The sequence below is a fragment of the Cavia porcellus genome, unplaced genomic scaffold, assembly GCF_034190915.1.
Source record: "Cavia porcellus strain 051 isolate PalLab524CR breed Dunkin Hartley unplaced genomic scaffold, mCavPor4.1 scaffold_13, whole genome shotgun sequence".
Classification (NCBI taxonomy): Eukaryota; Metazoa; Chordata; class Mammalia; order Rodentia; family Caviidae; genus Cavia; species Cavia porcellus.
The window spans coordinates 48,176,810-48,320,988 of record NW_026947496.1 but is presented as its reverse complement, the minus strand read 5'-3'; the positions used below and the strand labels follow the sequence as shown (position 1 = coordinate 48,320,988).

Genomic DNA, 144,179 nt, shown 5'->3' with positions numbered 1-144,179 from the left:
GTAACTGCTGTGTCATTAATTATGACCTCAGAGGATTTTGAGCCTCTACCAGCCAGTGTCATGTGACAGTAGCTCCTTTGATGGGGTAATAGTTAATACCATGGCCAGCATCAGTCCCTGTGGTGTCACTTAAGCCAGTACATGGTGGCCTGCAGCTCAAATGGTTAGTTCTCTTCTAGCTCCCTTGGGCTGGGCCTCCTCATCCCACTGAGCCTTCTATAACAGCCATGTAGTCAGGGACCTTCAGTTTTGTGGGGCCCATAGCATCCCTTCTGTTTGTACCTTACTAGGCAGGAGCAGTTCCAGAGCATTCTGACCTAAGCCTTAGACATGGTCAGGATTTAGGCAGGACAGTTTTCCTAGGGAGCTCCAGAAACCCCTGTGGCTGACTAGGAAACCCCAATACAGTTTGGGTAGCAGTCAGAGGATGGTAGTAGAAATGACCTAGGATGGCTCATCATAAAGTCAAGACTGCCCTGGATTCTACAGTGGTCCATGCCCCTGAGAAAAGTGGATCAGCCAAGTCATTTTCAGGCTATCCTCATGACTGAAGAGAGTTGGAAGGGTATACATAGGGTGACCATCAGGATCCCTGGGTTCCCGTGTTAGTGCTGCTTCTGACATGTAGGACTGTCTGAGGCCAGATAGCTCAGCAGTAGGAACACAGAGTGCCTATTCTGAATCTCATCTGGCCTCTAATTTTTTTTACCAGTACACAGGCAAAATAATTGTAGCCTTCTGTAGCCTTCCTTCCCTCCTCTGAAAAACTGGGGTGATGATAATGTGCTCTCTATCAATGCAGAAAATTAAGTGGAGTTATGGGCCAAGATTAGCAGGCATCATGTGCCACCAATCCACCATTGTCCCTACACTGGTGGTCTCTTGTTTTCCAGATATGGCTGAGGGGGCCACAGATTAACTCCTATGATGCAATCAGAAGCTCAAAAGAAGTCTCGAGAGCATAAAAAACACAACGTGAAGTCACAGGAGAAATTTGCCAAGAATTTTCCATACAGGTACAAGATGTACAGAGCCCTAAAGTGAAGCCCCACTTCCCCTACTCATCTCAAAATCCCCAGAACAGAGAATGAGAAGATGGAGTTAAAAGCAATCACTTATCCATGAGGAGTCTCATGGGAAACCTTATGATGTGTTGACAGTTGGGGATCTACCTTCTTTGTCCATTGCCCCCTCATAGTCTAAAATGAAGGATCTCTGAATAGATGCCCAAGAGCCATGTAGATTAGTATTTATGAAGCACTCATTACAATGCTTGGCAAACAGAAAGCTCTAGGTGACAGCTCCTTTAGGTGGTGACAGTTGAAGGTCACCTCAACACTCAGTTGCCTGTTGTAGGTTCTCTTGGTTGACAGAGCCCAAGACTGAGTCCCTACAACCCTGGAAAGTGAAGAACAAATCACTCAAGGATCAGCTACCCCTTCAGAAGAAGTTAGTACCAACAAGGTCCATTCCAATCCCAGGGTAAGTTCTTTCACTGGGCAGCCCTTATGATCACAGACACACAAACACATGCATCCATGATATCCCACATACAGGGGTTCATACATGAAGAAACTAAAATCCTAGCAAAGATCTTCCCAAAGAAAATAGACGCACAGATGCATATGTCCTCTCCTACACAGACATTGAAAACAATAGAGATTCTAGCACCAGTTGATAGAGGGCATTTTGCACACTCCAGCCCTGTTCTAATGCCTTGTCCTGTCCCTCCAACTCAACTCTGGGCACTACAGAGCGGGGCCCTCCGGGCAAATGATAGCATCTGCTCCACTTGGCCATTGTCTAGCCCCTGTGTATTAGCTCTGACTACAGGAAGCCTCACTAGGATAAAAATGTAGGGTCAAGTCATCAAGATGCACACCTGCTCCCCTGAATAAATACCTAGAGAAATAATACGCACACACAGGCAAACACAGAGAAACACAGACCCACACCCACGAGCAGCCCTGGTTTGAGCCCTCAGGCCTCACTTTTCCTCCTTTATTTGACTATAAGAGCATTAGATCTCCAGGCTTCAGTTCTAATTCTCTGAAGCAAACTGGCAGAAGTTGAGCTGCTGAGGCTCTGGGGTCAGAGAGTTCAGAGGTCCCTTCTGTGGGGGTATAATCCAGCCATGTGAGACCTGAGGAAGGGAGGCAATGCACAGGCTGACCTCACAGACACAGAGCCACACCTGGACAAGCCGGGATGAGGGACATGGCCAAGATTCCTAGCTCCAGTGTAAGGATGCTGTGGAATCTGATCCTGGACAAGGAAGTCAGGGTGTGGGGAGTGTCTTTCAAGAGGACAACCCCAGGGCAGAGAGCCAAATGAAGCAGATGGCAAGTGTGTCGGGGAGCACAGGAGATTAGTCAAAGAGAAATAGCTAGGGAAGGGGCAGCACCCAGGGCCTACCTACTGTAGAGAGCTGGTACTTCTCTAAAGCTGGAGTGGGGGGTTCAGACACAGACATTAGAGAAGGTCTGGGGCTATTTGTCCTCTTCTAGATAGCAACAGATTAGCAGAGTGAAAGTGGGAGAGAGACCTCCATGCTGTCCTTTGGCTCTGAACTTCTGGCAGTGCCTCCTGCTAGGCACCAATCCTACAAGCCAACCTCTCAGGGCCCAGAGCAAGTAGAAACAAGTAACAAGTGGAAGGAGTGAAAGGAAGAATCAGGGTCCTTGAGGAGCAGATGCTCAGAATAGAGGAATTGCATGTGCAAATACACTGATGATAAAGTCCTACATAAGGAATTTGAAGGGCTAAGAGGTAGGCAGGTGGTGGGTCACCCAGGGTGCTAACTACCAGAATTTATCTGTTTTTAACTGATACAAATGACCTATAATGAGGTCTGTGTAGGCACTAGTAAGGGCAGAGAAGATGGTCTCAGGTGGGGAGGAAAGATGGAGTGTTCGGTGGGAAGCTGGGTGAGGAAGATGGCGAGAGGCAGTCCTTGATGAGAAGCATGACTTAGAGAATGCTTACCCAACCATGAAGCCCTCAAGTAGATGGGGGAAGACTTGAGACCAAGTCCCTAATCCTGTGCCAGGGAGGGGCACAGGGAGAAAGCATTAGAAACCTACAAGGTTCCACCCTGGATGTTGATGGCTGGAGGACCAGTGTGGAAAGGTGAACCATGTTCCTTGGGCTTCCTGGGATGCCACTGGGCTTCAGAGTTTTTCTGTGGTAGAGACTGAGATAAGTCTGGCTGTGAGAGGATGTGGTACCCTGCTACCTATGGCATTGTACTCCTTCTCGGGACTATCTGGCTGCAGCCAGCATGGCTCCTGAGAGTCAAGTGTGGCTCCATGTGGCTTCTCTAGGCTCGGGACTCCAGATTTTACATCACCAACCTGCTCCCACCTACCACCCTTGCTGCCCACAAGATGCAACCCTTGGGAATTGAAGTTACTAAGCCACCGCTTCCCCAGACAATTTGCCCGTGAACCATTCCTCCCCACACTGATGTTGACCACTTCTAGACCAATGAGGTAAGGGGGCTATCTAGAGCCCTGTCCTGGAACCTCACTCTGTGTGGCCTCTGTGACTCATCTTCTCAGCATGCTCTTGGCAGTGGCTACAATGACTTAGTGAAGGGAACAGTCATTGTGACCATGGAAAAACAGAAGCTCGCCATCTCCCCAGAAAACACACCATACTAATAAACTTTGCACTTTCAAATCACATTTTCCCTTGGACTGGTTACTTTACCTCTGTGAGCCTCTATTTTTTTAATTTGTAAAATAAGTGTAATAAGTTTAATCTTACAGAATTGATGTGAGGATTTAAAAAGTGACTATCACTTCTAGGGTTTATCCAAACACTCACACATGTAAGTCTAGTTATTCTTGCAACATGAAATAGAAGACTGAAAACCACCGAAATACTTACTAATAAGAAACTGTTTATACATATATACCTGAAACACTAGGATAGTCATTCAAATAAAGGAATAATTCTTTACATATGGATCTGGAATGATCTACAAGGTATATGAAGATATTTTTTAACCCAACAGAAGTATCTTACAAGCTACCACTTGTGTATATTAAAACTGTGTGTGTGTGCGTGTGTGTGTGTGTGTGTGTGTGTGTGTGTGTACATGCGCATGTATTCTGATGTGTAATCACTATCCTTTGGGGAGAAGTGGAGAACATGGGGACAGGATGTGGAGAGAGGCATACTTTTTTCTAGTTTTCATATGTGAATTTAATACCATATTGTTCCTGAATTACAAATTAATGATAACAGTTTATAATACAAAATATATAGCCTGTGACAAATTAGGGATGGACATGATTCCTGTGGAGTGAATAACAGCAGCACTATGTCTCACGATGTTTGCTGAAGATTTAAAGGATCCCTCCCCTTTGCTCTATAATACAAAGATCCAGAAAGTCATGTTGCAGTCCTTGGGAGGGTAAATAAAATTGGGGTGGGGGCACTACTTGTAGCTTTCTTCCTGAAGAAAGTACATATGGACTCTAGTTATTCAGGTGAGCCAGTGACCCTTAAGAAGGCCCTTGAAATTTGAGGGCTGAAATGGTGGGGGGAGAGTCCCAACCCAATTTGCAGAAGGAAGACTGGAGTAAGTTCTATTGTAATACCTGGGGAAAAGACACAGAGGACTGCTGCTGTGTGCCACAGCTTCCAGAATTCTCCACCGTAGGCGGGAAACAAGTCAGAGGAACCAGAAAGGGCCACTCAGGTGGTACAGCTCAGTTTCCAGCAGAAGCCCTCAAACCTACAGAAACAGAGAACATCAGAGTACCCTCAGGTACTCTTTGGGCTGGAACCAGAATAATCTTCATTTTGATTACATATTGCCTTGAGAAGATTTTCTTCAGAATGTGGGGCAAAACTGGTTTGCAGTCAAGGTCCACACCAGTTACCCAAATCCAGAGTCAGCCATAAAAATGTGCATGGTCTTTAGGTTAATAATTCTTCTCCCAGGTATTTATTCTTCTTCCAGGTATTTATTTTAAAGGAAAATGAAGTGAAAAAATACTTACTGATCCCTGACTTCTGCTGAAATAATACCCTTAAAGAAAAAACAAACCCTTGAGGAGTGAGTCATCCATTACAAAATGCCACACAGAGAAGTGGGAAACAATCTAAAGGTTTGACAACAGATGATGGTTTAGCAATATTCTCTATGCAAAATTATTCCATAAACATTGAAAATGATCACATGGTATTCCAGACAGCAACATGGGCATGTTTGATTAGCCTCTTAGGTGATGCCATCTGGATCTTCATTTGTGAAGATCCAGTGAAACATGCATGAGCACATAGAAATGAAGAGGCACATTAGCATGTTAGGGTGGTGTGGGTCACTCAGCTTCCATCACACTTGGGGGAGGCATGTTCCCTGGTGGCCCTAACTCCCTGCATGCCTGGCTTCCCGGTGCTCAGGCTCAGAGGCCTGGTGGTCAGCAGCAGCCCTCAGAGGTTGGCACGTGCTTGAGACTGTCAGGGTACCCTTCCTAGAACTGGAATGTCAAGGAATGTGGATTAGGGGTAGGAGTAGTGTTCCCAGCCTCCCTTGCAGATGGGCATGGCAGTAAGGTTAGGTTCTGGCCAATGAGGTTGGACTGGAAATGGGAAGTACAATCATTTATATTGATTCTCTTAATATTCTGCGGCCTGAGAAGTGAATGGCTCCCTATTATAGGCCAATGAAAGTATTTAGAAGCAACAAAAGAGAAGGAGCCTGTGGAACCATGGAGGAACTTTTCCACCAGTCCTCCTTGCCCTGGCTTTGTCTTCACTCTGAGCAGTTGCTAAGCCCCTACCCTCATCAGTCAGCTGTTATTTGCAAACTAAATAACGCATAAAATAGTGCCTTAACAAGGCACGAAGGAGCCACTTTAGGCAACTTTTAAACCTTGAAAATAAATGTCCCAGGAAGCTGCATGCCTGACAAAGCCATAAAACAGAACTGGAAACAAAAAACAAAAAATCATCTTACACTAAAGTTGGGGTGAGGGGGGACACATTTTCCTGACAGTGAAAACAGGAAGAGCACCAGAACACTTAAAAGTATCTTAAGCAACTTTTTGTAACCCAGTCTCTGAACACCACCCATCGATAATCAGGAAGTTCATCTTTTAGAGAAGAGTGGAAAGTTCATCCTGTAGAGCTTCAAGAAGTCGCGCTGATAGAAGGCGCTGAGTTCCTGTAACCACAAGCGAGAACTTGGCTTGCCCTCCAAGTCCATGCTGAGGCAGCTTCCCCGGCCTACAACGTCATAGAGAAAGCTTCACAAATGGCAGAGCACATGCTCGCGCTTCCCGGACTCATTGAAAGGCTCATTGAGGGCTCCTCGCGCGAAGTCCATGGATTCAGCAGGTAACCCAGGAATTCTGCAAAGCATAAGTCTTTGCTATGTGCCAGGGTGTCAGGGTGTACACCAGAGCACAGGCGCCGCACTTGTGCATGCCATAGCGCGGCTGGGAGGCCTCCTGAATTTTTTGCTGTAGGCAGATGCTAGGCGCTCCAAAGGCTGAGGTACAAACAGGAAGGCCACGGGTGAGTGCGGACTCTGCAGGAGACAGGGCTTCTCTCAGAGCTGCTTGTCTAGCGCATAGCTGGTCACAGTGGGGAGCTCTCCAGCTCTGTTGCTGTGCTGAGGTGACTCACCCAGGGACTGTCAGGAATTGGGCAGAGCACCTGAATTTGAACCCAGAGCTGCCACCAGCCACCATGGTTTAGGCCCAAGGCCCTGTCCTGTACTTGAATTTGGAAAAGATGGAATCTAAGCTTGCAGAGGCAGGGCAAAGGATATGAATAATTAGGTGTCCTACATCCATCACAGGGCACCAAAGAAATACAAAAATAAATTGTGACAGTGTCTGAATAAGCCCAGATAGAGTATGACAACAGTGTGCCTAGCATAACTACTGGCACAACTTGTACACAGTTTACTAAAAGTAGGACACTATGTAAGAACAGTAATTCTGCTTAATTCCTTTGTTCCCAAATAGGCAGAATCAATATGACCACACTTCCAAAACTGCAATCTCAATAAATTATCAATAGAATTTTTATCACACAACTAGAGAAAACAATTGTAAAATTCATTCAGAATGAAAAGGGATCTGCCATAGCAAAAGCAATACAAGGCAACAAAAGTGAGAAAGGGGGCATCACAATCACAGATTTCAAGTTATGCTACAAAACCTTAACAATATAAACAACAGCATGGGCAAGTTGGCACAATGCACAGGCCACTGGGGGGAGGTCCAAACCTCAGCCTTTTCCTGTGAGTCAGTGCCATTCACAGAGTATAGGGGAGGAGAGCAAGAAACCAAGGCCTCCCCATGAGTTGGCACCACTCATGGGATGACAGGAGGAGATCCAGACACCAGCCCTTTCTGGCACACAGGCTGGGAGACAAAAGGAGCCAAAGTCCTCCCCCAAACCTGCTATAAGTGACCAGCTGATCCAGAGAAACAGGCTATGATGATAGCTTTTGAGGTAAAATACAACTTAATGCTTGTAGTGTTTAGTGTTTCACTGACTTTGCAGTTTTAAAGCTGGTAGTCTGATCATCCATTCAGAGGAAAACTGATAGAATTTTTGGTGCGGCTAAAAAGATAAATAATAAAAGTGATAAATGAAATAAAAGTGGCCTTTATTTTAAGAACACAGAGAGAGAACCCCCGACCACTGAAGTCTGCCTTTTCTCTCTGCCAGGCACGTGGGCATACATACAGCTTAGGTTTGGGGTGGTGCCTAAGGGACATTATTGATGCACAAGTAGCCCATTGGAATTCATTTCACCCCACAGGTAAATTGCCCAGGGGCGGGAAGGTGACTCAAGATTGAGCCCTTTGGTTCCACCTCCCAGCCTCCTACTGCTACAGTGTCCCATTTAGGGCAAAATCCTTTCAAAACAATATGCAGTGTAGCATCTATGAGGGATCTCCTTCTGCCAATGATAGCATTGTTAATTCCCTATTATCTTGTTCTGAAGTCCTCTATCATTTTCATTGTTTTGTTTGGCTGGGTTTTATTCAGTTTTGTCTTGTTTGATTTTGTTATGTCCAATAGCATGGGCACCTATTTCAAAGATAACAAGATATATTATGGCAGCCACTTTGGGTATACATTATCTTATTTGAGGTCCTTTATAGTGTTCATTGTTTTGTTTTTATTGGTCTGAAGTTATGGGCAGCTATTTAGAGGATAGCAGGAGGCATTGTGGTGACCATTGTTGACTTCCTATTGTCTTGCTTTGAAATCTTGTATTGCTTATATTGTTTTGTTTTGATTGGCTTTAGTCTGTTTTATTTTGTTTGATTTTATTCTCTTTAAATTAAAATTACAAAAAAAGACAGCATGAAATTAGAAAAATAGAAAATATTTGTGGATTAGTAGAACAGTAAAGATGATGTAGAAACAATTCTAGCAAACTTTAGCTATCTTATCTTTGAAAAAAGGGAAAAGATAGCTTCTTGAACAAATGGTGCTGGGAAAACTGGCTTTCCACATGCAGAAGAATGAACCTGGACACACATCTCTCACCATGGACTAAGTTAAAATTGAAATGAGACTTCCGGGAGAACATGGTGGATAGATAACAGCAGCTATGGAGGCTCTCTAAGATAGCTAGCTTAGATTCCAGGAATGGTGCCGTGTGAGGAGTCCTAAGCAGTGGGAGATGTACTCTGCCAACCCAGGAACAAACTAAGCTGAGAGAAACCAACTGGAAATGCAATCCCAGTGCTATAACTAGAACAGCTAAAGCCTCGGTGCCAAAGCTGGAATCCATACCTCTGGAAACCGTGGCTGGAATTTTCTGTGGATGCTGCTGCATCTGAATTGGCACAGCAGGGATACAAATGCAAAAGCTCTGAGAGCAGGACTTGGCAAACCAAATTGAGAGCAGAGCTGGCAGGGAGCTCTGCATTGACCTGTGGTGAGTGAGAGAAACGGGGATCCATCCAGAGAATAGAAGGTTCCAAGTGAGGACATTCTGGGACCAGGCAGAATAGCTGGAACAGGACACTGCAGTCACTTTAGTCACATATTCCCATCTCAAGCGGGATTGTTGGGGAGGGCTTGACCTGGGTGATGCTGTGGATGAAGACCCAGTAGGCTAGCACAAACCAGGTCCCTGCACCTGGGAGAGCACCCTAATGCAGTGAAGCCTTCAACAGGTTGACTGACTTGGAGGGGCAGGCCCGGCATAGGCTGCCCAGGTCTGTGTCTCCCTAGTACACTGCAGTGGGCGGGAACATCTAGCCAGCATGATTCAAACAAACTATAACTGACAAAGAAAGAAACAGAACCTCCTATATATGCTTGTATGGAAGGAACAAAAAGTATGGGAAGAGGGAGCAACAAGAAAGGGTCCTCAGTCCCCAATCCTGAGAACATTGATCCAGGAAAAGTAAATGCAAAGGAGAATGAGGACAGAAAACATGTAATATCAGGAATGGCACCAATAGACATAAAGTGATATCTCCGGGACCTCATAGACGAGTTCAAAAGTGAAGTATTTAACCAAGTAAAGCAAATGCTAAGCACCTCCTAAGAAAAAACAGATGGTGGAATGGAAGAACAGAAAAAAAGGGAAGAATTGTTTGATGGAGAAAATAGAGAAAAACATAGAATACATGAAGCAGGTTCAAAGAGATTACCAGGAAACTAAAAACTCTATTGAAAGCAGGCATAACAGCTTGAAAGAAACTAAAGATAGATTATCTGAACTGCAGGACAAATCTGTAATGTGGGAGCGTGAAAGGAAAAACTTCTTAAAAATAACAAAGAAACAAGCAGTAACAATACAAAGGCTAGAAGATGATAAGAGGATCTATAACTTAAGAATTAAGAATGTAAAGGAAGAAGCAGGGATACAAACAAATGAACTGCAAAGGCTATTCACAGAAATAATAAAGGAGAACTTCCCTAATATGGGAAAAGGTAAAGATACTCAGATCTATAGGCATACAGGACCCCAGCCACCTACAACCCAAGCAGAACTACACCCAGACATATAATAATCAAAATTCCAGAAATCCAATATAAGAACAGAATATTAAAAGCTGTCAGAGACAAGAAACAGATCACTTACAAAGGAACATCCATCAGAATTACAACAGATTTCTCGGCACAAACCATCAAATCACAAAGAGCATGGGGGCAAGCTTTGAAAGACAATAACCTCTGGCTAAGATTGATATATCCTGCACAACTGTCCCTAGAAGTTAATGGAGAAACAAGGTGCTTCCAGGATAAAGAGGATCTAGGGAAATTGGCAACCACCAATTCAACTCTACAGAGAATACTGCAGGATATTCTAAAAGAGAAAAACACCAAGATTCCAGAAACAGTGGCAAAGAGGCCACAATGAATGGAGCAGAAAGCAAAATGAAAAAGACAAACTGACAACTAATGACAGAAAAAGAGCTCAATAGAAATGAGGCAGAGAAGGTTGGTTGGTATGAACAGCTATTTTGGAGAAAAGACATCATAATAGCTAGTGCTGATTTAATATCATCTTGTATTAAAGTCTCATCAAGCTTTTGTTCTTCTGTCTCCATTGGTCTTAACATGTTGTATCTTATTGGATTTTATTATATGTGATAATATAAACAAAAACTTTTATAGACAAGGAGATTACACAGACACCAATGTTCATTTTCTGTTAATTGCCTTTAACCTGTAATACTGTCATTCTCTTGAATGGTTTTACATTGTCTTGATATATTTGATGCTACAGTATACGAAATTATATTCAAAGATTTCAAGGAAAGAGACACTATCGTAACTACTTTTATGTTGGGATATCTTGTGGTAAAACACTATTTTGCTCAAATGGCTATGTTGTGACCTGTGCTGTTTTGTTGTTATATCCTCTTTTATCTCAATCTCCTTTTTTATTATTTATTTTTTATATTTATCTTTTTTTTTCTTTTTATTGGTACCGGGGATCGAACTCACGACCACATGCTTGCAAGGCAGGTGCTTATGCCGCTGAGCTAAATCCCCAGCCCCTATTTTTATCTTTTTAATTAAGGGAAAAATAAATTTTAAAATAGCAGGATATATTATAGTAACCCACTTTGATTTCCTATTATCTTGATTTGAAACCCTGTATTGCTCTCACCATCTTGTTTCAACTGATTTTACTCTATTCTGTTTTGCTTGATAGTACCAAATTTGAGAGTACAGGCAGCAACTGTGAAGGCAATAAAATTCACTATGATGTCCATTCTGGTTTGACTATTATCTTCTTTTGAAGATAAGGTCAATAAGGTCTCCAATGTTTTGGTTTTATTGGTTTTGTTCTTTACTGTTTTGTTCTATTTTATTATAACTGATGATATAGGCAATTCTTTTTAAGATAGCAAGAGGCATTATGGTAACCATTGTTGATTACCTTGTATTCTGTTTTTACATTATGTACTATGTCCACCCTTTTGATTTGACTGACTCTGTTTTGTTATGTCACTTTAGGTTTTATTCTCTTCAAATAAAATTAATAAGAACTGTGGGAGTAATAAAACCCAAAATGTGTAATTGTCATTGTAAAAAAGAGAGGAAAAGAAAGTCCTCTAAAGGATATAACTGCATGTATGTTTAAGTGTGTAAGACAGATAACCATATTACTAAGTTTTTGTTGGATCATTGAATAGAACTGTGCAGTCTCACTGTTTGAATGTCCACTTTATATGCTTTAATTTTGCAATGATCAACTATTTCTAAGATGACAGTATGTAATCTATTAACTAGTGATTTCCTACTGTTTATTTTTTTGAAATTCTGTATAACTTGTACCCTTTTCTGTTTTTTTTTCTTTTTCTCCTTAAATAAAATTTTTTTAAAAATCGAAATCGAATGGATCAATGGTCTAAATATTAAAACAGAAACAATGTGCAACAATTAAAACAGAACAATGTGAGACAGGAGAACTGCCATGAATTGGAGGCCATTCTGGGCTACAAATTGAGTTCAAAGTCAGCCTGAATTGATTAGCAAGACCCTGTCTCAAAAAAAAAGTATCTTGTTACAAAGTCACATTAAAATATCTTGCATTGTTTTTTCTTTTCTTTCTCACACCCCAAGAACGGTGTCAACAGGATGAGGGCTTATAGCAATCCTGGCACATCACGTAACTGATCAGCTAACAGATCAGTGCAGAATTGGTGGTGTAGCTCAGATGATGCAGAATTAGAGGGGAACTATGTGGCAACTTCCTGAGCTTGAACACCTGAAAAGGGGGTACTAAACAATCCTTTTTGGGGTCAGTGGGCCTGGCCCTCAGTGAGTCTGGATGGACACACATATGACCAGAGAAAGGAAGGAAGGCAGAATAAGACAGAAATGTTGAGCTTATAGGTAGGTACGGGGGCTAGGGGGAAGCAGGAAGGTACATGTGGCCTGAGATCAGTAAAAACACAACGTAGCCTCTGGAAACACAGGCTGCACAAGGAGCTGCAGTATGGTCTCTGCACAGTGGGCTAGGAAGGGTATGGTGAGGAGCCAGTCACTCAGGGACTTTCAGACTTGATTTTCTGTTGAGCAAGTGATGAGCCAATTTAGACAGAAGCACTTGGCCAAGGCTTCACATTCTTTCCTGCATGGTTTCTGGAATCCCCTGACCTCCTTGAGGTGTCAGATAGTGGGGCAAGATTATCTTTCCTTGTGAGGGTGGACACAGAATCTGCAAGTTATGGGCATGAAGGAGACCAGGCATTCCACACTTTGCAGGACAGCACCTGTTTCTACTGGCCTGATGGGAGATTGAACTAGATATTTTTTTGTACCAGGAACTGAACTCAGGGTCTCATGCTTGCCAGACAGGCACTATGCCACTGAGCTATCTGCCCGGTCCTGAGCTGGCTCATTTTAAGAACTGAATTCCCACTCCCAACTCTAAGTAGAAAATGCTCTGGGATGGTGTTATGGTTGATACATTGTTTCAACTTGAGAAATATAGAAGCTTAACTAAGTAATTCATTAGCTCTACATCCTGGGCAGTAGAAGACTAGCCATGATTCCTAGGATGTTGTTCATGTGTCAATTTGAGAAGATCAGAAGTATAATTAAGTGATTCCAGTGATCCTCCAGCAGGAAGCCAGGATCCTTACTTTGTAAACATCCTCAGTTTGTGCAAGAGGAAGGCATGGAGACAGTCTGAGTGCTACACTCACCCAAGGGGTCTAGACTGCTTACAATATAAGAAAGGAAAGAGAGGATTGCTCTTCCCCTCTTGTTGCTCTTGTTGCTTTTGCTGTCTGTTTCCTTGAACTGTTGCCCTTGAGCCATGCCACCCTGCTGTGAGACAGCCTGATTATGAACTGAAACCTGCACAAATTGTGAGATAAAGAAACCTTTCGTTCCTTAATTTTGAGTACTGGGTAGTAAGTATTTTGTCCCAGCAATGGGAGAAAAATAACCAACACAGATGGTTGAGTTGTTAATTTGATTGGTTTGGGAGCCACCCAGGGGATTAGTAAGCAATAATTCTGAGTTGGGGTCTGTATCTTGCTCTTTACCTCTTCCTCTATGATACTGGTCTGCTCTGGTTTCTGGCTGCCAAGAAGTAAGCTTTGCTCTGACAAGTCCTTCCACCGTGATATTTCTGCCTTGGGGCTGGCTGACCATAGACTGAATTCTCTGAAACCATGAGCCAAACTAAACTTCTCTAAATTGTGAGTTTTAGATTTTATATCCCAGATAAGGGAAAGAAAGGTGACTGATGCATCTGTTCATTTTACAGTGTTGTGGGATATTCAAATTCACACCATTCTTGGGGTGTGAGAAAGAAAAAACAATGCAAGATATTTTAATGTGATTTTGTAACAAGATACTTTCTTTTTGAGACAGGGTCTTGCTAATCAATTCAGGCTGACTTTGAACTCAATTTGTAGCCCAGAATGGCCCCATAGCTTCCTTCCTCAGAGGCCCTGCTTTTCCATTCTGAGGCCTAGAAAGCACACCACCTCCAGCCCTGTTTCCTTCTGGAAGACAGGAAGCATAACCACTGGAGTGGGGACACAGGCACCATAGTATACATATGCCACAGATCATTGACAGGAAAACCTAGTCATGGACTGGTCCATTTTAAATTATGCTGCGTACAAGAAAAATTCCAAACACTGGGAAGACTTATATTTCATGGGCTGTAAAACTTCATTCAGTTTTTTCATTTGCTTTTTGAGGAACAGTTTCAATGAAATTGTCTCCTTATAACCACAGCCTGACATGTGGCATCCCTGATCTGGAAACACCTCCCCATTTCCCACCTTCTCAGACACCCAGCCTCCAACCAGCCTGCCAGGTGAAGGCAAGTAAGGGCAAACACTGGCTAGGACAGAGGCTCCAGCTGCACATTCTCCCCTCAAACCAAATGCTATCAGAGAGGACATCTCATGCTCTGCAGGGAGAGACCTAACTATAGGAAGAGGATGACTCCCATGATGCACCATGATGATCATGTGGGGGGGGGGCACATATGGGCCTGTTCTCCCTGGAAGGCTCTCCAGTCACCCTGCCTGCCTGCTTGGGGATCAGCCTCCCAAGAGTCCCATGGGGTGGGTCCACAGGTGGGTCAGGCCGTGGGATGGGCTTGAGATGAGGATGTCTCCCTCCCATTGTCTTGCCCTGCCATTCCTTTAGCCTGGTTCTCATGTGGTTCTTCAGCTGCCAGTGTGACAGTAGTCCAAGGCAGGCCATGCTGTAATGTTGTAGGCTGCACTTGTTTGGGCTATGGTGGGGATGATACCTGAGGCCTCAACAAGCAGCTCTAAGCACTGACCTGCTCCACCTACCCTAGTCCTTGTGAACTGTTTAAGACATGGTCTTGCTGTGACTCAGGTAGGCTGGAATGGGTTTTTATCCTACCTTATCTCCTTAAGCGCACATGTGGGACATGTTTTGTTGCTGAGGCCTAGTTCTCTGGCACTTGGTGACTTGCTTTTGGTTGTCTGCCCTCCTCCTTGATCCCCTTGAGACTACATGTGTGTCCCTGTTGTGACCCCTGAGATGTCACCTGCCTAGGATCAGGTCAGTGGTTTTTTCCTCAGTTCATTCAGAAATCCCAAATAGGCCAGGGGTTTCTCTGTGCATGTTCGAAAGCACAGCCTAGTGGGCACTACCCACAAGGGTAGTGGCCCTTGTTCCCACTGAGAACGATCACCTACTTGTAGCCCAAGGGAAGCGTCAAGTCCATCACAAGTGGAGACTTCTCCACAGCAGACATCTGTTGCCCCCCATTGTGTCCAGGGTGCCAGCTGCCTTTGGTCCCTTTTGTGACTGTGTGGCCTCTATTCTTTTTTCTTTTTGTAATAGGGACGGAACTTATAACCTCAAGTTTGCTAGGCAGGAGCTTATGCTGCTGAGCTAAATCCCTGGCCAAGGCTTCTGTTCTTGGCACATCTTAGGGAACACACCCAGTCAGCCTGCCCTCCTTCAAGTAGATATCATGAGTGGGCCTAAAGGAGGTCAGTCAAGGAAGCTTTATTAGAACTCAAGGGATAGCATGAATAAAGGGTAAGAGTTTGCCCACTGACCCACAAATAAAGCTGTCCCTCAGACAAAGTACTTATATCTAGAACATATAAGTAATTGAAAAAATCATGTCCCCTAAATTCAAACACCCAATAAACAAATGGACATCTGAGATGAATAAGCATTTCTTAAATGAAGCATACAAATAGCAAATAAATATATGAAAAATTCTCAATATCATTGGTCACTCAAGAGATGCCAATTAAAACAACACTGAGATTCCATCTCAGAAATAATGTCTATCACCAAGTAATCAACTAATAATAAATGCTGAGAAGGTTGTCAGGAAAAAGGAACCCTTCTCCACTGTTGGTGGGAGTGTCAACTGGTGCAAACTGTTGTAACGTGGGCCCCGGTATAAAGTCCACGGAAACAAGAGTCCAAAACTTAAGTGGCAAAGGCTTTAATTGAGCCAGTCCTGGCGGCACAGTCTCTCCTGGATCAACCCAAAGACTGCGCGCCCAAGACTGGAAAGGGTTTTTTAAAGTAAGGGAAAGTGGGGAGGAAACCTGTAAGGCCATTAAACCTGTTGACCCGCATCTGGAAACTGTATTGCTGTCCACTTAGCTCTGACAGTCCCGGGAGTTCCTGTTGTTGCTCAAATTACTCCCATCCTGCAGACTGACATTATCTCAGAGTGGCACGTCTGCAGCAATATTTGGAGAAGAAAGTGGAGAGTTAATTATCCCAGGACAGCTTGTCTTCGCCAGTGAGTGCGAAGGGGTCACGAGTTATGAGATGCTGGAACTTAAGTTTTACAAAGATCTGATATCTAACCCATTGATACATACAGAACAAAAGGAAAGCACCGATCGGGGTTTGGGCCATAGCGTTACCCGGTAATTTCTCTTAAGCTAAGCAGTTCCTAAAATTGGGGCCGGCTCATCTTATGACAGATCATCACCAGGTCGGGGAGAGGTCACCAGAAACCCAAATTCTTTATGGCCCAGATAGGTGGGTGGGGGGAGGCAATAAGGCGCGCTACAGAACAGGAAAACGGCGAGTATCTATCTTGTGGGAAGAGTAACTAAGGTTAGGTAAAAAGGTTAAACTCATGGGCAAATCTCCCTGCATATAAACACGCTACTTCAAACAATGTGTAAATTAGTGGGCCTTCTTGTCTTCTTTAGTTCTTTAGCGAAGAATAGAGGCGCCTAACCGTGATTAACAGCCCTTGTTAGCTTGTTTTAGCACCACTCTTCTTGTTTGTAGAGGGCCGCTCCGTGATTAACATCTCAATTAAGTGAAGAATTGCCTATAATAATAAAAAACCAGTATAATAAATAATAAAAAACTGGTATAATAAAATTGAACAAACGAGTACAGAATAAAATCAAAACATTAGAGACATTAAAGGACTTGAAAAGAAGATAATAATCAAACCAGAATGGACATCATAGTGAATCTTATTGCCTTCAAAGTAGTTGTATATAGCCTCAAACTTGATACTATCAAACAAAACAGAATAGAGTAAAATCAGTCAAAACAAGATGGTGAAAGCAATACAGGGTGTCAAATCAAGTTAATAAGAAATCAAAAAAGCTACTAAAATATATCTTTCTATTTTTTAATTTTTCCCTTAATTGAAAAAATAATTTAAAAAATAAATTTTTAAAAAATGAAGATTGAAATAAAAGAGGACATAACTACATAACAACTCAAGTCACAGCAGAACAATTTAAGCAACATAGTGTTCCACCACAAGATAACCCAACATAATAGCAGTTACCATAGTGTCTCTTTCTTTGAAATATTTGAGTATAATTTCATATACTATAGCATCAAACATCGAGACAGTGTGAAACCATTCAAGAGAATAAAAGTATTACAGGATATTTAGAACCAACTAACAGAAACTGCTAACTAACTGCTGTCTGAACAGCAGTTTCTATATTATCTTCTTAAGTAAGAAATTTTTGTTTATACTATCAAATATAATAAAATCCAATAAGATACACATGATAAAACCAATGGAGATAGAAGAACAAAAGCTTGATGGGACTTCAAAACAAGATGATATTAAATTAGCATTAGCTATTATGATGTCCTTTTTTCTTCAAAATAGCTGTTCATACCATCGCAGACAATAAAATCAAGCAAGCCACAATAAAACCAATCCAATTAATGAGTAAAAACATTGTAAGGCTTCAAAGCCATATAATGGGGAATCATGATTACCACATACTTTTATGTATTCATATCCTTTTTTACACTAAGGAAACGGTATTCATACATGTGACTTTTGATTTATTTCACTTATGAGTATGGTCTCAAGCTGCACCCATTTATTTATAAATATCTCAATGTGATCCTTCTTTATAGCTGAATAGTACGCCATTGTATAAAAATACCACAACTTGTTTATCCATTCCTCAGCTGATGGACACTTAGGTTATTTCCAAGATATGGCTATTACAAATTATGCTGCTATAAACATGGGTGCACATATATCACTGTGGTATGATGCTTTCAGTTTTTCTGGGAATATGCCTAGAAATGGAATAGCTGGAACAAATGGGACTTCCAATCCCAGCTTTGTGAGAAATCTCCAGACTGACCTCCACAATGGCTGCACCAGTCTACACTCCAACAGTGCAGGAGATTTCCTTTTTACCCAAAGCCTCTCCAGCATTTATTGTTGGGAGTTTTCTTAATGCTGGCCATTCTTTCTGGAGTGAGATGGAATGTCAGTGTTGTTTTAATTTGCATTTCTCTAATGAGTAATGATGATGAATATTTTTTCATGTATGTATTTGCCATTTGTATTTCTTCACCTGAGAATTGTGTATTCATTTCACATGCCATTTTTGGATTGGATCTTTGAATTTTGGGGGTCTGATTTTTTAAATTCTTTATATGTTTTAGACAGAAGTCCTTTTTCTGAGGGACAATTCACTAAGATTTTTTCCAAGTTTGTAGATTTCCTTTTCATTATGCTGGAGATTTCTTTTCACATGCAGAAACTTTTTAATAAGAGGTGATCTCAGTTATTGATTCTGTGAAGTATTTCCCATGCAATTTGATTCCTGTTCAGAAATTCTCCACCTACTTATATGTCTTGAAGGTTTTCACTCAATTTGTCCTCCAATAGATTTTGTGTTTGTTTTAATATTCAGATCTTTGATCCATTTAGATTTTATTTTAATATATGGTGATAGGCATGGGTCTAGTTTTAGTTTTCGGCATATAGAGAGCCAGTTTTTCCAGCACCATTTATTAAAGAGACTGTCTTTCTTCCAATGAACCTGTTTGGCCCCTTTATCAAAAATAAAGTGGTTGAGTGTGTTTGTAGTTGTGGTTGTATCTTCTATTCTATTCCATTGATCTTCGACTCTGTTTTGATTCCAGTACCATGTTGATTTTACTATGGTTGCTTTGTAGTATAACTTCAAGTCAGGGATTGTGATGCCTCCTGCCTTGTCTTTGCTGCTTAGAACTGTCCTTGCTATTTTAGGTCTCTTCTTGCGCTACATGAATTTTAGGAGTGATTACTCTAGGTCTATGGGGTATGTTGATGGTGTTTTTATTGGGATTGCACTGAAACTGTATAACAGTTTTGGGAGAATAGCCATTTCCACAATATTTATTCTTCCTATCCATGAGCATGGGATGTCTTTCCATTTTATGAGATCATCTTCAATTTCTTTTTTCCGTGTATTATAATTTTCCCTGTATAGGTCTTTCAATTCTTTCATGAGAGTAATTATAAATATTTCATTTTTTTGGTTGCTAGTGTGAATGGTGTGGCTTCTCTTATTTCTCTGTCAGTGATTTTGTTGTTAGTGTATAAGAATGCTATTGATTTTTGAGTATTGATTTTGTATCCAGCTACATTATTGAATTTATTATATCTAAATGTCTTTCAGTGGAGTCTTTTGGGGGTTTTCTATGTATAGTATCATGTCATCTGCAAATAATGATAATTTAACTTCTTCTTTTCCTATCTTTACCCTCTTTTATTTCTCTCTCTTGTCTAATTTCTCTGGCTAGTATTTCCAGTAGTATATTAAATAGAAGTGATGATAAGGGATGTCCTTGTCATCCTTGTTTTAAGGTACAGGCCTTCAATTTTTGACCATTTAGTATGATCCTGGCTGTTTGTTTGTCATAGATGGCCTTTATTATATTAAGGCAAAGACCATCTATTCCAATTTTCTGTAAGGTTCTTCTCATAAATGAATGCTGGACCTTATCAAAAGATTTTTCTGCAGCTATAGAGATACTCATGTGATTCTTACTTTTGGCCTTATTTATATGGTGGATTCCATTTATTGATTTACATATGTTGAACCACCCCTGCATGCCTGGGATGAATCTCACTTGGTCATGGTGTATAATCTTCTTGATAATTAGCTGCGTCATATTTGCCAATATTTTATTGAGGATTTTTGCATCTGTGTTCATTAGGGAGACTGGTCTGTAGTTCTCTTTTTAAGTTGGGTCTTTCTCAGGTTTTGGTACTAGAGTAATACTTGCTTCCAGCAATGACTTAGGAAGGATTGCTTCCCTTCCAATTTCATTGAAGAGTTTGAGGAGTGTCCTCGTTAAGTCTTCTTTGTACTTCTTGTAGAATTCTGCAATGAATCCATCTGGGCCTGGGCTCTTCTTTGTAGGTAAGGACTTAATTACATTTTCAATTTCATTATTAGAAATTGGGTTATTCAGCAGTTTTACATCTTCTTGATCCAGCTTTGGTACTTCATATGTTTCTAGGAACCTGTCTATTTCTTCTGTATTTTCAAACCTATGAGAGTAAAGGTTTTTGAAATAGGTGTTGATGATCTTCTGTATTTCTACATAGCCTGTAGTGATTTCACCGTTTTCGTTCCTTATTGAATGAATGAGCTTTTTCTTCCCTTTTTAAAATAAGGTTGGCTAGGGGCTTTTCAATTTTATTTATTCTTTCAAAGAACCAACTCTTTGATTCGTTGATTCTTTGGATTGTTTTCTTAGTCTCTATTGCATTGATTTCTTCTCTGATTTTTACAATTTCCTCCCTTCTTTTGGCTTTGGGCTTGACTTGCTCTTCTTTTTCTAGATGTTTGAGGTGTAACATCAGGTTACTTATTTGTATTTGTTCTGTTTTCCTGATGTGAGAACTCAGTGCAATAAATTTTCCTCTGAGGACTGCTTTCATTGCATCCCACAGATTCCAGTAATTTTTATTTGTATTTTCATTTGCTTGTAGCTATTGTTTAAGTACTTAATTTCCCCTGTGACCAATTGATTACTCAAGAGTGTGTTATTCAGTTTCCATGTGTTTGTGGGATCTTTGAAGTATCTTTTATCACTAATTTGTAATTTCATGGTGCTATGAACCAATAACATGTAAGGGATAATTTCAACTCTTTTCAATTTATCTAAATACGTTCTGTGAGCTAATATATGGTCCATTTTAGAGAATGACCAATATGCTGCTGAGAAGAATGTGTATTCTGATGTTGTTGGATGGAACACTCTGTGTATGTCTATCAAGTACATTTGTTCACAGGTGTGATTCACTTCTGTTATTTCTTTGCTGATTTTCTGTTTGGTTGATCTGTGCCTTGGTGTCAATGGTGTGTTAAGGTCTCCTTTTATAATTGTATTACTGATAATTTGGTTGTTGATTTCTGTTAATACTTGCTTTATATAACTGGGTGCTCTGGAATTGGTGCATATATATTTAAGACTGTTGTCTCTTCCTCTTGAAGTTTTCCCCTAACCAGTATGTAGTGACCTTTTTATCTCTTCTGATCATTATTGGTTTAAAGTTCACATTGTCTGCAAACAAAATAGCTACCCTTGCTCTTTTGGGGGAGTTCCTGTGGCATGAAATATTGTTTTCCATCCTTTGACTTTCAGTCTATTAGTATCCTTTTGGGTTAGATGGGTTTCTTGTAGACAGCATATCGTTGGATTTTGTTTCTTGATTCATTCTGCTAGTGTTTCTTTTAATTGGTGCATTGAGACCACTTACATTAATTGTTATATGTTGGTTTATTGTTGACATGTTATCTTGCTGCTGTTGCATCTTTATCTTTCCATTCTGTCTGCTTTCCTTAGTGGTTTTTTCCTCAATGTATCTAATCTGTCTTTCAGTATTCTCTGCAGCATTTTCTTGGTGATCATGAAATTATTCTGCTGTACTTTGTCATGGAAGTATCTTATTTCTCCATTGATTTTGAAGGACAGTTTTGCAGGGTACATCAGTCTAGGTTGGAAATCATCTTCCTTTAGGATGTGAAATATTTCACTCCATGCTCTTCTTGACTTTATTGTTTGTGCTGAGAAGTCTGCTGTAATTCTGATAGGTTTTCCTTTATGGGTGATCTGTTTTTTCTCTCTGACAGCTTTTAATATTCCATTCTAATGTTGGATTTCTGGGATGGTGATTATTGTATGTCTGAGTGTAGTTTTATTTTGGTTGTGGCTATTTGGAATTCTATATGCTTCACTGGTCCTGATATCAGTTTCCATTCTCATGTTTGGCAAATTTTCAGCTATTACTTTCTAAATATCCTCTTGACATCCTCTATGTTGTCCCCTTATTTTTCATTTATCCCTATCAATTGTATATTGTTTTTCTTTGCATCATCTTGCAGTTGTTGAATTGTTATTTCCTGATTCCTTGTTATTTTTAAAAGATCTTTCCTTTCCTGTTCACTAGCTGCAATCTTGTCTTCAAGGTCTGAAATTCTATCTTCACTTTCATTGATGCAGTTTTTACAACTTTCAATGGAACATTTGATTTCCTGTATATCTCTTTGCATCTAGTTTATGTACTGTGTTTGTTTCTTATATTGTTCAACCAGGGATTCTATCTTTTTATTTAATTCCTCCAATTTTTAAACTGTGCCTTCTTTAGATATATGCAGCATTTCTTTCATTTCTTTTATCATTTCTTCTTTTACTTGGGAGATTATTTGTAGTTTGAATTCCTTTAAAGCTTCCTGGAGTTGCTTCTTTATTTCAGTTGCCATTTTGTCAGGTATTTCGGGTGTATGGCATATATTTTCTGCTGTGTACATATCTCCTAGGGTTTCTTGGGATGGGCTGGAGGTTTGAGATTGTATTTTAGTTTTTCGTTTTGTCATTTTTCTATATTTCCATGTTTCAAGTATTATTCCAAGGCTTCCCCCAGGGTCTGTTGGAAATCCTCTTCTATGCCCTCAGCTCCTGGGATCCTGGCTGCCCATTTCCCCAGATTGAGAGATGGTCACTGGGGGTTGAGCAGAAGGGCCCAAGCCCTATGGTGCAGATTAAGTGTGGCAGGAAGCTGTGAAATTCCTTGGCTGGTGGGAGCAATGATCCCAAACTCCCTGGTTTGGGGGATTGTGCGGGGACACTCACCACAGGCCACTCAGCCTCTGGACCTTAGGGCGCCAGCAGGCCAGGGATCCCATAGTACGTCAAGCATGGTAGAGAGTGGGGCAGTTGTTGCAGGCGGGCTCAAGACCTGCTAAGCTGGTCCAGTGCAGCAGGAAGCTGCAAAGTTCCTTGGCCGGGCTCCAGGCCTCAGCAAGGATCCCAAGCTCCCTAGGTTTTAGGGGTCAGTGCGGGACACCACAGGCCACTCAGCCTCCAGAACTCTAAACTGCTGTTTTGCCTTGACTGATTTTATTTGAATTTGGTGTGCTCGATAAACTCGAGTATAAGAGTAGAGGCAACCACTCTGAAGATGACAAGATGTAATAATATACCCATTCTGATTTGATTATTAACTGCTTTTGAAGCCCTACAATGTCTCCAAAGTTGTGTTTTTATTAAAATTGCTATGTTCAGTTATTATATATCTGATGATGTGGACAACTCTATTGAAAATAACAAGAGAAAGCATAGTACATACTGTAGATCACCTAATATTGGGGTTTATATGTCTTTTTCATTTCATGTTTTTTTAATAATTTGGGTTTTTTTGTCTTGTTATGATGTTTTTCCCGATAATACAGAAAGGATAGATATACATGTAGAGATTCACACATGAGGAGAATTTCTAAACAGTTTACAGGAAAAGAGTATATAATGCACGATGTAATGAACAGATACTCTGAAGAAGAAGAAGAAGAAGAAACACTAAGATACACAGTGCTAATTCTGTAGCATTATGATCTAAAATCTATCAAAACTATTATTCACTGTTCAGAGTGACATTAGTCTAGTCTCTTATGTCCAATTTCAGCATACGTAAAGGTAAGGACAGCTGCTATGAAGAGAATGAGGGACATTATGGCAGTCACTATTGACTTTCCCAATGTTAGGTCTTGAAGATCTAAAAAGCCTTCATCATCCTGTTATGATTAGACTAGTTCTATAATGTTCAGTATGTATTCAATGTGTGTGAAGATGGGGACAACTATTTGGAAGAAAACTAGAGACAATAAGACAGACAGTGAAGATCTCCAGTGGACTTTCTTTGAAATCCGTGCTTCTTAAAATTGTTTCCTTAAGATTTGTTTTGTTCTGTTTTGTTATGTTTAATCTTACCCTCTTTAAGATATGGGCAATTCTTTTGAAGATAGCAAGAGGCATTATAGTAGCCACTGTTGATCACCTTGTATTTTGTTTTTACACCATATACTATGTCTATTCTTGCTTTAACTGACTCTATTTTGTTTTGTCACATTTGGCTTTATTCTCTTCAAACAAAGTAATAAAAACTGTAGGAGTAATAAAACCTAAAATGTGTAATTTTTATTATAGAAAAGAGAGGAAAAGAAAGTGCTCTAAGGGATATAACTGCATGTATGTTTAAGTGTGTAAGACAGATAACCATATTACTAAGTTTTTGTTGGATCATTGAACAGAACTGTTTGCAGTCTCACTGTTTGAATGTCCACTTTTGTATGCTTTAATTTTGGGATTTTTGAAATTCTGTATTACTTCTACCCTTTTCTGTTTTGCTTTTTTTTTCTCTTTAAATAAAATTCTTTAAAAAAGAGAGAGAGAGAGAAATAGGGCCAACTCGTCCAGCTCCTGCAGATAGGTAGGAAAGACATGATACTTTTGTGCAGTGGAGAACTACTCAGCTATAATGAAAGAACACTTGAGGCTTTTATAGGTAAGTTAATACAACTTAAGATCAAGCCCGGGGTAAAAATGTTCAGAACCACTTAGGTAAATATCAGGTTGCTCCCTCATCTAAAAACTAAAGGAGTTAGTGGGACCCAAAATGTACAGTGCACCCTGTGAAAGTGAAAGGAGAGGAATTGTGTAAAAAAGGCAGAGGATATTGTTAATAGTGTACCCACATTTAAAATCCACATTATTTAAAATTTAAAATCCACATTATCCTCACCATTTTGTTTACTTTGATTGTATTCTCTTCCAGTTTGTCTACTTGTATCAGATTTGGGGGCACAGGCAGCTATCCCAAATATAGCAGGATGTATTATGGTAACCATTGTTAATTTCCTATTAACTTACCCTATCTTATTATGACTGATCTTATTTGAATCTGGTTTGTTGGATTGCTGTCTTGTATTGACTGATTTTATTTGAATCTGTTATGATTCATAGTATCAAGTCTGAGAGTAGAGACCACTACTCTGAAGATGACAAGACTCATTAGGGTAGGGGCTGGGGATTTAGCTCAGCGGCATAAGCGTCTGCTTGCAAGCAGGCAGTCGTGAGTTCGATCCCTGGTACCGATAAAAAAAGGAAAAAGACAAAAAAAAAAAAAAGATTCACTAGGATACCCACTCTGGTTTGACTATTATCTGGTTTGACTATTACCTGCTTTTGAAGTCTTATAATATCTCCAATGTTTTGTTTTAATTAATATTGTTATGTACTGCTATGTCCAAATATACTATGCCTGATGATATAGACAATTCTATTGAAGATAACAAATGACATCATAGTAACCATTGTAGATCATCTTGTATTGTGGTTTTATATGACTTTTTCATTTAATGTTTTTCTAGGAATTTATTTTGTTTTGTCTTGCTTTGTTTTGTTTTTCCCTCTAATACAGAAAGGATAGATATACATGTAGAGACTCATGCATGCATAGAACTTCTAAACAATTTATGAGAACTGATTATATAATGCATGATGAAATGAACAACTACTTTGAGGAAAAAGAGACACTATGGTACTCAGTGCTGACTCCATAGTGTCATGATGTGAAATACAGTAATACTATTTTCTTTCTTCAGCATGATTTTAGTCTGTTTTGTTTTTTTAAATTTCAACATATGTGAACATATTGACAGCTATTTTGAAGAGAATGAGAGACACTATGACAGCCATTACTGAGTTCCTTTTTGTCTGGTCTTGAAGACCTAAAATGCCTTCATCATCCTGTTCAGATAAGTTTTATTCTATGTTGCTTTGTATGAATTCACTGTATGTGAAGATATGAACAACTATTTGGAAGAAAACAAGAGACAATATGATAGGTAGTGAAGATCTGCAGTTGTCTTGCTTTGAAATCTGTGTCTCTTTCATTGCTTTCTGATGTTGTTTTGTTATGTTTAATTTTTCCCTCTTTAAAATTTAAAAAAAAAACAGAAAAAGGGAGCTGTAAATCTTTTTATTTTCTCTGTTTAAAAAACAAACAAAATGAACATCAACTCTGTTATACACTAACATCTTCAAAGTACATCATTTGTACAAGAAAAAGACTAGGAACAAAAATGTGTGGACAGAGATCCAGACATGGGTGAGAGTGCCTCACATTCCTGATACTAAGGAGGGGCCACTTCATAATCATTAGCACTAAACAACGTTGTTGAGTTGAATGGTGAAGATAATTCAGTAATAAAGCAAGGCTTTTCTCATCCAGAGGCATATAGGCCAACATTACTACAATTCAACAAATAATCTCAGGTGTGATGCTCCATACACCTGGGACCTGGGTGCATCAGGGTGATCAGCAAGGATCTCAGCATACTGTGGTCTGTTAAATTTGTAGAGGAGCTGAGTACCCAGCATGACACTGAAGTATCAATTCCTGCTACAATCTTATTAACTGCATACTCATTATCCATGTTTCTGTGAGATCACTTATAATTTGCATAGTCCAGTAAAATGCAGTCCACATTCTTCTTGGCAGGAAAATAAAACAACTGTTTCTGTCTGGTAATTAGATCCCAGTCATCAACAAGCCACAGTTTTAGCTCTTCAGGAATCTTTAACTTCAACTCTGTTCATACATGTTTCTTCATTTTCAACAGTAGGATCTACCTGAGCCTCTACTTCTGAGGAGGCTGAGGTGTCTCACTGGTACTTCTACCATTTCCATGACCAGGAGTTTTTTGTTTGTTCTTTTTAGTTTTTAGGCCCACATTTTTCTGTTGCACACCAGCTGTCTTTTTTCCTGAAGCAGCCCCTCTCATCTTTCCCTCTGCATATTGCTCCTGATAGGCCTTTTGAAGTTCTCACTGTTTCTGCAAATTGGTGTCTACATACTTGACTGCTCTACTTTCTGGAACCCACTAATCCCATTTTTTTATTCCAACCACTGTAGTGTATAAAGTATTTTGTTTGTCCTTTATGGCAACCTTTATACACTTTGCTTCATAAAAAAGAGGCCTATGAAAGCACAGTACTCGTTCACCCTCCTGAAACTTGGGCTTTGAGTCCTACTTGGGCACCATTTATAAATGATTCACCATCACCCTAAGATGTGGCATTTTTATACAATAGAGCACTACTCAGTCATAAAGGATAAACTGGAGACTTTTCTAGGTAAATGGATGCAACCAAGACCATACCCTTAAGTGAAATTAATCAGACTTACATATTTAAACACCATATTGTCTACCTACTGTGAGAAACTGAAAGAGTAAGTGAGGTCTAAAATGCACAATAGATATTGTGAAAAGAAAATAAATTGTTCAAAAAGGAAAAGGAACTAGGATGGAGGAAAGGAAGAAGGGAAAAGGAAAAATAAAAGATATTTATACTATTAGTTGTTCTGAGTTCATTGAAATGAAAAGTTCATGATAATATCTTTAGGAAAAATTTTTATACCCATATCTTATCCTCTGAGTAACTATTTTAAAAATAACAAGACTCAATATATTAATATTGTTATTCTATTATTTTGTTTTTCTTTTTCCAAAAACAAAAAACAAAAAAAAGAAGACTGGCATATTAAAATAAGCACCTGCCTGCCAAGCAGGAGGTTGTGAGTTTGATTCCTGGTAGCAAAAAAAATTGATTCTGAGTCAGATGTAGGGGTGCTTGCTATATTCCCAGTACACTGGAAGGCTGAAATAGAAGGGTTACAAGTTTGAAGTCACCATGCCAAGTTTATTGACTAAGTGAGACACTCTCAAACTTTAAAAATAAAAGAACTGGGAATGCAGCTCAGCCTGAAGGTCCTAGTACGATGAAGAAGGAGGAGGAGGAAGAGGAGAAGGAGGAGAAGGAGGAGGCGGAAGAAGAAGAAGAAGAGGAGGAGGAGGATATATGTATATATATATATATATATATATATATATATATATTACTTATTTTTAGGAACCTAATGCTAGGCAATTTGAGGTTAGATTTTGGGGGGTGGCAAGACAAACTATCTCTAAATCATATACACTGAAGAAAATATTTTTTTAAAAATCCTATATTTCTTGTAATTCCAGCTAGAAACATGTATAAAAACATGGATCAAAGATGTGTGGAAGGAACATAAAGTTCAACTGGCTATAGTGACTGGTGTGGGAACACTGAACAGAGATTGTGATTTCCATATTGTAGCTCCAGAGTGCAGGAATGGCTCCATGTATTGATGGTTATTTGACCCCAAGTAGCCTACCATGAATGAAGCTATATACCTTAAGGGCAATTATCCAAAACTGTAGGAAATTTGGAATACTGGAGTTGATTGCTCCTAAAATCTGCTCATCCAAATCAGGAGAGTCTAGAGGACATGCTTGTGCCTTGATTATGACAGACTTTCTCAATGAAGAAACAACAACAAAAAAGAAAGAAAGAAAAGAAAAAAGAAAAGGAAGGAAAAGAAAAGAAGAGGAAGAAAAGAAAAGCAAATAAGGTGTCTCTGCTGTCACTGGTAGCAATGTGGGCAGAGTCCAGATCCATGTTGATTAATCCCAGAAAGACAACAGTAGCTTTACAGCAGAGTAGTGGATGATCCCAGCAAGTCTGCACCTTTATTTGCTCTGAAGATCAGGCTGGTTTCTGGCCATGAGGCTGGAACCAGATCTGTTCAGCCTGCAAGTAGTGGGTGCACCTTCTGTGGACTTGAACTGGCTGCGAGCCACTAGATGGAGCCAGCAGACATTCTCAGTTCAGAGCTGAGTTGGCTCCTCTCTAAGATGGCTCCATCAATTGCTCTTTCCTGCAGGATATTGGAACTGCACCACTCACCAACCACAGAATTCCTCAGCATCTATTGTTCTGTTCCACCTTCTTCTTTGTTGAAGTTTCTCTCTTCACTCTCCCTGTGGGCTTCAATGTCACTTGAGATCCTTCTTGTGTCCAGGGGGCACATTTCCCTCCTCTTCTTCCTCATATTGCTATATTCCAGTGTTGACATCAAATCACAGAGCAGCTCTTTCTCTGCTGTTCACCAGTCTACTATCCTCCTGAAAGTCTCTGTGACAGACATTTTCATGTAGACAGTCCCAGAACCCTAAAAAGGCTCTGTAGTATATCTTCTCTATTGAATGGAATATTTGAATACCGACATTATTGAATTCCAAGGTGACATAACAAGGTGTTGAGATTTTTAGCACCATAAACAAGGTGCATTTGCTTAATTGATAGTAATAAGAATGGCCTGATTCACAGAGATTTTGGCACTGATGTTTTATCACAGTATTTTTCAATTGTAGACGTGAAGTAGGTGAGAGCTCTAACAGCATCTTCTTTGATTTACATATTGACAAAATCTCTCATATCCAGTAAACAGAAATGAACAAAAATCTGACTTGAATCACTAAACCCTCAACAATAGTGAAGCCAGATCCCCTCCCAGCTCAGGGACCAAAATCTGATGCTGTTAGCCTCCCTGCCAGACTTTCACAAACAGACCTTCAGTCAGTCACTAGGGTAGAATACAGGGAGAAAAGAAATTAATTCATATTTTCCAGAAATGAATCAACAAGACGGTAAACGGACAATAAGTTTTGGAGACCCACAGTATTACTGTACACCAATACTCAGAGGAATAATTTAATGAGGAAAGGTGATCAGTTCTAGGTTTGTTATGGGGAATCTGACAGTATTTGAGGATATTTTTACCTTGTGGGTAATGTCTGATTTCTCTCATGAATCTTTCAAAATGCAGGGAGAATGACATGGAGAAGGATCAATCTTAACAGTTTTGCAAATTCAATCTGCATACAATTAAGGTAGCATTTGAACTGTTTTAGGAGACTGTTGCTTCAGTTTTTGAAATGTAAACTTTTGTACCCTGGGGACTCATAGCCTCTTTATTTTGAGGTTTACACCAGTTGACATTCCTGGAGCTGACTGGCACTGCCATCCCGCTGTGCTCAGATCTTTTACAGAGAGCACTATGTAAGGAAAGAAGAGACTGTCAGAATGGCCCCTTATGTATCAGTACTTCAGCTGGCCTTATTCTCATGGCTTAGAGCCAGTTGAAGAGAGAAGAAAATACTACATAACCAGCTCTGTATATATTGGTATATGAAAATAAGATTCACTTTAAGTAGTGTTGCAGCAATTGTTCTGCATTCAAGGAGAGGTGCCCAGGTAGTCTTCTACAGTGATGAGGACACTTTTTAAAAATAAAATATTTTGGGGCTGGGGATTTAGCTAGTGGCATAAGCGCCTGCCTTGCAAGCAGGCAGTCATGAGTTCGATCCCCGGTACCAATAAAAAGGAAAAAGACAAAAACAAAAAAATAAATAAATATTTTCCAGGTATGTGTTTTCATTTGTAGAGAATGAAAATACCTTGTATGGTTTACAATCTGCAAGTTAACTTCATCAAGGATTTTATTTGCTGAACAGAAGTCCTGTTACTCTCCTTGCATCTTTCAAAGTTACCTTAACAGTTTTTGTTTTGTTTTTTGGTAAAGGAGATCGAACTCATGACCTCGTGCTTGCCCAGCAGGTGCTTATGCCTCTGAACTAAATTCCTGGCCCCTCACCTTAACAGTTTCACAAATTGATACCTGAATTTTTCTCCATGCCTAGATGAAAAATTGTTTTCTTACACTTTCTTATGCAGTGTAGTTTCTTATTTTGTAATTTAATCTTTTATCTACATAGTGTGTATCTTTGAATAGTTGTGATGCAGAAATCAGGTTTACTTGGCTCATCAAATGCACAATTTACCACCATAAATGAATGACTAGCACCTCTTATTTAATCTATATTACCAGCCATATCAAATGATTTAGAGTGAAGGAGAAGTGTTTCTTGATATTTATTATAAATTTAGTGTTTCTATATGCTGTCTCATTTCATACTTAAATGACTGTGACTCTCTAATGTGTCCCAAAAAAATAGAAAGGGAAATTCTATTTTCTTTTTGAGATATGAAAAATTTAGTACTTGTCCTTTGTTTTTCAGAAAGGTTTCCAGGAGATTTCTGTCACATTTATAGTTGATTTACTGGTATTATAAATATAGGTCTATTAAGGATATAATTTTATGATATATTATATCAACAAATTTAAGTCTGTACATGATTCTCTATGTATTTTAATCATACTCTCCAATTTTATTCTTTTGTTTTTCTTTTGAGGTAGTGAAACAGAGCATCACTATGTAATTCAGATAACGTTGAATCCTTTATGTAGCCCAGGCTGATCACGTCCTGGTGGTGATCTTCCTGCTTCAGATTACTAAGGGCTGGAATTATAAGTATGTGCCTTGCACATCACTATCCAATTTTAACTGTATGTAATATTTTTCTTTATGAATAAATTGCACATTTAAAAATAATTTTGAGTTCTTATAAAGATATTCATATTAATTCTTGGAAGTATATGACTATTTCTAGGTGTTAATAAAGTCCTTCCTATATAGTAATATATGAGAAGGAAGAGTAGGCCAGGTCAGTTTGTAAAATACTATATAATGTGCTAAGTAATTCAAATTATCTGTGTAAATTTGTGTAATAACATGTGAGAATAGAAGGAGAAAAGACATCAGCACAGGAGTTGGCAGTTGTTGAGCTTTGGTAGGTAGTATGGAAAAATGCTGTTTTAAAGCTTAATCCTAAACTAATTAGTTGCTGCAAATACTGCATATAGTTTGTTTAAACATACAGTTGGAAACTAGTGTCATCAAAGGAAAAAATACACTCAGTGATGAAAACAGGCATTAATAATGTGAAGCCTATTTTAAGAAAAGAAGATGATCTTTCTCATATATTACTATATATTGCCGATTTTACCTTCAGAATCTCACCTCTTCACACCACCTCTACTACCACCACATTGTCTCCAGCAGGTTGCAATAGTTGAACAATCTTTTCTAATCTAGCATTTTTAACTTCTAAAATACCATTTAATTTACTTTCATACTATTTAACTTACTTTCTTATTCTGTGAATTGTTCATTGGTCTTTTCTCATCTAGAAAGAAAACTCTTCAGTGCCAGATATTCTTGTGTTTATTCCTGCGATATTCCCAGCACCTGGACCCAGTAACCCTGGCACATAATAAACAGTCATGCACTGCTTAGCATGGGTGACACACTCTGAGAAGGGTGTCTTTATGTGATCTGTATCATAAACAATGTGAGACTGTATCTACACAAATCATGACATCACACTGTGCAGTGCAGTCTTACACTGTCATTGTCATATATCTTTTCCACCACTGACTAAAATGTTATGGACACTCATCTCTTGTGGCCCTTGTTTCCTCACTACAGTTGTGGATCAAGGGTTGCAACAAATCTTCATGCAGTGACAGTGCACTGGAACACGTTCCCTTTTTGTCCTTAACCCATTTTAGGCACTTCAGAGTATCCCAGTTTGCACGGTTTCTTTACCTGTCCGTTCCTTTCATCTTTAAGCACAGGACTCCTAGGTCCTACTAGTATCCTTTGCTGAGGGACAGCCTCCCTACATGTTTCCTACCATATAACAATGCCCATCTTTCTGAAGAGCCAGCACTGAGGACTGACTTAGCCTCACTACCTCATTTATCTGCCTGTTTTTCAGTGTAAAGCAACCAATGTCCTTCCTCCCTTAAGAGGGATTTCTTCTTCCTCTCCTCTACAAAGCTTGTCATTTTTTTTTTCAGACAGCTCAAGCTTTTCCAATTAATGAGCAGCACTTTTGCTTTCTTTTTTTAAAAATTTTATTTAAGAGGAAAAAGAGAAAAACACAAAACAAAACAAAGCGATATAAGGGTACACGTAATACAGAACTACAAAAAAAAACATAACAGTAAGAAATCACCTGTTAATAGATTACATATTATCATCTTGGAAATAGTTGCTCAAATCACAGTATCAAAGAATACAAAGTGGACATTCAAACAGAGAGACTGCAAACAGCTGCGTTCAATGATCCAAAAACATTAATACAGTCAGCCATTTAACACCCCCAAACACACTTGCTGTTATATCCGTTAGAGCTCTTTTTTTCCCCTCTCTTTTTTACAACAAAATTTACACATTTTGGATTTTATTACTCCTTAGTTCTTATTACTTTTGGGGGGGGAGAGAATAAAGTCAAATATGGCAAAACAAAGCTGTCAGTCAAAACCAAGGATAGACATAGCACATGATGTAGAACAGAGTACAAGGTTATCAACAATGGTTATCAACGTTGTCTCTTGTTTCCTTAAAAAGAATTGTCTATCTCATTAGATATTATAAAGTTGGATAAAACAGTAGAGAACAAGACCAATAAAACTTAGGCATTGTAAACATTACAGGACTTCCAAAGGAGACAATAGTCAAACCAGAATGGGCATCTTAGTGAGTCTTATTGCCTTCAAAGTAGTTGCCTATACCCTCAAACTTGATACTATCATACAGAATGGAACAGAGTCTAATCAGTCAAAACAAGATCGTGGGAGTATTACAGGACTTCAAAACAAGTTAATAGGAAATAAAAAAGAGTTACTATCATATATCCTGCTAATTTTTTAAATTTTTCCCCTTAATTAAAACAAACATAAGAAATAACTAAATAATTTTTTTAAAGAATAAGGGAGAGATTGAGATAAAACAGGAGATAACAATATAACAATACAGGTCAAAGCATGACTGTTTCAGCAACCTAGTGCTTCACCACCAAATAACCCGACTTAATAGTAGTCACCATAGTGTCTGTCTTTTTCCTTGAAATATTTGGATAAAACTTCAAATACTATAGCTTCAAATATTTCCATATCAAGAAGCCCAGAATAAAGCCTTTCTAATTAATAAGTGAAAACTTTATAAGGCTTCAAGGCCACATAATGGGGAATCATGATTACCACATATTTTTATATATTTGAATCATTACTTACATTAGGGAAACTATTCGGTATTCACACATGCGAGATTGATTTATTTCACTTATGAGTATGGTCTCAAGCTGTGCCCATTTATTGATAAATATCTCAATGTGATCCTTCTTTTTGCTGAATAATACTCCATTGTATAGAAATACCACCACTTTTTTATCCATTCCTCAGTTGATGGACACTTGGGTTGTTTCCAAGATCTGGAGATTACAAATTGTGCTGCTATAAACATAGGTGCACATATATCACTGTGGTATGATGCTTTCAGTTCTTCTGGGAATATGCCTAGAAGTGGAATAGCTGGAATAAATGGGACTTCCAATCCCAGCTTTTTGAGAAATCTCCAGACTGACCTCCACAAAGGCTGCACCAGTCTACACTCCCACCAACAGTGTAGGAGAGTTCCTTTTTCCCCACAGCCTCTCCAGCATTTGTTGTCGGTTTTCTTGATCCTGGCCATTCTTTCAGGAGTGAGATGGTATCTCAGTGTGGTTTTAATTTGCATTTCTCTAATGACCAATGATGATGAACATTTTTTCATGTATTTATTTGCCATTTGCATTTCTTCATCTGAGAATTGCGTATTCATCTCAGATGCCCATTTTTGGATTGGATCTTTGAATTTTGGAGGTCTGAGTTTCTTTAATTCTTTATATGTTTTAGACAAGAGGCCCTTGTCTGAGAGAGAGTTCACTAAAATCTTTTCCCAGTTTGTGGGTTTTCTTTTCACTGTGCTGGAGATTTCTTTTGACATGCAGAAACTTTTTAATAAGAAGTGGTCCCAGTTATTGATTCTGGGAAGTATTTCCCGTGCGGTTTGAGTCCTGTTCATGAATTCTTTACCTACTCCTATGTCTCCAAGGTTTCTACCTAATTTGTCTTCCAATAGATTTAGTGTTTCTGTTTTAATATTCAGATCTTTGACCCATTTAGATTTTAATTTAGTACATGGTGATAGACATGGGTCTAGCTTTAGTTTTCGGCAAATGGAGAGCCAGTTTTTCCAGCACCATTTATTAAAGAGACTGTCGTTCTTCCAGTGAACCTGCTTGGCTCCTTTATCAAAGATAAGGTGGTAAAAATATGGAACACTTCATGAATTTGCGTGTCATCCTTGCGCAGGGGCCTTGCTAATCTTCTCTGTATCGTTCCAATTTTAGTATATGTGCTGCCGAAGCGAGCACAGCACTTTTGCTTTCAAAGCAGCTTCTGTGTTTTCCTCAGGAAAAAATTTGTGAAGTGTGACAGTCACTAAGCGCCAAACATCTTCAGAACAAGTCAGCAAGTGGTCATCTTATCTCACTATTTCACATATATACTTGAGTTTAATTTTATTGTTGCTGGCCAGTCACCGGGTGTTAAGACTATACCGATCCTTGATACTTCTATTTTCCGTAATCCCATCTTCTCTTGTACACATCTTCCCCTCCGTTTATATAGCTTTGTTTCCATTTTATCCTTTTTAAAATCATTTTTCCTTTTCCCTTCCTTTCTTTCCTCCTTTCTTGTTGAACAATTTCTTCCCATTTCACAATATCTATTGTATATTTTGTTCCTTATTTGCTTTTTCGTTTTTCACACCAGGGAGACAATGTGATGTTGACATACGTGAGTCTGATTTATTTCATTTAAAGAGTACGGTCTAAAGTTGTATCCATTTATCTAAAAATACCTCAAATTGATTCTTCACGACTGAGTACTACTCCATTATATACATACATATATATATTTACACACACACATCTTCTTTACCCATTTCTCAGTTGATGGGTATTTGACTTGTTTCCATGGATTTAGCTATCACTGTGGTACAATGCTTTTCATTTTTCTGAGAATATAACCAGAAGTGTAATAGCTGGGTCAAATGGGACCTCTGTTTGTTTATGGAAAAAAGTTAACTAAGTTTTATAGCAAAATAATAGGACAATAATAATAGTTAATACATTATATGTTGTTATATTTTAAGTAGTTCAGGGTAGAAGATATGGGTATAAAATTTCTCCAATTGATATTAGCCAAACCTTCCTTTTAATTGAACTAAGAGATATTAATAGTATAAGTGATTTGCATTCTTCCCTTTTTTCCTACTGTCTGTTCCCATTTCATTCATTCTAGGTGCTTTTTCATTTTAACAGTTTCTTCTCATTTCACAATATCTATTATATATTTTAGACCTCATTTACTCATCCAACTTCTCACACAAGGGAGAAAATAAGATGTTTACCCATGTAAATTTGATTTACGGCACTTATGAGTATCGTTTCAAATTGTATCCATTTACCTATAAAAGCTTCAAATGTATCCTTCTTTATGGCTGAGTAGTACTCCATTATATAAAAAGACCACATCTGCCTTTTTAAATCCATTCTTCACTTGATTGTCCTTTGGATTATTTTCAAGATTTAGCTATTATAAGTAATGTAATAAGAAAGTAAATAATAAGTAACAAGAAAGTATAAGTAAGTAATAAGAAAGTAAGTATAAGTAAGTAAAAAGAAAGTATGGGTACACATGTATCACTTGGCATGATGTTTTCAATTCTTCTGGAAGATATCCAGAAGTAGAATAGCTGAGCCAATTGAATCTCCAGTCTTGGTTTTCCGAGGACCTCCACAGTGGTTTCCACAATTTCCACAGTGGTTGTACCAATCTACGCTCCAACCGACAACAAAGAAGTGTTTCCCCACATCCCTGCCAGCACTTGTTATTGGTTGATTTCTTCATGATAGTCATTCTTTCTGGAGTGAGATGGAATCTCAGTGTTATTTTAATATTCATCTCTTAAACAATAATGTTGGATGTTTTTTCATATATTTATTTGTCATTTGTATTTCTTCATCGGACAAGTGTGTATTCATTTTAGAGGCCCATTTGTTGATTGGGTCTTTAAATGTGGGGTCTAATTTCTTTCAGTTCATTCTGTGTTCTAGACAGAAGCCCTATGTCTGAGGCACCATTAGATAAAATTTTCCCAATCTATGGATTATCTTTTCACTCTGTTGATTTTTTTGTGCTGTGAAAAAGCTTTTTAATAGGATGAGATCCTAATTGTGAATTCTTTGAAGTATTTTTGTGCAGTCTGGGTTTTTTTTTTTTTTTCACAAAATCTACTTACACCTATGTCTTCAAGAATTTTGCCTGATTTCCAGCAGATTTTGTGTTTCTGTTTTAATATTTAGACCTTTGATCCATTTTGACTTTAATTTAGTACTTATTGTTAGACAGAGGTCTACTTTTATTCTTCAGTATGTAGACAGCCAATTCTTCCAGCAGCATTAAAGAGGCTATTTTTCTTCCAGTGAGTTTTTGATCCCTTTGTCAAAGATAAGGTGGCTGAATGTGTATGGAGCTGGGTCTGCATCTTCTAATCTATTCCACTAGTCCTCAGGTCTTTTTGCCAGAAAATTTTATCACAGTAGATTTGTATTTTAATCTCGTCAGGAATTGTAATGTCCTGTCTTGCCTTTTGAGAATTGTATTTTCTATTGTATGTCTTTTATAATTTGAAATGAATTTGAGGAATATTTCATATAGTTCTGTGACGTATGCCATTGTTATTTTGCATATTTTGCACCTTCAGAAGGAGAGTCCTCCTAGATGCCACACTTTATATCATTATCCTCTGAATAGATAATCAGACCACCAACCCTGAAGGTTTGCATTAAATCTGTATAAGAATTTGGGGAATATGGCTGTTTTTATTATGTTGGTTCTTGAGGTATCTTTCCATTTTCTGATATCCTCTTTAATCTCCTTTTTCAGAGTGCTACAGTTTAAAAAATATAGATCCTGAATATCTTTTGTTTGATTGATTCCTAAATATTTCATTTTTGGAAAGCTATTGGGAAGGGTATGGAATTCCTAATTTCTCTCTTGGGGAGTTTGTTGTTTGTATTGATTTTTGAGTGTTTACTTTTCAACTATGCTACTCAAATTGGTTATTAAAGTCAGGAAAGAGAACAAGAAGTCAACAACAAACCAGTGCCAAGCATTGGCCACTGCTACTGGGGGACAGCCTTTTCCTGTGAGTCAGCACCATTCACAGACTGTGGTAGAAAAGAATAAGAAGTTAACAAGAAGCCAGTCATCTTTGCAAACTAGTGCAATGTGTTGGCTGCTGCCATTGGGGAAAACAACCAGACCCTAGCCCCTTCTGGCATGTAGGCTGAGAAACAAGAAGAGCCAACCACCTCCCACCCCCATAAGTAACTGGCTGATCTGGAAAAACACAGGCTGCAGCAATAGCTATTTAGGTGAAATGCAATTTGATGCTTGTGGTGTTTGGTGTTTCACTGACTTTGCAGGTCTAGGGTTGGTGGTCTGATCATCTATTCAGAGGATAATGATATAAAGTGTGGCATCTAGGAGGACTCTCCTTCTGAAGGTGGTGGCCACTGCTAATTCCATATTATCTTGTTTTGATGTCCTGTATCATTTTCATTGTTTTGTTGGGTTGGATTTTAATTTTGTTTGATTTTGTTATATCTGATGGCATGGGCAGCTATTTCAAAGATAGCAAGATGTACTATGGTAGCTATTTTGGATTTACTATTGTCTTAGCTTGAAGTCCTTTCTTGCATTCATTGTTTTGATTTTATTGAAAATTACTGTTTTGTTTGTCTTTCTGTTCTGTTTTATACTATGGAGTTACAGGGTAGCTATTTTGAAATCAAGAGGCATTATGGTAACCATTGTTGATTTTGTATTGATTTGAATTCCTATGTCACACTGGTTTGTTTTTGACTAGCTTTGTTCTGTTTTACTTTGGTTTTATTCTCTTTAAAATAAAATTTAAAAAAATAAAAAGTAAATTTAGAAGTCTTTTGGTGGAGTTTTTAGGGCCTTCTATGTTGAGAATCATGTCATTTGCAAATAAAAATATTTTAAGTTTTTCCTTTCCATCCTTATTCCTTTTATTTCTATTGTCTAATTACTCTGACTAGTGTTTCCAGGACTATATTGAATGATGATGGTGGACATCCTTGTCTTGTTCTTGACTTTAGTGAAAGCTTTCAGTTTTTGTCCATTTAGTATGTTGGTTTTTGGTTTGTCATAGATGACTTTTATCAGATTAAGATAAAGACCATATGTTCTGATGTCCTATAGTTTTATCATGAATCAGTTTTCGACTTTGTCAAATGCTTTTTCTGCATCTATTGAGATGATCATGTGATTTTTGTCTTTGGCTCTGTTAATGTGGTGTATTATATTTATTGATTTGCTTTTATTGAACTATCTCTGAATTCCTGGCATGAATCCCACTTGGTTATGGTGTATAATTTTCTTGATAGTTTGCTGCATTCTGTTGCATGTACCTTATTGCAGATTTTGCATTTTTATTCATTAGGGAGACTGGCCTATGGGTCTCTTTTTGGTGGTGTCTTTTTGTGATTTTGGTATCAGAGGAATACTTGCCTCCAGGAATGAGTTAGGGAGAATTGCTTCCCTTTCAGTTTCATTAGAGTTTGAGGAGTATTGGTGTTAAATCTTCTCTAAATTTCTTGTAAAATTCAGCAGTGAATCCATCAGCATCTGGGATTTTATTTGTGGCAAGTTTTTAATTATGTCAATTTCATTAATGGGTGTTAGATTATTCAGAAGTTTTGTATCTTCTTGATTAAGCTTTGCTAATTCATAAATATCTAGAAAGATTTCCATTTCTTCTATGGTTTCCATCCTATGACAGTTAAAGATTTTTAGAGTAGGTACTGATGATCTTCTGAATTTCCAGAGGATCTATTACGATTTCACCCTTTTCATTCCTCACTGCATGAATTTAAGTGGTTTTTTTTTTCCTTTTTTTGACAAGGTTGGCTAAGGGTTATCAATTTTTCTTATCCTTTCAAAGAGACAATTCTTCAATTCATTATTTCTTTGTAGTGTTTTCTTAGTCTCTATTGCATTAATTTAAGCTCTGATTTTTATAATTCAACTTGCTCTTTTTCTAGAAGCTTGAGGTGCAACATAAGGTTGTTCATTTGTGCTCAATATGCTTTCCTGATCTGAGAATTCACTGCTACAAATTTCCTTTGAAACTTGTGTCCCACGGGTTCTGGCATGTTGTGTCTGCATTTTTGCTTAATTGTAGACATGTTTAATTTATTCTTTGATTTCATCTGTGAGTTTATGTTGAGAAGTCTGATGTGATTCTGATGGACTTTCCTTTATAGGTGATTTGTTTTTTCTAATTGCTTTTACTATTTTGTCCTTATGCTGAATTTTTGGTATTACTTGGGTCATGGCTGTTTGTAGTACTATATGCTTTTTTATAATTTCATGTCAAATTATCCATGCTTGGGAAGCTTTCTACCATTATTTCTGTGAAGAGTTTTTAATGGAATTTGCCCTCCCGCCACCTTTCTCATTGACCACAATCAATCGTATGTTGCTGTTCTTTGCTTCATCTTGCAGCTGTTAGGTTGCTCCATGGTCCCTAGCCATTGTTCTGTCTTAAAAAGTCACTATTTTATCCTCATCTTCATTCAATCTGTGGCCTGTACATTCAGTGGAGGTGCTAATCTTTGGACTTCTGTTAATCTTGGATCTGTTTTATGAATTCCATTTCTTTCCAATGTTGGGCATTTGTGGTTTCCATCATTATCCTAAGTTTTTAAACAAATCTGTATACTCTAACATCTTTCATTTTGAACATCATTTCTTTCTGTAACTGACAGATTTTTTTCTAGAGCCTTTCCTACCTGTTTTTTTAAGTTTCATTTGTATCATTTCAGAAAATTCCAGTGTTTTATTTCCAATTTCCTCTATCTCACTGAGCTCCATGCTTTTCCTGGATGCACTGAGGAGTCTAGGGTTGAATTTTGTTTGCACATCTTATCATTTTCTATTTTTCTCTTTTTTTATTTTACTTTCTATGTTGATGCTTGCTGATTTCTTATGATAGATAGCTTCATCACTAGGATTGAAGAGACATCCCTAGGAAATGTCTGTTTTTCAGGGATATCCTCAAGATGTAGGTTGTCCTTTATAGCTATCCCAAAAACTTACCTTCCCAATTTGTAAAGGATGCCAAGTTACTATTTGGCTCAGCACCTAATCCTTTGGTACTAGCTTGTAGTAATGATTATGACCCCATACAATCATAGTGTTATCATACAAGGAAGAAGTAATTATAGCATGTATGACATCCTGGCTAAAGTAGTACAGTTAGCAATAACATACATGTACAACTTCACTACTAACAAACTGTGGTTACTATCCAATTGATATGTTTAACCACAGGAGCAAATTCTAAAATTATATAACAAAATCTATATATACCAGATACTTGCATAGTGATTTCTCCCTGTCGCACGGGGGGCGTATTAAGAGAGGTAGAGCACAAGATAAAGTGATTAATGAGGTCAACTATAGTAGAATCAAGGTTGGAGGTCAAAGGATGATCACCTGAGTTTTAGGAAACTAGAGGACACAGGAAAGAATGAAAGAGAAAGTGAAGGAGTATTAAAGTGGATCAGAAAGGGAAGAGACAATGTTTACTCATATGAAAATGTCATAAATTCAAGAGGTAGTTGAGGTGAAAGGATCAGCAGAACAACAAAACAAAACAAAACAAAACAAAACAAAATCAATTTAGAAAGAGAAGAGGAGACCAGAAAAAAACTAGTGGAAAACCCTGAAACAAAAATATCCACAAAATGCAAAACAAAATATGACAAAGCTCAACCAGATAGGAAAATGACAGCTAATCAGGCAAGACAAGGAAGAATAAAAGCAGTAAAATTCGTCTAGTGTTCACAGTTCTGTGGTAGTGTCCAAGACAGATCCCAGAAATGTGCTGTGTACTCCAGTCAAGTTTTCCATGGGATCTGTGATGAGTATGGAACTGATCATGGCCTCTACATGTGGGGTCTGCAGTTAGTCTTCTGTTGGTAGGGTTCTCTGAGCCCTTTGACATACAGTGGTAGACCTGCCCACTTTTATTCTGTGGGTGTGCAGAAGCTCAATTCTGATTCTGTTTATTTACCAACTGCTGGTTCCTCATTGAAGTTTCAGATTGTTCCATACTGCTGGTGTTGACTTGGCCTGTGAGCACACACACTAGGGCCTGGTCTCATTACTGATGGCTCTGTACCCCTGCCAGGGCCTTGTCTGGCCTCACTGGTGATCTGTCCACAACCAGTATGTGCACACCTGTGCCCAGGCCCAGCCTGGCCTGGTCTCCAATTCTCCCTAACATTAATCATTTTACAGTGATACATGTATACCCTTATTTATAGCAGCTATAATCTGAAAAAACCTAGAAGTCAATTCACAAATAAGTAGATTAAGGAAATAGTAAATAGTTTGGGCATGATGATGGATACTTATAACCCTCACAATCTGTGAAGCTAAGCCAGTACGATCACATATTCATGCTCAATCTAGGAAGGTAATACTTATGAGACTCAAAATAAAATTAAATAATCTGCAGGTATAGCTCAGTGCTAATTCTCTGGGTTCAGTCTCTAACACTGAAAATAAGGTGGTGTGTGTATTAAGTGGAATAGCATTTGGTCATAGAGAAGAGTAAATTGATGTCATTTGTTGACAAACTAGGTAGATCTTGAGTCCAAAATATTAAGTTAAATGAATTCAATAAGTAAATTTCAGTATCACATATTATATATGAAAAAACTGAAATATAAATCAAGTAAAACAAAGATGACAGTAGAGAAGAGAGAGGTAGACATTCTGGAGCAGGTGAAGGGTTTCAATGGAAGGGGAAGGGCTAGAATCAAGGAGGAAATATAACAAAAATAATCAACATGTACTATACATATGTACTATACATATACCAATTCCTCAAAAATGAAAGTGTTATATACTGCAGTACTCACTTTGGCAGCATATATACTTTAAAAAAGTGTTATAAATATTGTAAACATATAAATTATACATGCCAAACAAAAACTTCTCTTTTGGTAAAAGCTGCTTCCAATATACCATCCAAAGAGTACAATAAAATGATGATCAAGTATTCTTAGAGGGAAGCACTCCAGATTTTCTCATGGTATATCATTAATGTAAAGACATTTTCAAACGTGAGCAGCCTTTAAAAAAAAAAAACAGAAGTAAGCAGTAGAGAAATGGCATTGGTGTAAATTATGGTATCAACATGAACAAATGTTTTTTTGGACTCCAGAAAGTAATGTGTACATGCAAGCAGTTGGTTCAAAACCACTAAAAGCCTTGCCTAGAGAAAGTCCCTGAATGGTCATTCGTCACCAAATGTACCCATCATAGCTTCTACAGGATTCAAATCATAAAAGTATCAGGGATTTAAAAAGAAGCTTTCTGACTGTAAGAAGCATGAGAGAAACTGCGCTGACTTCTAGTCCTCTTAAAAGCATGCTAAGACAACTCCTGGAGAGAAAGGAAGCCTATGATTCTAAGCAATGTGGAAAGTTCTACACTGATTGCCCTGAAGGAACACTAAAGAGAAACCCTTTGAAAATATGTCATATGTTAGAGTCTTCAGTGCATCAAACTATATTCAAATCCTAGAAAGACATCACACTGGAGTTGATACATATGTATCTATACAATTTGGAAATGGTTTTACTTCTCACCATGATGATCAGATATATGAAAGCGTTCACACTGAAGAAAATTCCTCAGCATGCAAATACAGTGGGAAATTCTTAACTAATCACTCTTCATCTTGTAAATATGAAAGAGCAGAAATGGGGGGGGAATTATATACTTGGAAGCAATGTGGGAAAACTTTTAGCACAAAGGTAGTTATCAATATATGAAACAACTAATACTGGAGAGAAACACTACCTGTGCAAGCAACGTGGGAAAGTTTCAGTACACAATGTCATTGTAAAATACATGAAAGAATTCACACTAAAATATATGCAAGCGATGTGGGAAAGCTTTCAGCACATAAAGTAGTTGTCAAACACATGAAAGAATTCACACTGGGATGAAACCCTGTGCATGTAATCAAAGTGGGAAAGCTTTCAGCACAAAAGGATACAGGCAAAAACATAAAAATATTCACACTGGGGAGAAACTACATATGCAAGCAATGTGGAAATGCTGTCTGCAGGTCCAGCCATTGTAAAATACATGAAAGAATTTGTACCAGGGAGAAACTCTATGCCAAGCAATGTGTAAAATCTTTCAGGACACAGGGTTACTGTAAAACACATTAAAGACTTCACATGGGGGAGAAGTCTTGTGTATGTAATCAATATAGGAAAGCTTCCAACAGATACTGTGATTGTAAAAGTCATGAAAGCACTCACACTGGGGAAAAGCCCTATATATCCAAGAAATGTGGAAAAGTTTTCAGGACAAAGATTTATTGTAAAATATATGAAAGAATCCACACTGGAGAGAAACCCCATGTATGTAATCAATGTGAGAAAACTTTCAGCACAAAAAGTTATGAGCAAAAACATTTAAAAAAAAAAGAAAAAAAACCCCCTCACACTGGGGAGAAACCCTACCTATGCAAGCGAAGTAGAAAAGCCTTCAGCAGGTCCAGCCATTGTAAAATACATGAAAGAATTCAAGCCAAGGAGAAACCCTACAAATGCAAGCAATGTGAGAAAGCTTTCAGTGTACAAAGTAATTGTTAAACACTGCAATAAAATCCTACGTATCAATGTGGGAAACTTTTTTAACAGAGATATTGTCAAAAACATGAATGAATTCACATAGGTGAGAAACCCTGTGCATGCAAATTATGTGGGACAGCTTTCAGCACACAGAGTAGTTGTCAAATACATCAAAGGATTCACACTGTTGAGAAAAACTATATATAGCTAAATGACTTGGAAAAGCTTTTAACACATAGTAATTGTCAGATACATGAAAAACTACATTTGGCAGAAATTCAGTTTTTGTAAGCAATGTTAGAATGCAATTCTTGACACAGTGGAGATATCAATAACCTGAAAATAATCACACTAGGGAGAAGCAATATGGAGGAGTCTTCTGTTATTCCAGTAAGCATCACTGACATTAAAAAACTAAGACAGAAAATCACCTATGACCGTATAACATGCCTTGCACTGATATGAAGTAACTCATAATGGAGAGAAGCAGTTTTCTACAATTGATATTTTAAAAATCTTTCATTACACACAAGTATAATTACATATATGAAGAATTCATAGTCAACCAGAATCTGAATATAAATTATCAATGTGGGAAATGTTTTATTACTCTCAAGGCATTCTGCTACATGAGATAATTCACACGGGACAAGGCCATACATAAGGAATCAATGTGAAAAACATTTCAATTTTTTAATTTATTTTGAAATACTTTACAGAACTTACACTAAAGTCAACCCTATGTAGATAAGGTCAGAAAGAATTTTATGATTGCATTCATCTGAAAAAAAATACAGAAACTCTCAGTGAGAGTTAATAAAAATGCGGTCTATGAGAACTCTTCATTTTTACATGATCTTTCATGAAGCTCAACAAGCTCTTTAAGGAGAACTCACACAACAGGAGAACCCACAGCACCCATGAGAATCAACAACACACTTCTCTCCACCTTTCCTTTTTATTTGGCAGTAATCCTCAGGTGAGCCATCCACATTCAGCACAACACTAATCAGTTCAGCTGTATTACAAATTGACCACCAGTTGTCAACCTACCACAGCATGAACATACTCCTTTATCTCTCAAGTACAAGCATGAACACATCAAAAGGAAGTATGAATGACAATGCTTTTCATTTTCAACCAGAAAATCAGAAAATAAAATGTACATTTTTTACAATCGAGGTAAAAGAGATGTCATGCTTCTGGGTGTCACTAACGGGGCCAGGGGCTACAGGTTGTTTCTTCTTTAGGCACCACTTGCATGTTATCTGCCTATGGATCTTTAAGCCCCTCTACAAAGCTCCTCCTGAGGCCAAAGCTGCTCAAAGCGTTCTCCTTTTAATGCTGTTTTCTTTCACTGAATAGACTGTTTTTTCTCTATTTATTAAATTTCTCATGGAGAGCAATTCAATGTTATTAAATACTTTGGTTATATAATGATCTTTGGTTATATAATAAGCAGCCCATTTGTGTTGATTCAGAGATAGACACCTGACTCAATGCTGGAGGGCTCCACAGGAGACAGCAGTCATTGGCAAGGGTCTATTTCTTGTTCCTTTCCTAAGGTAAGTTTCAAATAACTATCAGTTTTATTCCATAATAAAAAAATCAGCTGACAGCAGATGATAAAGTCAAGTTATATTCTCAATCAAAGATATCTGTAATAGTTACGATCTGACACAAGTTACAGAAGAATATTCAAGTATCTTCTCATTCCATAGACAGTATTCTTATAGAAAGTAGTTAAGAGGAAGCCTGTGAGATGGCTCTTTCACTACCAGTAGAAAAAAGGTAGAAAGAAGAAGGTAGAATAGGCATGATCAAAATGTGGTGTCTTCTATTTGAAAATATCACATTGACACATTAATTTGTACAATCAATGTATGTTCATAATTTTAAGAATAAATAATACTACTCATAAATGAAAAATAATTTGGGAAATTACACCAAATTTATTTACATATTCACATTTTGGCTCAAGAATTTCTTAAAAGACAATCTTACAGATATACTTGTTCCTATAAGGATGGAAAATATAGATTATGGTGTCGTTGTAATGAGAAACAAATATCTAGTAAAAATGATACTTTGCTTGTTATTTTAAAATATTCCTAGATATCTATATACCACAAGGTTTTTTATTAAAACTGTAGGAGCAGCAAGTGTGACCTGTATTACTACAAGATGATATCATCTAGGTTCTACCTATAATTAACAACAAATGCTGTAAGGACCACTATTTTAAAATGGAATATAATATTTAATTTTATTGTGATTACTTTGTTGGCCTCTTTAGAAATAAAAAGTAACTAAATATTAATTCCTCTTTATAGTGAAACTATATAACTAAATATATAATAAACAATTTCATCTTTCTAGATTTGCTGAGTTGTAAATAATTGAAGCGCATTACTAAACAAATTAAAGAAATATTAACATCTAACATGCCTTGTTTTAAGGCATCATTTGGTAAGATCTGTATAGTATCCAATATCATCAGTTGTTCTGGTTTTGAATTAAGTATTTGTTTTTTACTTTTCTTAAATTCAGATAAAATACATAATTCTATTGACAAGATTTTATACTGAGCCACTTTTACAATTTTGTCATACTATTTTAATGAATTCACATATTCATAATAACAAATATTACAACAAATAAAAAGACTTCCATTGCATTATTTAGAATCACTCTTATATTTCCCCTCTCCTTATATGTTTGGAAGCTTCACTAGAAAGTCAGGCAGAATGCTATTTAATCATGTTTGTTTATACCATGTCCAGACAGATTTTAAGCACATAATTAATACTACTATGTCATTGTCACACCCTAATATTTTTAGAAGTTAATGTTTTTCACACAACTATGGTAAACTATTAATCTTAGTGTCACAACTTTCCTTTGACAGCCTTTTCCTAATGCACAGCATGGAGAACAAAACAAAACAAGCTCTTCCTGAAAAGGCCATTAGTCACTGATTCAAAAAAAGGAATGTAAATCCTGGGAAAGCAATTAGGAATGTCACTGGAAAGCCACAACACTAAGAGATGTCTGAGCATAAGTACAAAGTATCTGGTGAATAAAGAAACATTTTATGTCTAGAGCCAAAGCATGGTTACGATTTACAAGGAGTTCAGCTTCTCCAAATAAGTCAAGTTATGTTTCCCTCTAAACTTTGTAACTGAGAAATTTTAAATCAAATCTAGAATCATGAACAAAAAAATCCTTAAAAATAAAGAAGCACAGGATTAAAATTGAAACTCAAAGGAGTGGGAGAGAAGTAACAGAAGTCATAAACACTCATCATTAGAACATACACACATGGTTTAGATGGTATAATTATGTATATATTTTTACCAAAAAATCAGATAAACTGCACCAGATTTGCTTAAAGAAAGCCTAAACATTCTTCAAATTTGTTGAAAGAGATTAACTTCAAATTCAAAAACCCCAGAAGATCTTCTGTGGAATCACCTTGGCAAATTTTATATCAAATATGATCAGAACTAAGATGATAAAAATGGTAACAAAGAATACTGTAAGCAATCAGATACAGGCAATACTGATTTCTAAATGTAAGAAGATTTCACGTAAGAAATCCTGAAAGTATTTGGATATAGCAGCATGCACCTATAATCATCTCACTCTGTGAAGCTAAGGCTGGAGGATTTAAGTTTAAATTCACCCTGGGCAATTTTGTTACATATTGACAGTCTGTCTTAAAATAAAAAACAAAATCATACTAGGATATAGCTCAGTGCTTATAACCTCAGCTTAATCCCTGCTATAGTGAGAGAGAGAAGGAAGGAACAAAGGACGGAAGGCAGGAAGGCAGGAAGGAAAAAAAGAGAAAGAAAGAAAGAGAGAAAGAAAAAAAAAAGACAGACAGACAGACTGTGGATCTGAGTGCAAGATTAAGGGTGGGGGATTCAGCTCAGTGGCATAAGCTCCTGCCTGGCAAGCTCAAGGTTGTGAGTTCCATCCTGGGTATCAAAAAAAAAAAAATTCCACAATTATTAGTCACATTAAATCTCACTCTGACTGGTGATTCACATGGACATTTTGAGTCTATAGAACACAATGTCAGTTCATACACAGAGTCTATAAACCCCTGAAATGTCTAATATTGTCCTTTCCCCTACTAGTCATCCAGCTTTGGAAGTGACTGAAGGTACCTTAGAGAAGAGCGGGAGAGAGATTATCACTGTAAATCTTTGGCAGTATGGCAACATTCCTTATGAGGTCTACATGTTAGAAGGGATAAGGAACCATAATTATATGTTAGAACTACATTTTTACTCCTAAAGATATCAAGGAAGGTGTTGGCATTCCTCAGAAATTTCATCCTATAGGTAATAAAATTTACTAGTCAATGCCAAGGATTCCTGAGTCTCACAACTCAGAGTATTCCCTATTACTGTAATGATGGCCACCTGGTCTTTGGAGACTAATGCTAGCATATGGCATGTGTGATTTTACAATCAGGTGATTTCTGTTGTACTTAGGGATTTCAGCAAAATAGTAACAGTTCATGATTCACTGTTTGACTCACAGAAAAGCTCTACTAGAATTTGTACAAGACACTCAGGTACTCACATGAATTTCTTTAACACATGAAATAGAGAAAATGAATAGAAACTTACAAGACAATAAAACTGGACCCTTCTTAAATCATACAAAACACTCAGTTCAAAATGGATGAAAGATTTAAATGTAAGGCTGAAATTGTAGAACATATCAAATATAATATGGGAAACATTTCTTTACCTCAAAAGCAGAAAAACATGGAAAAAATTACCAATTGGGACAACACCAAACTAATGCACTCATAGAAAACAATCAATACAATAAAAGGCAATCCATGGAATCAGAGAAATATTTTCACACTATGTGCAACACATTTAGTATCAAAAATATAGAGAAACTTGATATCTTATGAACCCAAAGACCTGCCAAAATTCCTGGAAATACCAGTTTCCAGATAAGACATACATAGAATGAATATGCACATGAACAAAGTTCAACATAACTGATCCTAAGGGAAATGGAAACTGAAACCACGGTAAAACTTCACCTTATACTTACTAGGATGACTATAATCCAACAGACAAACAATAACAAATATTAGCAAGGGCACAGAGAAAAAAATAAATTACTTGAATAATAGTAAAGCACGCTTTGGACATTTTACACTGTTGGTGAAAATATAAAATGATATAGTAGTTATAGAAAACTGTGAAGTTCTCAAAAAAGTAAAAATGCAGCTAAAACAATCTTAATTACAAAAAATAAAGCAAGATATGTTGCACTACCTGAATTCAAAATATACTATAAAACTATAATGAGACAGGCATAGTGGCACACGCCTGTAATCCCAGCACTTGGAAGGCTGAGACAAGAGGATTATTGCAAATTTGAGTCCAGCCTGAACTGCATAGTGAGACCCTGTCTCAAAAACACAAAACAACAAAACCAAAGCTATAATAAACAAAATATGACTATTGACATAAAAATAGACATATACCGTAACAGAACAATTAAGTAGTAAACCCACACATGTACCCTCCATAGATTTTATACAAAGTTAATAAGGCATTAAAGGAAAAAAAAGGTTTTTTTAATAATAAATGGTGCTGGAAGAGCAATTGAAAAGGGATTAAACACATATAAGACCCAGATTCTATGAAACTAGTAGAAAAAAGCACAGAACAGATCCTTTAAGATGCTAGAATTGGAAGAAACTTTTGAATATGACACCACAATGACAGGAAACACAAGCAAATATAGACAAACTGAATTTTACTAAACAGATAAACTACTGTACAACAAGGGAAACAATCACAGGGATCAAGAGACAACTTAAAGAACATTTCAGGCAGCTTACTCGGGACCCCTTTGTCTCTCTCTCAGACAGAAGCTTCCTATCAATAAATATTTCTGCTCTTAACCTCTGTTGTTCCTAAAATTCATTCTTTGATTTTACAGAACACAAACTCATTCCAGACATATAGGTTAGGTGATTCGTTCCCCTATATCATTTGGAGGCCTTCCACTGAGATCATCGAACAGAGGACCAACTTGGGAAGGACCATATACCATGATCTTGTCAACCCCTTTTACTATCAAGACAGTAGGCCTGGACTCTTGGATATGTCACACCAGACTCAAGCCCTGGAAACCAGAGACTGTAACTGAAAGTGAACAACCATCTACATATTCCTGTGAGCAGATAGTAGAAGACTTACAGTTCCTGCTCAAGAAAAAAAAAGTCTTCAGGCAAGTAATATTACTATTAGTCCTTTTGCTCTTCCCTTCACCACTTAAAGGAGAAGACAATTCCTTTCTAAGGTGGGCACAGGAATATGCAGAACCATTACAACAAACTTCCTGCTGGATATGTGGCCTACTCCCCTTGTCTAATACATCAGGACTTCCTTTGTGAGTATCTCCACTTCAAGGAGATGACTGGAATAAATTACAAGACTATATTATGAGATATGAGAAAGTTCAGTAACTCAAAACTTAGCCCACCATTACAAAGTAATAGAATGGCCTATAAAGTATACTCTTAATGATCTAGGACACAATCGAACCTTTTCCAACAAGGCTACTGAAGCCTCTCTACAAACACTAGTGAGACCCTTATTAAACAAAAGTAAGGGTCCTATCTTGAGGGTCAACAACTATAGATATAAAGATGACTATTTTCAAATATGGCATGAGTATCTATGGTTAACCCCACTATAGGATATCTCAATAGAAAGGCCCCCTTATGTTGGGAACAGAGAAATCATTCCTATTCTCATTGTCCTAACTCCACTAAGTACTTGGGATGGACACCCCTTGAACAATGTATACACATAACAACTTTACAGGCTAATGACCAGTTTGTAACATACTGGTTTAATCACCCTATAATTAGATGGGGAGCTCCCAATGGCACTCATTGGTCTCGTGGAACCAATCTGTGGCCCTGGCTGCCCCCTGAACAGACAGGAAGATGCACATTAGGATTTGCACAGTTACAAGGCAGGAGTGTCAAAAGTATCAACAAAACTGCAAATTTACCCCACCTACAACACTAATGGTCCAAAAGCATGTTTTACTGGTACGACATTTGGCCTCTATCTTTAACCCTTCTCTAGGATTAAGAAGATGTCATGCGACATATTGAGGCCTTAAATAACAATACTCAGCACGCCCTAAATGACACTGCTCCCAGTCACTCTCTGCTAAATGAAGAAGTAAAAATTAATGAGACAAGTTGTTCTCCAAAATCAGATGGCATTAGACAATCTAACAGCGGCACAGTGCAACTGTACAATTGTAAAAACTGAATGCTGTGTATATTCCTGATCATTCTGCTAATATTTCAATCCCCATTCAAGGTATTAGATGACAAATTAATGACATGTCAGATTTTAAAACTCCCTGGACCTTATTCTTTTCTTTCTTTTAGGAACAATTACTAGCTCCTCATGGTGGAAATCTTTGTTAACTATACTCAGAATTATCCTATTGATTATATTACTTGGGCCATGTATGCTTGTTTCTTTGGCTTTGTCTCCTCCACACTTAAAGCTGTATAGCCACCCAAGGTGAAACTGCTTGGTGTCTATCAGGGGCCTTTAGACAGACCCTCTGTAGAATATCTCTGACGGCCAGTCAACAACTATGCCCCCTTTTCAGCCTGAAGAAACCAGATCAGTCATCCCCCATTTCTCCCTCAGGGCAGTTCAGGATACTTCTTCAGAGTGGGGAAGGTTACAGGTAGCTGAGCTAGTTAGAAATATCTAGGCAGACAGGTCTAGGCTCTCAAAGAAGCTGGCACGCAAGACCAGATGTCTGGTGACTTGGAGGAGACACACACCTCTTGCTTTGGGTGAGGCAAAACAAATGCAACCACACCCTTAAGTATAATCCTTAGGAATTAAGTCTGGATCACCTTGAGAAGCCAGGAGTCACCATCCCAACCCCCTATAGGAAGAGTCACTGATCCATAAAGAATGCTTGCTTTGCTACATGACTCACTTCCTCATTTGTCCCTGATTTGGTGGATTTTACTTGAGCAACTAAACTTACTGACCACAGCTCTGTTTTACCTCATTCCTATCTGTCTTGTGAGTTCCCAGTTTTCCCCAACTTTAGACTAGTCTTACCTCATAATTTTATTCTATAAAAATCCCTACAAAAGACAGAGTCCCTTGCAACCCACCTGGGACCCCTTCTGTTTCTCTCTCAGACGAAGCTTTCTTGCTCTCAATAAATATTTCTGCTCTTAAAAAAAAAGAACATTTCAAAATATTTGCCTGATGAGAGTTAAAAGTGCAGTATACACAAAAGGAAGACAAAAATTCAGTAGCAAAGCTTAGTTGTTATCAGTAGAGAGCTTGTTAGATCCCACCCTTCAAAGCCTCAACAGTACAATCCTGAACACTTTCAATTGAGAACAGAGACTGTAGGGGCTGGGATTTAGCTCAGTGGCATAAGCGCCTGCCTTGAAAGCAGGCAGTCGTGAGTTTGATCCCAGGTACCGATAAAAAGGAAGAAGAGAACAGAGACTGTGGTTCATAAATTAAGAATAGCTGCCTAGGAAAATGATTCCTTAGGGTTCTGCTCACCATGCTCAATCATTCAAGCACTCAGAGACCCTGCATTCATGATTAAAAGGAGTCTATCTAACTGCTCATGCTGGTGGCAGAATTAGGCATTATCCATGTGGTGTTGGTTCAACAAGCATGAAGAATGCAGAGCTTGTGAGATCAGAGACACTGCCACACAGATTTTGAGGTCAGGAATTATGCTCTTGAGAAGTCACTGTGAGCGTGAAGCCAAAAGTGCAGTGGAGACCTTGTGAAGTTAAAGTTGCCATGAATGTAGAACTTCTGTAAAGAAGGATGCAAGCAGTGAGCTGAGTCAACCTAAGAGAAAGACGAGGGTTCTAAATGGCAATGGGCAGGTTCACCTTAAAAGCTCCCAATTTACCACCACTTGTTCTAGTAGTGGAACTACCACATTTAATGTTTGTCATGCTTGGTTTTTTTCTTGCTTTAGTATGATTCGGGGTATTTTAGAATACTGCCAGTTATTCACATTCATAGGCAATTTATAAGATAATCTAACCACAAGAGGAAAGTGTTAATTTATTTACAGGTGTATCTTTATGAACTGATTGTGCCTTACCATTCAATAAATGACCCATTCTCTCCTTCCAAAAATTCTAACCATAAAACCTGAAAAAAATGTTAAAATAACAACAGACATACTGTCCTTAAGTTAGAACCTAAAATAAAATGTAATTTTACAACTGGGCATGATGATGCACATCTGTAATCCCAGCACTTGGGAGGCTGAGGCATGAGAATCACTGTGAATTTGAGGCCAGCCTGGGTTATGAAGTGAGTTCACGGCCAGCCTGAAGGAATATATATATATATATATATATAATTTTACATCTACAGATTTATATGGAAGGCTGAGTCAATTAATAAAGAGGTGGCATATGTCTGTAGTCCTAGCACTTGGGAAGTGGAGGCAGGATTGACAGGAGTTCTAGGCCAGCCTGGACTATATATAGAGACTCTGCCTTGAAAAAATAGACAGACAGATAGACAGACAGACAGATAGATAGTCTTTACAGCACAAAGTCAAATAATTTATGTAGATACTTTGCACTCCAGAAGTTGAATTTTAACTCTTTACTGTCTTGAGAGTAACACCTTGTGGCTTCTTTTCAAAGAGCAGTGTACAGAAAAGACAAAAACCTACAAATTTTATGGAAAAGGAAAACCTAGCAGACACTCCTTAAGCAAAATAATAAATTTCAGATCATCAGTATAAATCATGTAATACCATTCAACATGAAGTCTCCATTCTCATGAACTGAACTGATCATAATTATCTTACAACGACTCCATCTCCAAATATCACATTTTGTAGGCCAGGATTTCAGCAAATGAGAAAAAAATTGTCTGCAACAGTTGTGGTGGGAAGTGTGCTTCCCCTCTGTAGTAATGCCTCCCCAACCTCGCTGGATCAGCTTAACCCTAAAGAATATAATATAGACGCTAAATTGATATATTTACAAAATGGTGATCCTCAAAACCATTAAGACCACAAATACAACAACAGCATCTGGATCACCAAAACTATTTAGTCCATAAGTCTTTGTTCAGTCAATTACATACCATGAAAAGTGATTGGCATAGCTTACATTAAGAAAGTACTGGGCTATAACTTCTCATGAAATTTTAGTCAAATGGTGGATGTAGAAGGGTTTCTTAAAAGTGCTCTTTTATAAACACACAGACACACTGCAGCTTTGAAAAGTCTTCTCATAACATATTTTCTCATTTTCCAATAGTCAATCTGTCCTTCTCTAATAAAATCCATTACTTTTTCACCAATTGCTCTTCATTGTATTTTCGGCACAAATCTCACATCTTGACAGTGGAAATTAACCTGTAAAATGGCACTACAAGTAAAAATAGTCTCTTGCAATGACATTGCTGTTTCTGAGCCCAGTTTCAGAGCCCAGTATCTGTGGCTCTGTTCACAAAGCATAGACTTGCTCTAGTTAAAGGAACTGCTTCGTAAGACCCTAGTCTATGAGTATGAGACAACATTGAGCTTATGCATCTTATTATCTTTTTAACAGACCAACTCTTTTATTCTTGACCATTTGTTTTATTCTTTAGTCTACCCTTGACCTTGCATTCCTCCATGTTCAGTCTCCCAAGTGACTGGGATTACAGGGATGCTCTACCATACCCAGTCAAGTTTTGACATTCTTTGGTATGCCTGATTTGCTGTATGAGTACGGCTTTGAACTGAGTTTTTTACTTGAGATTTAAATTTCCAAGATTTCTTAGTGGCTTGTAGTTAGAATCTCTGTCTCTTTATTGAATTGTCTTTCAAATGCTCTGTTGCTTTTCTTGATTCACTCAGCAATTTATTTGTATCCTGTGTGAATTCACCAATTATTTTAAAAATAAAAACTTTGAATTATTTAATTGTATTGAATTACTAATTATTAATTAATTTTTGAGGGAATAGCAATGCCTTGGCTTTTCAAATTGGTTATGTCTCTATGTTGAGATTTATGCATATAAGGCTGAAACTTGCTTCTACTTCTATGTGAGGGATTGCTCAGTAATCATTTGCTTTGACTCTCTGATCTCTGTGTCCCTAGAGGATGGTCTGTGTCCTTCATAGCACCACAGGAGGCTGACACACCTCACCCATACATATGAGGTCAAAATAATAAGCTTCTTGAATGCATCATCCAAAGTGGATTGTCTTGGCCAGGACATACAGTTTCAACCTCATCACTAAGCATAAGCCAATTCAAATATCTCTTCCAATTAGCTTGTTAGCTCATCTTCGCGACTAATGCAGAGTTACTCCTTCATAAACTATTTTGTGCATTTAATAGCAGACACAATAGTAGGTATGATAGACAGTTTCACTCAGGCACTCTCACTATGCAGGGGAGGAAGGAAGCAGATACACATACAACAGTCTGGTAAGTTCAGGGAAGGTATAGAGTACAAAATTCTAAGCTCATTTGTGAGAGCTGGGAATTGGTTATGAATGAAGGATGGTGAATTGACAACGTATCAGCCTGTCAATGTTATGCACATTCTTCTCACAAGGTAAGTGCCCATATTACATTTATTTGGGGGAGTTGAAAATACTTTAACCCTAAATTTGATAGGAAGGAAAGGTTAACAAATATTATTTTGAAGAAGGGAAACAGGGAGTACAGTTGTTTCCAAAGTTCATTTTGATGAGAAAACTTAACAAATTAAACAGAAATCATCTACAAAGTGGCTATACATATTGTAGTGAGAAATATTACAGTGCTCCAAGCCATCATTGTTAAGTCCCAGGACTACCCTATGGAAAAAGTTCAAACCAGACTGCAAGTCAGTTCTTCCCTGTCCCCTCCTCTTTTGGGTCCTTACAAGGCAGGTGTTTTTAATTGAGAATTATCAACAGATTTGATAAACTTCAAAAGGTGCAGTCAGTAATGAGTCTGTAGTTGGGGTCCACAGACACTTCTGATTTTTTTTAAGGGAAGTATTCTCAGGAAGAAGACAGTAAAAAAAACAAGATAAATGGGAAGAAAATAAAATCAGCTTCAGTAAGATCCCACCCATATGAATAACTGAGAAAACACAACTAACCATGGAGTTAGTACTACTAAAAAGAAGGGTACTGGACTTTCATACTCCTTTACCTAATTAAAGTGTATGTTACTTATGACCAAGGGCTACTCATAGGTCAGAGAGGGATAATCCAAATGACCTCTCCTAGGAAGCTCCATTTGGTCAAGTAAAATTCTTTGGAGAAGTTACATTTTTTCTTTACCTCACTACTCACCTGAGGGATTAGGATATATGAGATGGTATAGAGGATCTCAGTAGACTATGAATAAATTTCTATGACAGGGACATTATTTACTGTATATTAATTGCCAAAAACAGTACCCAAGATCACACTCAATACCATGGTTTAAAAATTTGAGGTTCTAGCCAGGTGTGATATGCACACCTGTAATCCCAGCAGTTAAGAGGTTGAGGCAACAGGATCATCATAAGTTTGAGGCTGGCCTGGGCTACATAGTGAGTTCAAAGCTAATCTGAACTACATGGCAAGACTTCATCTCAAAAAAAAAAATTGAGGTTGCCCTCTTGTATCTGTTTTCTCAGAATAAAATGGTGCTACAAATTCTTACAGATGTCCAATGCTAAGATCTTTTGGGAAAGGCAGGTGGATGAAATAGCTTAAAATTTATATCCATATATATGTACTTCAGAATTTGTTCTAGACTTTAAAATAGACAGAAAGCCCACAGATCTGAAATGTGTTGTCTTTACTTATTCATAGCTCTTAAAACGATTTTTCTAGTTGTATCACTGAGGTCATAAAATGATCTGAAATGATATCACCAACCAATCATCCTCTCCTGGGACTAGGAATCATAGGCAACACTCTTACATTTGAGATTTATCTCTATACTTTTGTCATAGATCCTGAAAAAAGACCCGTAGATTTCATTCTTATTCACTTGGTTTTCTCAAATGTAGTCAGGATTTCTGTTGGAAGGACTGGAATCATTTCAGCAGTTTATTTCAAAAACTTCTCAAGTTATGTAGGATTAGGACGATGACTTACCTGGGAAGGACAACCTGGATCTTTCTACCTGCACCACCTGTCTCTTCAGTGTGGTCCAGGCCATCACCATCAGTCTCAGGACAACCCAATGGAGAAAGTTCAAGCCACAGACCACAAGGCAGGTTCCTTTCCAGTATCCTCCTTTTTTACATGTTGTTTTTTTTTAAGTTCCAATTTACTATGTCACAGTAGTCAACAGCATGAATAGTTCTGGAATTGGAATGTATACTGGCCAGTGTTACATGCACATCCTGGCATAGTTAGGAGGCTTCTCCTTTCTCTCATGGTTCTTATAGATATCATCTTCCAGAGCCTCATGGGCTGGAACAGTGGGTACATGGCTTTTCATGTATATAAACATCACACGTATGTCTTCTATCTGTATAGTTCCAGGTTGCAAATTCCAGATTCAAATTCAGATTGCAAGTTTTAGATCACCAGCCCATGATTTCTACTGGCTCTTCTCACTTCATAAAAAGACAATTTTTATTTTTGTACTGCAAAAGTCACTTTTAACACCTTTTACTTTTCTTCTGCTGTCATTTAAAAGTTGTGATTCATCTTTTTTTAGATGACTTTATCTTGCTCTCTCCAACTACAATATAAATCTGGTAAATGTAAACCTGTGCTTAGCTTTTTCAGAACTTAATATCCAGCAACCACTCCAACACATGACAAACACTAAGCAGTTTTTATACTCTAAGTCAACAAACGTTTTCTGCAGAAGACCAAATAAGAAATGTCTTAGCATTTACATGCCACATGATTTCTCTCACCTCTATTTAATTGTGGAAAAACAGCCACAAACTACACATAAACAAATGAGTTCCCATAAAATTTTGTGTAAAAGCCAAAATTGGAGCCAATTTGTCTCATAGACCATCAACTGCTAACCTCTGCTCCCTGCTACAAAAAAATGCATGCATCAGATCCTCTCAGTTCTACCTCCGTCTACACATACTTCCAACTTTTCTGATTTGGTAATCATTAATACCTGCCTATCATCATGCAAGTCCTGAATCTATTCAACTCTAATAAGGATCTGCATTCATTTTTGTCCACCCTAAACTTTATGTTCAACCCAGGAGCAATGTTTTGGTTAAATTACAAAAATAAACATGTCACTCTTGTTCTTAAAACTATGACACAGTGGCTTCCCAATCACTTTATAAAATACACTGTGAGTTTACCATGACTTTCAGGGCTCTGCCCTTCTGTCCAACCTATTCATTCACTTCCTGCTTTCTTTTCTCTAAATTAGCTTTCCCTGTCTTTTCTCTCGTAACAGAACACACCAAGCTTTGCACTGCCTGAGGGTACATATAAAATACATGCACAAGAAAAATGTTCTCAAATCTCACTCACTCTCCTACTGGATAGCCAAACCCCTTGGTTAGCTACACAGAACTCTCTTTAGGTTCAAACATTTGTCTCTTTTCAGATATTTTCCTTGACCTCCTCAATTTGTCCTGATCCATAATCTCATATCACCCTGTCACTATTAATATAAAATCCTTCTTTTAGCTAGAAGGAAAGCTCCACAGGAGCAAGGGCTTTACTGTTTCCCTCATTTAGGGCCCAGGTGATTGAAGGCATCCCAATGAAAATGTGCCCCAAAATCAACAATGCTCATGAATGATTCAGTACAACAAATCAAACAAAGCATACACCCATACACACTGAAAGCTGATTTTTAACTTTCCTCCAGAGGTAATTTCTCCTCATGTTTCAGTGGGAATGAACTGTAACTCATTATTAAAAAGGACATGCCATTTCTGGTACTTTGAAAATATATATCATCACCCTTTTCATATATATATATATATATATATATATATATATTTTTTTTTTTTTTTTAAGGGGTGCCAGGAATCGAATTCAGGACCTCGCACTTGCCAGGCAGGCACTGTGCCTCTGAGTTAAATCCCCAGCACAAGTCCCATATGTTTTGAAGATCTGTGACTTACAAGTTTGGGGTGCGGCCCGGAGTGGCAAGAATTAAGTAGTCTTATTTTTCCTTGGTATTAACATTTGTGACCTGAGAAACAGCATTTTATTATGTTGCCTAACACCATAATAAAGAAAAAATGCAAAAATTGATGCCCATAGCCAAAGTAAAAGTTCATTTTTCATTAAAAAAAAAAATGAGAAAAAGGAACAGAAGCAAAGAGAAGCTAACAGCTTAATCTTATATGGATCGCAAATTGCCAGTCACAAAAAAAAAAGGAAGAAAAAAGTCAAGTGGATACAGATATAGCTGTATCAGATCATCTAGTTCATTCCTTCAATTTTAAAAATAAACTTGACAAAGTCACTCAAATCAACTCGTACATGTACACCCTATCCTAATTTTTAAGCTGCAAAGCTAGGTAATAATAAACACCACGTGGAATAAAACAGCAAACACTTATCCAGTCATCTCGCATAAGAGGCAAGGTAGGACCCCCCAAAGCGGTTTTTTGTTTTGTTTTGTTTTTTTCCCCCACACATCAGGGAGCACAGGCGAGGACTGAACTGGGGACCCTGGGTTGGACTTTGGTTGAGGCGTCCTTTCCCACAGGATGGCAGTGCTAACACACAAGACTAGGATACCGAGGCGCCCGGAGGCGAAGTCGAGCTGCACATGCCGCACCCCGGAACGAGAACAGCACCTCAGCTTAGGCCTAGGCAGTCCTTGGTTCCGACCCTCCCCTAAAACCTTCCCAGCGCTCCGCGCCCTCCTCAGAGATACCTCTCACCTACAGACCGCGACACACCCCCACCGCCAGGAGTCGCGCAGTCCCGCCCCCCGCGCGCACTTCCGCTGTCTGCCTCGGGGGCCGCTGGGAGCGGAAGCGGCTAGAACTCCGGCTCTCGGGACCGAAGGGCTCCTGTGGCAGCCGGGTAAACCCTGAACCCTTCCACGTCCAGTCTTTGAAAAGAAATTCTAGTTTCCCTCTCCAGGAACTAAAGTGACGGTGAGGTCCAAAACGGCCTGGAGGGTGCAGCCACAGAGAGCCTTAAGTCCAGTGGGCGGGCCTTATGACTGGCGAGTGGGGGAATAGGGTCTGTGTTTGTACCGTAAGGTGGGGGCGAGGCTCGCGGAATAGGCGGGGCTCCCTGACTAGTTGAAAACGGTGGGTGTCTTAATTTTCCCTCTCCCTCCTTCCCCTGTCCTTTATGCTTTGTTCCATTGCTTAATCAAATGCCCTATAAAAGCATACTATACCTAAGGTGGTTGTTTTCAATCTTTCTAATTTCTATTAAAAATACGACTGTACTTCATTCTACAGCTTCTGTCACTAGATGAGTTATGCACTCTGTTGAAAATAATCTTTTTTTAAATTCATGCATTAAATACGTGAATGTATACGTTAAATATATATATATATCCAGTTTTGGTACCAGGGTAATACTAATTTCTGGGCAAGAGTTTTCAGTTTTATGGAAGAGTTTAAGGAATACTGACGTTAGACCTTTACTGAAATTCTTGAAGCATTCTGCAGTGACTCTGTCAGGTCCTGGGCTTTTCTTGCTAGGGTTTTACTTTACTATAGCCACGACTTCATTGCAGTTACTGGTCTGTTCAGGTTTTTATATCTTCTTTCAGTTTTGATAATTTATGTGACTAGCAGTTTCTCCATTACTTCTAGGTTCTCCAATTTCTTGGAATACACATTTTTGAAATAGTTTCTTATAATCCTTAGAATTTCAGCAGTGTTCATTGTGAATTCACTTTTTTCATTCCTAACTGCATCGATAGGGGTCTTTCTTTACTTTTGGTAAGTTTTGAGAAGAGTTTATCAATCATGTTTCTCCTTTTAAAAAACCTACTCTGAGTCATTAATCCTATGTATAGTTTTACTTTTTCTAATTTTTATTTTTATTGGTTTATATTTGTAGTACATAATGATTACATTCTTTATTGGGACTGGTACATGTGCATAATAATTCTTAATTTTTTTCATTCACTTCTTTCCCCTCTCTAGTCCCCTCAGCTACCATGTATAGTTCCCTTCCCTTTCACAAAAGATTTATGCTTCCTATTATCCATCTTTCTTAAACATGCTTTTCAATTTTATTTAGTATTTCGGTTATCTTGTATAAGAGAAATCAATTAATATTTAAGCTTATGTATCTGATGTATTTCACGTAATAATATGGTCTCAAGGTGCATAAAAAATAGCTTAAAGTTATCCTTTATGGAATATAAATTTGCGTATGAATATAAATTTCCTTTATCCATTGATCTGTTGATATATAGGCCACTTTCAAGATTTAGCAATAATGATTTGTACTGTTACAAACATGGCTATGAATGTATCACTGTAATAGGATGTCTTTTTTTTTTTTTTGTCGGGAAAAAAACATATAAAGGGCTTAGCTGGGTTGTGTGAAATTTCTAGTTTTGGTGTTTGAGGTAATTCAATACTGATTTCCATAATGTTTGTACTAGTTTACATTCCCACCAAAAATGGAAAAGGGTTCCTTTCCTTCCATAGCCTCACCAGCATTTGTTATTTATTTCTTAATGATAATCACTATGCTAGTGAAAGTTGTCATATTGGTTATTGTTTTAATTTCCATTTCCAAGACATTGAACCTTTTTTCTTGAATTTACTTGTATCGGATAGGAGGGGGTCTTAAGTTTTTTTCAGTTCTTTGTATTTTGTAGGTATTTGACCTCTGAGAAATAGCTGACAAAAATTATCATTATGTAAATTGTCTCTTTAATCTCTTGGTCTTCTTTGCAGTACAGGAAGTTTTTATTCAGTATGAACCCACTTGTTGATTATTCATGCTACTTGTGCAATTGTGGTTTTCTTTTTAAAATCCTTGCTAACATCTGGGCATGGTAGCACATGCCTGTAATTCCAGCACTCAGGAGACTGAGGCAGGAGGAGTGCTATGAGTTTAAGGCCAACCTGGACTACATATTGAGTTCCAGGCCCGCTTGGACTACAAAGTGAGATCCTGTCTCAAAAAACAAAATAAAACAAAAAGGAAGTCCTTGCAAACAACTTCGTGTTCAAGAGTTTTGCCTATTTAATCTCACATTTTAAGTGTTTTCAATTTTAATATTTACGTCTGTAGTCCATTTTGATTTTAGTTTAGTACATGGTGAGAGATGTGAGTGTAGCTGCAATCTTCTGCCAGTTTCCCCATAATCATTTGCCGGGAGACTATCTTTCCTCCAGCATGCTTTTGCCTCTTTACCAAGTATAAAATAGCTGAATGGGGTTTCATCACCAGATGATAAAGTGACTGAACCCATGGGGTTGTTTTATTTCAGGAAAATGCTCATTAAACCGAAAGAAAGACTCTTCACACCAAAGAGATAAGAAATAAGAAGGCAGCATTTAATTTTCATACCAGCAGACTGCTGCAGGACAATCCCAAAGGCAACAACCCTAAATTTACAAAGAGCTTAGTTTATATAGCAGTTAGAAGTGGGAAATACAGAGCAAGTGACAAAACATTACATAGCTGGTTACCTGCGGTTGAGTCATATGTTGACAGTAAGTTTGGAACAAAGAAATTGTTTATCATAATACAGAAACATTCAGGGAACAAAGAGAGAGGGTCCTTTTAGGGTGAGCATAGTATAGAAACATTCTGGGAATATGGGTAGAGGGATCTTTCAGGGTAAGCTAGTTAAAGTTGTCTTTGATTAGCCCAGGGTGCCTTAAGACAGTTGCTCTGACTGAGTGCTTATCATGGGTATTAAGCTAGGCTTTAGACATTTTCATTGGGATTGTTTTAAATCTGATGCTGTGTTTGATCTCTTTTTTTCACAGGGCTATAGTTTTCATTCTAGAGGTCTTCTACTTTTTGGGTTAGATTAGCTCCCAAATATTTAATTTTTCTTAATGCTAATGTGAATGGTTATTTCCTAATTTATTAATCAGTTCACTATTGGTATACAGAACCACTATTACATTTTGTGTCCTGCTGTACTTCTGAATTTGGTTATTAATTGCAAGAGTCTTTTTTTTTTTTTTTTTTGAATTTTGGGATTTTCTATGTAGACAATCTTGTCTATGGCCATATCACCCTGAACACACCTGATCTTGTCTATGTAAACAATCTTGTCATCTATAAATACTGATAATTTTACTTCTTCCTTTCCTATAATTGTCCCTTTTATTTATTTATTTTTTCTCCTTCCTAATTGCTTTGGCTAATGTTTGGAGAACAGTATTGAACATCTTTATCCTGTTCCTGATTTTAGAGGAAAAGTTTTCAGTTTTTCCCCATTTAATATTTTTGTAGTAGGTTTGCAAAACTCAGATTGAGATAAAGAACCATTTTCATGATTCCTATCATGAATGGGTGTTGGACTTGCAAATGCTTTTTCTTCTTCTGTTCGATGATCATGAGGTTTTTGTCCTTGCTTCTACTTTTGTGATGTATTACATTTATTGATTGCACATGTTGAACTGTCCATATACTTGAGATGAGTCCTACTTGTTCAAGATGCATCACCTTTTATTGATTTCTTGCATTCTCCTTGCCAGTGCCTTATTGAATATTTTTGCATCTGTGTTTACTAAAGAGACTGGCCTGTAGTTCTCTTTTTGCAGGTGATAGAGTTGTTTCCAAAAGATGAAAAATATTAACAAAAGATGAGAAATATAAAATAAAAAGCGGCCTTTATTCTGAGAACACGGAGAGAGATGACCGGCAACCCCACCGCTGGCGTCCGGCGATCTCTCCGGCGGACACGCGGCGTGGGGGCCTGTAAATAGCCTCGGTTTGGGGTGGAACCTAAGGCGGGCATTAGGGATACACAGGTAGCCCATTGGTCCTAGGTTTGGCGCCATATGTAAATTCCCAGGGGCGGGAAGATGGCATCACAGGTAACTTCCTAGGGGCAGGGCAAGATGGGGCTTCCTGCTTCCGGTTGTGGCTTTCCTGGCTACAGTGTCCTGTCTGGGCCAAACCTTTCATATCCCGTCTTATGGTTATTATTATGAAAAGGGGCGAAGATTTCTCTCTTTAACTACTTCCTGCTGGCAAAGGGCGCTGTACTGGAGCCTAGGGGAGTCGACGGGATGAAGGCTGATGCCCAGGTAGACGCTGGTGCCAGGTGTTTTGGCCAGGACAGCTTCACTGGTGAATGCACGTATGTCAGACTGGAAAAACAAAGAGACAAGATGTTATGAGGAGACATGGCACTGTCATATTTAAGGACCCAGGTGAGGTAGAAGGAAAGGTGCGTTTGATTTAGACATATCATTCTATCAGGACCATGTTGAGGTAGAAACATTTCCACAGTGAGGCAGAATTCTGAAAATTAAACGTGGGGTTAGGAGGAGTGGAGTTGAGAGTTATGAGAGGTGATTACTCCCCCATCTGAAAGCATAAAAGTTAAGACAGTAGGTTGGTAAGGCTTGTCTCTGGTATGCATGATGTTGGAGTCTGTAGGCAATACTGTTAAAGAGTCCTGCTGTAAAAATGATCATTAATAGAATGTAAGAAATTAGGAACCAAATTGGATAACAAAATATGACTTAGCCTGTTAACTGTGGCTGTGAGGCCTTTGTGAGATGGAGACGGGTAGGCAACAGAAGATGAGATGACAACTCAGAATGATCAGATTTAGGGCTGGAAGGGCACCTCTTAGCCTGAGCGATGTGAAACCAGGATGGCAGTCCAGCAACTTTGATTTGGGCATGGGTCGCTGTATCCTGGTTGTAGTCCTTGGAATGATTTGCTGTAACAGAACTTTAGCAAGTATGAGAAAGGCTTTTATGTCTCCTGAAAAAGTATAAACAAAGTGAGAAGACAAAATGTATCTGTCAGTCTTGACCAGGGTTACCTGAGAAATTGGTGAAAAAAATAGGAGGGGGGTGGTCTATATCACTGAGGAAGGGTCCACCAGCAACAACAGGTGTTGAGGCCTCAGTGTGTCTAAGTAAAAGGCATTTTAAGATTTAGGACTGGGACCTGCACAAAATAGGCCCTGTTTGTAAATGGCATAGGTTGACCATCAATACCTTGTCATAGAGATTGAGGACTTAATATAGCAGCCTGAATACTCAGGAAGACCTCTGTATATATGGCCTCTATGTCCACAAATATAGAGAATGTCTTACCTGAGACTTTAGTGCGACTTGGAATCTGAGACGGACACCTTAAAGGGGGCTGTTGTTGCCCTGAACCCCCTCAGCCTCCAGCAGCGATTTTCTGTCGGTGACGAATCTGGCAGTGTTGACATTTCCTATGAGGGCTATGATGACTTACCCACTCTCTGGTGGCTAGGACAGTCCAGTAGCCCTGGAGTAAGGTCTCAAAGAATGCCAGGATGGGACATTTTCTTGCCCAGTATCTTCTGCTGCATTTGAGCGTGGTCCATGGAGAGGGCAGGCAGCTCCACCTTGTGTAGGTTTACCTGTCTCAGAACTCCAAGTGTCACAAGTGTTAAAATATGAAAAAAAAAACATATTAAGATCTCTATAAAGTTTGAAGGTCAAGTTTTGCCTTTTTGTTTGGGATTTGGACTACAGTAGAATTAAGTAAGTATGCAGGAATTTAATATTGGCATTTTAGATTAGAAAGCAGGCTTTATCTGGATGGCACATTGCTTTTTATAGGGTGACACGTAGAATTAACAAAGCTTTAGTCTGCCAAACAAGGCTTTAATGGAAACGTTTTGCAGTAAAGGTTTAGCAATCTTATGAATAAATCTATCAAAACTGATCTAATACTGTCAAATTCTGAACACATTTACTTTTAAAGTTGTTATTTGCAGTAGTATGAACCAAGACAAATAAAATAAAACTTTAAAGAAAACCCTTGTCTTGAAATACAGCTAGTGGTTCCCAGCAAAAAGGAATTTATAACCTTAGTTGTTAAACAGGAGATTGGTGAAGGCTTTGATTGATAAACAAGGCTGGTAAAATTATCAGGTGGCCAATAACCTTGATTAAATGGTTTGAGAATTGTAATAAAAAAGCATCTTTTGAGCGGAGCCAAATTGTAAAAAAAAAAAGCATGCCTGAGCAGAGCTGCTGAGCTGCTGTTTCGCGGCGCTCCGGCAGAGCACGCCCAGTGGGTGGGGCAAGCGCTGGGATGTAGCGCGCAGGGGCGGGCTCGGACTGCCCCCGGAAACGTGTAAGGTGGCAGCGGCGGCGACGACGGCTCACAGGGGAGGGAGGGGCTGGGACGGCGCATGGGGGAGGGCCTGGGAGGCGGCCCGACACAGTGCGCGAAGCTGGAACTGCTTGCAGGGCTCGAGGATTAGAAAGCCAATTTAGGAACACAGCTGGGTTTTGATTAGCTTCCTGGACCTGTTTTAAAAATTTGTTATAGTTAGTATGCTTTTCCTGCTCTGGCACAGCTATAGGCCCAGAGTCTTTATAAACGTCCTTAAAATGTAAATCATAACAATTAGTAATAAATTTAAATTGCCTGATATAATTCTGTGGGTCAACAGAGAGGCTACCTAATTTAAGGGTAATCTGAGATAGATCAGAAAGGGAAAAAGGCACATGGATGTTAACAGGTCCCTTGGGGCCAGCTGGCTCCCGAAGCGGTAGCAGAGCCTGAGGAGATTCCGGAGCAGGGGGCCATTGAGCAGCTATCCGTCCGGTAGGTGCATGTGAGCAATCATCTGTAGAGCGGCTACAGAGCTGCTGCCGGTCACCCTGGGAAACATGAGCAGATGGCGTCTCACTGTGTGCCTTGCAGTGAGAGGACTGCTGTCGGCAGCACAATGAAGCATCATGTGCACTGCAACAGGGCGGCTGTTGTAGTTCACAAGAGGAGCCACAAGGAGACGCCTGTTGACAGTGAGGGTCCTGGGAACATGGCGGTGCCCTGTCACGTGACCCAAAACATGGCGGCGCCCTGTCACGTGGCCCGAAACATGGCGGCGCCCTGTCGCCATGTGGCCCTCCGGAACATGGCGGCGCCATGCCACGTGGCAGAGGGTTGCAACATGGCGACTGTTCCCCGCGCAAGCTGGAACAATCACGCGACCTGCTGGAAGGACATAGCAACCGAGATCTAGTATGGTGGGCGGGCGGTGAGAATGCTGTAGGGGATACAGAATTCTCAGGAGAGGAAGTCGGAGACTGAGAGGAAGCACTAACAGAGGGATCAGAGCCGCTGGGAGTGATATGGGTCCCAGGAGAAGGCGGGGGAGAGGATGGAACATCGGGAGATAACTGCGACACAGGGGGATTAGAGCTGCTGGGAGAGTTATGGGTCCTGGAAGGTGGAGAGGGAGACGATCGTACAGTGGGAGGTATCTGCAACGGAGAGGGATTAGAGCTGCTGAGAGAATCAGGCATAGGGGGAGGAGAGCGTGGTCCGGCGGGAGGTAACGGCAGGGAACAAGTTTGGTGGTAGGCAGGCGGTGGCCGGGAAAGCACTGGAGGGCAGGACGGAAAAGTTTGCGGCGCAGTAGACTTAGCTAAAAGTATCTCAGCGGGAGCACAAGACTTAATGAGAGATGGACGTGTTCTCAGAATAAGAAAGGCTTGGACATAAGGGAGTTCTAATAACTTGTTGCCAGCTTGACAAAAATCGTACAAGTTCCTGAGAATGCAGGGGTCAAATGTTCCTTGTTTGGGCCAAGGCTTGCCGATAAGCGGGTAGGTTGGCCAGACCTCCTGGCAGTAAAAAGTTAGTTGTTTAGTTTTTATGGTACCTTTAATTTTTAGAGTACGTAAATTGGAAATTAGGCACCGTAAAGGCGTCTTTTGGGAGTTAGAAAATACGTTCCCCATGACTGATTCAGGCAAGAAAAAAAACCGGAGGTCCAGAAAAAAGTCGTCACTTATTTGTGGTACCACGCGGCGGCTACGGTTCCAAACCGTAAACTCCAGTCGTCACTGAGAGATTTACGAATGGAGTCTACGTGGGGTCAGTAACAGTTTTGCCCGTGAAAGCGCAAGGCTTTAAGGGAAGTGAGGCATTCTTTCAGTGTGGGCGGTCCCAAAAATCTCTGCTTTGGGCTATCCGAACCCAAAGAACGTGAGAAATTTTGTGGGCGCAGGTTTGCCCAGAAAGAACCCTGCCCTGGGCGGTCCTAAGGACGTGAAAATGCACAGACCCACGCAGACGGGGAGAACATTCCACTGGGGCTGCCCAGTGCGAAAAGTTCCCCGGGGAGTGCTCACCTGAAATCAGTCTGGCCGATGCGGAGTGCAGGCGGCTGGCGACAGGAACGTCTCGGGAGAGGAAAAAGCTCGGGATTAATCCAGGATGGTATCTGGTTATCGGCGAGGAAACTCTGGGTATGTGGCCCAAGAGTCAGTTGCCTGCCGATCGAGTCACGGCACCAAATGATAGAGATATTAACAAAAGATGAGAAATATAAAATAAAAAGCGGCCTTTATTCTGAGAACACGGAGAGAGATGACCGGCACCCCACCGCTGGCGTCCGGCGATCTCTCCGGCGGACACGCGGCGTGGGGGCCTGTAAATAGCCTCGGTTTGGGGTGGAACCTAAGGCGGGCATTAGGGATACACAGGTAGCCCATTGGTCCTAGGTTTGGCGCCATATGTAAATTCCCAGGGGCGGGAAGATGGCATCACAGGTAACTTCCTAGGGGCAGGGCAAGATGGGGCTTCCTGCTTCCGGTTGTGGCTTTCCTGGCTACAGTGTCCTGTCTGGGCCAAACCTTTCAGCAGGTCCCTGTCTAGTTTTGGAATCAGAGTTATGCTAGCTTCCAAGAGTGACTTTGGGAGTGTTCCTTCTTTTTCATTAAAAAGTTTGAAAGTATTGGTGTCAGATCTTCCCTGAAATACTTGTCAAATTCAAAGGTGACTCCATCAGGTCCAGAGCTTTTCTAATTGGTAGGTTTTTTGGGTTTTGAATTTTCTTGGGGGGAGGGTTTTTTTTAAAAAACTGCTTTAATTTCATTGCCTTTTACTAAATTATTCGAAGATTTTATATCTCCCTGGTTCTGTTTTCGTAATTTACATCTAGGAATATCTGGGAATTTATTGATTTCTTTTTAATTTTTCAACTTACTGGAGTATACATTTTCAAAATATATACTGATTGTGGGGCATGGTGGCTCATGCCTGGAGACTGAGGCAGGAGGATCATTGCGAGTTCGAGACCAGCCTGGGCTACGAAGTGAGTTTAAGGCCGGCCTGAAGTATATATATAAAAATACACACACACTAGTTATCTGGACTTGACTATATTCATTGTAATTTCATCTTCTTCATTTCTAATTGCATTCTTTGGTGTCTTTACTTTTTTAATAAAATTGGCTATCAATTTTGGGGGGTTTTTTTTTTTGCAGAATCAGCTCTTTGGTTTATTGTTTCTTTATATTGTTCAGCTCAATTTCCTTAATTTCTGCTGTTATCTCTGTACTATTCTTATCCTACTTTGGATTTGCATTGTTAATGTTTTTCTAGGACCTTGAAATGTAGTGGTAGGTTGTTTATTTGGTCTTGCTCATTTTTCTGATGTGGTCTTCTTTGTTTGAGTTCTTTATATATTCCAGATACTCATTCTCTGTCTGAGGAATATCTGGTTAAAAACTTTTCTCATTGTGTAAGTTATCTCTTCACTCTACTAATTGCTTTACTGTATCTCTTCACTCTACTATAGTTGCTGTGCAGAAGTTTTTTAATTATATGTAACCCCATTTGTTGGTTCTTGTTATTATTTCTTGTGCAATTGGGGTTTTGTTTGAAATATCCTTTCCGTAACTTGGAGTGTTTTACTCATTTTGCCTTCTAGAAGGTTCAGTGTTTGTGTTTTAATATTTAAACCTTTGATCCATTTTGATTTTAGTGTAGTATATTGTGAAAGGTATGGGTCCTGCTTCAATCTTATGCCAACAGCTAATCCAGTTTTCCCAGCACTATTTATTGAATAAACTCTTTCCTCTTTTACTTTTGGCTCCTTTGTCAGTGATCGTATAACTGTATGTTTCTGAATCCTCTCGTGTTCCATTTCATTCCATTGGTCCATGTGTCTGTTTTATGCCAGTACCATGCCATTTTTATGACTGTTGCTTTGTAGTATGGTTTGAAGTCTAATAATATGATGCTTCCTGCCTTATACTATCCCTGTGTATTACATTTTTTATTTTTTAAGAAAAATTTTGCTGACGGTATATTGTCTTTAATTAGAAATGCTTTACTCAGAAGTTATATTGTTGGTAATATATGATAAATTTGAAACCAGAAGCATAACTTTTACATTATTATAAAATTATGCCACCCGGCACATAGGTAACCAATAGTTTTAAAACTCATGTTATTAACTCATTATCTAAAACTCATATGTAAATAAGCACTATACATCTAGTAAAGAACAGGTAACAAACTTGGAGTAGGAGAGCCACAAAATCTTTTATTTTAAATCTTCCAAGGCTTTCTAGTAAGAACTAAGGGATTTTTAAAAAAATAAGTACTTAATTTAAGCAAAAATGAAACAGTAAAATAATAGGAGTTTATCTGTTACAGAGATGCTAGGAAGACTTTTACCGTCTCACAACTATTACCAGAATAAACCCATTAACAGCAGGTAAGTCACGACTATTAACTATTTCATAACAAAAACTTTTTTTAAAGAAATGAGTTGTGCTTATATAAATCATTGACTTTTTAAAGTAATATTGTGTGGTGTATCCAAGAATAGACTCCCAGTTCTTGTGTACATCAAGCAAAGAATTCCAAGTGTACAATCAATAGTAGAACAAAAAGCAGCTACATTTATTAAACATAACAGGTAGATATGCTGAGGGCAAGTCTGTGCCACCAAAAGCAAAGGTGCTATGAACATAAAAGTGGTGTTAGGATATAGGAAAATAAGCACACAGATAAATTAGACTTGCAGATTTTAAAAGATGTGCATCCTAGCCTGGGTCTCTGGATAAAATTTACAAAATTTATTAACAGGGTGCAGAGGCATCTCAGGTACACTATGGTATACATGTCTGTACTATTAGTGTCCCTTCATTGAAAAAGGAAGATTTGTACTAATATCAATTGGAGAAAATTTTAATACCCATTCTTGTACCCTGAATAACTACTTTAAAGATAACAATATGTAATGTAATAACTATTGTTATTCTCTTATTTTGTTACGAAATTTTGTTTTACTTTTTTTCTATAAAATAAAAATAAAAATTTAAAAAATAGTAAGCAGAATCATAAGGAAATAGGGCTCTTGACAGTGTTCTGTGCTGCTGTTTTATTAGCTAGTACAGTAGAAGGGGTGGAGTGCTTTTCCTGGAACTCCAAGTGTGTAAGTAGTGGTTGAATGGGTAAGCTTAATATTATAAAGGAAATAAGATTTGTCCCCACACCTGGATACTAGTTTTCCCTGTATTATTCTCAGTAGACTTCATCCTGCCCTGTGAACTGTATTACCTCATTAACTTCAAGATCTCAGAGGTGACAGAAAGGAAGCAGGAGGGCCTCTGATAGATACTATGTTGATTTATAATTCATGGTCCCAAAAAAGTGCACATGTCTGAACTTTTAACAAGGCTTGAGGAGGGAAAATGTTACTGAGAATCTTATCACAATATCTATGTGCTGTGTCCTGCATCTTTATTATTTTTATTTCTGCCTCTCTTGTGACAGTGGAGGAATGACCCTGGAGTTATTACCCAAATTTAGATGAATGAAGAAGGAGTAGTCTTGGCCCCAATTGTGTGATCCATACTATTAGGGTATCTTAAAATGATGAGCAGATATTAGCATCAATCGCTTTGAGACTTATTTTTTAAAGTTCATTTTCATCTGGTTAACCTATAGTGTGACATATGGCTCCATTTTCAGATACTTATTGTCACTTTAGAATAGCTATTGTGGAACTTATTAAAAGGATCAGTTTTTTTTATCTTACGTTAGTATTATACAGGTACATACACCAACTATTGAGAACTAGGCAAAGAGTCTCAATTGTCTCTTTGCCTGGGATATGGTGAGAAAACTAAAAAACAGAGACAAGTGATATATGATTGACTGCAAAGTCAAGTGTCTCTGATGAGTCCTCCTTCTCACACTCTTAAACAGCCACTATTTATTGGGTGTATACAGTGATGGATGGGGCTAGGGGAAGATTCCAATTCGTGAAAGCCTCAGAGGTTTATGACTGTGGGCAATCCTGGAATGACTCAAGGGGGCATAGATGATCATATGCTGAGAAGGATCTTGTCCTGGAGTTTAATCCTGGGAGGACTCAAGGGTGTAGATGATCTTTTGCTAAGAAGAGTCAATGGGAAATCTCAGATAAAATTCCAGGTCTCCACTTTATCCCTTAGGGAAGTATTGAAAATTAACCATTGTGAATTTGTGGTTGCCAACAACCAGCAATCTATGATATACATTTAGTAGCCTCAAATCTCCACTTAGAAATTTTAAGAAGCAAAGAATATATAGTTATGCTTCTAAAGTATCTTCAGTATTTTTTCATTATATGTAATTTTTAATGTATTTAATTTTTAGCAGTTACATCTCTATAGACCACAAAATGTAAAATATATGAGAAACACAAGTTAATATCCAAAGACAATTTTTTAACTGTAAAAAGCAAAACAGAAAAAAGGATAGAAATGATACAGAATTTCAAAAAATAGTAGGAAGTGAACACTAGTTAATGTGTTGCATATTTGTTATCTTAGAAGTTGTTGTTCAGGTTACAAAATAAGTATAAAAACGATCAAACAATCAAACAATGACAGCACAAACTGTTCTCTGTGATGAACTAACAGATTAGTAGTATTATTATCTTGTGTACATACACATACATACATTTATATATGTATTCCTACATACTTATAATCTTTTCCTTTCCCCATCCTGGTTGTTCTTTCCTTTTGAGCACTTTCTTTCTCTTTCATTATTACAATATCAAGACAATTTTGTGAAAATTTGAATGAAAAACATTCAGAATTGTCAACATGGGAATTGCATCCACATGCACTACTTCATGATGTTATTTAAAAATCCTTCAAGGATTTTCTGGGGATTTTGATCTTGTATATTTACATTGACCCCTATGGATAATTTTTAACCAAATTTTCATGTAATGAAAAGCAGACTACTCTGGATAATAAAGATGCCTGTGAGTGAATCTACTTGGAAGACTATAAAAGGACATTTACTCATCATAGGCATTTAAAGTGGCAAATATAGGAAGATCTAGTGATACAGGACCTCTAAATGATGTAAAGGCAATATTATAACTCCCAACCTGCTAGATGTCAGATGTACCAAGTTCATGTTCCCCAAAATCAAAGAATGAATTCTAGGGAACAATAGAGGTTAAGAGTAGGAAAACTTTATTGGGAGAGATAATTCCTGAGAGACAGGAGGGGGCCCAAGTGGGTTGCCAGTGAGCCTGCTTGTCAAAGCAAATTTTATAGAGCAAAATCATGAGGTGCTATAAAAATCACATGGTGGGTACAATGTGGAACAAAACTGATCAGCCAATGAGAATATAAGTATAAGCACTTAAGTAATGCTGATCCAAGTGGAAAGCAAGTCACATAGCAGGTGTATGTGAAAACAGCAAGGACTTTTTTTAGGTCCCAGTCCCCCACCTGGGTGACTGATGTCTATCTACACTTTATTGGACCAGGTGATATCAATTATACTATGTGGCTTATTCCTTGGGGAGGCATGTAGGCTTAGTTATTCTGTCTTGAGACCTGACTTTCAGTGTATGTGCCCCCTGCCACAGTTGTAATGTATTGCTATCCTCTGCTCTGACTCCTTCAAGGACCTATCCCTGTCTGACTGCATGTAATATTTCTGTTACTCTATGGTGCATGAGGAAACACCTAAAGACTAAGACCATGGGAAAGTCTAGATTCAGCCTCGGTATAGGCAGGCTGGAATTAGAGTAATAACAGCAGATATCTGGTGGGGAGGCTAAGTATGTATAGAGTTTGGGAGCTGGGGTTTATAGTCTCAAAGAATTGAGACGCAATGAGGTCAAAGCTGCAGTACAATAGGCATAGATGTGTATATGAAGCTGCGTCTGCTGGCATTAGGGAGACTGCAGACCCAATCCTAAAATTTTTTTATGGCCGTCAGTTCTGTGTGCTAAGAGCAACACAGATTCCTGATTATAGAAGGCATCACATGTATTGGGAAAGTTTATCTTGGGTCAGGCCTATTTCTACCCAATTTAACTGTCTGTAATACTGGAATTATCCAAGAAAGATAGGTATAATACCTGTGTAATATCAGTGCCTGCACCCTTCATCTTTCTAACTGGTAAACTAGATGAATCCAGTGTCAGGTCAGTGGAGGCATGAGGCAACACTGAAGATTGAGACTGTGGGAAAGATCAGATTTTATTCATCTACCTACAAGCAGGTTGACATCAGAGTGTCATCAGAGACAACAGCTATCTGGAGGGGAAACTGAGTATATATGTAAAATTTTTGAATTGAGGTTAGAATTTCGAAGACTCCAGATGAAATATTTGAAGTCAAAGCTGAGGTATTTGAAGTCAGATCAGTACAGGCATGTAAATAGAATTTGGTACTAGGTCTGGTCCTAAATGTCTTTAATGCCCTTATTTCTTGTTTACCAGGGCATTCTATTGTTTCCCACTGTTTACAAGGGAGGCATGGGATCTTTTAGGTCATTCTCAGGGTGGGAAAGAGGGTGAAATATCTCAGAGCTGTTTAGGCATGACAAATGGGGCAGCCCAGATAGTCTAATTGGGAGAGAAATCTTGGGGTATAGAGCTGTGTCAAAGGCAAGTCAGAGCCAGCATTTGTCTGTTGGTAATCACTTGTACACGATCCTGTAAAAAAACAGAAGTCTGAGAAGACATGGAAACCCAGTCCTGAGTTGGGACTGGAAAGGTCATATAAGTTGCTATAGATATAGAAATACAGAGCCAACAATTTGCTCAGGTAGGATGACGCAGTTTCTCAAGGAATGAGTTGATACTAAGGTTTGGCATTGACTGAATGAAGTGGTAGAAGACAGCCTCAGGGCATGGTGAAAGAAAAAAAAAAATTAATTGGGCCAAAGGTCTCAGGTAAGCTATTTAGGTATTTTCTGAGATTCTGGTCAGCTTCATCTACACAGGAGAGATTGCTTGTGACTTTTTTGATGCAGAGGAGCAATCTGGCAAACTTATCAGCAGGGCACAGCTTTACATGGGATAGTGAGTCCACTGGCCAGGGAAGAAAACAGCCATGCAGGGTTATGAATTGCAGTGTTATGAATAACTCTGTAAGGTCCTGTCTGCTTTTTCTGCAGAAATCTGGAGTTTAAATCTTTAATTAAACCAAGTAGCTAGGTTATCCTCATAAGGGTGAGTGTAAGTTTAACAAGGTGGTTCTTAAGTAGACAACCTTACGAGAAGACAGAGGTCCATTGCAAGTATGTAAATTCCACTGGATCCCTAGCAGCTTAAACACATGTTGGGTAATTTGAGTAATAAAAGTTAAACTGGAAGAAAAAAAAAAAAAAACGGGTTATATCTGATTGAGTAAAGGTGGAGAGATCTAACCTTGGAATTATATCAACTAAAAGACAATGAATAACATCTGAGGCCTCTGAACTTGTGGGGAAAGCTGTCTATCCAGTAAAGATGTCTACCCACACCAGGCGCTGCCTTAGATTTTGTACTTGTGGCATGTGGGTAAAATTAATCTGCCAGTCCTGCCTTGGAGAAAAGCATTTAAAAACTATTATTTGGCAGGTGGTTTCATATTGGTTTGACATATACTTTTTTTAGGAGTAGCTGGAGTAAGAGAAAGGCAAAGTTTATTACCATAAATGACCCCCGTTTTACATTTTAGGAGACCTGTGTATCTGAAAGGCATGATAATATTTAGTACACCATGAAATTAGCAATAATGGATGTTACAGCTATATGAAAGCCTTTGTTAATTTAGTTTTGTATCAAGAGCACAAATAGACTAGTGAGAGCTTTTGGTAAGTCAATTAACAGACTTTTCTTATAATGAGTATTAGAAGAAATAAAAGCCTTTTACTTATAATAAGCATTTTTTGTGTCTTAAAATTTTGGCAAAGTCTGCCCTTTTTTCTTTTAGCTTCCAATCCAGTCACCTCTACACCTTCTTTTACTATGCAGACCTTCTTTTCTTCCTAACATGGTTTGTGGGATTTCTCTCTAATAAGACTTACAAGGTGAGATTTTCTCATCTTGGCAAGTACCTGTATCGGTTAGAAATGAGGTAGACTTAACCCTGCACTGAAAAAGTCACCTAGCATTCGGCATTCAAAATGTTCCAAGGGGCCTCTCCTGGCTTTGAACCTAGTTAGTCCTCAGTGGCCAAGCCAAGAAGATCTGGGAAGGAGCTGATTGGGGGCCACTGGCCATAGCTGCCAGGATGTTTTAGGAGTAATCTCAGGCTGTGGGTGTTCTCTAGCCCAGTGACCATTCTGGCTGTATTTGAACCAGGGCCCTGGAGGTACACTCTTGGGCGGAAAAGGCCTAGGGGTCTGCTCCAGCCCGAGGGTTTTTTACAGCAGAGGCTAACATTGTAGCTCAGAAATGTGCTGCTTTCTTGTAACCTCATCTCTGTTATTAAAAATTTTCAGGCCAGGCATGGTAGCATACACCTCTAATCCCAGCACTGGAGAGGCTGAGGCAGGAGGATTGCTGTGAGTTCAAGGCCAGCCTGATGCGTGAGACTCTGTCTCATAAAAACAGAGAAAAAAAAAATTGAAAGCCAAATTGGTAAATTCTTGTTGTGGGGTCTGAAAATGAGCCTTTAGTTTCGATGATTTTTTTTATGAATGTCTAGTGCTTATTGATGAAGTGGGTTTGTAAACAGTATAGGAATTCAAACAGCTAAATTGATAAATTTGAAATTTAATTAGCTAAGCTCAGTGACCACTCTCATGGACCCATTTCAGAGTCTCACCAAGTGGCTCTTAACTGGAAAATTACAGAGTTTTTAAAACAGAGAACCACAAAAAGACATCCTGTTGGAAACAATTTAGGTAAAATCTTACATTAATTTTTGGTTGACACTTGTATCCTGCTTTTATTGTTGAGCAGGTTAATTTTTTTTCTTGTGGGTACAGCTCATTTTGCTTTTCTCATAGGACTTATACCCTGAGTAATTTTCCATTTTCCTGGGTCAAATACAGGACACTAGTTAAATGCAGGGCTCTAGATGGCATCAGTAATGCCAAGCTACATTCCCCACTGGTTTTAGTGTATGAATCAGATCCTTGATTCCTGGTTATTTTTTAAAAGTCATCTTGTTTAGCTGCATTTCATAAATCCTTGTATTGGAAACATATAACCATTAATTTAAGAGATTAATTTAAAAGATTTCGGCTTTGGATATAATGCATTAAACAGTTTATCATGCACGGGCCAATAGTAATGGCCAGCAAGAAGAAAATCAGGGGTCCTACCAGAGCCAAGATAAGGTGGCCAGCCGTGGGGTGGTGGAAAAATTTTTATATTAACTCTGTCTCTCATTTTATTAATCAGCTAGGTGCTTTTTGAGCTGATTAAGACTTTTTAAATAACTCCTGAATGGTTGGTGTAAAAAAATAAGATTTACCAAGGGCTAGGCATAGACACCCCCCCTCCCCCCGTTTTAAGAATAGGAGATCTAGAACTCACCAGTTTTGAAGGACCATCTCAGCCAGCGAGTTTAGAGACTCCTCCAGATGATGAACATTTTAAGTGTGCCTAGATCATAATCCATTTTTTTGCTTAGTATCTGGTAATTTTGGTCTCCCATTATGAGGGCTGTGGTTTCTAGTGCTGCAGAACCAGCTACTTTTAATCCCAAAAGGACAGGAATTAGGACTGGGGCCCTCTTTTTTGTGTGTGAGGCTAGGTACCCCATTTGTTTTTTGTTTTTTATTTTTTATTTTCCCAGAATACCAGTACACTTAGGAAAGAACATGAGTTAAGATACATAGTTTAGGGTTAGGTCCAGTAAAGACAGCCAAATGAATGCAAGGGGTGAGGCCATTTTTAGAGGCAAACCAAATTTCTGGAAGGGAGACTAAATGTTGGTTGAGGGGTAAGAGACATTTTGTACAATTGATTTGAAATGGGGAGTGCTTCAAGGGGAAATTTATAGACAATACAAAATTCAGAGCCCTGGATGTTTCCCAAAGTGAGGGACTTAGGTCTCTGTACCCACCAGCATAAAGAACCAAAATTAAGATTTGAAGTGTTTATCATCTGGGTTTGATGTTAGCTATACATATAAACATACTTAGGGCCCGCATCTTTAGAGTTTTACTTTTAGTCTACTTAGCTGGAGTCTCTGGTCTTGCAGGCTTGAAGTGGGAGTAATGAATCTAATGGCTTTTTCTGGTGACTTTGATGGCTGTGGGATAGGATCTTTTCTGTTGATGTAGATTTGATCACCAGGTTGAGCTGCCAGGGGGTCATCAGATCTTTTAGGAATGGTCTGGTAGCCCCAGAAGGGACTGGAGAGCCTGTAAGGACTTAACAAGTTCTCCATTAGTGACAGCAGCCAATTTATCATCTTTAATCCAGGGGATTAAAGGGGGCGGTTGGCGGTACATGGCCTCAAAAGGAGTACATCACACACGCAGAAGGGCAAAAGGAAGGAGACTTACTCAGGTTTAGCCAGTGTCAAGCGCCAGTTACTAAATAGCTTTTTTAATAGTCTTGTTTATTTTCTCTACGTGACCTGAACTTTGAGACCAGCAGGCATAATGTAATTTTCAATTGACTTTTAAAGCTGCAGCTAAATTTTGAGTGATCTGAGCTATGAAAGCTGGTCCATTGTCAGACACCAGGGCGGTGGGCAAACCGAATTGAGGCACTATCTTACAGAGGAGTTTTTTAGCTTCGATGAGAGCTGACTCAGTCCGAGTGGCAAATCCTTTAGTCCACCCAGTGATGTCTACAAGAACTAAGAGATATTTATGTCCTCCTCTTTCAGGGCCCATTTTGGCAGTCTATCTCTCAGTAGTCTCTAAGATTAAGTCCTAGAGTCTCTTTTGAACATCAGTGGTGGCCAGCTTAGAGTTCACTTGAAGACATTGTGGGCCTTTTGGGCTGGTCTCTTTAGTCAGGCAAGATAACTTGGCCAATTTGGTTCCCCTAAGTGAGTAGCCCAGTGGTTCTCCTGGATGAGCTGGGGACCCAATGATCTGTCAGCTTTCTGGAGAAAGTTGGGCTTTTAGGCTCTTGCCTGGTCTCAAGTCTACATCTGAATAGGATGATTTGAGGAGCATGGGTGGTGGGAAAGTTGGGAGAAGAATTATAGTGCCCACAGATTTTAATGCCACCTCTTTGGCTATCTTAGCAGGGAGTGAATTTTGGGGGGTTTGGGATGTCTTCTCATTAGTGCCCCAAATATTATATAATAGCAACCTTTCAGGGCAACCAATGGCAGCCCAAAGATCTAAGATCTCAGGAGCCTTCTTGATCTTTGTTCCTGCTGAGGTTAATAGTATTCTTTTCTGATAAATGGCCCCTTGCACATGGATAGTAGCAAAAGTGAACCAACTATTTGTTCCCATCTTAGGGTTTGAGTAAGGGCTGTCAGTTTTGCCTGCTGAGATGAAGTTCCCAACCCTAAAGCTTGGGTCCATATTACCTCAGTTTCAGTGGTTACCGTAGCTTCTGCCACTTGAGTACTGTGGTGGAGGTAACTACTGCCATCTGTGAAAAGGATGGCTTTAGGCTGGACCAATGGGACATCAGTCGGGTCAGCTTGCAGGCTTGAAACTGAGTCAATAATGTTCATATAAATTATATATTGGCATTAAGGGTTCATCATCAGGCAGGAGAGTCGCTGCAATGAGTGCAGAGGTAGATAGGAACTCAATGCAGTCAGTATCAAGTAGAAGGGCTTGGTGCTGGACAATGCAAGCATTGGAAAGCCATCTGTTGGGTTTCCAATAGATGTCTCCACAACATGTGTGTTCACTATCTGGAGTCTTTGGTCAAAAGTCAACTTAGAGGCTTCCTTGGTTGCAGTGGCTATAGGCAATTTGGCCACCCTACAGCCATGAGGTCTAATCTCCAGGAGAATTAGGCAACAGGCCTCTTTTAGGGTCCTAGATACTAGGTTAAGACCTTTTTGAGTCCTGTGACTCTTGGCCACATGCAAATGAAAAGATTTAGGGAAACCTTGTTCTTCTAGCTCAGTCCAGATTTCAAGTCCCATGGATCATCTTGGTTGTTGAAGACCTTTTGAGCTATCTCAATTAACTCTGAAAGTGCCTTAGCTTTGAAAGGAGGGGGGAGTTTGGAGAGGGGGTTCCAGGGTGGAAGCCCAGAAAAGGGGCTCTGCAGCTGGCTGGGCTTGTGCCCACCAGGGGAGCCATGCTGCTGCCTATGTTCTTGGTCCCTGAGAGTGGAAGCCACCATTGACCCCCGCCATGCAGCATGGGCTTTGTTTTTGGCCCCAGCTCTGGCTTCTCTCAGGTTGCTGCTGTCTGGTCACTTGTGTTGCTGTTGCTGGGCCAGAAGTCACTGGGCAGGAAACAATTAAGGCACCTCTCTCTGGCTGATTTTTCAGCACACAGGGAGGAAGAAGGGGGCACCGAGCAGCTATTCTCTGCAGTAAGAGCCCAGAGATGTCTGGACCTCAGGTTTTAGGATGTGGGGGCACATGGCAGGTGTGGAGCTTGCAGGTGGGGGCGAGTACCTCCTCTCACTGGGGGACCCACTCGATGGGATACCCATGGTGGCGGCAGCTGCAGCAGCAGTGGCAGTTGAAGCAGCAGTGCTTTTGTTTTTCAGAGAGTTGAGGTAGACCTGCTAACACAAAGAGGTTAAAAGTCCCTTCTGGAGGCCAAGAGACTCCGAAAGTAGACCATTTAAATTTACAAGAAAGTTTGGAGCTTCCCTGGGTAAACAGGTTTACCGTAGGAAGAAGCTCTCCAGTGAAATTCCTGAAAATGGTTAAGAACACATTGCAGGGGCAACAAAAAGCAAAGCAGACTGACCCAATCACATGAATAATAGACAAATAACAAACATTAAACTGGAGACAAACAAGATTAACAAAACAGACAGAGACTAACAGATTGACACCAAGAACTAGTGTGACCTTGTAGCCAACAAGTCCCAGCCTATGTCTTGGTCTGGGAACAGTCTTGGAGACTTTGATATTGCGTCCACCATTTCCAATGACTCCCAGAGGCACCCAAACAAAAGAATCTTACCAGTAAGGATCTGGACTGCTCCCTCTGAATTAGCATCCAGGGGTTTTAATTTTGGTTTCTCTTTGAACCAAAGAGAAATGGGAGCGAGAAACATCTCTTGGCAGTCCCCCTGAGAAATAATTAGCCTCAAAGAGAGGCTTTTATCCTATAAATCCCTAAAAAGGGATCCGTCCTAGAGAAGCCCCCAAAATGAAGTGGGTTTGTAAACAATAGAAGAATCCAAGCAGCCAAATTGATAAATTTGGAATTTAAATAGCTGAGCTCAGCAACCACTCTCATGGACCCATTTCAGAGTCTCTCACCAAGTGGCCCTGAACTGGAAAATTACAGAGTTTTTAAAACAGAGAACCACAAAAAGACATCTTGTTGGAAACAATTTAAGTAAAATCTTACATTAGGTTTTGGTTAACACCTGTATCCTGCTTTTTTTGTTGAGCAGGTTAACTTTTTTCTTTTGGGTACACCTCATTCTGCTTTTCTCATGGACTTACACCCTGAGTAATTTCCCATTTTCCTGGGTCAAATATAGGACACTAGTTAAATACAGGGCTCAAGATGGTGTCAGTTATGCCATCCTACAACAGTTGAGTAATAAAATGCATCTTTAGGGTAAATTGTTAACCCCCATAAGACTGAGCCAGGGAGGTCACTCATTCCTTCTCTTCTGAAGAAAGAGTGGAGCCAGTGATAATATCTAAATCAACCAAGATTAGGCTATATGACTCTGGTATTGAAACTCTTGGATAAATTAGGTAGGATCTGAGGAGAAAGAACCCAGATGCTGTTTAATTTGAGAGAGAGCTGTCAAAGAAAAAGGAACATGAACTCTTTAATTCCCTCTGCCCCTGCCACCTCCCAGAGTAGGAATGGGGGCGGGGCGGGGGCAGAAGCAGAAGGCAAGGTTTTGAGGCTAAATTGCAATTGGGATTGGGCATAGAGTAGAGTGAAATCAGATGTGTGATCAGCAAGACGTCTTACAGGAGGGGAGGGGGTGGATGGCTATAGCAGCCATGGGGAACTCTGGGAGTGAAGAATCAGCTGCAGCCCTAAGTGGGGGACAGAAAAAGGATTTAAGAGGGATCACAGTAGGTGCACAAAATAGAAATATTAAAGAGGGTAAAGAATCCCTGTAAATAGGGAAGTTTCAACCACTTTTTTAGCTTTTACTTAATTCTTGAAGAATGGAGGGATAAAGATCTCATTCTTTGGCCACCTAGTTACAAGGAAGTATTAGACACGGAGGCTACAGATAGTTTTGCAGACAGACTAAGGGGAAAAAAAAAGAATAGAAGAAGATTCCCCATCAGAAGCAGATCATTTTGGAGGCAGGGTAAGGGGAACAAGAAGGAATAAAAGGAGATTTCTTCATCAGGAGCAGAGAAAGGTAACGGTGAAGAACAGCACTAGGGTCTTTACTGAAAGCATTGGTGAGCTGTTGGAGAAGGTCTTAAAGGTCTGAAAGTCTTCAGTTGTGCCCAGAACCTTAGGAACATGGGTAAATGGGGATAAATGAGCAAGTCACTTGTCACTGTAATTGGTCAGTCACCAAGGGAAGCCAGTCTTCACAGGAAGTCCCCATAATGACTAGTGCTAGGTTTACAGGCACTAGGTGGGGGAAGAGCGGGACTCTCTCTGTCCCAAGGTGTGAGAAAAAGAATGGAACTAGGGAGCAGCTGACAGCAGAGAAAGTCTGTCCCAGAGAGGGTTAAACATTCATGGTTAAAAGTAGCTGAGTTAGAAACCTCAGAAGCAGCAGCAGCAGTGGGGAATCCTAAAGGCACAGAAAAGGCTACACATTCTGCACTAAAGCATTGGTGAGCTGTTGAAGCAGCCTTAAAGGAAAGGCATAGAGAGTTTTAGAAACCCAAAAAGGAGATCAAACTTACCTGATCTGTAGTGGTTAGCATGGTAGAAGCTGGAAATCAGCCTGGAGCACTGGAGAGGATCCGGAATCCATGTCACTGGGTGGCCCCAGTGAAAGATAGGGTAGGGTACCTTCTTGCAAGAGAAACTCCCTTCTGATCTGAGTCAGGGCATCAATCAGCTCTTTTAAGAAATTAGGAAGTATAGCATGGCTGGACAATGTTTACCCAACATAATGTACAAAACAAAACTTCCTGTCATTGGAGCACGGGTAATGCTATATCACCCCACACCACTGCTCTGCTGGAACACATAGCTACTGGGGGCCTAAACTGACAGCAATAATAAATTAAAGGGACTGAGTTAAATAAAAGAAGATGGTTTATTTAGAAAAGAGTGGAAAAAGAAGACAGACAGCTAGAAGAGTAGGACACATCAGAAAGTAAATACCCATGGATTTTTTGTCCTCAGTTCTTTTTCTTTTAAGACTAGTGATTTCTCCCACCCCACATGTGAGCACTTATAAGTTGTCACCATAAGATTGCCTCTCTGGTTTTGTTCCTATCCTGGATACCTCTGTCTACACAATTTCTGGCTATTTGATTCCTTTCTACCTCTTTGTGATGGATAAATGGTGGGAAAGGGAGAGTCTTATAGATGGGCAGCTTAGAGTTACAAATTAATTAAAGGAGGTGTGTATCTTGTGTAGATACAGTGATGCTAAAGTGAGAATATACATTTATGTATACAGGTGTATGTGTGTATCTTTTTTTGTGTATTAAATAAGAATCTTTAGGTGGCTACCCCTTATCTCCTTTGCATTTTATCATATTGGGGGGCTGTTCACCCTGGCCTTTCATGGCTACATCCTTGCTTTGCCTATCAACTTGGCCTTTCTGCTAAATTTTTAATATTAATTGTGTTACCTGTTACCTTCCCAGATCTGGTTTCTCTCTCTCTCTCTTTCTCTCTCTCTCTCTCTCTCTCTCTCTCTCTCTCTCTCTCTCTCTCTCTCTCTCTCTCTCTCTCTCTCTCTCTCTTTCTCTTTCTGTCTTTCTGATTGGTAGAGTCTAACTGCAGAAGCAAAAGCTGCCTTTAGTAAGATTTCCTATTAATTTTTAATAAAACTTAATGAGATCCTATTTTATTCTTTTTCCTTTGATCCCCCGGCCCTACATTCCTTTGCATAGACTTGGTAAGAAAATTCTTACAGGGACATTCATTGGATAATATCAATAAACAAATTTTTAACTACTCCTGCTTCACTACTGTAATAAACCATATAGGATGGCTGTTATGTAACTCACTTCTGCTGAGTAGAACACTCAACTAGAAGCAGTCAGTCTCTGTAAACCACCCTTAATCTTGTTTAGTAATGAAATCCTGAGAACATTTTGGAACAAACCAATCCTCAAACTGATGCAGCCATGACATAGAAATCATCATAGTGATGGGAAATAGGCAGACGTGGTTCTTGTCTGCTATTCATAAAAGCATGATTTGTAATTTTTTCCATCAGACATTTAAAAACTTAGTTTTGCAATAAACCATAAACTCTTAACTGTTTTAACAAAAGTTTAGCAAAACACTGCCTCTCAGCACCCCTTCTAATACTAGAAGCATCCTTCACACTGATTGTTACATATAACATTTCTGAAAAGCTAAGTGGCTTAAACTTTTAATAAAAGAATGCTCAGCTAGTGCTATGTTACTATATGTACCCCTGTCCCTGGGATGTGGTCTGAATGTCCCCCAAAGCAGGATAGCGTGGGATGCAGAAGAAGGCATATATAATATCTAAGAGTAAACCATGTAATTCCACTTTGTATTTGGGTTAAAATAATCATAGATTAGAAACTATAGGATGGAGTGATATTATAATTTCATTCACAATTTGCAAATCTTCCAGTAGTAAGTATTTCCCATTTAGATTTAGTACTGGAAGAATAGGGGTGTTGCATGGGGACTGGCAGTAGAATGAAAGATCATGTTTGGATTTTAGCTGTTAGAGGCTGAAGAGCCCAACAGGCCTCTGGGTTCAAAGGGCATTGTCATATATGAAGATAGCTGTTTGGATCTTTTAAGCAAATGACAGCATGCTAGACATGAACTGCCTTTCCTGGGATTTAGGATGCCAGACCATGGTTTGACCTCTGATAAAATTTCCTTAGGTTTAACTCTTGAGTATATTGTCTAGTGGACGTATACTAATGCTCCCAAAAAAGGAGATGAGTATTTTGGTGCCAGATAAAGAATTGCTCCATAGCACTAGCTGAGCATAGGTAAAAATGTCTCTGCCTAATATAGGGATACTCCAGGAAAAGTAGGAAAGTCAATGAAAATTAGTTCCCCAAATATACAGGTTAGAGGCATTATAAAGCATTTGGCCCTAAGATACTGTGAACACCAGTCACAATACAAATTGTACCAGGAAGGAATCCAAAGGATTCAAATAAAGCAGATTTACAAGCTCCACATGCAGTAGGAAAACTAGTGTTTTTACCTGCCACATTAAGTTCCTTGAGGTTCTTGCAGGGAGATACCTACTTTGCTGAGAGGGGCTTTGTGAAATCTTGGACATCTTCAGTCTTCTAGTCCAACCAAAATGGAAGCCCCTGCCCTCACCTCACTTTGAAGGAGAAGGAAATCTTACTTCTGGTGTCTTCCTACTTTATAATGAGGCACTTCCAAGGTGAAAGGACTCACATAACTACCTTGTTTTTGTAAGTGTCCAGGCCCTCCATAGTGGTAGCAGCCATGTGATCTCTTATTCTCCATCTTCGTAAGTGAAATCTTTGGGATATTCTCAGGAGGCAGGATTTTATTTTCTTGTGCCAAAGGAATAAATTGGGTTCCTGAACCTGTAGTTATTTACCTGAGCCTCAGCATTTGTAGCTACTTTGTCCCTGTTGTTAAAGATTGCAAAAACCAAGTTTAAAAGTTCATTAATGGGATCCCAAAGACTTATCATGGTTTATATATCTCCCCAAAGCCTCATGGGCTCATAGGTGGGGTTTTTTGGAAGTGGTTAGATCTAAGGTATGTGAACAAGAATTAAAAGTATGTGCATATGTATTAAGGGATTCGTAGCTAAACGAGTTCACTGATTGCTTTAGCATAGTTCTTTTTTATTATTTTTTAAAATTTTATTTAAAGAAAGACTAAACAAAACAGAAAATGGGTAGAAATAATACGTTCAGAGAAAAAATAAATAGAAATCACTAGTTGATGTTTACATACTGTACTTTTACAAATAGTTGTTCAAGATACTAAAGTGGAGCATATAAAATGGGAATTCAAACAGACTGCAACCAGTTCTGTTCAACTTCCAACAAAAACTTAGAAATATGGTTATCAATCCTATACACTTAAACATACATGCAGTTATCCATATCTTCAATTATGTTGAGATTGAACAAACCCAAGCAGGCTAATACCACTCTGAACAAAGAATGATACTATTGCTGGGTTTTACTTTATGACATTCCAAGATCAGCACTGGGTACTTTAGTGTCTCGTTTTCTTCCAAGTATCTGTTCATTTCATCATGTGTCGTAAGATCAGTTCTCATAAACTGTTTATAGATTCTACACATGCATGAGTCTTAACATGTGTTTCTATCCTTTCTATATTAGAGGGAGAAACAAAACAAGACAAAGCAAAACATACTCCTATAAACACATGAAACAAAAAAGACATATAAGATTGTTGTACAAGGAGTTCTACCATAGTTCCTGTGTTGTCTCTTGTTATCTTCAATAGAATTAGCTATATCATCAGACATAGTATAATTGAGTATATCAGTACATAACAGTATTAATAAAAACACAACTTTGTATAAAACTTTGTAAAACACACAATATTGTATAAAACTTCAAAAACAGGTAGTTATCAAACCAGAATGTGTATTGCAGTGAGTCTTGTCATCTTCAGTGTAGTTGCCTATACTCTCAGACTTGATAGTATCAATCATATCAGTTTTGAATAAAATCTGTCGATACCAAACAGCAATCAAACAAACGAGATTCAACTACAGATCAGTCATGATAAAACAGTATAAGTTATACAGGGCTCCAGATTAAGTTAATAGGAAATTAAAGATGATTACTGTGCTATATCCTGATGTTTTTGGGATAGCTGTCTGTACCCTCAATCTAATGCAAGTAGACAAACTGGGACAGAATAAAATCTATCTAAGCAGAGTGCTGCAAGTAATGTGGGTTTTAAATCCTGATACACTATTAACAATATCTTCTGCCATGTTTTCTAAAAGACTCTCCCTCCCCTTTCACTTCCCCAGGGTACACTGTGCATTTTTGGATCTGACTAAGACCCTTGGTTTTAAATTGGGTAGGGGGGAACCTGCTATTTACCTAAGTGGTTCTGAACCTTCTCTCTCCTGGACTTGATCTCTAATTGTATTCCTTTACCTATTAAGCCTGTCTTTCCAACCTATTCACAAATACTGGTCTAGTTGCCCCTATTACTCTCTCTGGTTCTCTGTCACATAGAGCATTGTTTTCTCATATTTGGTTTTCAATCCATGCACTCTTTTTCATGTTAATTATATTTCCTATAAATAGCATCTCGGTGGACTCTACCCCCTGATCTACTCCATGTGTAGTTCTTTTTTTTTTTTTTTCTAATTTAGTGTATCAAGGCCATCTATATTAGAGATTATAACCAACCTTCTCTGCCTCATTTCTGCTATGCTCTTTTTTTTGCCATCAGTTGTCTGCATATCTTCTTCCTTCTGTTTTCTGCTCCATTCATTGAGGCCTCTCTGCCACTGTTCCTGGAATCCTAATACTTTTCTCTCTCTCAGTAGAATGCCCTGCAGTATTCTCTGTAGAGTTGAATTGGTGGTTGCAAATTTCCCAAGTTCCTCTTTGTCTTGGCAGCATCTTGTTTCTCCATTAATTTCTAGAGACAGTTTAGCAGGGTATATCAATCTGGGCTGGAGTTATTTTCTTTCAGGGCTTGGAATATTTTGCTCCAGGCTCTTCTTGACTTGATGGTTTTTGTTGAGAAGTTTGCTGTTATTCTGATGGGCCTTACTTTATAGATTATCTGTTTCTTGTCTCTAGCAGCTTTTGATATTCTTTTCTTATATTGAATTATTGGGATCTTTATTATTATATGCCTGAGTATAGCTCTGTTTTGGTTGTAGGCAGCTGGAGTTCTGTATGCCTCATACATCTGAATATCATTTCCTTTTCCTATATTTGAGAAGTTTTCCTTAATTATTTCTGTTAATAGCCTTAGTAGTTCCTATGTTTGTACCCTTGCTTCTTCATTCATATTCTTTATTCTCAAATTATACATCCTCTTGTCATCTTCTAGCCTTTGTATTGTTACTGCTTGTTTCCTTGTTATTTTTAAAAAGTTTTTCTTTCATAATCCCACATTGCAAAACTGTCCTCCAGTTTGGATAATCTATCCTTAGATTCTTTCAAGCAGATTTGCCATCTTTCCATAGAGTTTTTAATTTCCTGGTAATCTCTTTAAATCTGCCTCATGTATTCTATATTTTCTTTATATTCTTCATCAAATGGTTCTCTCCTTTGAGTTCCTCCCTTCTTCTTCTGTGTCTTATTGAGGGGTGCTTAGCATTCTCTTTTATTAATCTTCTTATATCTTGCTTTACTTGGCTAAGTATTTCACTTTTGAACTTGTCTATGAGGTCCCAAAGATACCTCTTTATGTCCACTGGTGCAGTGTCAGTTATTGCATGTTTGCTGTCCTCGTTCTCCTTTGTATTTACCTGTCCTGGGTCACTGTTCTCAGGGTTGGGACCTGAGGACTTTTTCTTGTTGCTTCCTCTTCCCATCTTTTTTGTTTCTTCCAGGAGGCCCCAGTTTCTTTCTTTGTTGGTTACAATTCTTCTGAAGCAGGCTGGCTAGGTGACCCTTCCCACTGCAGTGTGCTAGTGAGTTGCAAACAGGGGCAGCGTATGCTGGCCCCTCCCCTCCAGATCAGTTAAGCTGCTGAGGCCTGCACTATATTACTGTGCACCGTCTCCCCTCCGGATCAGTCATACTTCTGAGGCCTTCACTGCATCAGTGTGTGCCGCCACCATAGGGAATTGATTTCGGATAATCTGTTGGGTCTCAGCCAGGTCTCATGACCCAGGCCTAGCTCACTCCACCAATCCTGTTCAGGAAGGGAACAATTGACTGAAGTCACTGCTGCCCCTTGTACTTGCCAGACTTGCCTGCTCCCAGGATGTCATCTGCCAGAGACCCCATTTCTGTGGAATGACTCTACTCCCATCAATCACCATAGGTCGATGCAGGCTCCCTGCCAGCTCAGCTCTCCATTCGGCTGGCCAACCCCCGACCTCAGTGTGACTGCGCCTCCAATGAGTCAAAGTGGCGGGACCTCGGATAGATCTGCAAGTCACCCGCTGCAGCAGGAGCACTGAACCATGAGCTGTTCCAATAATAGCATCGCGACTGTATGTTTGATTTGGTTCTTCTAGCCTTAGTTTCTTCTTGGAATGAGAGAATTCATCTCCCTCTGTTCAAGGCTCCCCACGCTGTATTATGTTGAATTCTAAGTTAAACATCTCAAGGAGCCTCTAGCTAGCTGTTATCTATCTGCCATCTTTGCTCAAATTCCTTATTATTATCTTAAAGAAAACAATGGGAACAGTAATGAATTTCAGTTCCTCTGAATCAGATAGTTGCTGAGTCCCAGTTGTTTCCTGCATTGGTTGCCAATTCCTCTGATCTGAGGTTCCTAGGGGTGGCTTCTCATCAGTGTTTGCCAGATGGTGATAGGCTCATCAGGGATTGTGGCTTTTCTTCCTGGCCCATGGCAGCAGGCTTACCGGGGGAGATAGCTATTTCTTTCTAATGAATTGACCATTTCATTTCTAATGGCCAACAGACCACACAAAGATACCACTTTAGGCTCCTGTTTAAAATAACAGCTTCAGCCTGATCGCACCCTGAATCCCTAAGGGCTGATCCTTTTAGAAGACTGGAGTTTGCTGGCTCCTCTGAGGAGAGCAGGTGTGTCACTCACACTCATTTAACAGTGGCCTATGAGGCCCCACCCTGCTGGCCGGCTCCCCCAGAATTCCTTCGCTGCCTGCTGCCTGTCTCACTGTCCTCAGATGCCCTGGGTTCTCTCACCTCACCCAGGGGCTGTCCATCCCCACTCCCACCCTTCCCTCCTCCCTAGTCTGCTCAAAACCACTTTTCACCTCTTTCACTGTATTCTTCCCCACCCCACCCCTACCCACGGGTCTTAAACCACCCTTCCTGTCTATTTTTTTTTTCTGGCTATTTTTTTGTACAACACAGGGTATGATTTGCTCGTTTACTGAATGCAGTATTTGAGGTCAGTTTCTCCTTGATAGATAATAAACACTTCAATGTAAGGGACAGATGTTTATCTTTTTTGTGGACTACTTGTCCCAAACACATGCACAATGGCGCTGGATACAGGGCAAGCCTTATTAAATAAGTATTGAACTTAATTGAAATCTTTTCCCTTTCTCAGAAGATTTAATGCTGTTTTGTTTGTTTTGGTTTGGTTTTGGGGGATAGACAGTCTCACTGTGTAGTTCAGGCTGGGTTTGAACTTACTGTGTGGTCCAGGTTATCCTTGAATTTGAGATGGTTCTCCTGCCTCAGCCTCCTGAGTGCTGGGATGACAGGTGTGTGCCACCACACCCAGCAGGATTTACATTCTAGTGTTTTTATTTTCCCTTACTAATTCCAAGAAGAGGTGATTTCTTGAATGCAGTGTCCTGGGAAAGGCATTTTGAGGGCCATTAGTTTTATAATTTTGAAAGAACAGTGAGTGAGTGAGGCAGGATGCCGCCCAGCACTGCCTCCCGCTGCCCCTCAGAGCAGCAGGTGTGGCCCTGAAGCCTCCCAGGTGTGACAGTCAGGTGTTCTTGGCCTGCCTGCAAGAACGGTGGTAAGGAAAGAGTCTGAGAGAACCAGACAAGGGCTCCAAGCCCAGGACCTCAGGAGCCAAAGTCCCCTTCTCTCCTCCTGGGGCAGAGCACACTGTGGGATGGGGTGGGAGGCCAGGCAGGGCCACATCCTGAGAAGCCACCACACTTGGACTTCAAGGCCCCTGGCAGCTGTGAGGCCCTGTCCACAACCCTGCTGTGTGTATGGCATTGGCAGCTTAAAAAAATGTGTCAGCTGGTCATGGCAATGCATGCCTGTAATCCCAGCCCTCAGGAGGCTGAAACAGAAGAATTGTTGGGTAAGAGTACAAGACCAGCCTGTACTACATAGTAAGACCCTGTCTCAAAAAATCAAAAATAGGGGCTGGGGTTTAGCTCAGCGGCGTAAGCGCCTGCCTGGCAAGCACACTGTCGTGAGTTCGATCCCTGATACCACAAAAATAAACAAAATAACAGCTTCAGAAAAACTGATGACTTTGATTGAGGGCTGTTAGCATAGTTCTTGTTTGGATTATGGGAAGGCCTACTCTGTGTGTGGGTCATGATCCAGCAGGCTTCTAGCCTGGATGGGATGAAAGGCAAAGATGTTTGCTGCTTTCTGCCAGCCCTGCCATGAACTGTTTCTCTTCTCCCATGCTGTCGTGTTTGTGAGCCAGATGTTCATGGACTGAAACCTCTAGAAACTTGTTAACTAAAATCTTCACTCTTTTCATTTTGAGTGTCCAGTATTTTGTCCCAGCAGTGAAACAGTGCCTGAGACAGAAACTCTGCTTCTGAAGTTTTCTGTGAATATCTGGGGAAGACTCAGTAATAAAATATATTCCTAATAAAATTTTTCTTCCTATAAGTTGGATCAATATTATTATATTTACAGAGGGTTTCAGTTAAGCCCCATAGAAACAAAGCAGGATTTTCTTCCCTGTCTTAGGTAATTTCTTTAATCTTTTCACAATTGACTAGCTTACTCAGCTCACCAATTAAATGAGTAATCATTTCATCAACTTCTACAGGGTGTAATTTTATTTTATTTGGCTCTATGGCATAATAGATTATACAAGATCGATGTAGTCCAGGGTCTTGATAAAGGGCCATAAAAACCTAGACATGGGCCGGGGAGTTAGCTCAGTGGTATAAGTGCATACCTGGCAAGCGTGAAGTCGTGTGTTCAATCCCTGGTACAGAAAAACAAAAACAACTAGATATATGGAATTTCTGTCCAACTTCCCTCTCTTTATAGCATAGATCGAGCTGAAGTACTGGTCATGTCTCCCCACTTTCTAATTTACACTGACTCCATACTGAGTTACAAAGAAAAATAATCTTTTTCTTTTTTAAATCTTCTAAAATGCTCCACGTTTTATAAAATACAACCTAAAGATGTTTCAGAAATAGATACTGAGTAACCCATACTCCAGTAAGGTGCCCTGCATACCTTCAATATTTCCCTTGTATAGTTCCAGAAAGAGATAACAGAAAAAGATGGGCTGTAAGATCAGGCCTCGTGAGTGCCCACATCGTCCTTTAGCCATGTCACAATGGAATGTACCCCCAAATGGGGTTATACTACATACACACCTCAAACTGGGGTCAGGTGGCATGTGCAGCCTGCCCCAGTTTGTGCTGGAATTGCCTGGGAGGCAGCTCTGCCATCTTCCTAGTCAGAATTGCCCAGCTCTACTGTTTTTTGTCATGTCCAAAACAAGCATCCTTCCTCCTATCAGCTATTCCAACCTTTATTAACAGGTCAAGAAAGCAGAAGTTTTATACAGCAGCTAAGTTTTACACAACTTAACCCAAAGATTTTTATCTAGGGATCTGTAACATACACAAGGAACTCACATAATTTCAGATGTTTGGAGATGTCATTTAACAACTACAGATCACATACCAGATAAAAGAGGCCATATGCTTTCCACATCATGGGACACACTAGACACCTATATTCCAGTTCCCTACTTCTCCCTGGTAACTAATACCAGAAAAAAAAAGTCTCCTGTAAGGTTTCCTTACAGGAAAGAAGATAGAGGAAGGCAAAACATTGGTCTCCTTTTTGGTTCACTACCAAGTCCCATGGATAGTGCCAGCTACACCTGATCACTTGAATCTGCATGGCTTAGGACATGTTTGTAGCCACCCAAGGGGGAACTGTGGCATCAAGCAGACTGATCTTTATTATGCCCTTCGGTTTTTAGTGAGAGAAAAAAAGTGTTTAGAGAATCTCCCTTATATCCCCACAGACACTGCATAAGGGCTTATCCTTATTTCATGTCTTCCTGGACAAGCAAAATTTTTCACAATCTCCTATAACCCAGGGACAATGTATAGAGCTACTTAAAGGACTACTTAAGCCACTGTACATCTGGGAAGAGTGTCTCCTGATATCTCTTACTGTTACCAGTTAGAGCACATGCTTCTTGTCTTTCGTGTTTTTATATACAAGCACTCATTTTCTAGAGGATTAGGAATCTCTAGCTACTGGAAAAGAAGACCATTATGTTTGCAAAAGGAAAGAAAAAGGATAAACTATGCTTAGCAAAGGGTTTAAGAGAAAAGTGCTTCAGACAAAAAAAAAAAAAGTATACTTAAGAGGGCCATGGAATTGAGAGAACATGGCCAAAGAAAATAAAAGACTTTTGGCTGGAGTTATTAAAGCAAATCATCGTTCTCAGCTCAGAAATGGTGATTTCTTTATTCAGTTTTAAATTAAAGTATTTTTACTTTTTATGTATCTGGAAACAAGTTCCTTTGCACTAAAGTTTTTAATTTTGATGAAGTCTAATTTTTCTGATTTTTCCTTTGTTGCTTGTGGTTTTGATGGCATATCTAAGAATTCTTTCCTAATTCAAAGGCACGAAGATTTCTATGTTTTCATCTAAGACTTGTATAATTTTATCTCTTATAATTAGGTCTGTGATTTTCTTTCCATCTTCCCTTCCTTCCTTTGTTCCCTGTGGTAATAGAGATTAAGTCCAACTCTGCAGTGAATTACATCCTAGCTTTTGTGTTTGTGGTCAGTATTCTGTCTTGAAACAGGGTCTCACTAAGGTGCCTGTGCTGATGAAACTTGCAGTCCTCCTGCCTGTCTCCCAGAATGCCATATGCTCGGCTTTTTTTTTTTTTTTTTTTCTTTGTTTTTTGAGACAAGGGCTCACTGTGTAATTCCAACTGGCCTCAAACTCCATGATGCTTCCTGAGTTCTTGGATTGTAGGAATGTACCACCATGCCCGACTGCTTTTTTCTTTTTCTTTTATTTTTTTTTGCCTCTTCCCTCCCCCCCCCCTGAAATAGGGCCTTACTAGTCTATATTGGCTTTGAACTTGAGATCTTCTTGCCTTAGCCTCTGAAAATGTTAGGATAACAGGCATGAGCTAGCACAACTGACTTCTTCATTTTGGGTTAATTTTTTTGTAGTTGTAACAAAGAAGTCCAGAAGTTTTTGCGTGACTCTCTAGTTGTCACAGTATTTGTGGAAGGACTACTCCTCCCTTAAACATTCTTTATGCCTTTGTCAAAAAGAATTGCCCTGGCCCGGTCTGGTTGCACACCTCTGTAATCCCTATACTTGGAAAGCTGTCGTAGGAGGATCACAAGTTGGTTGCCAATCTGAGCTGTGTAGCAAGTTCACCTGTGAGCTGGATTGCATAGCAGGACTTGTCTCAAAAAAAAAAAAAAAAAAGAAAGAAAGAAAGAAAGATGGAAAATGGAAGCTTGGGACACATTTCAGTAATAACAGTGCTTGCCTGCTGTGTACATTTATTTCTGAAATATCAATTCTATTAATCTATGCTTCTATCTGGACTATCAATCAAATCTATTAATCTATGCTTCTATCTTTATGCATTCTGCCTTGATTACTTTTTAACTTCATAATAAGATAAGTTTTTAACATTATGAAGTTTTAGTTCTCCATCATCTCTGGGTTGTTTTAATATTTTGTTCCTGTATTTTCATTTGAAAAATTTTAGAGGCATTTTATCATTTTCTGCAAAAAAAATAAAAAATAAAAAATGGCCTGCTAACCTTTTTGAAGTGTTATATTAAATCTATAGACTAATTTGTGAGAATATTGTCATATTTACAATTATGGGTCTTCCATTTCATAAACATAGGATATCTTTCCATTTGTGTAGGTCTTCTTCAGTTTCTTTCAAAACTTTGTTACAGTTTTCAGAGTGTCAGTATTTTTAAAAGCTATCCAGAAATTCGAATGTATAAGTAGGATTGGCAATCCTACCTTTAGTAACCATTAACAGCTGAAATCTTGTGAGTTACTAACACACACCCCACCTTGATTATTTTACACTATCATAGGAATTCACATTCTTTCACCTCAATGAGTCACTCATTGGGGATTAGAATTTCTCCAGTAGCTGTATTTATTTTAGAGACTGTTTTCCCTGCAAATATGCCTTTTACAGTGCTTCTTGTTGCCATTCAGACATTACTGTGGTAAATAGGGACAGAATTAGTGCTCCTATCTTACTATGCTCCCATTACTCTTAATTCTCTGGCTGCTTAAAACTTGTATTCTTTGAGAAAGGATGTCACTGTAAGGCAGCCAAAGGAGAGCCTCCTGTTAACCCATTAGTGAATATCCAGGGCAGAGACTTGGTACCTGACTCTACTTCAGTAACCTCCCAGGCCAATGTACATGTAGTACACTTTATCAGACTCTGAAAGAACTGACAGCGTTTGTGTTTCCTTGTTGTACAGCCCATTGATATACAAGACTGTGAAAACCCAGAAGCCTGGTAAACCAAAGGAATTATTTGTGCATTGGCTCTAACTTATAGTTTGGTTAAATGCATTTCTCCTTCATAATTTGTGGTAAAACAGACTTTTTATGGGTACCAATTAGATTGAGTATAAGAAAGTTTGCCAAGTATAAGAAAGTATGCAGTCAAAAGCTCTATCCTTGAGCTGTGCCCCCCGCCAAGCATGTATTATGAACAAGATTATAGGCAGGCTTGGATATTTAAAGCTAATTCTGAGATGGTTGTTTTTCCAGCTCTTTAGAAGTATGCCATTTATTTAAGTTACTAGTCATTTTATCTGTTCATAAAAATAAGGCCATACATGAACTAGCTTTAGTGCTACTTTTCTACATCTCTAAAGTAGAGTGATAGTAGTTTTAAGCCTGTTCTAAGGATTAAATCAAATTTTATATGTGTGTACATACATTCAAATGTAGATACTTTGCTAACCTTAGTCCAGTTGATGGAGATGAGGTTATACTATGTCTAAAATGTAACTATTTATGTCAGTTATGTATCCACAAGCAACAGGTATTTAATGGGTCTCTAGGTAGATATGGGTTATAATTACAGTCCAGTTACTGAAATACAGGATGGCCAAAAATTTGCATTTTTCATTAATTTTTATAAGATAATATAACAAGAACTATTAAACCGACAATTTTATCAAATATATTCAGTATGTACACAGGCAGACACTCAGGGTAAACTGTTAAGTTGTTAACTTGTAGAGGTAGATTACAATTAAGTAAGCAATTAAAATTATGTCAATATCTTTAAATTCTTTTTACGCTGTTGTCATTGTGCTGAAGTTCCTGGTTACTGTTACTTGTGCTTTAATTTTTTTTTTTTTTTTCCTGTGAAAACGAAGAAAGATGGACCAATGTGATAAGCTCAGTATTTTGTGGGACAAAGAACGCATTTATGATGAGCTGCCACCTAGTGTCAGAAAATGGGTAAGTGTTAAAACAAATCACTTTTACTCCTTTATGAAATCCTTACTTTCTGCCCCTCAGTTGTTGGTGCTTTGTTAAATCTGTGCTTAGAATTGTTGACTTTATGCTGCAAAAATTGCTGTAGTTTTTACTCTGAATTTTAAGAAAGTGAGGTGGGTCTAATCAAGTTTCCTTTGTCTTAATGAGTAGATCTGGGCTGTAAAAAACGCTTCCAAAGAAATCATATAGAAGGAGGTTGGCATTTGCAAAATAAAATAACTCCTTTCTCCAGCCTTGTATTTTTTTTTCTTTTTTTTTTTCTTTCTTACCATCTTGCAGGAAAGAAACACTATTTTTCAGAGTACTGTATTGGGTCAAGGGCTGTTTTGGGGAATGGTAATGGGTGGCGGCTTTTTAACTTTGTTACATAGATGGCACCATGGCAAAACACAAGTGACTTAATTCTACATTAACAGTTACTTATGAAATATTTCACTGAAGTGGAAAAGAATTGATAAGAGAAGGTTTCAGTTTTGGTTTTGGTATATCCTGGTATCCTCACCAGGCTTCCTCTATACTGTGATTTTGCTGGAAGCCCAGGAAGCCCCTCCTAAAAAACCTCCTAAATGAGTGTTACTAAATGGTTGTCACGGTGTTTGGTATGAAATACTGTTTTTGCTAGGATGCTGTTAGAAGCAACCTTACAAACTGCCGTCATAGGTTTCTTGCGAAGGTCTGAGTCCTGGACCCTGGTTCCAGGGCAGGTTTGTTTTAGCCAGTGGGAATGACTTATGGAGGAAAACTGATCATAAGGTAAAGGGTAAAGACATTATCATGAAGGCTCCTTTAACTTTATAAAACATCTTAAACACTTGATTTTTAAAGAAAATCTAGAAAGATAGATGAAATTATAAAGAAACAAAAACCAGCTATTGTAGGAAAGCAAAGAATGGCTAAGCATGGCAATACATGCCTTTAATCCCAGTGACTCAAAAGACTGAAGGAAAGAGATCACAAGTTCAAAGCCAGCATGAACAAGACCCTATCTCAAGATAAAATAATAAAAAAGGGTGGAGATTAAGCTCAATGATAGAGTACTTGCTTAGTATGAGCAAGATACAGAGTTCAATCTTTAGTACCACCAAAAACAAAAAACAAGCTAGAAAGGAAATGGTTTTTGCACTGAAATGATGGTTACAATGTTTCTGCTTTGAAGCCTCCTCCTTTGTTCCCCCATAAAGAGTGAAGACATGGGACAGTGTTATCTGTATTACTTGGTACCTTCCTGGGTCTGGTTTCTTTCTCTCTTTATTTATCTTAATCTTTATCTTTCTCATTACTAGAGTCTAACTGTAGAGGAAAAAGCTGCATTTAGTAAGATTTCCTATTAGTTTTCTTAATAAAGCTTAACGAGATTCTACTTTATTCTTTTTCCTATGATCCCCCAGCCCTACATTCCTTTGCATAGACTTGGTAAGAAAATTCTCACGTGGATATTCATTAAATAATTATCAATAAATAAGTTTTTAATTACTCCTGCTTCACTACTGTAACAAACCATATGGGATGTCTGTTATGTAACTCAACTTATGCTGAGTAGAATACTCAAGTAGAAACAGTCTGTGTAAAGCATCTGGTACTCTTGTTTAATAATGAAATCATGAGAACATTTTGGAACAAACCAGCCCTCAAACTGATGCAGCCATGACATAGAAATCATCATATTGATGGGAAACAGGCAGACATGGTTCTTGCCTGCTATTCATAAAAGCATGATTTGTAAGTTTTTCCATCAGATATTTAAAAACTTAGTTTTGCAGTAAACTATAACTCTTAACTCTTAACCAAAGTTTAGCAAAACCCTGCCTCGCAGGACTCCTTCTAATACTAGAAGCATCCTTCACACTGATTGCTGCATAACATTTCTTAATGTCATGGTACCTTTACCTACAGACATGGCCATCTATATGTGATGAGGGTGATAGTAATGATAAAGGTGAAGGGACTAAATCATGTTTTTTGGTTTTTGGTTTTTTTTTTTTTTTTTTGGTGATATTAGAGATTGGTCACAGGGCTTGACACTTGATAGATATGTCTAACTTGATTCAAACATTACATAAAGTACACTTATATGAAAACATTCTTTATACTCCATAAATATATATATTTTTATGTATAAGGTAAAAGTTAATTTTTAAAGACAGTATTTTTATTAAACTTCCATCCCTGTAAATTTGCTTATGCATGGGTTGTTTCACACAAACTTCATTGCCCTGTCTAGTGCTAAACATTATATATATCATTTAGTCTAGTTACACTGCAGACAATTGTTCATTTAGTTAGCTCTTTTCAACAGTGTAACTAGGCTAAAGGATGTATGCATGTATAACTTTGATAGGTATTGAGTAATTACCTTTCAAAGGGACTAATTTACATATATGTCATGGGTGTGTGACGTTATATTGATTCTTACAAGTTTTGATGGGTAAAGGTCACTGTTTATGAGGCATAATTCTGAGGTAATATCGTGTATTTTTCAGAAATGACTAAGCATTGTAAATCTGACAAGCTGAATTGCCTTTTTTGCCCTGCTAGTAATAGATGTGTTCCTTCCTTATTCTGTTGTCTTGATTATATAATTAGAAGTGCTTTCAGTGCTGAGAATCAAGTAATCGTTCCTTTATGAAAGGGGTAAAAACTCTTAAGCTAGGTGCAGCAAGCCACCTGTAGTTTAGCCTGATAAGGAGGCCAAGGCAAGAGGATCACTTGAGCTCAATAGTTTAATGCCAGCTTCAACAGCATAGTGAGACATTATCTCAAAAGAAAAAGACAGCTAAGCTTAATAGCATATAGCTGTAATTCTAGCACTCAGGAGACTGAAGCAGAAGGATCTTGTTTCCCTTAGGGAGTTTAAGAATTCATCTTTTCTAGTCTGGATTACTATTTCTGTGGACATCATATAGCTAGGGTGTGTTTGCAAAGTGTTTAATGCCATCAGAGCAAACTTTATTCATCGGACATGTTTAAACTTTCATTCAGAGACTTAGTAAATGTGGGAATATTTGCTTTTTCAAATGACTTAACGATGGAAAAGTCCTTGGAGAACTGTCTAGAAATGATTTTGAGATTTTGGTGGAGACCAACACTACAGATGCAAAAAAATACATGAAAAAGGAGAAAAACCAGTTGGACCACTTATAGTTGAGATCATGGTATTGTACAATGACACATGCCAATATATATGGGATGGGCAACTTGTAAAACTGGAGGTCATCATTAAGGTTACCTGTTCCTCCCACATGATTGAGGTGTTTCTCCACGTCATTTGCTGGAAAGGAAAAACTTTCAGGAGGATGGTATTCTTGTACTCTGACCTGAACAAGACCAAGAATTAGTTTAGTAATACTTTAGGATTTTTAAGGCACATTTAACAGATCTGTAAACAGTATACAAAAATTAATGTCTATTTTGTCAACTAAGAGTATACATTTTTGAGCAAGGTGTCTCTTATGGGTCAAAAAGAACACGATTTTTGTCAGTTATCTGACTATAAGCAATACAGAAGGTAGTCATTTAGCAAAACAATTTAGTAGTAACTTTTACAGCATATTAAGACAACAATAATGACTGACTATATTCTACCAGGAGAATTACATTTTTAAAATAAGGAAACTAACATAATACTAAGCCTTAATTTTTAAAAACATTTAATCCTAACAAGACAGGAGAGCAAAAATTATTTTGAAAGATTTTAAAATTCTTTTTATTGAGTTAGTTAAAAAGAAGTTGAATTAGAAAAGAAGATGTAATATACTTGAGATGGGAAAAGTCTAAAATATTTGCTCATGAACTTTATACAAGGCTTTTCTATGAATATAAAGTGATTTTAAAGTGAAAAAACTGCAGGATGTGGTAGCACTCCTGTAATCCCAGCACTAGTGAAGCTGAGGCAAGAGGATTGCTATGAGTTTGAGGCCAGGCTGGGCTACATGGTAAAGTCAAAGCCATCCTAAACTACGTAGTAAGACCTTGTCAAAAAGCCAAAAATAAATTTAAAATTTTAAAAAGAATAAAATGAAAAAAGATTCATTTTACTTTATTTAGCACAGACTAGACAAAAGAATAGCAGTTTATCTATTACAGAAAACCAAGCAAGCCTTTTAGCATCTCTTAAAACTATTAGCATTGGGCCACATAAACCCATTAATAGACCAACTAGTCATAGCTATGAACCTTTCATAGCAAAAGTTTTTAATACCAACTGTTACTAGAATAGTAAATGAGGTGTGCTTATATAAATTATTAACTTTAGGAGATCATAAAATTATGAGCAGAGATAACTTTCAATCACTTTGAAACTGATTCTTTAAAGTTCGTTTTTAACTTGACCTGTAGTTTGGTAAGTCTCCATTTTTAGATATATATTATTCCACTAAAATAGTTACTCAAACTTGTTAAACAGTTATAACTTTTGATCTAATTTCAGTGTTACAACTACATATGTACAAAAATTATGTGAAATATATTTAGTAGAACGAAATATACCATTTATGAATTTTAAGAAGGAAAAACATGAATTGATTTTGGCAAATATGTGTAGTAGTTTAATCATAAACATACATAAAGTCAGACATTTTATCTATATATCTTATATAATGTTTAACAGTTACCACTATACTGTCCCCAAAATATAAAACATCAAAAAATATGTTACCGATTCATAACAGTTTTTTTGCTGAGGAGAAAAAAATTATAAACTGTAGTCAGTGACTGGAAATTGATTTCCATATGCTACTATGGAATGCTATTTAAAACTTTTGAATTCTGGGACTTTTGAACTTGAATATTTACATTGACCCCAATGATGTCTTTTTTACCTAAATTTTGTGTCACCTAAAGCAAACAATTCTAAACAATTCTAGATAGTAGGAATGCCCATAAGTGAATTTAATTGAAAGACTATAAAAAGAACTTATTTGTCATGGGTATTTAAAATGACAAAGCTCAGAAGACCTAGAAAAGTTTAAAAACAGCAAAGAGAAATACTTCTGCAATGTAAGCACCTCCTGGCTTCATTTTTCTAGAGTTATGTAGAGTTTTCTAGAGAAATTATTACCCATGTAAACATGGACTCATCCCTTTTATGAAACTAGAAAGGGTAACATGACTAGACAATAGTTATTACTCATAATATATGAAACAGAACTGTCTATTCTTTCTCAAACTTAGCAAGAACGATCTCAAATGAATATTTTTTTTAAGTCAGGAGAATTTATTGAGAGGAAGAAAACTTCTGTCTGAGAGGGACAGAAAGAGCCCCCATCAACCCCACTTCTCAAGGGTGTTTTATTGAGCAAAGCCACAAAGTGAGGCGGGCTTGAGGTACAACAGAACTATAATCAATCAATAAAATTACAAGCATAGTTGCTTAGGTAATATTGATCGAGGCAAATCATAGGATAGGTGTGAAGTGGGACAAAGCTATGGTCAACCAATAAGTTTACCAGTGTAATTGTTAGGGTAATATTGATTAAATGGTAATCAAATGGGGCAAGAAGTCACATGATAAGCGCACATGGGACAGACAAGGACTGTCTGGGAAGTTGAGGGGTTAAGAGGTTTGATCCTCTACTCCAAGATGATTGATGCCTGTTTAGAATATAGATCACTACTGTTCATCTCTTCAGAAAGTGAGTAGTTCTTTTTTTTTTTTTTTTTTTTTTTTTTTGGTATCGGAAATCAAACTGAGAACCTTGCACTTGCCAGGCAGGTGCTATGTCCTTGAGCTGTATTCCTGACCCTAGCAGTTCTTTTTCTCAAAACCTAGCCTTCAGTGAATACGCCTCCAGCCCTAGTTGTCTTCTGTATTGACCTCTCCAAACACCCAGCCCTGACTACCTGCCATACTTCTACCATTTCAAATGGACTGAGGCCTAGAATTTGAGAGCTAAAGGTAGTGAGACCGCTGTAAGTAGGTCTCCTGAGCCTTTTTGTGAAGGTGGCTCTTTAGGGTCTCATTCATTTTTTTTTACCTTCCTGATGATTGTGGCCTGCACGCACAATGGAGGTGATAGAGAATGCCTAGTGCCTGAGAGACAACCTATGTAACTCTTGCTTTAAAAGAAGGTCCATTTAAAAAAAAAAAAAAAAGGCCCATTATCACTCGTCAGCTCTTAGGAAGTCCAAATCTAGGGATGATTTCTGAGTCTAAAACTTTTACCACCTTTTGTACCTTTTCTATTCTAGAAGGCAAAGCCTTAACCCAGTTTGTAAAGGTATTGCCCTAATTTAACAAGTATCGAACTCCTTTATCCTTTGGCATATGTGAAATCAGGCTGTCAGTAAGTCTAGAAACTGTTCTTAAGGGATTGAAATAGCAATTGTAAACCATTGGCTCTTCTACTGCTCTGTTGATGGAGTCTGATCTTGTTTTAAGTCCCTTCAGTTTTAATTATAATTATCTCCAAAATTTGACAACTTATGAGAAACAGATAACATTATTTTGACCAATGAAAAATGCTCGTTATTGTACATAGACAACAATATGTATTGTATCAATTGAACTTTTATTAGATAATACCTAATAAACAGAAACTTAACTGCTCTTACTTCTCTACTGTAGTAAGCCATAGGCAATGTCTACTATCTAATTCAATAGACTAGAATAAACAAGTAGAAGCTGCTAGTCTTGGTGAACCACTCTTGTTTAAGACAACAGTTTGGGGAACACTTTGAAACACACCAACCCTAAAACTGATGCAATCATAACATAAAGATGTAATAGGGGTGGAAAACAGACAGACCTAAACCTTTGCCTGCTACTCATTAAAAGCATGATTTGTGGGAGTTTTTTCCATCAGAGATTTAAACATAAATGTTTTTGCTATAAACCATATTCTTTTAACCAGTGTTTAGCAAAACACTGCCTCTTAGGACCTATCTTGGTTACTTTTTTCTCATTGCTGGGACAAAATTCCTGACATCCAAAATGAAGGAAGGAAAGGTTTATTTAGCTCACAGTTTCTGGAGGTTTCAGTCCATAATCAGATGACTCCAAGGCAGGGTGGGACAGGGCAACACTTGAAGGCAGCGGAAGACAGCAAGAGCAAAAGTTGGGAAGGAAGCCTCTTTTCCTCCCTTATATTGTAAGCTTGCTACTACTTCCTAGAATGAGTGTAATCACTCACACCATCTCCATTCCCTTTTCTTGCACAGGATGAGGATGTTTACAAAGTGAGGACCCTGGCACTGTACTGACTGACTTCATAAAGCTTCTAAACTTCTCAAGTTGACACAGTGTATCACCATTACAGGACCACACATACACTAGTACTGGAAGTAGCCTTTGTACTGACTATTGCTACAAAACAGTTTGAATAAAAGAAGGCTCAGCCAATGCTGTATTAATATGTATGTCACAAGATCCTAATAAACTCAAAAAATTTAATTGCATTCCCTTAATTCTCTTTAATCCTTTAAAATAACTTTTATAAAATTGAAATTTTTCTTAATAGCAAACATGTAAAATACTTTTATTGGCTAATACTGGCAAAGTTATGTTTACATTGGAGCACACATTTGTTTTATCTCAACACATTTCATTAAGTCATCAACAAAAAGGCATCTAGATTTATTGTTTTAGTTACTGGGTGCTCTAATTTTTAAATTAATTTGATCCCATCTAAATAGCACACAAATGGAAATATACATATAAATATGTAATACAGACATTTATGCCAACATACATAAAACAAAGACTTAAAGTTATTTGCCAGTTTTTAAATAGTTACACTATTGGTATGATTTTCCTTTTTATAATCCTAAGCAATACTTAATCTTAAATTTGCATGAAGATAGGTTTCCAGATTATACTATGGTGAGAAATATACATGTCAAAGGGGATTGGCTGCCTAGTTAATTTGAGTTTGAATTTATTTTTGAGACAGAGTCTTGCTCTCTAGTTTAGGCTCACCTTGATCTCAGATATGGTATGGCCGATGCTGGAACTGAACAACACAATTCTTGCCTCTATCTCCCAAATGCGATGCTAGAATTACAGCACCAGCCCATCTGGGTTCGAATTTTTTAAATTTCTGTTTGGGGGCTGCCTTTACTTATAATAGATTTTAGTCAATTTAAGAGCTTTCATCTCAATTTTTAAGACATTTTTCATCATGCTAAAATTTAGGGATAGCTCAGAGTTTATACATCTTATCCTGGCTTAAGGTTGCTAGTATGGGAAAAAGAAACTAGTTTAGAAATAGTACTGCCAAATAAGAAAAAACAAAGGCAAGGCATATTTTCCATGTTTCTACTTAAGCAGTAGAAGTGGCAGTGGAATGGCAAAACATGAGAGATTCACCCACAAGAAAGTGAGAGTCAAGAAACAAGTGAGTTTTATTTTCAAGAACTGCAACAGCCAGGAGTAATTTCAGGCATTTGAAGCTGCTGACCTAGATCTTTTGTTCTGTTTCCCTTATATTCTAATGAATTCACAAGATCAGTGGGTTGTCATGGATACCACATTCTACAATATCATTTGTTTGGAATGTCACAAGATCTTTTTACACATCTGGTTAGTTAACACAGGATATAGATGAAACTAGGCAATTTGACCACTTTGAATTAAAACGGTTCTTCTTTTTTCTTTTTTTAAGGTTTTATGGTTAACTTGGAAGGGGCTTTCTTTGGGGAAATAAGCTAAAAGCTCACTAGCTGTTTAATGTCTAAACTGCAACCTAAGCTGTAAGCTACAAGCTATAAAGTGAAATGAAATTTTTAAGAGGCAAATGCAGTCTCAGGGCAAAATGGAGTCACAATTGCCCCGCCACAGCAGAAGACAAAGGTCAATATTCAGCAAAGAAGTTTTGATAAATTTTGAAGCACTGCTATTTTAGAATGAACTATTGGCCCAAATACAGGAAATTTTAAACCAAATAAACTCCTGAAAAGGAAAAAATAACTCTAAACCCATTAGATGTTAGATATGGCACATTCATGTCTCTCAAATGTCAAAGAATGAATTTTGAGAATAAAAGAGGTTAACAGTAGGGAATATTTATTGAAAGAAAGCTTCTGAGAGGTAGGAGGGATCTAGAAAGTGAATTGCCACTGAAGTTCTTTCTCCAAGATTATTTTCTACAACAAAATCAGAATATGTGTAGGTCTAACTACAATCAACCAATAGAATTAAAAGCATGGACATTTAGCTAATATAATGGTGAGGTACAAAGGTATATGGCTTAGCATCATTAGCTTTCACTTATCTGTGCCTTTAATGTTGAAAGAATAAAAAGCATTCTTGGAAAGGGATGGGATGAGGGTCCAGATGTTTTGGTAATTCACCTACAAGTTTCATGCCTAGCTGAGCTTATTGGACCAAGTGGTGCAAATTATAGTATGGTCTCAACTTGTTTATCTCTAGGAAGGCTAGTAAGGCAGGCTGTTACATTTCTGTCTCAAGATATGGCCCTCTTTTGATTCACCTAAGGCCATAATTTTGAAGTGTTTTCATCTTTTGCACTGACTTATTCAAGGGCCCAATCCCTATCTAACTGCCTGTTAATTCCCTTTTAACATAGCTATCTATGATACTACTTTCTCTGAAGAGGTAACCCTCACTGCCATGATTAGTCAGTGGGTAAACACCACCTCTCTGGCTACTTTCAGCCAGAAGGAGTCACTGTTATGGTTGATAGTCAGAGATAATCCTTAGAAAGTCTATCTAGAAGACCTTGATGAATGTCACTCATTCTCATTTTGGGTTGGTATATAGCTTTAAGTCTGGAGGACACAAAGCCAAAGAAACAATTAAGTATGCATGGTCCAGATAATAAAACCAAAGCTATTACTAGTATGGTCTACAGGTATTTTCACTAGGAAGAGCCAATGATAACTTCCCACAAAGAGGATAAGGAGAAGATCCAGAGAGTTTTAGAGTTTGACATGGCATTAACCCTTTTAATATCATGAACAACTGTTGAAATATTAATGGAAGGATCAAGAAAGTAAACACATTTGCCTTTATAGTCACAAAGGTTCCTTGTCCCAGTGTTAAAATGGCTAAGGCCATTCTATTTTGGAGGACAGTTTGGCTCATTAATCTGACTTCTTTATTTAGAAGAGAGATCCCAGTTAAGGTGCCATTTAGGGTTCATCAAGTACACTGTCAAAACCTCAATGTGGTGCATGACATCCTGTAATCTCAGGGAAAGAACAAAGATAGAAACCAAATTATTATACCAGTGAAACATATTCCTAGACCATGGTTGCTATACAGGGGATAAGTTTCTGGATTGATGAATATTTTTGACACTTCTGACTTGTAGTCATGTGTAGTTCAACATTCATCTCCCTATACACCCAGCGGGTAGCCAGGACTACAGATTGGTTTTGCAGGACCACTAATTGCCATTTGGGGTTTCTGATCTAATCCCAGGGTGATTAAATCAATCTATTGCAAACCAATCCTCATTCCTCAGTTCTGGTATGCATACATTGATCAGGGAGTGTCCACCTCAAAGTTAATTGGAGTTTGAGCAATGAGAATAGAAGTGATTTTTTTTTCTCCCAACATAAGGAGGCCTTTTATTAAAGGATTCAGCCATATATAAAATTATTCCATATCTGAAAGCAGCCATCTTGATATCTATGATTGTTAGCTCTTAGACTAGGTTTTTTACTCCTAATAGGAGTTATTTTAGAGCCCATAGAGAGGCTTTAGTGGCATTTCCAGAAAAAAAAAATTGATTATATCCAGGATTATAAAAGACAGTTTGTAGGCCATTCAGTTAACTAGTGATATGAGGTAAACTATGAACTGCTGAACTTTTTCACGCCTCAGCAGTGTAGTCTTATAACTTACTTTAATCTTCTCCTTGAAATGAGGATACCCACTAAGATAATCTGAATATATTTCACAAGAGAGGCAGGCCAGAAATCTATCAAGATGCTTATAATGACTAAATATTCTTGTACCTACACTAGAAAGGAATTAAGACACTCCCCCAAGGGGTATGAAAGTAATTAATAAATGGATTAAGGATAATTTCTTGGATTATTTATCTGAAGATATCACTTTTCTTTTTGAATAAGAGCTTTAAGTCTTTTGTGGGTTTGTAGAACTATTCAGGTGGTTGTTCACCCTCTGGACCAGTCTCTGTTTTCTAGGGTTTGAATTCAGTATGGTATATGTAAGAGTCAAGCTCCTTACCTTGACAGTTGGGTGGGTTAACAGGATCACAGTTTATAGTCCTTCACAGTTTAGTCCTGTGGAACGAGATGGGAGAGACTTATCAATGCCACATCTCTGGAGTGCAATATGGAATATAGATGTTGAAGATTAGATGTTGAAGAGTTCATTAGAATTTAATCAGTGAAGTTATATCATTTATTAAAGCATCTGTTTTTCTATTGGAGAAAGAATTGTTAGTGAGCAAAAAGCATCTAAAAAGGACTGAGGCCTAGAGTTTGAGGCATATCTCTTATTTTAGGAAGAGTGAAAGGTAAGCCAGTTGTGGTGGTACCTGCTTGTAATCCCAGCACTCAAGAGGCTTGAAACAAGAGGATCGCAAGTTCAAGGCCAGCCAAGGCTACAGAGAGAATTCAAGGCCAACCTGAACTACACAGCAAGACCCTATCTCAAAAACTAGAATTAAATTAGATTTTAAAAAGAGCTAAAGGTCGTAAATTGAACCTCTGTAGGTAGGTATTCTGGGTCATTCGGAAGGTGTCCTGCTTGGAACAAATAACTGCTATTTGAAGAGTGATCAATTATATGGAACAGTCTACCCATTCACCCTTACCTTACCAGTATACACATTTCTAAATTGCTATATTTGTGTTTGAAACTCATATTTTATACTCCAAAGCATGTTTTTTAAAAACAATTGATTCTTACTATTACAGCCTTGTTTAAAAAAAGAAAGCATTACCAGAGAGAAAATTAAATCAGTGATCAAGAGACCTGAATGATTGCTTTCTAACTTGGAGGAGCGAGGCACAGATTAGAAGTACTTCTTCAAAGTGTAGTGGTTAGGGCTTGTAGATATGTGTGCTTTTTAAAAAGATACCTTCCAACATTCCAACTGGAATTTGTTTCTCTCCTGTGGTGTCTCAGGATAGGAATTTTTTTGTGCCACACCTGCTTACTGCAGGAGAAACCAGCTCAAGACACTGGAGAGGCCATAGGCTTATAGCCTGTCTACCTAGATGAGCATGATTTTTAATCCCTTCTTACCCTGGATGGAGATATGTAGTCTATAGAGAAATGGTGTTTTTCCAAGAGTTTAGGTGCTTCCAATTGAAAAAAAAAGATTCTCAAGGTTTCAAAAAGAAACACAAAAACATTTTCCTTCTACTAAAAACAACCATCCTAAGGGAGGTGTACCACCAAAACCTGTACCATAGCCTCCAACTGAATGCCTGAGAGCAAGAACAGCAAGCCAGAAATTTTCAAAGAGAAAATCTATAATAAGAGACTAAGCCATCTTGTAATTGCCAAACAAGTCAAAGAAGGAATAAAGGCCCTGTTTGCAACATAAAAATATTCCATCAAAGAAACTAAAATACAAGAAGTATCACAATGTTTCCATGACTCAACTTAAAACTAGTATTATTTTGACACCCCCCCCAAAAAAAGACAAAATAATGGAAACTGACAGAGGATGACAATTTTTGATTGCTTAAACATCACAATCCAGTGGAAATACCCTAGGGGTATGTCATGATCTGAAAAACAAACACCTCCTTCAGTAAATCTGTGGGGACTCCATTCTGTAACAAGGGAAAAATAGCTCCCCATCTGTTAAATGTGCTGGGTTTTTATATCCTGGACATTGAAGAATGAATTGTGAGGTTAAAGGAAGTTAAGAATTAAGAAGTTTCATTATTGAAAGCAAGCTCCTGACAGACAGAATTCCTGAAAGTAAATTGTCACCGAGGCTGTATTTTATATAGGAAAAGCATAACATATATGCAGTGTGGGTCAAACTACAGTAAACAGTGGGATTATAGGCTTAGTTGTTGTGGAAAACAGGATACCAGTCTTTTTCAGATGGCTAAGGAATCAAGAGTGCACTCTGGAAAAGCAGAGAAAGGTTTTTATTTGGCCATCCTGGCCCAGAGAAGCTTGTGCTTTGTAACTTCTGAGCCCCAAAGATAGTGTCACAAAGGTGTTTATTAAATTTAGGGAGAGAGGACAAGCTCAAACAAAGGTAGTTATTAAACAAAAGACAGGTTTATAACTAGCCATTCAACCTGCTGCAGGTAAGGACTCTAACCTAAAGTGAGGGGAAAGGGAGGTACCACAAATTAGGGAGTGGTATAGGAGGGGAAAGGAAGGGAAAGGAAGAGAAAGAGCAACTGTAGAGAACTTTGAACCCGCCCCCCTCCATTAGCATATCAAAGTGTGGCCTGAGCCGAATTGTGTTCTCCTTGGGCAGAAACTATTGTGCTGAAAATGTGCTCTGTGGAGACAGAGGTTCGCCAATTTCTTCCTTCTAGTCACTTGGCTAATATTGATCCAGTAGGGAAGCAAGGCATATAGCAAAAGCATATGGATAACATCATTAACTATAGTTTATCAGTAATTTTTAACATTGAAAGAAAAAAAAATGTTCCCAATAAGGTATGGGAGAATGGGTCCAGATGTTTTGATCACCACCTGTGGATCTGATACCTAGTTTGACCCACTAGAGTAGGTGATGCTAGAATATGATCTCAAGCTGCTGTTAATCTGTAAGAAGGCTTATAGGTTTAGCTGTCAGTCTACCTGGAGAAGTAACATTCTTTGGATTTGCTTCTAGCCACAATTTTGATGTCCTTTTGTCTTCTGCACTGACACTCTCAAGGCACCAATCCTTGGCTGATGAGCTGTTGACTTCTGAATTTACATCTATAATAAACTCACCAACATTAATCAAGTAACTTCATGGTCTGTGGGTACAGAAGGCTCTTGCTTATACTTGTCAGTAATCCAGGAAAGGGCAAGGAAGCAGCTTTGGTTACTATCTTGGCCAAAGTTATTTCTAAGAAAATTCTTAAGGACTTCTATGATATCAGAATGTGCTTTCAGGCCATGTTGTATTACAATAAATTACCTTTTTCTAAGTCATTGATAACTAAAACTTTTATAGGAATCTACACAGTAGCACAAGCATTTTTATTCTTGAGCCATTTACTACTGAGCTCCTTAAACACATCACCAGCAACTCTAACCAAACTGTTTTTGTGCACAAACAGTTCAAGAAACTCAAACTATATATGAGCTGACAAAGAAACCTCAGAGTGACTTGTTCCAAAAGGCTAACATGGTTCTAGATGATACTACAACCCTGCTTCCCATTCTATAGTAAAAGTGGTTATATAAAAAGACATATAAAGAAAACAAATGCAAAAAAAAGAAAAAGAGGGGCTAGGGATTTAGCTCAGTGGCATAAGCGACTGCCTTGCAAGCGCATGGTCATGAGTTAGATCCCTAGTACCAATAAAAAAAAAAAAAAAGCATGCAAAAGCCACCAAAACAAAATGGATACTCCATGCTAGGAAAGTTTTTCTACCTTTCAACTCCTCTCAGTGCCCCAAAATGACTTGTAATATGTCCAAATGACTACTAATGGTGAAAGCGCTTTCCTCACCCCAGATGGCACTGATGACCACTTAGTGACCAAAAATGATTTGCATTAGGTCCAAAATGGACTCAAACATTGAAAGTCCTTCCCCAAATGGCACTGCCAAATGATGTATGAAATGTCTAAACTGTGGAGACAGTAGATCTCTGAATACATTTTCCAAGAGGAAACTCTATGGAGTTCATCATCTCCTAAAACAATCTTTTCACTTTTACCAAAAAAATTATATAGATAGCTCTACCATGATCAGGAATTGAGGTTGATTTCTGTCAGAAGTGTCCCCAGCAGCTGCTGGACTATCCCTAGAATCCTGATCTTGGGTACAGCTATCCTGAAGCAGTCAGTTCCTCTTCCCAGTTCACTGTCAGAATATAAGAGTGTTGTGGCGCGCTTAAGAAATATGCCCATGGGACATTGAATTTTCAGAAACAAGTGAGGTTTATTTCAAACTATGCTACTCTGTCAGCTTTTGCCTTTGAAACCCCTGGCTACTGGCTGGCTGGCACCAATTCCTTTGTTCTCTTCTGTTCCCTTCCCCCCTGTATGAGTTCACAAGGTCAGGAGGTTACCATGGATACCACCTTTGGCAGCACTATCATTGCCTTAGAATTTTACCCTCTTACAACCTGGTTAATTGACACAGAGTGTGGACACAGGGCAGCTTGATGCCTTGAGATAAACTTGTTTTTTTCCTGTTCTGTAGTTTTTATGTCCAATGAAGGGAGAAGAGGAAGCTTTAGGGGATCTGGCCAAAGTTCACTCACTGTTTGAGGTCTAACTGCTAACTAAACATCTAAACTATAATCTATATAAAATAAGTGAAGTTTTCAAGACTAGGGTTTGGAGGGGTTGGAAAGGAAAAAGAAGAAGGAAAGCTAATAGTGGGGATTGTGAGCACCGTTACAGTCCACCCCTCAAGGATGTATACACACACACACACACACACACACACACACACACATATGCACACAGAGGAAAAAAATGCACGTACACACACACACAGATTATGAGCATCCTCACAGTCCCCCCCTCAGGGACATATTTTCTTCTGTGTGTGTGTGTGTGTGTGTGTGTGTGTGTGTGTGTGTGTGTGTGTGTGTGTATTGTAAGGCATTGGTTCATAGTTAGGCTGACTGGTAACAGCATCAGCCAATACCATCATATGTACCTGATTTACAGCGCTTTGAATCCTGTCTCTTACCCAATTAATTAGGCATGGCCCAAAACTGAGGAACAATATTATGATGATTGTTGGTCCTGTGATTCCTGCAAGAAGGAGTCTTGGGTTCCAATCGAAATTTATCATACCATCCTTGAGTATCATGATACAGTTTTTCCCATTCCTTTACTTTTCATTCTAATTTGTGTGTTTCTGTGATCACCCATGAGTTTTTTGCTAGCAGCAACACTCTTCTCCTAGTGTAGCACAACATCTTCCCTGTTCTATGTTAAGTCCTCTTTTGTTCTTTAAAACTATTTCTGCTAGGGAGTTTACCTGGTTATGAAGCTGTTTAACTACTTGCCACACCCTTGTCATGTTGTATTCTGGGCTGTGAGTTATTTAGTAAAGCCTCTGGAGTACTGTTTTGGAATAGACTATTACTCCTGCACTCATTCTGAGCACCCTGGCTATGCTTTCTCCAGCCAGTATTGGCAAGACAGCAGCCCAGCTGTGTCGTGTGGTGGTTCCAGACCAACAGGTGTCAGTCTTCGCTGGATAGCAGTCACTCCGGGGATGATGATCATGAGGAGACAGGGCCCTGTCTGAGTAAATTTTTGTCTAATTTTTAGGCATTTGAACAATACAGAAAAACCAGAACACTGAGACACCTGTAGGTAGGATCCTGTGACCTGGTCTTGTTGTATTGCAACCTGGTTGTTAACCTGTCCATAAACAGTCTCTATCATGAGTAAAGGTAGGGGTTCTTCTGGGGAGCAGAGTGTTTCACTGGGTATAACTATGGTTGAGGTAGCTAAAGCTTTATATAAGGGTGCACTTGGCCTTCTGTACATCCAATAGCTCTTGCTGTGGTAGCATCTGACATATTTAGAAATTGGTGAGTCTTATTAAGCATCTGGTAAATCCTGGACTTTGCACTTCCTCTGGTGTTGTAGTCAGGTGTTGTACACAGAGAACAATTAGGATTAGGACATGGAATTTATAATATTATTTTTATAATGGTCACCGGGAGTTTACACAGGAAAATGCAGGAAATCTATCCGCAACACCAAAGACATAGAATATTTAGTCAAGAGCCTCAGTGACACCGAGGTCCCGAGCTCCTCCGATGACAAGCGCAGTTGGGTACATGCCAGGAAGCAGGGTGACGAGTTTATCCTGGCAGCACACGTCTTCCTCTCCAAAGCCAGGAAGCAATGCTCAATGTGAGGACCAGAGCTTCTCCAGGAGAACCAACAGTTCAAACAGCAACTCGTAGGAGAACCCACAATGCTTCCTTAATGCCTCAACCCTCTCAACACCTCCCTTCTTTTCCACCTATTTATCCTGGCAACCCTCCCCAGGTGGAGCATCTTCGCTCAATGCGTGCTGATGTAATCCAGCTGGCATTAAGTTGGCCACCAGTTTTTAATCCATAACACTTGGCTAGACTACCCTGAATATTACCAGGGAAGAGACATTACATTGTTGCGGGGCCTTAGACAAAAGCTTTGATCTCAGGCCTTCAGGACCATGCAACTCAAGGAAGAATGCAGTAAAAGGCACACAAGCTTCTAGGGTATTACGTCCATCCTTGATATGAGGATAAGGATCCCCCTATTTTTTTATGTGCTTATGAATGCTCCAGATAAGCTCTGTTGCCCAAACTGGATTATTAATATCCTTGAGGATAATTCTAACCTGCATACAGACATGTTCATGTACCCAGTTCTGCATCTGTCTCACTTTTCTCTGGATGAAGTTGATCTGGGCTCACCAGTCAGTCAAAAGATTTGGGTCTTTTGTTCTAATTGCTGGATCCACCCCATCATACCATATCCCCCCCCCTCAGAATCCTACGGTCTCACAAACCATGTGGATAGTACACTTCTTTTTCATTATTGCAATTTTCCCTTTTTACCTTTGGAAACATATATAATCCATGGGCCACCAGGTTCATGTCACCATTTGGGTTATCCCTAATGAGTACCTTTTCTTATGCCTTACATGCAGGGAAGCTCTCCATAGACCCTCTGTCCCACCACCAGTAGAGGTTCCAAAAATAGCATATGAGAATAGCAAATACAACAAATAACACCTACAGGTGCCTCAGCTTTCTGGTTTTTCTTTAGTAATGCATTGTTCAAATGCCTATGTCTTATACAAAACTTTACTCAGACAGGGTCTTGCCTCCTGATTGTTGGTCGCAGGGGAGACATAGTTCAGTTAATACGGGCTGTTTAAGTCCAGTAGAGTTCACTTGTGGGCATGCAATGGTGTAATTAAAGTGAGGCTCCCCAAGCTCATCAGGGGTGACTATTCTTATCTGTGAACTGATGTCATCAAACTTCATCAACAAGACAAGGAGCAGGAAAGGTAAAACCTGAGTCATCATTCTTAGGTCTGATCCTAGGTTTAAACAGGTTAGCCACAGGAAAAATCATTTTTAAATAGTTGAGAGTGCTTTGTCCACTAACTACCACTAGGTAGAAAAAAAGAAAAACAACCTTCTCTAATATTTCCTACTCCACTGGGGCGCGTCCAGAGTGCAACGACAAACACCAGGACCACTGGGAGGAAAAGGGCCACGAATTCAATGGGATAACAGTTCATTGAAGCTACCAGTAGTCTGGTGTATGGTGTCCGCTCAATCTTCAGCCATCCATTGACTCATTAGCTTCCAGGGTGATGAGGGCAAGGCTTTGGGTTCATTGTCTCCTCTGTGGAATCAGAGGAGCTGTCTTGTCGGGCTGGGGCTTCCAGTCTTTGTTAGGACACTGTCTTATTTATACTTTACTGTCAAGCCCAAAATTAAGGAAGGAAAGGTTTATTTCTTACAGTTCTTGGAGGTTTCAGTCCATACTCAGTTTGGCTCCAAGGCAGCGTGGCATGGCAGGGCAGCCATTCATGGCTGCTGCAAACAGCGAACTGGCAAGAGAGAGAGAGACATACCTTCTTTCTGCCATTACCTCATATTCTGGCTCCACCCCTAGGTGGGTGTAGCACTCACACCACCAATCCGAGCACTAGGAAATGAACTGGTCACAAATGCTAGATTTGGTCCAGTCCATAATTCATGAAGCATGGGTGCCACTGACATAAACCATGACAGACATGTCCTCTTATTCTTATGCTGTAGACTCTAAGAGCATTGTGGTAGATGGGGTTCAAGTGGTAGTAAGGTCCCAGGCAGCAATAGTGAGTCAGTCATCTGCTCCCCAGGTATCCATTTCTTCACTCTAGTATGATGGATCCACAGCATGTAAACTGCAAATTTTAAAGTGGCAGGCATGGTTATCATGACCTTATGAGTGCCCTTCCACTGTTGTTGGAGGGACACCTCTTTCCAAAATTCAACTAAGACCTTGTCACCAAGTTTGAACCCATGAACTGGAGAATGTATAGGAAGAAGGTATTGCAGCAGCACAGTTGGTTGAAGGTCCTTTAGAATTTGATGCAGTACTTTCATTTGCTGATGCAAGTCTAAGGTTCCAATCTCGTAATCAGTCCTTCAAGCACTGGCAGGAGTGCAGGAGGTCTCCCAAATACTATCTTGAAGAGAGTAAGCCCATCACAGTATGGGGTGCACCATGATCTTAGGAGTGCATTAGGGAAGCATTAGCTCCTGTTTCTTGACAGAGTGTTGCCAAGGTGTTCTTTAGAGTCCGGTTTTGTCTCTCCACCTGGCCCACTCTTGAGTATGTAACTTCCAAGCAAAGCCTATGGCCTTTGACAGACCTTGGGTCACCTGACCCACAAAGCAGGTCTATTATCTGAACCCACCATTATGGGGAGCCCATACTGGGTAATAATCAAGTCCATCATGGTTTTAACCACTTCCCTAGATGTTTCAGTCCTAGTGGAAAGTGCCTCCACCCAACCCGAGTAGATGCAGATCAAGACCAGCAGGTACTTTTTGTTTCCACTTGTGAGTTTTAGTTCAGTAAAGTCAATCTCAGCATCTTCAAATGGCAAATTCCCTTGCCCTTGGCCACCTGGTTGCTGTTGAGGCCATGCAACTGAGTTGTTATAGGTGCAGGCTTCACAATGAGCAGCCACCAAAGAACCCAAAGTCTCAGTACAAAGAAATAACAACTGAGCAAATTGAACATGGCCATCCTTCCCAGGTGGGTGCAGCTATGTAGGTCTTGTGTTACATAAAGTCCAGAGCCTCAGGGAGTAAGTCCTTCCTTCCTGGCAAAACTTGCCACCTGTTCTCCTCAGTGGCCCTTTCTTTCTTTTCCCACTTAAGTTCATCCTGTGACTAGTGGGGTAATTTGAGTAAGGGGACCACTAAAATATAAGCTGAATGAGTCCAAAGCAGCTGGTCCAAAGCAGCTTGTTTAGCAGCCATATCAGCTGCCCAGTTTCCTTGAGTCTTCACTGGCTTGTCCCTTTAATGTCCTGGACAGTGCATCTCCACCACCTTAGAGAGCAGCAGCCAGACAGCTTGTAACTGGTTCAAAATCTCTTGGGAATTTTTAATGTCTTTTCTTCCCATTGTCAAGAGGCCTCTCTCCCGGTAGATGGCGCCATGGCTGTGTTGAATAGCAAAAACATAGGGAGAGTCAGTATAGATGTTTATCTTTGTTTTGCCCTTCCTCCAGAGTCCATGTGCTATTAATTTGACCCATTGCACTGAGATCGCAGGAGGTAGTGCCTCTGACTGGACCATTTGACCCAAGTGACGACTGCCACCCTTGTGGAGGAATTGTCGTCCTCCTTCCCCGTGTCTGTTTTGCCTCTCCAGGAAATAGTAGTGCCAGGACCTGCAGGGGCAATTCAGACCATTTTTGTTTATGCTCTGTTCAGCTCACTGTGGTTGACAGGAATTCTAGTTCCTCATTTGTCATATTTCTTACCCAGATTCTGAAATATCTCAGAGTAGACTGACTGATTGAAGAGTGTGACCTACAAGATCATTCTTCCTCACAAACAAGAATTAGAAGATAAAAGAAGGCCTTCCCCATTAAGCTCCCACCTCCAATTTTGTGTCTAGGGATGTAGTAAATAGAAGCACATTGGCCTCTATGTTTCTATATTTTCTCCAGCTATGAGTGTGTCTCCTTCCCACTCATACTTCCAACAGTTAATTTTTTCCTTGCTTCCTTTTTTTCTTTCTTTCTCTTTTCTTTTTTTTATTATTTATTGCTTGTTGCTTCCATTTCTTGTTCTCATGTTTCTCTCCTTGTCTTTCTTCTTTTGTTCATTATTAGTTCCACTGTAAGTAGCACTCTGAATTCTTTGAACATTTATAATCAGTTAGGTATCTTTTTTATCTAATCTAGTATAACTTACCATTTGATTTAGTCATTAAAAATATAATTATAAACCATTTAGAATATTTAAAATAGATTATTCAACATTGTCTCTGTGTTTTTTTTTTACCATGACATTTGCAAGATTAATCCATATTGTAGCATTTATCACAAACTCATTTTTTATAGTGGACTGATATACTTTTTCACGAATAGCATACATTTTTAATTCATTAACTGATGAACATTTGAATCTTTTCTTTCTCAGCTTTGGTGAATACTGAGCAATAATCATCCATAAACATTTTATAGACATTTTGGTTTTCTTTTCAATTTTTTTGTTTTTTGTTTTTTTGAGACAATGTCTTACTGTGTAGTCCATGCTAACTTTGACCTCACTGGGTAGCCTAGGCTGGCCTCAAATTCACAGTAGTCCTCCTGCTATAGCCTCCCCAGTGCTGAGATTGTAAGCATGTATCACCACACCTAGGTTGTTTTTGTTTTTGTTTTTTTGTAATTTTTCATCTTATTAGTACGTACATGTTCATATGTACAATTCATGCCATTTACAGTCGTCTTGGGGAGTGGTTGTATATACATACTGGTATAGGGAAAAGAAGCCCCCAACCTGGTAGGTGTGTGGTACAAGTTTGTATTATCTAAAATTAAAGAATGTATTCTAGGAATAACTGAGGTTAAAAGCAGAATATACGTATTGGGGAAAGAAAGCTTCTGTCTGAGGATTCTGCCTTTTTAAGGGATTTTTATAGAACAAAACCACGAAGTAAGGTGGGTCCAAATTGGGGAAAAATGGGAAATCACAAAAGAGGTCAGACAAAACTATCGTCAACCAATAAGATTGCAAGTGTAATTGCTTAGGTAATATTGATTAAATGGAGATCAAATGGAGAAGCAAGTCACACAGCAAGTGGGCATAAAACAGAACAGGGACTTTTCCTGGGAGGGATGGATTAGTGGATCTCCCTGGTTTTTTCAAGGTGATTGATACCTATTTAGAATGTCACTGTTGCTTTTTCTTACAGGAAGTGTATAGGTGCATTTCATTTTTTGTCTTGAGATCTGGCCCTCAAAGGATGTGACTGTCTCTCCTACGGTTGCAGTTTATCCCATCTTGTGTACTTGCTCCTTCAAGAGCCTAGCTCTGTCTGATTGCCTATAATATTTCTGTCTTAATTAGCTGTAACAATACCACAGTTTCTTTCTTTCTTTTAATTTCCTTCCCCTTCTGCTTTCCTGCTGCTGTGTTCTCCTGTTCCAGTTTCCCTATCCCATTTTTCATTCTTGTTGTTATTGTTCTTACCTCACCTATGGCATATTAATGTTCACATTAATTGAGGTTTTTAGGTTCCTGTACATAATGTGTCTTTATTCCATGCATTTCCCCTTCCGTCCTCCTTACCCTTTATGCTTTTTCCCTTAGGCCACTTCCCTATTGCAAGAGCTCATCCCCTTTGTGCCCTTTTATCCATCCTTTGTTATTCTCTTTGTACTTTGCCTCACTCAAATGACAGATACTTTAATCTTGTGTGCCTTGTTTATTTCATTCAACATTACATTTTCTAGGTGCATCCACTTTTCTACAAATGTATTGCTGTAGTATGATGTCTTCAGGTCTTTGGAAAAGATGTCTACCAGGGGATCACTGGGTTGTACAGAATTCCTAATTTCATTTCTGTAAAAAAAAAAAAAAATCGCCATACAGAGGGCCGGGGATTTAAGTGCCTGCCTTGCAATCATGCAGTTGTGAGTTTGATCCTCGGGCCCAAAAAAAAAAAAAATTCTCCATACAGATTGCCATAATGACTGTAGTAGTTTACATTCCTTTTTCACCACAACCTCGTCAGCATTTGTTATTTGATTTCTTAATGCTTGCCATTCTTTCTGGAGTCAGGAGGAATCTTAGCATTGGTTTAATTTGCATTTCTGTGATGGTCAGAGATGTTGAGCATTTTTTCATACATTTGTTGACCATTTATATTTCTTCCTCTGTGAAGTATCTGTTCATTTCTCTTGCCCGTTTCTTAAGGATTGTTTCCTTAAGTACTGTTTAGAGACCTTCTTTGTCTTTTCTAATCAGTTTTAGCTTGACAGGATGTTTAATTTTAGGTGGTCTTTTGTTGTTGTTTTTCTTTGTATATTCTAGGTATTAGTCCTCTATCTGAGGAGTAGCTAGCAAAAATTTTTCACATTGTATAGACTGTCTCTACTGATTGATTCTTGCTGCCATGTCTTCTGCAATCAAGGTTCTGTTTAGAAAAAATCTTTTCCTACACCTATGTTTTTAAGTGTTTTGCCTATTTTATCTTTCAGTATGTTTAAGGTTTCTGTTAAGAAAAAAGGAAAAAATATATATATATATACACACATACATGTGCATATGTGTGCATATATATGATAGATAACTATACTACTGATCTCTGTTCATTAAACAGTTTGTGATTTCACTGTTTATCATTTTTATGCCTATATCTTGTAATCTGAACAACTACTTTTAAGATAACAATATGCAATATATTAACTAATGTTAATTTCCTTTTTTTTTGAAATTCTGTTATCATTTTTATTCTTGTTTTTAAAGTAAAAAATTAAGAGACACTAATGGTATAACTGACTTGCATTTTTCCCTTCCTTCTCACCATCAACTGAGGAACCAATAAAAAAGATCTGGTATTTTTATACGATGGAGTACCACCCACTCATAAAGGAGAAACTTGAGTTCATTGTTAACTCTTGTTGAATTGTTTCCTTAAGTACTGTTTAGAGACCTTCTTTGTGTCTTCTAATCAGTTTTAGCTTCAAGTTTACCTCGCCTAATAATTAGAATTGCTACCCCTGCTTGTTTTTGGATTCCTTATACATGAAATGTTGTTTTCCATCCTTTAATTTTTTGATCTATGAATATCTTTTTGAGTTAGATGAATTTCTTGAATGCAAGAGATTATTAAATTCTGTTTTTGGATCCAGTCTACCAGTCTGTGCATTTAACTGGACAGTTGAGGCCATTAACATTGAGAGATATCACTAAGATACATTGATGGTTTACTCTCATTGCCTTCTTTAGACGTTGATATGAATTCTTTGTTTTTCTTTTCCTGATTTTTTTTTTTTTGTTGCTCTCTATCTAATCATATCACTAGTTTCCTCTCTTTTTTTTAACTATGTCTGGTTTGTTATTTCTGTGGAGAATATTCCTAAGTATTTTCTCTAGAGCTAGTTTAGCATTCGTATGTCTTTTCAATGGAAATACTTTATTTCTCCATCTATATTTTGAAGGACAGCTTTGCTGGATAAATTAACCTGGATTGGAAATTATTTACTCTTCGGGAGTGAAATACTTCACTCCAACATCTTCTGACCACTAGGGTTTGTACTGACAAGTCCGCTGTGATTCTAATTGGTTTACCATTTTATGTGAGTTTTTGTTTTTCTGTGACTGCCTTTAAAATTCTGGTTTGTTGCTGGATATTTGGTAACATAAGAAAGATATATATTGAAGAGCTGCTTTTTTATCATAGTAATTTGATATTCTATAAACATTGCTTACTTCTTTTTTAAAGTCCTTTCTATGTTTGAGAAATTTTCTTTGATGATTCCTGTAAGCTTGTTACTGAATCAGTCTGTACTACCTTCTTATTTTTTCTCTAACTCCAGTTATCCTTAGATTGGTGCTTGTGTTGTCTAGAAGCTGCTGGGTAGTCTTCTCTTATTCTATGATTTCTTTTTGGCTTCTTAGAGAGCTGTTTATCATAATTCACTATTTTATACTCTGTGTCAGACGTTGGTCCTTTCTGCCGTGTATGAATTATGTATGATTTTTTATTTCAGTATTTCTGTTTGGCATCTTCTTGTGAATTACATACCCTTGTTGAATCCCTCATTTAAATGTTGAACTGTTTTTATTAGCTCCTTGTAATGGTTGATACATTGTGTCAATTTGAGAAATTTAGAAGCTTAACTAAGTGACTCAGCAGGGGGCCAGGGTCCTTCCTGAAGGAGCAAGAGGAGGGCAGGGAAATTTTATGATTGCTCCCCAGCCCCTGAGGTGGGGCGTGGTAACCTGCTTACAACATAGGGGAGGAAAAGAGACTTGCTCTCCCCACTCTTTGCTCTTGCTGCTTTTCATGTCTTCCCCTGCAATGAACTGCTACCCCTCTGCCATGCCACCTGCCTTGGAGCCAGCTGATTATAAACTGAAACTCCTACAAAGTATGAGCTGAATAAACCTTTCCTTCTTTAATTTTGGGTGTCAGATATTTTGTCCCCACAACAACAGAAAAGTAACTAAGATACTCATCCAGTTTTTTACCTATTTCCCCCAAATTTACCTTGGGCATATGGAATGTAATTGCTGTGAACTTTTGGTTCATTTCTTTTTTTAACTCATCTATTTTCTTTATCCTTTGTAAGAACTTTTTTTAGATTTCTGCTACCTGGTATTTGTTTTCTTCTCTTTTGTGACCCCTTTCTGTGCCTTGGAAAAGTTAGAGAAGGTATTGAAGATCTTCTGTTTCCTTGCTTCCCCCATTCTCCTGTGAGTGTCTGTAGTGTACATATACATGTATTTTTTACAAATGTAGATATAGATATATTGTTTAAAATATATATTGCCCACTTCTTTTCCCTTTCCACTGATGCAGTTTTACAATATGATAGTCCTTACAGTAACACTTCATCCACTTTTGTCTATTCTCGGTGTGAAGTAGCCAAAACACTCAGCCCTTCCCTATAATGGCATCTATGCCAGTTTTTGCTCCATGGTTATGGCTGTGGGTGCTGTACCAAGGTCACTCACTAACTGATGGCCATGAGAGACTTCTCTGAAAACATATCCCATTGTTTTCCTTGCTGGTTCCAATTGTCAGTGATCAATCCAGATGCAGTTCTTTGTCTCTGTGAGCAAAAAAGTTGTTAGTTTTACTTTGCCTCCCAGCTGGCGACTAGCCAGCCACTGTTAGTGGCACTGCATGATCTTTCCTCTGTGATATGATATATTTCTTCTGTATCACTTAATCTTAGTTTCTTCTCTGTCGGTTCCTTTCTGGCTGCTGGATAATTTGCATTCTGATTGCTCTCCAACCATTTTTTTTCCAGACTGTGACACTTTGTCCTCTAGAAGTTGAGTTGCTCATTGCTTGTCTGTGTGATGTTTGTTGAGAGTCTTTTCCAGATGTAAATTTTCATATGCTTTGTTCATATGCCTGGAGGAAAATACAAGGGAAATATGAAAATTGTTACAATTTATACAGATTTTTCCATTTAAGACTCATGATAAAAATGTAATTCCCAGTTCAATACACTAAATTTTATCTGAGTAAGTATGCACAATTGAGGCACTTAAAATGCAATTAGAAACAGGAAAGTTTTATTTTTGGTATTCCTCTTGTTGAATAATGAAGTTGGAAGAGATCAAGATAAGAGCACACCCATGTACTCACTCTGTTTCCATGTGTGAAAGCAAGACTTAACCAATATGAATGCCAATACCAGATGTCAGTTTTCAACCTTGGCCCAACTGAGAGCAAAAGTAAACCTCTTTTCTTCATGTTTTAGTTAGTGTATTTGTTCAAAAACAAATAAACTGAATAAAAAAGAAATTTTCATTATGTAGATACTGAATGGGTATGTTCTTAACATGGCTGTCACTCTTATCTACTTAATTTTTGCTTTTATTTGCACGTGTTTGCAGTATACAAAGATTATATTCATGGTGGCAGTTTATTCATTTCCTCTCCCATTCTCTCACCCTGTTTAGCACCTCCCTCCATCTCTTAGTCACCTTTGCTTTTGCAAAAGGTTTATCTCTATGTTTTCTATTTTCTCAATAGTGGCTTGACTTTTCTCTACAGCCTCTCTAACAATTGCTACTGTGTGTCTTTATGGCTATTGTCTTGTTTGTTTGTTTGTTTTTTGAGACGTGGTCTTGGCTTGTGTAGTTCAGGCTGGACCTAAGCTCACCGTATAGCTCAGCTGGGTCTCAAACTTGCGGTGATCCTTTCGCTTCTGCCTCCCACTCGCCCTTGTCCTACTAATGACTTTTTATTGTGCTGTCACAAATAAAATTGATGACTAGTGAAATAGTTTTAAGAGCTTTAAATAAATGGATATTTCATCTCAAGAAACATCGGATTTTTAGTTCCATTCTTTTTTTTTTTTTTTTTTTCTTTTTGGTCTTTTTGCAGTAAGGTCTGGCTATGCAGTTCAGGCTGGCCTTGAGCTCACTTTGTAGCCTAGGCTGGTCTCAAACTCACAACAATCCTGCTGCCTCAGCTTCCGAGTGCTGTGATTACAGGCGTGAGCCACCACTGTCGGCAGTTCCATTCTTAAGATAAAGAAACAGACATATGTCCTCTTTTTTACTAGATAGAAATAAGTACAAAGCAAACTTACTAAATTTTAAATTAGCAGGGAGGAAAAGCATAGTTTTCTGTTGATGAGAGAAGCTAGTTTTTTTTGTGGTATGTAGAAAGACATGAATGAAAATGAGTCAAATCTTGCTCAGTATCAGTGCAACACACAGCACTGCAAATATTCTGTTCTTCAAATAAGAGGAGGAAATACCAGTGTGAGACAATTTAAGCAAAACCATGGTGTGTTTGGCCTGCCTTTCATGATTTTGTGAGACAAATTAAACCCTTTTCTTTGCAGTTTATTGAGTTTGAACACGGTATTTAGAAAAGGACATGGACTGTGCATTGAATTTTTCTTAGCAGATACACTAATATACAATGGTGACATTGAGGCCTAGGGATAGTAAATAAGTTGCAGAGCCTTGCCTAGGGTATGCCATGATCTGGGTTCAACAACATTATTAAAACATTTAAGGAGGGAAAAAAAACCATTGTGTTGAATTGAAATTGATTCACTGAAATCAAAATTTAAAAAGACATACTTGTATTCCCATTTGCACTGAAAAAATAATTCTTAATATTCACATATCATGAACAAAACCCAGACTGCAAAGGAAATATTACAAAGAATCAACAACTGGGATCTTGCCTTATTAAAAGGCTTTTGCACAACAAAAGAAATCACCAACAGTGAAAAGACAACTCACGGATTGGGAAAAACTTATAGCCAGTTGTCCACAGAAAAAGGACATATCTAGAACATATAAAGCATTGGAAAAAATCATGCCCTCCCCATTCAAAAACCGAATCCAAAAATGGGCATCTGAAATGAACATATACTTTTCAGATGAAGAAATAAAAATGGCAAATAAATACATGAAAGAATGTTCAACATCATTGGTCATTCGAGAGATGCAAGTTAAAATGCTGAGATTTCATTTCATCCCAATAAGAATGGCTATCATCAAAAAATCAACTGATAACAAGTGCTGGTGGGGCTGGGGGAAAAAAGAACTCTTCTCCACTGTTAGTGGGAGTATAGACTGGGACAACCACTGTGGAAATCAAGTGACAATTCCTTAGAAAACTAGGATTAGAAGTCCCATTCAACCCAGATATTCCCCTTCTTGCATTCTTCCCAGAAGAATTGAAAACGTCATACCATGGTGATATATGTGCACCCATGTTTATAGCAGCACAATTTGTAATAGCTAAATATTGGAAACAACTCAAATGCCCATCCACTGAGAAATGGATAAAAAAGATGTATTTTTATATAATAGAGTACTAATCAGCTATTAAGAAGGATAAGCTGGAAACTTAAAGGTAAATGGATGCAACTTGAGACCATACTTGTAAGTGAAATAGATTAGATGCATATGTATAAACACCATATTGTCTTATTGTGAGAAACTGAATAAGTAAATAAAATCCAAAATATACAATAACTATTGTGAACTGGGAAGGAACTTCAGATGAAAAGACAAATTGTGATGGGAGAAAGGGGAAACAAAGAAAAGGAAAAAGAAAAAAATACATACACACAAGATAAGATAGTTATAAAGCTAGTTTTTCTTAGTTTGTTGAAAAGAAAGGTTTGTGCTAATACTATTTGGACAAGATATCATGCCTACTTGTACTGTGAATAACTATTACAAAGACAACAATATGCAATGTATTAATTATTGTAACTGTCCTAATCTGATTTGAAACTGTTTCATTGTTATCTCTTCTCTTTAAAATAAAAAAATAAAGATTTCAGAATTTTAAAATATATATTTATGGTACAAAAACTGTAAATCCACTTCAGTGGTTCGGTTAGTGACTTTTTAGTTGCTAAGAAAAATATAGCTGACATAATTTAAAAGGAAAGAATTGCTTCGAGTCAGTTTCAGAGGTTTCAGTCCTTGTCCAGATTGCTTCATTCCTTGTAGTCCTGTTGAAAGGCAGATAGATATACCATTACATAAGGACATGATGAGGAAACCTAGTTACCCTCATTTCACGAAGGAAAGAGGGGTCGAGGGTGCAAGAATGGAAGGTACCATTTTAGAGGATATTTTTAGCAACCTTCCTGTAAAAACATTAATTAATTACAAGCAGAGCAGAGTCAGCTTATTATGGCTAACCTCAAAACCTTGCAGCAAAGCTATAGAACCTTACAACAAAGCCTACAGAACATGACATTTTGAGGCTATTTCATTCTATAAAATTTTCAAATACGTATGAATAATGTGGTTTATTATACAATGCAATATTTAGTTTCAAAAAAAGGGTATCGTCCATTTTATAACAATGTATATTAATGGAGATCATTAAATTAAATACTCCAAGCATAAAAATCATCACATTTGTATTGAGCACCTACAATAATCCATTAAACAGAAGCAGAGAGTTTAGTGGTGGTTGACTTGTGTGAGGGTTTGAAAACTGAGAGATTAATGAAAAGGTGCAATATATGTTTTACACAGTACGAACAGATTCTGGTGATCTGGTGAGTATGGTAAAAGTTACACTACCCTACATAGATTTGGAATTGCTGACAGTAGCTTTTAGTGTTTTTACCCATACTGAAGAGTAACTATTAGTTGACAGATATGCTAACTAGACAATTATGGTAATTATTTCTCAATATTGACACATTTAATTTTACAATTTCAGTATATACAGTTTTACTTGACCGTTTTGCTCACTGAAATGAATTTAAAATTGTCAGATTAGGGAAATTTAAAATAACTATGGCTATAAATGTGTCTGAAAATTCAATCATTTATAGTTCATAATTTTGAAGGCTAGTGAATATTACGATTAAGGCATGCACAGTTTAAATGTCTAATAAAGTATAGATGATGCCTTCTGTCTATGTCCTCACATACCAGAAAGTTTGGTGTCTTACATGTGCATGTATCTCATTGTTGAAGGTTCTGACCTCATGGCTTTATTCATTCATAATGTCTCCACCATCTCATACCACCGTGTCGGGGAGAAGGAGTCAGAACAAGAAATTTGTGAAAGCTTAGCCATTCAGAGCATGTCAGTTACATAAGGAAGTATTGTATGTTGAGCAGTGTTAAGTCTTGTTTATGACTTAATGTTTCCTCAGGGATTCCTGTGCTAATTTGTAATTCACACTGAGAAGTTACAGGGATTAGAAACTTAATGCAATTCTGGATGTTATAAAACAAATAAGATGCAAATATCAGAGAAGATTATGCATAGCAAATGTTAAAAGATCAATGACAGAAGCAATTTTTGTTCTCATTTTCATGAATGACTTATGATGTCAACAGGCCCTCAAGCTTTTGGGGATGGAAGTTTTTGAAGAGACAGATTAAGGAAATGAGTAGTGTTACCATGGTATGATACCAAGAGTCCATCTTATAGTCATAGGCCAATGTAATATCTTTCCTAAATCAATTCTTCTCCCTTCTCCCCGTTTCTTCTCCAAAGTGAATGTAAGTTTTAGTAGTTGCTTCCCTCTTCACTTACTTCCAATATCCCACTACTAGCGAGCCCATTCCATTGAGTTCTCACCAACAAGTTTCATATTCTCAAAAAGAAATACCCTTGCTTTATCATTTTCCACCTTCACCTACCTCTTCCCTGTCTATTACAGTTCTGTCCTCATTGGTCTTTTGCTCTGGAAAACTCAAAACCTGCTTGCATTGTATATATTTTTAACAGTAGACGTATTTCTCTTACAACCACATCAAAGTTGCAAGCCTGTATTTGTGGAGAAGCTTGTTATGCTGGCTTTCCTGAAATGAACTTTGCTGTTCTTATCAGAGGAACTCAGGTTCTCACTGCTACTGAGGATAGATCTCAGTTTTTGAGGAGGAACTCTGATCCTTACTTTTGAGTATCACTTCCTGCTTCCATTGCAGATCCTTCAGCCTGCTGGCACAAATCTGTCTTCCCATTGATGCAGACTTTTTAGTTTCCACCACTAATCTTTGGTCTTTCCACTGCAGATCCTTGATAGAGTCTCGCAAATACAAATAAAAGAGGTTAACCAGAAGAACAATATTCTCATTCCATTGTTTCTTTAGCAATAATTTGCAAAGTACCATGAAAATTTCTGTGTGAAATGTGCATATGGATGGAGAATAAGTGTTTGATGACCAAGATACAAAGTAAACATTTGGAGAACTCGGTCTCATTTCAGCTTTTTATAAGTAGAGATGTTAAATGTTGTGAATCTGACTTTTCTTCTGAAAATATATCTGTCGATTTAGGAGGCAGTAACCTTTGAAGATGTGGCTGTGAATTTCACCTTGGAGGAATGGGCTTTGCTGGATTTATCCCAAAAGAAGCTCTATAGAGATGTGATGTGGGAAAATTTTAGGAATGTGGCTGCTATAGGTAAGGAATAAATCACTTTCTCATTTATGTAATCAGAGTAATCAGACAGCACTAGGTATTGTGTATCAGTGCAGTTTCATTGGAATATGAATCTTCCAGGCTTGTTCACACTGTACCATGACTCTAATGAATCTATTAATTTTTATATAATATAGTAACTGATCTTCACATTTCTGTTTGTAATTTTAGGAAAAAACTGGGATGACCAGCAAATTGAAAATGAGTACAAAACTTGCAGGAAAAATGAAAGGTAATTTTCACTCACAAGAACAATAATGTTCCTTAAAAGTCAGTATATGAGTAGAAATATTAAAACATGAAGCCATGTTTGTATGTTTTTAATCTCAAAAAATTTTTCCAGAGATGCATACATGTTAAGTATCTATAACCTGACAGTTGAATATTTAATATATTCCAATGTATGAAAGTAAGCAATGCTGATATTATGGCACAAGTTATAAAATACATCAAAAAACAAAAATTTGTTTTCCATGCTCAAGATTATGAAAATGTATAAAATTGTGTTTAGGCATTTACTATTGTTGTATATAAAACAAATTTTGTGTTTAGATTGGAAACCATGTTCAGGATAGATATATATATACTTTTTTTTTAAAGACCAGTTTCATACATATTATATAAAGAGTGCTGTGTGTATTTAAATGTGGTATGCACATTCAGTATTTCCAAAATTGCTAACCTTGTACAAGTATTCAAAATCCAAATGAATAGCACTGTTTTGCTAATAGATGTTTCCAAGCAATCTTCCAAAGCATTCATCCATTCATATTCCAAAATACAATGTACATTTTTATATTCTTGGTAGGAATATATACAATAACTTCTATGGAAATGTGCATAGAGATTACTTTGAAAAAAAAATAGAAATTCCATTATTTCTCCTGTAAACCTCCAAAATTAAAGTAATCATGTTGGGGCTGGGGATTTAGCTCAGTGGCATAAGCGCCTGCCTTGCGAGCAGGCAGTCGTGAGTTCGATCCCCAGTACCGATAAAAATAAATAAATAAATAAAGTAATCATGTTACACTGATATATGCATACCCATGTTTATAATAGCACAAATTATAGTACCTAACTGCTGGAAACAACCTAGATGCACATAAACAGATGAGTAGATTAAGGAAACATGAGATAGCCAGGCATGATAGTACATGCTTGGAATCCTAGTACTCTGGAAAACTGAAACAACAAAATCATACATTCACGCTCAGCCTAGGCACTTTGATGACCAATGAGACTCTCTCAAAATAAAAAATAAGACTAGGGATGTAGCTTAGTGCCAAAACTCTAGTTCACTCGCCAGCAGTGAAAAAAAATGGAACATGTATACACTGAACAGTATTCCGCCATAAAGGACAATGAAACGATATCACTTTACCCAAAAATGGGTGGAGCCCATAATATTAAGTTAAATAAGTGAAACACAGAAATTTCGATTTCAAATGATATATTTTATAAGAAACCCAAAATAGCAAGGAATAAAATAAAGGAAAGGTTGTAGAAAAGAGAGAAGCAAGCATTTGGGAGAAGAATAAAAAGCCTCAGTGGAAAGTGGGTATGTTAAAGTTATGGAGGAAAGATTATCAAAAATAACATATAGAATATATATGTCCCAGTTTTTCAAAATGAATGTATTATGTATGTCAAACATTCTATTATAAACTCCCAAGTGAATTGCTACTGTTTTGTTGAAAGCTGTTTTCACAGCATCATCCAGAGAATACAGTGAATTTATAATTAAGTAGTCTAAGAGACATCAGACCTGATCTCCTCCTGGTAAATCATTAGTAAGAAGACACTTTTACTAATATGATTGTTTGTTTTGTTATCTTTATTATTTTACAGAAGTGAAGAGGTAGAGAAATGCTGTCGATATAAATTATGTCAAAAACATGGTGAAACTGTTTTTTGGACTTCAGATACTAATGTGCACATGAAAGCAGTTGGTACCAAACCAGGTGAAAATCTTGCTTGTCGAAAGCCACCAATGAATCATTCATTCTCTGATGTGCCCATCATGACTAACACTGGACCGAAAATCTATCAAGGATATGAAGAGAAGCTCTCTAATAACAGACATGGAAAAACCTCCACTGACTTCCAGTCCTTTCAGAAGCATACAAAGACAAATCCTGGAGATAAACCTTATGAATATAACCAATGTGAAAGATCCTACTCTGAAGGCATTGAAGGAAGTAACACTGAAGAGAAATCCTTTGTGTATAAGCAAGATGTGAAAGCCTTCAGTGCACCCAACTGTGTTCAGATCTGTGAAAGAAGTCACAGTGAAGTGAATACCTGTGTATGTATACAATGTGGAAAAACTTTTAATTCTCTCCATGATATTCAGATACATGAAAGAGCTCACACTGGAGAAAAACCCTATGTATGTAAGCAATGTGGGAAAGCTTTCAGCACACACAGTCATTGTCAAAGACATGAAAGAACTCACACTGGGGAGAAACCTTACGTGTGTAATCAGTGTGGGAAAGCTTTCAGAACACATAGTAATTGTCAAATACATGAAAGAACTCACACTGGGGAGAAGCCCTATGTTTGTAAGCAATGTGGGAAAGCCTTCAGCAGACAAGACAATTGTCAGACACATGAAAGAACTCACACTGGAGAAAGGCCCTATATATGTAAGCAGTGTGGGAAAGCTTTCAGAACATACAGCCATTGTCAAAAACATGAAAGAACTCACACTGGAGAGAAGCCCTATGTATGTAAGCAATGTGGTAAAGCCTTTAGCAGACAAGGTAATTGTCAAAAACATGAAAAACTTCACACTGGAGAGAAGCCTTATGCATGTAAGCAATGTGGAAAAGCTTTCAGCACACTTGGTAATTGTCAGATACATGAAAGAACTCACACTGGGGAGAAACCCTACATATGTAAGCAATGTGGGAAAGCTTTCAGAACACATGGTAATTGTCAAATACATGAAAGAACTCACACTGGAGAGAAACCTTATGTATGTAAACAGTGTGGGAAAGCTTTCAGCAGACGCTGCACTTATCAGAAACATGAAAGAACTCACATTAGATTGAATCCCTACGTAAGTAACCAATGCGGAAAAGCTTTCAATACACATGGAAATTGTCAAATAAATGAAGGCCTCATGCTGGGTGGAAATGTTATGTATGTAACAATATGGCAGTGCATTCAGTACACAGGGGTACTGTCAAATACATGAAAGAAATGACATTGATGAGGAAGCCTATGTATATAAGCTTTCATATATTCCAACACATTGTAAAAGTAAAAAAGAAGTTGACCTAAATATACAAAGTCGTTGCACTGACCTTAAAAGACTGAAAGTACAGGCAAACCCTTTCTTGTAACCAATATAAAGTCTTTCAGTACCACCAGGTATCATTACATATGAAAATACGTATAGTAGACTCTGAAAATAAGTCAGCAATGTGGGAAAGGTTTTTATTTTTTTCTGTGTATTCAAATTGCATGTGAGGGCCAGGGATATAGCTCAATGGCACAGCACCTGCCTGGCAAGCTCAAGGTCCTGAGTTCAATTCCTGGTACCAAAAAACAAAAACAAAAACGAATTGCATCTGAAAGGATTCACCTGAGGGAGGAGAATCTGAACATAAGTGAACAGTGTGGGAGCCCTTCCATTTTTTGCCACTTGAAATATGGGAAGAACTCTCACTAAAGAGAAATTAGGTTCATAATGTGAGGAAGTATTTTGTGATTCCATATTGTCAAAAAATGCACAAACACAAGGAGCATCAGTATAAATAACAGTATGTGAGAAATCTTTTTTACATGACTTTTCATGCAAACATGGAATTGCATAGTGAAGAAACTGTATTAACATGTATTTTGTGAGAGCACCTCTATAACCATTTTGCTGTTACTCATTACAAATGAACATAGATTTGTGGTAACAGTTAATGTAAGAGGTATGCATAATTGTTTATTTGTCTTACACATGAAATGCATATTGTGTCAAAACCCTGTGAACATACAAACTTCTCAATTATAGCTTATATTTTAAAAGACTTTGAACATTTCTCATGTAGAGCAAACCTATACAATTAAGTTATATGTAAATGGGTTATGAATTATTTTTCCAGCAAATACACAACTGGAGATAGCCTAAAATATAAATATAGTAAATTCCCTTTTAATGTATATGTCTGGATTACATATTTCTAAGATCATTTTTAATAATAAATGTGTTGACATAATTCTGCGTGTTCTTATAAGCAATAGTATGGAGTTTAATACTATCTTTTCAGAAAAATAACTGATAAATCATTCTTTATTTTGTACCATGTTAGCTGTACAGGTAAATTGAAATGTATTTCTAATCATTGTAGTTTTACCAATAGCTTCTATGTATTTAAACTTTTGATGCATATTGTCTACTTAGCCATTTTTCTAACAAAGATATTTTTAACAGGGTGTTATTTATTTGTAATTATAATGTGTATTTTCAAAATAAATTTGTACATTTGTTTTACATAGTTTAACTGTTTTCGAGAACTTGTAGATTGGCAAATACTTTGTTTTCCTTATCCTGAGAAGCTATCTGTATGTATCCCAAGATAATTACAGATTATATGCAGTACATAATTTTGTCTGGTTTTTTTTCTCTAATACAAGAGCCATTATAATATGTATAAAATTTTACTTTTCATGTTTGCATTGCCATGATTTATTTTGGTGGTCATAATACCAAAAATATACATCTGTGAGTCCACCAACCACAGAGCAACAGGATCATATCTTTTCGCAAACAATATGATATAATGAATTGTAGTAATTAATCTCTCCACAAACTATAAATGATGGTATGACAGAACATTCTCAAAGGAATTTTTGGCAGTCTTGAAATTTGGGAAAAATGATTTCTGTTTATCATTATGAAACAAAATTCTTTATTCCTTGATACTGTGAATAACATTCAGTCATTGGAAACTAATCTTTCACCCTGGATTCTCAAATCAGCTTAGTAAAAAACATAATTGACTTATTTTTATGAGTAAGATTGTGTCTTGGTTTGCAACTTTAGAGATAGATTTATACAATATCCTTTTGGTCATCAGCAGTACCCTATCTGTCTTTGGAAAGAAGTGATATATATACCTTCGATCACATAAAGATTTGTGCAGTCTCTGAGCCCATCTCTGGTATCTTTGCCTTGTTTTTACCTTTTTACTGCTTAACATGGAAGTATTTTGTAAAATATTCTGGATTGTTTTCTCTATGAACACAGTGGCTGCTCAGTTTCCCATAGAGTTACATTCTGATGAGTCCATCCTAAAGTGAAAATGTGACAAATACATTAAATATCTAATGTGAACAGTATACCTTACCATAATCTAATTATATACTAAGACAGTTAAATTAGCCATCTGGTGGACAATATCATATCAAATATTTTGTCTACTTTATTATGAAATACAGAACATCTCATGTAATTCATAAAATCAACTGCATTGTAGAGTACTATATGTTTACATCCTTGAACAAGTTTATTTTATTGTAGTTCACTTCTGTTCCTTACTGTAATCAGCAAGTTGCATAGTACATACTGCTTGCTGGTCCAGGCAGAAATCAGATAGTAAAAATAGAAAACCTGGAGCTGGGGATTTAGCTCAGCGGCATAAGCACCTGCCTTGCAAGCAGGCGGTTGTGAGTTCGATCCCCAGTACCAACAAAAATGAAAAAGACCAAATAAATAAATAAATAGAAGACCTTTTATCCTGAGCACATGTATTTGCTACCATCTTAGAATCAAAAATCTTGTTTTTAATTTTAGATCATACAAGTCATCCAACCCACTTAAAAAGCAAACCTGAAACAGAATTGAAGCCAGCCTGGACAACTTAATGGGACTTTGTCTCAAAGTAAATAATGAAAAACCTGCTGATGTGGTTCAGTACTTTATTAAAACTTTAATAAGGTGCAATAAAAGCCTGTATTAGTTTTACTCACTGCCTGTATGATTACATAAGTTCAAATTGCATTTCATCATTGTTTCTATTCCAAAATTGTCCTTCCATTTGACAAAGTCAAACACAGAACACTGTTCACCAAAACCATAAACCTCATAGTAATTTTTTCTTCCATGGGGATTGCTATATTTGTGTGTATCCATCGCTGTATCACAAACATGAAATTCAGAACTGCTGTGTATGATTGGTACTGTTATACATCTTAGACACAATGAAGCTTACAATTGTAAAAGTTCTGGAATGGACATGCCAGATAAGGATAGCACCTATGGCAGTAAATGCTCACAGAGGCCTCCCCCTATAGGCTAGATCTCAAGACAAAGATAAAGCAAATACACCCACATGCTAAGGACTGGTAGTCTAAATAGTTCCCTATCACCCTGAGGAAGCCAGGAGTCACCTTCCCAATCCTCTACAGAAAGTCACTGTTATTTAAGCATGCCCCCTTTACTATATGACTTGCTTTCCCTATTTGTACCCTATTTAATCAATTTTACCTGAGCAATTAATCTTACTAGTTGACTACAGTTCAGTCCCACCTTATGCCCACTTTGCAAGTTTCTGTGTTTTCCCTACCTTGTATCCATCTCACCTCATGGTTTTACTCTATAGAAGTCCCCGGAAAGGACAGTCTTTGGCAGCCCACTTGGGACCCCTTCTGTCTCTCTCCCTGACAGAAGCTTGCTTTCTCTCAGTAAACATACTCTGCTCTTAACTTCCATTGTTCCTAAAATTCATTCTTTGATTTTACAGAACATCAGTACATACTAGACATTTAGTAGGTTGGGAGTTTCATTGTCACATGTCACTGTCATGGCTACTATTGGGGGTTTTAGCAGATCTATGCTGAGAAACTAGCAAATGCCGGGTGTGGACAGCAACTGAGCTGGAGATTGACCACACATTTGGAGCTAGTTGCAAGGCCAACTCTGAGAACATGGACCACCAGAGGGAAGCCATATGAACAAGTTGTTGGTAATGGAGCAAAGTTGACCTGTAGCTCAGTTGCATATCAGCAGGTGTCTGGCCTTGGTGTTTCTCGCTGTTAACTATAGCACAGATACCTCTTAAACTGTCTTGCTTTCCATGTTCTCAGCAAAACACTAAGACCTTGCACTCTGGACCCCATCACACACTTCCCTCTTTTTATTGTGTTTAAATAAAGACACAGACTGACTACTCTGGGTTTTTGTTGCCTCTCCAGAGAAGTTATGTCCCACCCAGTCCCAGCTTTCCTTTTATTATGTGTCTTGTCTTTCGTAATCTCCCACCACCCCTTCAGGACCCTACAGGCCACACAAGACAGGATGTGGTGGCTGGGCACTTGGCGAAGATCTCCAACTGCCTGTATGAAACAGTGAAAGATGAAGAAAAAACAAACAAATTTAGTAATGCATAAAAGGGGGGATGGAAAGTCAGTGCCTCAGGATGGACAAAGAAAAAAAGACCTTTTCAGCTGGCCCACTTTTATTTTTCCAGTGAAAAGTGCAAGGGAAGGGGGAGGGTGATTTTTCCCAGAATAGCATGGAAGTAGCAGTGGCATGAACAAGTTTAACATCCCTAAAGAAACAGGTAAGATCCTTTCCCTCATTAGCCATCCCTGTTTTTTCCTCAGCAGGTCTTATCCTGCCCTGTAAGCACCACAGGGTCACTAACCATCAAGATCTCAGTGGTCACTGGGAGAAAATGGGAGTTTTCGCATTCCAAGCCAGCCCACAAGGCAGGGCAAGCATGGGCCTCAGACAGATTCTATCTTTAATTTATGATTTGTGGTCCCCAACAAGACGAAATGCCAGAATGATTTAAAACTTTTGTGCCTGAATTGCTGAATGCTGTGAATTCAGTCCCAAGAAACGACACCTATAGGCTACCACCATTCTAGAACAGGTGCTCTGAAGTCTTCTCAAAGCAAAGTATTTAATTATGCTCACAGCTAATAGTTTCCCTTAAATCTCAGCGTAGTCTTTGAACTTGAACTTTTCAGCAGTGTTAAAACCGTAAAGATTTTGGCAACTCTTAGAGATAATAAAATGCCTTTTACATGAAGGGATATGCATGAGTATTTTGAAGGCCAGGAGTGAAATGTTAGGACTTATATTTTGATGTCCCTCTCACCTAAAAAGAAAAAATCATGAGCTCATAGATGAGGCTTTCAGAAGGTGACTAGATCTAGGTATGTCAAAATGGAGTAATGGTGTGACAATCAGTCCACTGATGGGTTTAGTAGTGTCTATTATAGGAAGGTGTACCCTGGTATGGGTGGCATCAACCAAAAGGCTTGTGGTTAAGAAAAAAATGGGTCAAGGACTGGGGATTTAGCTCAGCAGCATAAGCGCCTGCCTTGCAAGCAGGCAGTCGTGGGTTCGATCCCCGGTACTGATAAAAAGGAAAAAAACAAACAAACAAACAAAAAAAAAAAAAAAAAAAAAACATCTTCTCAATGATGTAATGAAGACTAAGAGAATCAGAATAAGTGAAAAATAAAATGGCAAAAATGATATAAAATACCTGCTCACAGAAAGAATGGCAGAAAACTTTCCAAATATAGGAAAAGAAATACATAGACAAGTGAGATGTGTACAATACAAATGACCATAACAAATAGAGAATTACTCTAGGCTACATTACACTCAAAGTTTCAGAGGTCCATCACAGGGATAAAAATTTTAAATGCTATTACAGAAAGACAATGAATTACATATAAAGTTAAACCGATTAAAATTAAAGCAGACTTCTCAACAAAACTATATAAAAACCAGGAAGGTTTGAAGTAAAGTATTTCAACAATTAAAAGGTAAATTCTGACTCCAACTTATGTATCCTAGAAAATTGCATCAGAATTGATACTACCATGGAAATAAGCTATTTCCATGACAAGAAGCACATCAAGAACTTAATGACCACCAAACAGAAATTCTCAAGTATATCATAGAAAGAGGTAGTAAAGCCAACAATGAAATAAGTGAGAAAGAATTAATATGTCTGGTGAGATGTGTCACTAAGAAAAAGGAAATAAATAAGGAAATCAGCAAAAGAAAAATAATGCAATGACAGTAATAAGTCGGTGTTTATCAGTAATAACTCTCAATGTGAATGATTTCCACTCCTCAATCTAAGGATATAGAATAGTAAAGTGGATAAAGAAAGAAAACCCAATAATAAGTGGTATACAAGAAACATTTAATTCAAAAAGAAATTCATATATTAAAATTTTAATGATTCAATATGAACCCAGAAAAAGTTTAGAATATTATCAGATCATAGTGCACTGAATTTTAAGTCAATGACAAAAAAACAAGAGACATTAATGCAAATGGGAAACTAAATAATACTCTATTGAGTAATCATAAGTCTCAGAGAAAATTAGGAAGAAATTAGGCAGTTCTTAGAATTAGACAATAATGCTAGTATAACATGCCAGAACCAGTGGGACTTAGTTGTTGGAGACCACTATGAAGCAGCTCTGAGCAGGATTTAAAATTAAATAATTGGTTTTCTATGTTTATCTGTGAGTGTGTCCTAGGCCTCGGCCCCTAGCCTGATAACAGGAGCTGATTCATAGTAAGTGAACCTCTGTGAATCAGTGGTCCTGGCTGAGGCCTGTATCAGCCTGTGAGGCCGGAGATACCTCGAAGGGCAAGATAAGGCCACAGCTGCGGACACTTGGCTCAAACATCAATTAAATAGATAAAGATTGTAGCAGCAGAAATTACTCCTACAGTCTCACTCCTACCATGTTTTCATGACAAGACAGTTCTACTAAATTGACATGATTCATTACTTGAAGATGTCCTTGAAGTAACTCCCAAGGTCCTGCTCATTGCCAGTGCTTTCCTCAGTTTCCCTGCCCCCGCTGTTAGACCTAATAAACAAAAGTGGGCAGTCCAGAGAAGTATTTGTCTTAGTTGTTGGAACTCAACTAAAGGGTTTTGACCCTCCTGGAGCCCTAGAATCCTATCACTTGTCTCATTGTATTTAAATCTCTGCTGTACACTTGTTTGTGAGATTGGGGATCTAGGTCAGGACCTGATACTCAGCAAAAGCAGTCCTAAGAAGGAAGTTTATAGCGGGGCATACCCATTAGAAACACAGAATTAGCACAAATTAAAGAACCTAATGATACACCTCAAAGTCCTAAAAAACAGCCCAAATCCAAAGATAAGATAAGGAAAGAAATTATAAAGATCACAGCAGAAATTAATGAAATTAAGACCAAAAAAGCAATGAATTGAAGAGCTAGTCTTTTGAAAGAATAAACAAAACAAAAACCCTTAGCTAATCCAACCAAAGTAAGGAAAGAAAAGACTTAAATTCATACAAATGGAAATGAAAAATCTAAAATCGAAATTGATCCTGGCAAAATGCATATTATCATTGGCAATTACTTTGAAAATTTCTACTCTAATAAAATGGAAAGTTTAGAAGAAATGAATAAATTCCTAGATACATATGAATTACCAAAGCTGAACCAAGAAGATATAAAATTTTTAATAATCCAATATCAAATTAAACATGTAATAAAACACTATTAAGTCAGAAAAGTACAGGTCTTGATGAAAGCTTTTCTTCTACAATCAGGAACAAGATACGTGTCCACTATCATGACCCCTGTTCAATATATTTCTCAAAATATTAGCCAGAATCATCAGGCAAGAGAAAGAAATAAAATCATATGAATAGAAAGGAATAATTTAAGTTACTATTATTTGCAGATAACTTGATCCTGTACAAGGAAGACTCTCAAAATTCAATCAAAAGATTTCTGGAATTAACCAAATTCAGTGGCAGAGCAGGATACAAATTTGACTCTCAAAAAACAATAGTATTTGAGTATGTCAATAATAAACTCACAAAGAGAGAGAAACTAGGGAAAGAACCAGGGAAAATTTTTCACAGTTGCATCAAGAAAAATGAAATAATTATGAATTAAACTAATCAAGAAAGTGAATGACCTCTGCAATAAAACTACAGTACTTGGAAAAGGAGATTGAAGAGGATATTAGAAAATGGAAAGATACCCACTCTTCCTGGATATATAAAAGCAATATGGTCAAAATGACTATGTTTCCATATCTGTTATACAGATTTAATGCAATTACAGATAAAATACCAAGAGCATACCTTACAGAACTAGAAAAAACAATCTAAAATTTATATGGAACCAGAATAGACCTACAGTAGCAAAAGCGATTCTGGATTCTGGGCAACAAGTGCAAAGGTAGAAGGCATCACTCTTCCAAATGTGAAGTTATACTTCAAAGCTACAATGATAAAAACAGAATGTTGTTGGGTGGGGGGGGGAAACCCGAGGCTTATGGATTGGTGGGACAGAATGGAAGATCCAGAAATAGCTCTGAGCACACTCAACTACCTAATCTTTAACAAAGGGACCAAATAATTTCATGGAAGAAAGGCAGCCCTCTCAACAAATGGTACTCAGAAAACTGACTTTCCACATGCTGAAGAGTGAACATAATCTGTATGTCTTACAAAGCACTGAGCTAAATTCAAAATGGATCAGAGACTTAAATATTAAAAAAATAAAATCTGCTAACAGACAAAATAGGTAAAACTCTTGAAGACATATTTGTAGACAAAGACTATCTACACAGAACCCCAGTTGCATAAGAAATAATACTGAGAAAAAGATACTAAGAGTCAACAAATGGGGTCACCCAAATTTAAAAGCTTCTGTAGTGCAAAGAAAATTATAGAGTAAAGAGATAACCTACAGAATGTGAAAAAATTTGCTTTCTATTCATCAAAGGACTAATATTTCTAATATATAAAGAACTTTTAAAAAGCACCCCTATTTTATATTTTATTTTAAAGAGATTAAGACAAAAGAGGACATTACAAAGCAGATCAGATCAGAACAATGCAAGCAACACAGCATTTTACCACAAGACAACCCATAATTAACAGTGACTACCATAATGTCTCTTTCTTTGAAATAGTTGAGCATAACTTCATATACGATCAAAAATAACAAAACAGTATAAAACCATTCAAGAGAATGAAAGCATTACAGGGCTTTCAGAACCAAATAACAGAGAATGAACAATGGCTACTATGTTATCTTATTTTCCATAGAAAATTTTTTATACTATCACACATAATAATATCCAATAAGATATATCATGATAGAACCAAAGGAAACAGAAGAACACAAGCATAGTAGGATTCAGAGTAAGATGATATTAAATCAGCACTGGCTATTCTAGTGTCTTATTTTCTTCAAAATAGCTGTTCATACTATCACAGATAATAAAATCAAACAAATCAGGCTATAACCATTTCAACTAATGAATGCAATCATTATAAGGCTTTGAAGCAATGCAATGGGGAACCATGATTACCATAAACTCTTATATACTCTTACCATTTCTTACACTAGGGAGACTATATGGTATTTATATATGTGAATTTGATTTATTTCACTTATGAGTATGGTCTCAAGTCGCGTCCATTTATTTATAAATATCTCAATGTGATCATTCTTTATAGCTGAGTAGTACTCCACTGTATAAAAATACCACAACTTTTTTACCCATTCTGCAATTGATGGACACTTAGGTTGTTTCCAAGATCTGGCTATTGCAAATTGTGCTGCTATATACATGGGTGCACATATATCACTGTGGTATGATATTTTTCTGGGAATATGTCTAGAAGTGGAATAGCTGGGTCAAATGGGACTTCCAATCTCTGCTTTTTGAGGAGTCTCCAGACTGATCTCCACAGTGGTTGCACCAGTCTATACTCCCACCAACAGTGCAGGAGAGTTCCCTTTTTCACCACAGCCTCTCCAGCATTTGTTGTTGGTAGTTTTCTTGATCCTGGCCATTCTTTCTGGAGTGAGATGGAATCTCAGTGTGGTTTTAATTTGAATTTCTCTAATGACCAATGACAATGAACATTTTTTCATGTATTTATTTGCCATTTGTATTTCTTCATCTGAGAAGTGTGTATTCATCTCAGATGCCCATTTTTGGATTGGGTCTTTGAATTTCAGAGGTCTGATTTTTTAAAATTCTTTATATATTTTAGACAGAAATCCTTTGTCTTAGGGACAATTTACTAAGATTTTTTCCCAGTTTGTGGGTTTTCTTTTCATTATGGTGCAGATTTCTTTTGACATGCAGAAACTTTTTAATAAGACATCATCCCAGCTATTGATTCTGGGAAGTATTTCGCATGCGGTATGATTCTTGTTCATGAATTCTCTACCTACCCCTATGTCTTCAAGATTTTTACCTACTTTGTCTTCCAACAGATTTAGTGTTTCTGTTTTAATATTTATATCTTTGATCCATTTAGATTTTAGTTTAGTGTATGGGGATAGGCATGGGTCTAGTTTTAGTTTTCGGCATATGGAGGGCCAGTTTTTCCAACACTATTTATTAGAGACTGTGGTTCTGTGAACACATTTGGCCCCTTTATCAAAGATAAGGTGGTTGCGTGTGTTGGTAGTTGTGGTTGTGTCTTCTAATCTATTCCATTGATCTTCAGATCTGTTTTTATTCCAGTACCATGTTGATTTTATTACAGTAGGTTTGGAGTATAACTACAAATCAGGGATTGTGATGCTTCCTGCCTTGCCTTTGCTGCTTAGAATTGCCTTTGCTAGGTCTCTTCTGTTTCCAAATGAATTTTACGAGTGATTTCTCTAGATCTATGAGGTATGATGATGATATTTTCACTAGGATTGCATTGAATTTGTATAATAGTTTTGGGAGAATGGCCATTTTTATAATATTTATTCTTCCTATCCATGAACAAGGGATGTCTTTCCATTTTCTGAGCTCCTCTTCAATTTCTTTTTTCAGGGTATTATAATTTCCCCTATATAGATCTTTTACTTTTTTGCGAGATTAATTCCTAAGTATTTCATTTTTTTGGTTGCTAGTGTGAAGGGTGTGGCTTCTTTTATTTCTCTCTCAGTGATTTTGTTGTTAGTGTATAGAAATGCTATTGATTTTTGAGTATCGATTTTGTATCCAGCTACATTTCCTAAATTTATTTATTATATCTAGTAGCCTTTCAATGGAGTTTTGGGAAGACCCCCTATTTTAAAGACCCAATAAAATTGGATAGCTAAAACAAAGAGATATTTCTAAGATGAAGAAATATAAATGGCCAGTAAATACATGAAAAAAAGGTTCAACATCACTGGCCATTCAAAAAATTATAGGAAAATGAGATTTCATCTCACTCCAGAAAGAATGGCTAAATTAATGAAATCAAATTAGTAACAAATGCTGAAGAGGCTGCAGGGGTGGGGAGGATCCATTCCTCATTGTTATGGGAGTGTAAAGGGGCTACAAACAGTATACACATTTTTATGGTAACTCCTCAAAAAAAACCTCCTAAAAATAAAGATTTAATTTGATCCAACTTTATCCTCCTAGATGTCTTCCTGAAACTGCTAATGATATCATAGTAGAGTGGTACATGTATAATAGCTTCTCAGGAAGGGAGATTTAGTGCCTGACTCTATATGTGAAAACTGAAATTTAACCAATTTCTTCAAATCTCAGACTATAGTAACAATTCAAAAACTATGTGATCTATTCAGTACTGTCCTTGGCAGGGTAAAAAAAATGAGTTTGGTGATTCTAACATTCAGCTGTCAAACAGTTGATTTCTTGAATTGATCAAGAGATTTCATCTGCCTTTTCCAGGTCTTCAATGACCTCTCAATATAGCCCACTTTCTTTAATTCTTCTTCTATCAATGGTGTCCCAAATTTGTTGTTTAAAATTTGTCTTCCATCCTTCATTCCTGAACTAATACAGTAGTATCTAGCACTGGGTTTAGAATATTACTGTAGGAATTTAGTAAGTACTTGTGAATACTTGAAGAAAACAATGTTCCCAAGTGAATACCTAAAATAACAATGTTTTGATCTCTAGAAAGTACTTTTTTTTTTTTTGTCTTTTTCCTTTTTATCGGTACCAGAGATTGAACTCATGACTGCCTGCTTGCAAGGCAGGCGCTTATGCCGCTGAGCTAAATCCCCAGCCCCTAGAAAGTGCTTTTTACTAGATCTTCATATCAACATCCTGGAATACAGACAGTGATTATTACTAAAAGATTGGCCACCTCTGAATACATCATTAAAAGGAGCTTCTGGAACCCACAGAGAGACTGTATCTGACTTCTTGGAA

At 38.1% G+C, this 144,179-nt stretch overlaps 2 protein-coding genes, 1 non-coding gene and 4 pseudogenes across 11 annotated transcripts; 4 read left to right on the top strand and 3 right to left on the bottom strand.

Moving 5' to 3' along the window:
- The first annotated feature begins 91 nt into the window (after positions 1–91).
- Positions 92–3,644, top strand: CUNH3orf22 (chromosome unknown C3orf22 homolog). The gene is made up of 4 exons (XM_063259701.1): positions 92–163; positions 894–1,016; positions 1,357–1,482; positions 3,324–3,644. The coding sequence occupies exons 2-4, from the start codon at positions 925–927 to the stop codon at positions 3,493–3,495; spliced, it is 390 nt and encodes a 129-aa protein (XP_063115771.1). The 5' UTR covers positions 92–163; positions 894–924; the 3' UTR covers positions 3,496–3,644.
- A 22,440-nt stretch (positions 3,645–26,084) lies between these two features.
- On the bottom strand, positions 26,085–26,881 carry LOC100717572 (mortality factor 4-like protein 1; annotated as a pseudogene).
- An 8,106-nt stretch (positions 26,882–34,987) lies between these two features.
- LOC111757899 (U6 spliceosomal RNA) lies at positions 34,988–35,094 on the bottom strand. The gene has a single exon (XR_002792150.1). It is a non-coding gene; the product is annotated as a U6 spliceosomal RNA (small nuclear RNA).
- A 10,443-nt stretch (positions 35,095–45,537) lies between these two features.
- Positions 45,538–45,965, top strand: Cavporv1r-ps605 (vomeronasal 1 receptor cavPorV1R-ps605 pseudogene; annotated as a pseudogene).
- Positions 45,966–57,421: 11,456 nt separating this feature from the next.
- Positions 57,422–58,090, top strand: Cavporv1r-ps604 (vomeronasal 1 receptor cavPorV1R-ps604 pseudogene; annotated as a pseudogene).
- Positions 58,091–60,450: 2,360 nt separating this feature from the next.
- Positions 60,451–134,984, top strand: LOC100717288 (zinc finger protein OZF-like). Of its 9 annotated transcripts, XM_063260192.1 has the most exons (7): positions 60,473–60,614; positions 71,080–71,140; positions 89,893–90,064; positions 97,164–97,248; positions 128,878–129,004; positions 129,194–129,254; positions 130,871–134,984. In XM_063260192.1, the coding sequence occupies exons 4-7, from the start codon at positions 97,168–97,170 to the stop codon at positions 132,219–132,221; spliced, it is 1,620 nt and encodes a 539-aa protein (XP_063116262.1). In that variant the 5' UTR covers positions 60,473–60,614; positions 71,080–71,140; positions 89,893–90,064; positions 97,164–97,167; the 3' UTR covers positions 132,222–134,984. The 9 variants fall into 9 exon arrangements, with proteins under 9 accessions (XP_063116258.1, XP_063116256.1, XP_063116259.1 ...); XM_063260188.1 differs by lacking the exon at positions 89,893–90,064 and having other exon boundaries at positions 60,451–60,540; XM_063260186.1 differs by lacking the exon at positions 89,893–90,064 and having other exon boundaries at positions 60,456–60,614.
- LOC111757888 (small nucleolar RNA SNORA2/SNORA34 family) lies at positions 90,450–90,578 on the bottom strand (annotated as a pseudogene).
- Positions 134,985–144,179: the final 9,195 nt, after the last annotated feature.

Coding starts and splice junctions, on each gene's coding strand:
- LOC100717288 (XM_063260188.1), top strand. CDS start 71,082: ATGCTAGGAAGACTTTTACCGTCTCACAACTATTACCAGAATAAACCC. Junction 97,249..128,877: donor CACCTAGTGTCAGAAAATGG/GTAAGTGTTAAA, acceptor CTGTCGATTTAG/GAGGCAGTAACCTTTGAAGA. Junction 129,005..129,193: donor TAGGAATGTGGCTGCTATAG/GTAAGGAATAAA, acceptor TTGTAATTTTAG/GAAAAAACTGGGATGACCAG.
- CUNH3orf22 (XM_063259701.1), top strand. CDS start 925: ATGATGCAATCAGAAGCTCAAAAGAAGTCTCGAGAGCATAAAAAACAC. Junction 1,017..1,356: donor GCCAAGAATTTTCCATACAG/GTACAAGATGTA, acceptor TGCCTGTTGTAG/GTTCTCTTGGTTGACAGAGC. Junction 1,483..3,323: donor AGGTCCATTCCAATCCCAGG/GTAAGTTCTTTC, acceptor TGGCTTCTCTAG/GCTCGGGACTCCAGATTTTA.